This window comes from Lissotriton vulgaris, chromosome 4_1, assembly GCF_964263255.1.
Source record: "Lissotriton vulgaris chromosome 4_1, aLisVul1.2, whole genome shotgun sequence".
Lineage (NCBI taxonomy): Eukaryota > Metazoa > Chordata > Amphibia > Caudata > Salamandridae > Lissotriton > Lissotriton vulgaris.
In genome coordinates, this window is record NC_141691.1 from 1,995,144,207 (window position 1) to 1,995,288,385 (window position 144,179).

The 144,179-nt window shown below is 44.9% G+C and overlaps 1 long non-coding RNA gene across 1 annotated transcript; it reads left to right on the forward strand.

The window, feature by feature from the left end:
* The first annotated feature begins 16,227 nt into the window (after nt 1-16,227).
* On the forward strand, nt 16,228-87,898 carry LOC147724814 (uncharacterized). Its single transcript, XR_015310111.1, has 4 exons — nt 16,228-17,024; nt 21,137-21,250; nt 76,667-76,782; nt 85,124-87,898. It is a non-coding gene; the product is annotated as an uncharacterized LOC147724814 (long non-coding RNA).
* Nucleotides 87,899-144,179: the final 56,281 nt, after the last annotated feature.

The following is a 144,179-nucleotide window of genomic DNA, read 5'->3' on the forward strand; positions in this document are numbered from 1 at the left end:
GAGAAATGAACAACTGCCATACTATTGCTAGCATTGGTCACTTCGTAGGTTTCACCAAGTATTTACTGTCCAGGGTCCACAAAGTCCGGCATCACCATTGTAACACTGGCACCTGTGTCCCTGTAGGCCTGAGCCTTTTCCTCATTGACTAAAGCAGTTTGTCTGTACTTGCCCAGGTTACTAGGACTCACAGAGGAGGACATATCCATGCCTCCATCACAGATCTAAACAGCTTGAGTTGGTATTCTGACTAGGCCAGAATCCATCTCAGTTCCCAGGGTTAACCCTACTATACCCTTCTGTTGAGAACCACCACTTGAAGCTGAACTAGGGGGAACAGTTGCCTTAGGGGCAATGGTGGCTGAAGCTGTCTCCTTTTTGGTGCACTTACTTGTCCAGTGAGTATTATTTTTACAAACTTTGCACCATGGTTTTCTAGGACCTTATTTCTTTTTGGATTGGGGACCCCCACCATTAGAAGCTTTTTGGGGACGTTGTGAAGACATCTGGTCTTTAGCTTTCTCCCCACCCTTTTGGTCTTGCTTCTTCTGGTCACCACCTTGGTTCTGAACCTTCTGCTTCACCCTGGTTCTGACCCATTTGTCTTCCTTCTTTCCCAATTCTTGGGGAGTGTTCAGATAAGAGTCAACCAAGTGCTGATGCAACAACTGGTTCTGACAATTATTAAGAATTTGTCCTCTCATGATTAGATTATACAATCCTGTGTAATCACACACTTTACTGCCCCTTAACCAGCCCTCCAGAGCCTTAGTAGCACAATCTACAAAGTCAGTCCAGTCCTGAGTCTGTGTCTTCTGGGTGTCTCTGAACTGCAACCTATACTGTTTAGTAATCAGGCCAAACCCATCTATTAGAGCACTCTTGAGGACTTTGTAATCATCAGTATCCTCTTCTCTGACGGTGAGGAGCTTATATCTACCTTTGTCTGCAAAAGAGAGCCACAAGATTGCTGCCCACTGCTCCTGGGGTACCTTCTGTACTTTGCAGGCCCTTTCCAGTGCAGTGAGCCATTTGTGGATGTCATCCCCAGTCTGATAGGGAGGGACAATCTTGTTTAGGTTTCTATGGTCATAAGACCTATCCCTACCACTAGGGATATTGCTGCCACTAGGGGATTCTATCCCCATCGGTTTCTCTCTTTCAAGAGCTAGGTTCTCTTTCTCCAAGGCAATCTCTTGCCTCTTGATCCTGAGATTGCCTTATCTCATTCTAGCTTCATGTTCCTTCTTCTCAGGAGAAGTTCTTCTCCTATGAGATGAGGGAGAGGGCCCTATTGATGACCCAGAATGGTTAGATTTCACTGAAGGTGATCTTGGCCTTCTAGGTACACCATTAGGCCTACGTGGGGGGATGGAGGGAGGCCCATTTTGACCCACTTCATCTCCAGGTAGCCCTGCTTCTCCCAGGCTGGGTCCATTGACCACATACTGGTCTGCATCTTCATCTTCCTCAGAGTCCTGGTGGGGCATTCCACTGGGATCCTCTTCAGTTGATGGTTGCACCCCATCACCTATTCTGTCTGAGTCTGATGCTTTTTCTAAGTCATCTGCCACTAAGATATCTATCAGATGTTGGGTGGTGGGACTTTGTCCTTACTTTACTTTTCTTATGGCACACAAACCCCTTAACTCCTGGAAGGAGAATGTGTTATATTTAGATGTCTGCACTTGGCTGACATCTGGCAGAGATGCACTAGCTCCTGCCCTTAAAGACATGACTAGTGAGGTGTGGTGTGTGCACCTACTTACACTACTTGGTTTCCTACTAGAACCTCTCTAGGAGTTGTAGTCAGTGTGTCCTAATCCCTTAACATCTACAACTTCTAAGTTCTGTATAAAGTATGTATTATAAGCATGATTTATATGTACTTACTGGTACCTTCTTTTTTTTCATTTCAAATAATTTTATTGGGTGTTTCAGTATCAAATAAAATGCAAATGAAATATTACATTTGAAACATACATTATTACAGAAGAGACAATACATGAATGCAAAAAGGATAATGCAAACAAGCATTTACAATGCAATGGTTTCGCCTTTGGAAAAGTTAGAGTTATTGGCATTGCTCATGACTTTTTTTTTTTTTACTTATAAATAAATGGCATTGTTATTTATATTGCCAACAGCTCACAGCCCACACAGCTCTCTCAGCCCACACAGCTCTCAGCCGACACAGCCCACACAGCTCTCAGCCCAACACAGCCCACACAGCTCTCAGCCCAACACAGCCCACACAGCTCTCAGCCCAACACAGCCCACACAGCTCTCAGCCCAACACAGCTCTCAGCTCTCTCAGCCCACACAGCTCTCAGCCCACACAGCCCACACAGCCCTCATAGCCCTCACAGCCCTCACAGCTCTCAGCCCAACACAGCTCTCAGCTCTCTCAGCCCACACAGCTCTCAGCTCTCTCAGCCCACACAGCCCACACAGCCCACACAGCCCACACAGCTCTCACAGCCCACACAGCTCTCACAGCCCACACAGCTCTCACAGCCCACACAGCTCTCACAGCCCACGCAGCTCTCACAGCCCTCGCAGCCCACACAGCTCTCACAGCCCACACAGCTCTCACAGCACAGCAGTTGCTCTCAGTGCAAGTGTGCACTGAAGCAGGTACTGTAGTAGAATTGGCCTATACCATGTACTGCACTGTGACATTTACACAGCACTTCATCCCCGGGCTGTGGAGCGCTCTGGTTTGCACGGAGATCCTAGGTGCAAAGGTTTAAGATGGCGTGGGTTCGAGCGTGACCGGTGCCTGTGATGCTGGGTGACGCGTGTGAGGTCTGGAGATGGGGACTCTGCGCAAGCGCAGATCGGCCCTCTTACGTGGCTGGTTATAATATACTACTTTGCACAAGCGCAGACATGCCCTGCCTCTTACATGGCTGCGCAGCCAAGTTTTAATGTGCTCCATTTCTTTTTTGCTGTTTGCAAAGTCCTCTTATTCCTGCTGGCACGGAGTGGTGCATCTTCGGCGTTTCACCCTGTGCGAGATTTGTTGAAGGAAGGAACAGATAGGAGAGGGGCTGCTCCATGACACTGTGGTTTCCTTGACAGTGGTTGCTCACTTTTTTTTGCTGGGGGAACGAACAGACAGGCTGACATTGCAGCACGCACACAGAAAGACGGACCTTAGACACTGCAGGCACACAGACCGACAGAGACTGCAGGCACACAGATAGACGGACACTGGAGGCACACAGACAGACAGACGGACCTCGGACACTGCAGACACACAGACAGGCTGACATTGCACGCACACAGACAGACGGACACTGCAGGCACACACACAGACAGACGGACCACGGACACTGCAGGCAGGCAGACAGCCGATCACCGCAGGCACACAGATAGACGGACATTGCAATCAGACAGATGGACACTGCAGGCGCACAGACAGCGGGACACTACAGGCACACAGACAGACACTACAGGCACACAGACAGACGGACACTACAGGCACACAGACAGATGGACACTACAGGCAAAAGTCGTTTAAAAAAATAATATTTTCAAGAAAAATTCCCGGCATAAATTGCGCCAGGGTTCGAAAGCAGAGAGGCATTTCGGTTAAGAAAGACGGTAACCGCGTAGAAACGCGGAGGGAAAACCCTGTTTCTTCGCCTCGCTTTTAACGAAACCCTCCTCCGGCAGACCTGCTAACGCGAGTCCGAGGATCCGGAGCTTTGTGCAGGCCTCACGTAGGCCGCGTTTCTCAGGCGACGTCGGCGCAGCGTTGACAAAATAGTGACCGTGTGGAGGTCACGGGTCTGTCAAAAATAAATATTTCCATTTACGTGGGGGGGAATGAGGCCGCTGGTCTACCGACAATCGTATCTTTTCCTTAACAGTTCAATATCTAGTAACTAAAATGGAGACTGCAAACATGCTCCTCAAACCAGATAAAACCAATGGGGGTAGTACACCGCGGCCACCGTCAAAAAGGGTTAAAAACGGCATTGAAGATCACATAACAAAACTGTTAATAATGCCCAACTGCCACACGTCTAAGGAGAAGGAAATGAAATCCTACGTACGACGGTTCATTTAAAATCACCACAAAATAAAGTACTACCGCCGTGGGTTTTCTTCATTTTGGTAAACTTGTGAGACCGGGGTGTTTACTACTATTAAATTAGGTACGGCCACCAATCACCAAAACAAAATATATGTCAATTCAAAAATATTTATAAAAACGTTCATTTTGTAAAATGTAAGAATAAAAACATGCGTCGCTAACAAACTACACACGGAACAGCACAGCGAGGTTGTTTAACATGGTGACAGATTTTAGGCAAGGCGGATGTACCATCCGCATGATTGCCGCAGCCCACAAAAACACACACATGCACGTTATTTTCTGAGGGAGAAGTGCCGGGAACACGTCGTAAACTGTTGTTTCAGACTGCGGAGGGGTAAGTAAACAAGCAGGGGAAAGACAGAAACAGCCACACCGGTGCAAATACGTACTCAATAGGGTGTTCCGGGTCATAGTAGTCCCCCATGTTCATTGGCCGCAGGGAGGACGAGGAGCTGCTGCTTCCGGGGGCCTGGACACATCCAGCATGGGAGAGAGGAAGAGGGAGGGGTGAAAGCAGAGCAGCTAAACACAGGAGACGAGCCACTTAACAACCACACGCACGCGAGGGGGTCACTATTAACGGCTGGCAGCGCTCACAGATTCTCGTCCATCCTTCCAGTTTAAAAAAAATGTAAAAGCAAGACTTTAGGACGTTTTCAAGCCATATTCCCGCTGATGCTGTTAACAGGGATGGTAAAGGGATCCTATCCTCCGTCTGTCTATGTAGGCCTCAGACCAGCTTCCCCTTTAGGAAAGAAAAATAAACACTTCCCATGCGAGCAGGTTCACAGCCAAACGATCGCTTTATTTTTCGCTTCTTTCTATTCCAGATAGTAATCCTCGTATGGAAGTAGCAGGTTTCCTAACGCCTCCGGTGGTACGGGCGCCGGTGAAAGGCTTGTCCCTTCCTGCAGCTTTCCCTTGGCTCAGCAGAGAGGTCCTCCTCCTCACCCTGCAGTGCACACAGAAACGGAAGTTGTAACAAGCACCTACGAGGACAGGGGGGGGTGGTGGGAGAGGACACGGACGGCGGGAGGGGGCGGGAGAGGACACAGGGGGCGTGAGGGGGGAGGGGGGCGGGAGAGAACACGAACGGCGGGAGGGAGGCGGGAAACGTGCCGGGGAAAAACACTCACGATGCCCAGGACAGCAGCAAGCACGGCCCGGCCGGAGGAGACTCGGGGGCGTTCCCGGCTTTTGGCTGACGTATCATGACGTAGCCAAAAGCCAAAGAATCTCGGGAACGCCCCCGAGTCTCCTCCGGCCATGACGGACGCCTCTCTGTTCCAATGGCTAGCCTCCATTTATGGAGCTAGCCAATGGGACAGGGGGGCGTGTTCCAGAGTGCTTACTGTAATCAATAGATTTCTCTGGAGGCGGAGCCTAAAGGCTCCGTTCCCCAGCGAAACCTAAAAGTAAAGTAAAGTACCAAACCAAATAATACCCACTAGATTAGACTGGTACATATCGGCGTACGTGGTTGGCTGTAATGGAGTTGCATGTATCAGTCTTCAGCGGTAGAACATGAAGTAGTACAGACTGAGAAGCAGTAAAGTTATGAGGTTGGAGCTCAGGGTCACAGAGTAAACAAAGCTAGTAGGGTAGTTCCACTAACCCGATTTATGGTGTTGTCAGTTCGGGTCAAATGTATAGGGGGGGAAAGATAACTAAGGCGGTTTATGGGTGGTAAAATAACTGTCAAGGGTAGACCACATCCTTCTCTTAGGGGGGCGCCAAGGTGACTGTTGGAGAGCTATGTTGTCCGCTCCTCGGAGGCTAATTACCCAGTTGAGCCAGCAGGCAAAGTTAGCTTTGCTAGTGTCCTTCCAGTTATTAAGGACTACCTTGACAGCTGCTATGAGCAGGAGATCTAGTAGTGCTCTGTCGTCGGCGTTGAGGGAAGGGTCTTGGAGGAATCCGAAGGCCAAGTATGGTAGCTCTCTGGACGGAGAGATGCGGAAAACTTTACTAATAAAATCAAAGACCTACTGGTACCTTAATGTGATTTTTCAAATGATATTCTCAAGATTATTTGGTAAAACAATGCAAGCTCTAATCCTACACGCTGCACACCATTGTGAGAAGTTGGCCTGGTATATGATGTCCACTATACTAGTGGGCACCTTGCACCAGTCCAAACGACCCTTATTGATGGTAGGTTGTAAACTCAACTTTATAGAAAGCTATCCTAGTGGTAGCTGTGGAGAGCAGCCTTCAGGCTAAGACTTAGAGGCGAGTTAAGCTAGTTGTTTTACCAATTATAATCTCTTGAATCATCAAATGAAAGCACACAAAACAAGGTATATATATCAAATATATATGTATTTATTCTAAACACAACCCCTCAGGACTCTTTATGAGGTCAGAGGTAAAAGTACAATACAAGGAACTTAATTAGCATACGATAAGTTGCACATTATACGTTATGCCCTAGGGGCCTCACAAACCATATACTAAAATAGTGGTATAAAAACTACGTGTGAGTTAGAAAGCAAGCCTAGGGCCTATAGAACTGCTGGGGCGACCTATAACCACCTACGGTTATAATGCAGTAGGCCCACGGGGGAGGCGTGCAGTGTCTAAACACAGCAGCGGATTTCCATTGACTTTCTATGGAGAACAAATAGGCTACAATTTTAAAGATTAAGGGCACTTTTAGGTGAACTACGATGGAACCCTTTTAGACTCGGACACTTCCTGTCCAGGGAGGTGCCAGCACCTCCCCAGACAGGGGCTTTGTGTATTGGGGCAGGGAGGGCTGCATTCAGTGAATGCATCTAGACACTGCCTGGGGCACACAAGGTGCTCCATGCATAGCCCGGTTCAAACCAGTTGCTGGGGCACTCCAGCCCCGCTCTGGTGCAAAACTGGACAAAGGGAAAGTGGTGTAACCACCCCCTTCCCAGGCCCACTCATAGGAGGGACCTAGGCAGGTAATCCAGCCCTTTAGCTTAGAAGAAGTATAGGAGCTGTGTCCCCAGGACTTTAGATTATCCTGGAAAGAAACTTTGATACAGAACTCTTGGACCTTCAACATTCTATTCTGACTAGAAGATGGAAAACATCTCCCTTGTGGTCAAGGAGTGACCACCCTGTGCAAGCAGGCACCACCAGTAACTTGCCGGTCTGCTTTGTCGATGCTCCCGCCGTAACCCGAAGACTTTGCGACACAGAGACTGGACTCTCAGACTTCACTAACCCTGACCCACATCCACACAAAGCTGAGACCCGTGGCGGACACGAGAGACGTGGGACCGGTCACCCTGGACATCCTGCATTTTGCTAACAGCTCGACTACTGAGATACCCTCGCAGTTGTGCATTGAGGTACGAGAAGCCCTGAGCGCCATTTGCACTGAAGCGCAGCCCTCCACACTCCACGAGTGCTGCGTGGGACCCGCTATTGCATTTCAACTCGACACGTCTTTCCGAGTCCTTTCCCGTTGGCTAGTGAGCCCTCTGAAGACTTTTCTATTGAACTAAACTGGTTTCCTGGTTGCTCCAGGCTTGCTCCAGCTTCCCTTCAAAGAAGCGCCACAGACCTTGCTGGCCTGCAACAGAGATAATCTCGTCATCCTGCGTGGGTTGCGGTTGCCAAGGCTTGTTGGGTCCAATCTGGATACCGACACCGCAGTCAACTAGATCTGTCATGGTACAGCTCGAATCCAGCGCCTGGTCATCGTCGATGCCTCCTGGACCTCGTGGCTGAAGAGGAAAGTTCACCTTCTTCACCTTCAAGCATGCAACATCGCCTGGTTCCTTCCTGGCTCCTTCCTGGTCACTGGCTAGTGACCCAGACTCTGTCCCCTCTGCTTTCAGGTTCTTCACATCACCAATCCACCCTTGGATCCATCCGGACCCTTTTCCTCTGGTCGCCTCAATCAGTCAATCAATCAATGCATTTATATAGCGCACTACTCACCCAGAGGGTCTCAAGGCGCTAGGGGAGGGGGGTCCGCTACTGCTCGAACAGCCAGGTCTTGAGTTGCTTCCTGAAGGCGAGGTGGTCCTGGGTCAGGCGGAGGTGGGTCGGGAGGGAGTTCCATGTCTTAGCGGCGAGGTAGGAGAAAGACAGTCCCCCTGTGGTGGCTCTTCGGATGCGGGGGACGGCGGCGAGGGCGTGGCCGGTCGATCGAAGCTGGCGTTTGGGAGCGTAGAAGTTGAGGCGGCTGTTTAGGTATCCTGGGCCTTGGTTGTGTAGGGCTTTGTGTGCAGGGCTTTGTGTGCGTGGGTGAGGAGTCGGAAGGTGATTCTCTTGTTGACCGGGAGCCAGTGCAGGTCTCTCAGGTGTCCGGAGATGTGGCTGCGACGGGGGACGTCCAGGATGAGTCGTGCTGAGGCGTTCTGGATCCGCTGGAGTCTCTTCTGGAGTTTAGCTGTGGTTCCGGCGTAGAGGGAGTTGCCGTAGTCCAGACGGCTGGTGACGAGGGCCTGGGTGACCGTCTTCCTGGTCTCGGTGGGGATCCACCGGAAGATCTTACGTAGCATGCGCAGGATGTTGAAGCACGACGAGGAGACGGCGTTGACTTGTCTGGTCATGGAGAGGGAGGAGTCCAGGATGAAGCCCAGGTTGCGTGCGTGGTCTGTTGGTTTGGGTGCGCTGCCTAGGGCGGGGGGCCACCAGGAGTCGTCCCAGGCGGAGGGTGAGGATCCCAGGATGAGGACTTCCGTCTTGTCCGAGTTCAGCTTCAGGCGGCTGTTCTTCATCCATTCGGCTACCTCTTTCATCCCTTCGTGAAGGTTGGCTCTGGCGGTCACGGGGTCGCTGGTGAGGGAGAGAATCAGCTAGGTGTCCTCGGCGTAGGAGATGATGTTGAGGTTGTGCTGGCGTGCGATGTCTGCGAGGGGGCTCATGTAGACGTTAAAGAGGGTTGGACTGAGCGAGGAGCCTTGAGGGACGCCGCAGATGACTTCGGTGGCTTCAGATCTGAACGAGGGGAGGCGGACTCTCTGTGTCCTTCCGGCGAGGAAGGAGATGATCCACTCCAGTGCCTTCTCCTGAATTCCGACGTTGCTGAGTCGCTGCACTAGTGTTCGGTGGCAGACAGTGTCGAAGGCCGCGGAGAGGTCTAGGAGGATTTGGGCTGCTGTTTCTCCGTTGTCAAGCAGTGCTCGGATGTCATCGGTGGCTGCGATCAGGGCGGTCTCGGTGCTGTAGTTGGCCCGGAAGCCGGACTGCGAGAGGTCGAGGGATCCGTTTGTCTCGAGGAAGGCGGCCAGCTGCTTGTTGACGGTCTTCTCGATGACTTTTGCAGGAAACGGGAGCAGCGAGATGGGGCGGTAGTTCTTGAGGTCGGTGGGGTCGGCTGATGGCTTCTTTAGTAGAGCACTGAGTTCGGCGTATTTCCATCTCTCCGGGAAGGTAGCGGTGTCGAAGGAGGTGTTGATGATGTCCCGCAGGTGGGGTGCGATTACAGCGTCGGCCTTGTTGAAGACGTGGTGAGGGCAGGGGTCAGTAGGAGATCCGGAGTGGATGGAGTTCATCGTGCGGACGGTGTCTTCGGTGCTGATCGGGGTCCAGGCGCGGAGGGTGGTGGTGGGGGGCGGTGGTTCGGTCGTGGCGAGTGTCGGTTGAGTGCTGAAGCTGTTGTGTATGTCCGCGATCTTGTTGTGGAAGTAGGAGGCGAGGGAGTTGCAGAGGTCTTGCGAAGGGGTGATGTCGTTGTTTCCGGCGTTGGGGTTGGAGAGCTCTTTAACGATGTTGAAGAGTTCCTTGCTGTTGTGTGCGTTGTTGTCCAGTCGTTCCTTGAATGCGGTTTTCTTGGTGGCGTGGATGAGTTGGTGGTGTTTTCGGGTGGCGAGCTTGAGGGCAGTCATGTTGTCCGGTGTTGGGTCTCTGCGCCAGGTTCTCTCGAGGGCTCGGCAGTTCTTCTTGGAGCTCTTGAGTTCGTCGGTGAACCATGGGGCTTTCTTGCTACCGGGTCTGCTAGGCGGGGTCTTCAGAGGGGCGAGGTCGTCTGCGCAGTTGCTGATCCACTTTGCGAGGTTGGTGGCCGCCTGGCTTGGGTTCGTTGCGCTGGTGGGAGGGTTCATGCTCAGGGAGGTCGTGAGCTGGTCGGCTGTGATCTTGTTCCAGCTTCTGCGTGCAACCTGTTGCAGGTGGTGGTGAATCGTGGTCCTTCTGAAGCTGAAGTGGACGCAGCTGTGGTCCGTCCAGTGGAGTCCGGTGGCGTGGCTGAAGGCGATGTCCTTGCTGGATGAGAACACGGGGTCGAGTGTGTGTCCGGCGTAGTGGGTGGGGGTGGTCACCAGCTGCTTGAGACCGAGGTTGGCGAGGTTGTCCAGCAGGGTGGTGGTGTTGCGGTCGTTGTTGTTCTCCAGGTGGAAGTTGAGGTCCCCGAGGAGGATGTAGTCAGCGGAGAGGAGGGCGTGTGGGCTGATGAAGTCGGCGATGTCTTTGCTGAATTGTATGCGTGGTCCCGGGGGTCTGTAGATGAGGGTGCCTCTGAGGGTGGTCTTGGGGTTGATGTGGACCTGGAAGTGCAGGTGCTCGGCAGGTGCGAGGGTGTCGTCGGTGTTGGTCGTGATGCGGATGGTGTTCCTGTGGATGATGGCGATGCCTCCTCCGGTCTGGTTGATGCGATCCCTTCGGATGATCTTGTAGCCGTCTGGGATGGCGATGGCGATGTCGGGCGCTGAAGAGGAAGGCGACGTCTGGTGAAGTTGTGTCGAGCAGGTTCCAGAGCTTGACGGCGTGTCTGTGGACGGAGCGGGTGTTGAGCAGGATGCATTTCAGGTGGCTGCTGCTGTTGCTCGGCTTGGTCTTGGTCGGTGCTGGAGTAGTGCAGGTCCGGATGCAGGTGAACTTGCAGGAGTTGCAGCAGAAGGGTCCGTGGGTGCGTCGCCTGCACCACTTCTTTGCAGCTCTCCATAGAAAATGACGACGAATCCCGACACCAAAAGGCACCTGTGCACCCGGCTTCCCTGGGTGAGGTAACACGAGTACTCCGGTGCTCCCGTGGGTCTTGACTTTCGAAGTGTCTAGTCTAACGTGGTTTTATCGTAGTTCATCGGGAAGTGTCCTTAAACAGTAACTTTGTAACTTCTTTGTTTCCCATTATAAGTCAATGGTAACTCGCGACTGTGTTTGGATGCTGCACGCGTCTCCCGTGGGCCTTCTACTTCCTAACCTTTGGTTGTTTAGTGTAGCCCCAGCGATTCTACAGACCACTTCTTTAGTATATGGTTTGTGAGGCCCCTAAAGCATAACTGTATTTGTGCAACTTATCTTACGCTAATTGAGTAACTTGTGATGTACTTTTACCTCTGACCTCATAAAGAGTGCAGAGGGGTTGTGTTTAGAATAAATACATATATATTTGATATATACCTGGTGTGGTGTCCTATCATTTGGTATCCAAGGGATTATAATTGGTAAAACAGCTTGCTTCACATGCTCTATGAAGTCTTAGCTTAAGACTGCTGGTCCATGCTACTACAAGGATAGCTTGTCTATAAGGTTGACTTTATAACCACCGTCAATAAGAGTCGATTAGACTGGTGCAAGGTGCCCACTAGAATAGTGGACATCATATGCCAGGCTAACTTCTCACACTAACCGCAGACGCATCGCTCACTGGTTAGGGAGCGCATCTTCAAAAACATACCATTCAGGGCATGTGGACTGCACAAGAAAAAAAACTCCACATAAACCACCTAGAACTACTAGCAATTTTTCTAGTATTGAAAGCCTTTCAACTGCATCAAGTAGGCAAAGCTGTCTTATTTCGTATAGACGACATGACAGCAATGTAATACGTACAAAAACAGGAGGGGGGACACTCTTTACAGCTTTCACAACTAGCTCAAAGCATTTGGAGATGGGCCATACAGCAAAAACTTTTTTTCCTTGAAGAATACCTCCTAGGAATAAGCAACCAGATTGCAGATATGCTCAGTCGTCAGCGACAGCAGATCCATAAATGGGAACTACATCCTCAAGTCCTTCTCCCATTCTTCCAAATGTGGGGTTACCCAGAAATAGATCTGCTTTCCACACACCTCAACACAAAATGCCCAAGCTTTGTGTCCAGGTACCCACATCCATTGTCCAAAGGCAATGCACTATGGATGATTTGGTCAGGAAATTTTGCTTACGCTTTTTCACCTCTCCCACTAATTCCATTCGTGGTTAGGAAACTCAAACTGCACTCCGACATTTATCCCAGTTGCTCCCACGTGGGCCTGATAACCCTGGTTCAGAACCCTGTTGGAACTATCAGTAGTTCCTCACAAAAAACTATACTTTTCGCCCAGGTTTCTCACTCGGAACCATGGAGAGATAAGACATCCAGATCCCAGTCATCTCAACCTTGCTATCTGGCACCTGAAATCATAGGGTTTGGCTCCTTTAATCTTCCGCCAGACTTTATGAATGTCATCATAGAAGCCAGACGCCCTACCACAAGAGCATGCTATGCAGCAAAGTGGAAGCAATTTGTAGTTTACTGTAACAACAATCCGATCAATCCACTAGATGCTTCTATACAAAACATCATTTGTTATCTGTTATACCTACAGCGTTCTAATTTAGCATATACATCTATATGCTTACATCTTGCTGCAATAGCTGCATATCTGCAAACCAGATAACACTTGTCTCTGTATAGAGTGCCCGCTAATAAAGCTTTTATAGAAGGACTTAAAAGAACCATTCCTCCTAGACTTCCACCTTATCTGGTGTGGAACCTAAACAGTTCTTACAAGACTTATGGGTCCACCCTTTGAGCCATTGCACACATGTAAACCTCAATTTCTCCCATGGAAGTTAGCCTTGCTTATTGTCATCACATCTCTAAGAAGAGTGGGTGAGCTTCAGGCACTAGCTATACAAGAATCATTTTTGCAAATACACCAAAACAAAGTGATTCTTAAAACGAATCACACATTTTTACCCAAAGTTGTCTCTGCCTTTCACATCAACCAGCCGGTTGAGTTGCCTGTATTCTTCCCTCAACCCTTTGGGAAAACCCAAGAACTTTTTGTTTCTTCTGCGCCACCACATAAAGGCAATCCCATATCAAAAGTGGGTATTGCACGGTGGATAGTTAAGTGTATTCTAATATGCTACATTAAAGCTAAGCGCATGTTAACAATTGCCCCTAGAGCACACTCTACACGCAATCTAAGGACTTCAGTGGAATTCCTAGGGAATATATCCCTAGATGACATCTGCAGTGCTGCAGTGTCTACACCACACACATTAACAAAACACTATTGAGTAGATGTGTTGGCAAGACAGCAAGCTAGTGTGGGCCAGGCAGTTTTACGAACACTATTTCAAACCACTGCAACAGCTACAGGTTTGCCACCTCTTTGGGAGAGAACTGTTGTATTGTCTATTCTAAAACATATGATCGACAGCTCATATGCCTCGAACGGAAAATGCTACTTACCCAGTACGCATTTGTTTTTGGCATATAGAGCTGTAGAAACATATGCACCCATCCGCCTCCCCGGGTACCTTTACCAGTTGCAGTACCATATTACTTAGATACATTATACATGGACATCTCTTTTACTACTCGTACTAACTCCATCTTCACCCTTTACGGCAAAACAATCTAAGTATGAAGTCGATGCCTGTGCGCACCATCACCGAAAGGAGAAGTCATCTACCTCGTGACTAGAAGGATATGTATATATATATATATATATATATATATATATATATATATATATATATATATATATATATATATATATATATTCCAAAATAATGACGAAGTTCTGCCTGCGCCTCTTTGACAATGGCGGGCCTCGACGGGGTTTCGTCTTACCCCTTTAGATCCAAGAAGACACTGTCTCTTTCCTTCACATGACAGAAAGTCAAGGCCCAATTTTGCTTGTTAAGTGATTTTATTCGGCAACAACACCCAACGCGTTTCGCAGCCTTCGCCGCTTGCTCACGAGTGATATATATATATATATATATTCTCACTGAAAAAAACATAGGTTTCAGGGGTGTTATAGTTCATGGTTTCGAATGTTTACAACTGCTTGATATCCAATAAGGATTGAGCGCGTAATCGGGACGATGCGCTTATGATACGATGCCAATTCTCGCACAATCCACTGATCCCCGCGCCCATAGATATATAAATGACTTTAACCATAATTTTCTCGGGAACTACTGAACAGATTAACACCATTTAAGCAAAAGGCACAAGTCTGAACTGAGGACTACCTCTTTGCCAAATTTGGTGTAATTCCGTTCAGCCGTTCGGGCTGTAGCCGTGGCTAAAGGTTCTATAAGAAATTGCATGGGGAAAACACGTTTTGGGACACCTCCTTATTCTCGGCCCCACTTAACGAATCACCCCCAAACTTTCAGGGAAGTTGAGCTGCCCAAAAGTTTGGAAAATTTCAATCAGCGCCAAAGTTATTGGCAATAGAATGTTGCGGATTTCGTATTCATAATAGGTCCTAACTATAACTACCTATTGGCCTCCGCCAGTAGGTAAAAAAAAAATAAAAAAAAATAAAAAAAAAAAATATATATATATATATATATATATATATATATATATATATATATTCTCCATATGTATGTATTCTCCATATGTATGTTAACCGTAATGCTGCTTGATCATATTTATCTATTATTTGGACATGTATAACAAGGGCCACAGTAATTTTGCGATTTTGCAGCTGCAGAATTTTCCTCATAATTTGGAATTTTCTGCAATCGCCACATTATTCATTATGTGCTGCATAATTGGAGTATTTTAACAAAAGTAAATTGTTTCTAGCTCAAACGGATCAAAAGTTGCTAAAAACACAGCAATACATGTTGCCGCACAGTGGAAGGCCATTTGAAAATCTTGTCTTATTGCTGTATTTGGGTGTTAAACAGATACGGAGGTGAAACCTTTGCCCAGACAGTTTTAACATGTGTAGAAATGACAAAATAATGAAGCAGTTTATGTGGCAAAATGTACCTTTTATTGCATAATTTAGTCAACCCTGCCACATAATTCAAATGGCACTGTTTACAACACACCTGCTTTTTAATCAAATACGCACACACACCCCAGCTTTCCCCACATATAGCAACCAGATTACTATTTCATCTACTATTACTATTTCATCTACTACCCCTTTGGTATAGTAGATGAAATAGTAATCTGGTTAATGGCTATATGATTCCACTAGGAGGAGAGACGCTTAAATGATACCATATTACATGAAGCACTGGCACACAAATAATTTGGATCTCTTTCTTGTTATGATATCTGACCTAAAGGAATTGTTATCTCACTTTAACTCTAGCCTTGGTGAGCCTGTCGCTTGTATCCTTACTTAGGCCTATCGCTTCCAGTCATTATCGTGACCAGGACGACAGATCTCTTTTATTTTAAGTCAAATCCATTTTACTCCTTTTTATGTTATATGGCATACTTGGGACAAGAGCATACCCTCTGAAAGACAACAACAGCAATAATCCAGTCATAAGCACCTGTTTCTTTTCATATTGATCTTTTCATTATATTGTTACTTTATTGATACCAGTGACATATTTGTAATTAGGAAATGGCTTCATTACAAAACATGAATGTGTTATAGTGCCATATTACCGTATGGAATAATGTAGTACAGTGCAAGCCTCTTAGTCATGATGTATTTGTGTATCCTCGTTACAGTTGATTGTGCATTATCTTTGCTATGGATTGATGATGGTGTTACACCCTAATTTGTTACCAGCGCCAGCCACGAATAAATCCAGCATAGTTGATGATTGTCTTGTGCTTTTTCTAATCCAAGGAATTTCCTGCTTTATTATTTAGTATGGGACTTGCATCCGTATGATTCACCAGCATTGTTGGTGGAAGTAGCCGGGGATTTGCAAGTCTGATGGAGAACTGAATTAGAATCTTTTCCCGTCACTCAACTGTGAGCTCCAACAAAGACGAGTTGAGCCGGCTGGTTGACCACCTGGCACTACAAGCCGCACAGTTTGTGGCTCACTCCCAACCAAAGAACATAAGGATTACTTTTTGAGAGCAAGCACCTCTCTGTGTATCCAGAGCAAGGACATACGGCGGATTGGCCTATCAAAATTCACGGTGAACACACAACATGATGAATGATGTGGTGCAGAAACGAAGTGAAGCAGCAAGGGCTTTGTTTGATGTATCAAAAACACTATCCGCTCAAAAGCTACCAGCGTGAGTAATGGCAATAAAAACACACAAGGGACTTTAAAACCAAAACTATTCCTTTATGAGAAAATTGCCAGGAGATAAATTATTAAATGGTGGGAAGTGGCATCCCTTAATAATTATATTGAGGTAGGAAGAGTCCCTAGAGGATTACGGCTCTTCATTGTACCAACATACGGGAGCCCTAACCCAAATCTGTTAGAGGCATGGGCGAAGTTAATGGGTTTGCTCTCAAAATATGCCAAAAAGGAACTTGATGAAATTTGTGAAAAGATGAAGAGCCTAAAAGAAGAAATAGACAAATATACAGATCAGGAGACTACTAAATGTTTTTCGACAGCAATAGAGCATAGACTTACGAAATATGAAAAGGAAATCATGCAGAAAAAAGGACGTACGTTTTTACGAGACTAACAGGACTATGACACTGGAAGAATTCTCTCTTTTGGAAGAAAATTTGAAAATATAGGAAGGGAGTTTAAACAAACCACAGCACACCAACAACATGAGTTACTGACATCCGAATCAAGTTCTGACGCATACTCCGATTTGGATGACCAGCCAGAAAACTTTTATGACAAACTTAGCCAACCAAGAACTTTTTTAGATGAATTTCGTCTTCTGAAACAAAGGAAGGGTCCAAGAAGAGGCCCAAAAAGCAAAGCCGGAACCAACTCAAATGATCAACAACAAGAAGGAAACCAAGCAACAATGCCGGATGGGAAAAGAACCTGGCAATACAAGAATTAATCATGGGTAAGAAAAATGTGACTGTTAATCTTTCTTCCAATTTATTTAACAGATGTAAAATATTCTGTTTTAGAATTAGAATTGTTCAACTGCCAACTTTAAGGATAGTACCTTGCCGATGGATCTGTTTTTGTTCATCAGGAACCTTAAAATGATTACCATTTTCAGCCAACAACAAAGGAAGGGAAGAGACCCGAGTCATGACACAGATCCACACATTTCCCAATATTTTCACAGCAACCCGAACCAGCCACTGGCATATACATAGGTGACATTCATGATTTTAATTTACAACTTCAAGAGGATGACCGAACATTGGAAAAGGGTGAATTATTACAGGAAATGGGATAAGAAATTGATAGAGCGAGCCACAGTCTGTTCAAACTTAAATCCTGCAGTAATCCAGTCACACCACACAACAACATAGACACATTTAAAAACGTATACATCACAGATTTAATTAAGTTGAGATTCAACACGAGAACCGACTATGCTGCTAACTTAACGAAACATCATCATCAAAGAACTTTATTTCAATCACTTTGGATCATACAAGTATAGACAAACAAGACAACTAACATCACACATATGCATAGCAATACAATTTTAAATAGCAATCAATATAATTATAAAAAAGTGCAAGAAGCGCCTTTAAAAAATAAGTTAAAAACAATATAAAACCATAAATTTGATAGACACAGGACAGCTAACTATAGAGCTTAGGAAAAAGAGCAGCAAAGATTGGGGGCTGCCCAGAGAGAAGGGAGACGACGATATTGCACATCCAACCAGAGTACATCATAGGCATTCGATAATCCATTTAATAGATCAAAAATTGACTGTACATATTTCAAGCTCTTTATCCAGATTGCCTTTAAAAACTTGGCCAGACAAAAAAACAACTACCCTATAAGTGTCAGACTGCAGTAATCTATAGGTTTCCTGATATTCCATAATGCTCAGGTTTTTGCAAAGGGGAACAATCCCATTTTTCAAGCAGTTGTTTGTAGAGGGGCCAGAAAAACAAAATGTGTAAGGGATTCAGGACCCCCTTTGCAACCTGTGCACAAATCTTCGTATGTACCACTATCCTGTTGGTATTTGCTGGTAAATGATTTTACAGGTAGAATTCCATACCTAAACTGCAAGTAGAGTTTCCTAGCTAAGGGGGGAACAATTTCATCAATGGTAATTTCACAAATAGCCCCTTGGTTTTTGGTCAGTAAAGACCACTGATAGGGAGCTCTTACACTGCATAACATTATTATTTCCAACACTCTCCCAAAAGATTTCTTTAAAGCTGGCTTTGCTAATTGAACACATGGTCTCAGGGGAGAACCAGAATTTATCCAGGTTCAACCTCTGAAATACTGCCAAATCTAAATATAGTGGAGTCAGCGATGTACATGCCGGAAGATTCAATATAGTTCCTATGAACATATGGTCCATTATGGAGGGGCTCTGGGTTTGTTAACAACCCAGAGCTCTGCTCCATATAAAACCGCCCCCTAGGGCCTTCACATTATACATTTCTAACGCCGCAGCCACCCTTCTAGATGTGGTTTTCCTCTGTAATTTCCCTATGTATGCAGTGTGTTGGACTAGGGACAACTGTGCTTTTTTAATGAAACCACAAACTTTAGCTTTACAAAGCCTAAATATGACCATAATATAATTGTCAACCCATCTGACGAAGGTGGTAATGTCATACTGTTGGATGTAAACAAGTATCAACACGAGGCAGATAACCCACGGAAGCGATGTAGGTTCTATGAACTTGTTTCACTGCAGGAATATAAGCCGACCATTACAAAGTATCATGACATCATGTGACTGGGAAGAATATGGGCTCTTTAGCAAGGACAAGTAAAGGTTCCTTCTCTCACAAAAACCTATTGCGCACTGTTTCTACCTGTTACCAAACATGCAAAGACCCAGTTAAACCACTATGGAAACTATCTTCTTCAATTAATGATAGCCTTTTAAAAAATGCCTCCATTATTTAGATAATTTTCCTTTGCCTGACGGTCTTAGCCTGCAGTCTTATTGTAGACACAGCTCCTCAACAAGATTAAAGGGATTCATTGGGAACTGCATTATATTCTATTGCCCATTGAAGTGGTCTATGCTAGTACCAAGCATATCCATGTACAGGCACTTTCTGAGGGATTGACCTATCTACCTGTACAATTGCACATTCCTGCTTAAATACATGTTAGGTTTTGTCGAGAGAATAACATTTAATGATCAAAGGTATCGTGTTCCCGGTATGTAGTTTATGAGTACCTGCATTGCCCCACGTTCTGTGAATATTTTGTATGGGCTGATGGGAAGAGCAGGTAGTAAGGACATCAGAAAACAAATATGACAACACAACACATAGAACTCTAGACATGGTATAGTGATGACTTTTTTGTCACATGAAACTGTACCATCAAGAAGCTGGGGATTCCCTCAGACATATTAGCTCCAATAACTTGAATTTCAAATTCACTTATAAAATTAGTTTTGAAGCAATTTACTTTCTTGATAAAGCCATAAAAGTAAAAGGTGGCAACATTGATACCATTTTATTTCCCAAATCCATCAAGGTTAACAGTGTCCTGCATGCTAAAAGCCAACATCCAGTCAAATTGAAATGGAGTATACCACACAGTGAGCTCCTAAGGGCTAGATTAAATTTGTAGCTCGGACAGTAAAATCATTGAGAAATTTTCTTCATGGGGGCATCCACAGGAAGCCCCCATGAAGCAAGCAAAAACCATAGCTTTGATTCACACGAGGGCAAGCCTGTTGGCAGGTGAAGCTAAAAACACACAGCTTAGTAAAGTGAGACTAATTATCACCTTTAAGGCAGAACATTCTACTATTAGTAGAATTCTATCCCACCGCTTGGTACATTGTGAAATATCGTTCACCACCATAGGCAAATTGGTCACCCCAAGTCCTTTGATTACATAGCGCAAGCATAGACCACTATGGGACATTCTAGTGCACAGTCACTTCACAAATCGTGAAAGACAGACTGGCTAGGGGACCAAAAAGGTTCTTCTGTTTGGGATAGAGCAACGCCTTTAAATACAGTACTAATTTAAAGACCCGTCCACAGGATTGAATGGAAAAAAAGACGAATAACCAGCAAAACAGACAATTGTGTTTAGATATTTGAGTGCCCTTGTGAATTCCAATATGTGGGGATTACAGTTTTCTTCTTAAAGAAAGTGTTGGAACATTTGAGAGCTATCCGATGGGTTGATTCTCAGAAGGCTGCCAGGCGTACCGACGGAGAGAGCGGGGCTCCATTATCCTGAGCTGTTTGCCAGGTGAGGTGGAAGCACTTCCCCCTTGAATTAAAGGAGGGAATCCAGATGTGAACAGGTGACATTTACCATTTTGTTCACGATTGTTTTTTATCTATCACATAAGCAGTAGCAACTAATTATGGGTCCTGAGGAAGCGGCAGGTACCAATGTGGACCTTTAAACGTCCGCAGAAACATGTCGACCAGATAACCCAGTCAGTATTTATTTGTTAAAACTATCTGACTTGTTTGCCCCTTATTTGTTTTTATTGTTGGAAGTGCACAGCTCCAGAATAAAGGTATATTGCGTTCACTATCGAATTTTACTAGAAACACCACCTTTTTTTCATCACCATTCACTAATCACTTTTGCACTGCTTTCAGTTACAAACAACATCTAGCTACCACGCTATAAACTACCTCACCAATATCAACCATCTCCCAATAACATCCTGGAGTTGGTTGTTCCGGACTACCTACTGTGAAGTAGACCATATGATGAATTGGGCGGTACAGGAAAAGTAACTGATGGACACTTACTCACAATAGGTATCTGTCCCAGTATTTTGCTTATATTCTAAGCTTACACATAGCCATTTCCACACACATAGTCATTTTACATTTCTAGACCCACAGCTATTCTTTATGTTTTCCATAGTCTAAAGGGGGATTATAACTGTGCCTAGGTCGTTAAATATTCCCTCAGACCCTCTCTCCAACTCTTTTGTTTATTGATTCTCCTTATTTCATAGACAGACATTTGCAATTGGCACATAAACAGAATCCTGACACCTTGTCTTTCTTTGGCATTGTGTAGGGTTGAGCTCAATCCACAAAGGGATAGTGGAGATCGAAAACTACATAAGATGGATTGTGAATATAACATCACTCTGGACGCCAAGATGCCTAAGGATCTAAACATTGACGAACTGTATGTATATATTGGATCAATTTGACAAGAACAATTTTTTTGAGCATCACATACTCTTTGATTTATGGTTACACCCTGCACACTACTGTATAGTATATTGATTGGATATTCTGCTCTGAAACATTCGACTAAGATGAACTATATTTCTTTGTACGATTGATATGGATGACTTTATTTCCAAACCCACTTGGTTAAGAATGTAATGCTCCATATACATGGTAACTGTTATGCTGCTTCATCATATTTCTCTTTTTTTGTAAATTTATATCACACCCACTTTCCTCACACGTGCACGCGTACACTCACTCACACCACACACCCATGTTTTCTCCCACTATTTAACAAATGTTCTTGGTTTATATCAGAGGGGCCTAAATTAAATTGGAATCAGGTTAATTGCTGTGTGGACCAAAATGGGAACATATTCTTAAATGATGCCTTATTGATTGATTGATTGTATGAAAGACAACAGCAGCATTAATACCCTTCACATCGCTTGTTTTGCTCCACATTGATGTTTTCATTATATTAATATATTGAGGACATATTTATAATTAAGAAACTGAAAAAATTTCGAAACTTGAATGCGCTATAATGCTTTGTTGCCATATGACTTAATGCAGTACAGGGCAAGCCAAGTTGTTCATGCTCCTGATGAAGTGTTCGTGTATCCTGTTGAAAGGTTATTGGGCACTGTCTTTGCTAAGGATTGGCTGAGGCATTAGCCGAAACGCATTACCAGCACCAGCCAATAATAAATGCAGCATAAATCGATTTGATGGGCTGTCTGTGCTGCTTTTTATCCAAGAAGAGTTCCCTGATTTATACTTGTATACCGGACTTGCACCCAAATGACGGCACTGGTTGTTGGTGGAAGTAACTAGGAATGTGCAAGCCTGTCGGAGGAATACATATTCCTCCTCGCAAAAGAAAGAGACGGTACAGCATTCTGTTGCTGAAGAAATGGTTTAATCTCACTGAGGAAAAGACCACTAAAGATCCACACCAATGCTGTGTTGGCCCTGTTCTAAGAATCTGAACTACACTTTCCAATAAAAAGAGATTTCATCTGCTTTGGGTTCAGCATGGCATGGGTGGAGGAGCATAAATTCGACCTTTCCCTTTTTTAGTTCGTTTTGAGTTCTTAGCCTGTCAATACAGAAAAAAACCAGGTTAATGGAAGTACACCAAACTGGGCATGAAAGTAGAACTTTAATTAAAGAAGGGCCGTTGATTGATTTTGGTGTAAACCCACTAAGTATTAGGCCATTCGAATGTTAAGCGCTCCATTGAAGACAACGAAGTGCGCCGGGCTTCTAATAGCTGGTAGAAGCCCGGACTACTAATGGCAGGTAGAAGCCTGGGCTACTAATGGCGGGTAGAGGCCCTGAGAGCAAAATGCCAATGTTTTTTTCATTTCACAGCTCTTGTAGTACACAAATGACTCTCGGAGCCCGAGGGAATTGAAACGCCTGCGGGCACCGAGAGGTCTTTGTTTTTCCAAATTAGAACATTCTGCCCTTTAGAGGCAGAATGTTCTTATAGCCATAGAGCCCTTTGTAGGCTCAGACATTGAACGCTGGAGCGGGCCTTTAACCCCTTCGATGCTGATGACAGAACGGTTCCGTCATCAGCATCGGCTGAGCTGTGCTGATGACGGAACCGTTCCGTCATGACTCCGCCCGCGCAAGGCGGAGTCAGCATGGGCGGGGAATTCGCGCCGCACGGATGCGGTTAATGGGCGGCAGAGCCCGCTAACTCGGGGTCTAAGGATATAGTAGAGAAATGAGTTTTCTCTGAACATGAAGAGATTATAGAACTTGATGGAAAGGTGTATTTTTGTTTTTCCTATTACTTTAGTGCTGTTTAATGAATTTGCACAAAACTCTGCAGATGTTCTGCATCTTAGTCCTTCTGCTGGTATGTTTAAATTGATGCAGGTTTATCAAGGGGGCACAGTTAAAAGGCGATTACAGTTTTTTTTTCTGATAGTGATGTTATCATTTGACGAATCCACGTGACATTTAGCAGACATTTTGCATATTTAGTCTTCTGTGGGCATGGAAAGTTTTGTGCAGATCCTTCAATAGCAGAGAGGGAAGACGTTATAAAAGGCGCAACATTTTTTTTATGTGCTAATAACTTTGTTGCTCTTTAATTAATCTGCTAGAAATGTCAGGCTGCTAGCCCAGTCCATGAATCTCAGATTTCATGTGGATCCAAAAATGGAAGTCAAAGTTAAATGGTCAAAAATAAAATTTGTGTGGTATGGCTTTGGAGCAGTTTTACAGATCTGCACTACACCTGGCTGACACCATGTTTAGGCTACCTTTGATATTTTGTATTTCATGCAAATATGTCAAGAGGGAACACAATAGGGAAGTTTAAAATCAGGGTTTCTCATTTTAGCTCCTATTGGAATGTTTGCTGTCCAATACCGAAAAAACCCTGAATGGAATTAGACCAAACTTGGTATGTAAATAGAACTTTATTCAGGGACGTCATTTAATTTGCTTGCTTTGGTGTAAATCCATGTGGTAGTTTTCAAGAAATTTGCATTACAATGTGTCAGAGGACTTGAAAGGTTTAAAAGTTGGAGATATCTTGACATTTATGCGGACAGTCCTCCTGTTGTCCATTTTGAATCTGCAAATCTTCAAATTTTGGTCCTCAGACCCCTTAAATAAAACAGTGCAGAGGACAATACATTCAAGTCCTTCACACACTACCTATGCCATGCTAAGGAAGTTCAAATTTCATCCTCCCATTGAACGGAGGAATTTCCTCTGGTGCTCGCACAAGAAGGATTCCCTTTTTATAGTTGCTGTGGAAGAGTTTCCTTAGCAGCCCGAGGATATTTATTTTCAGAATGAGGAGCAGCATGTATGTCACCCTGTAGTGACCTGAGGGCAGGGCACTCGGAGCCTGCAGGACCTGAATTGGACAGTGGGGAACCGGACACCACATCCGGTCAAGGGTGTGGGAGGGGGCTTTCACGAGAGGGACATCGCAGTGGGCAGACATGCAGAAGTATGAGGGCAAGACCTGTACAAGAGAATGAACAGCTGCGACCCTTACCTGTGACCTGTGATTACCTGAGCAAAGAACATGACAACTGGCGACGAGGCTGGATCCATAGGACAGAGGTGAAGCAGACTATGTCCCGAGAAGAAGCGGAGCCAGGAGCCCAACCTGGTCCGAGGAGTGCAGCGCGACGCGGGAGCCCACCCCGACTGATGCCCATCGGTAAGAGCGAGAGAAACAAAAAGGGCATAGAGCACTAAGCAGATTAAATAATAAAAGCGTCCGGCGGTGAGCCGGAAAGCTGAGAAGCGCCAGCATCCAAGAGCGTCTGTAAGAAAATAAAGCGAGAAGAGGAAAGCATGCGTGAATCCAAACGAAGCATGGCAAGATTCCCGGCGGCCATCTTCAAGTCAGGCGGACCAGGCCAGTCAAAAGCCGGGAATGGCAGCAGCCATTTTAAGAGGTCCGGCAAGGCGTGGTAGATCAAGAAACCTCGCGAGAATACGGCGGCCATTTTGGGGTCAGGCGATTGACCCAATAAGAAGAGCGAAAAGAGTAGCGGCCATCTTAGAGTCAGGTGGCCGGTGCAAAACATAGGAAAACAAAGGAAAGTGAGAAAAGAGGCGAAAAAGAAGAGGGAAACAAAGAACATAAAGGGAAATTAAATAATTTAAAAAGGAAAACAGAAGAATAAAGTGGTCAATAAAGAAAATAAATAAAGGAAGAAGATGAGTGACAATGAGGAGAAACAGAGCACAAAAGCCATTTTCCGCAGGCCATTACTGTTCAGCCTATCGGAGCCGCAAGCAGGCATTTGGTGGGAAAGATGGGTCAGGAAGTTTGAGCGCTACCAGACTGCGGACTACAAGGGAGGGATGCAGTGTCTCACACAAAAGATTGACCCGTAACGCAATGTCGATTTTGAAAGATACACCTTCAACACGGCATGCCAGCAAGGAGAAGAGAGCCTGGACGACTTTGCAACGAGACTAGGAAACATGGTCGCATACTGCGAGTTTGACAAATTCGACAATGAGCAAGCAATAAGACTGCGCATCATTGAAGGTTGCAAATCCGTGGAGTTCAGAGCACGTGTTCTAAAGGAACCAACAACGCTGGAGAAAATATTAACGATGGCTCGCACTGAATCACGGTCCAAATAACAAGCAAAGCAGATGGAGATGGGAAAAGAGAAGAAAGTGGCTGTAGCACATCGCGTCACTGGGACCTTCAAGAAGAAAGAATCCCAGGCACCTGTACTGCAAAAGAAAGGCGACCAAACATGCTATTGATGTGGCCTCAAATTCCTGCACGTCGGTGTTTGCCCCGCAGTGGGTCAAAAGTGCAGGAAGTGTAACAGAGACAATCATTTCTTGAGCACGTGCAAGACCAGACAATTGAGAAACGAAAGAGGCAGAATGAAGAGACCACGGATGACAAGTAACAGATACGCACGACACACGGAAACTGCAAATCGCAGCCCTCAGATGAGTCAAAAGACACGGCAGCACCTGTGAGGGAGGAGAGGCTGTATCTGATGTCAGACGCACCAAGAGAGGACCATGACATAGAGCACGTTCACCTCGTGGAAAAGAGAGAAATAAAGAAAACAGCCACTGTAGGACATTGGGGTAGGAAACCACCAAGCACAGTTCGTGCTCAACAGTGGAGCAACTTGCAACATCATGTGCATATCAGAATACCAAAAGATGAGTGTGAAACCACCGCTTTCACAGTCGACAGTAGATGTGTTCACGTGGGGCTCCCGACGACTGGTAGAAAACATGGGGAAGTTCAAAGGCAAAGCATACCAAGAAGAAATACATGTGCTCAAAGGTGACATCCCAGCACCTTGCCTGCTCAGCAACATGACAGCCCAGGTAATGGGACTACTGGCCATGACATGGGAAGCTGAAAGGAAAACAGATAACTTTACACATAAATGAAGCGGTCAAGCCAGTGGCTCAGCATCACAGAAGAGTACCAATTCCCCTACAATCACAAGCTGAGGAAGAAATAACAAATTTGCTAGCACAGAATATAATTGAACCTGCTGAAGGACTAACGCCTTGGGTATCTCCGATTGTGGCCGTCCCTAAGAAGAACACCTCAAAGATCTGCATCTGTGTAGACATGAGGATTCGGAACACTGCAATCGCAAGGGAACAACACCCGGGGCCCCATTTAAACAACATGATCAGCTGCCTCACTGGGCATGCAGGTTCTCAAAGCTAGACCAGTGCAAAGGGTATCATCAACTAGATCTGGACCACCAATCGAGATACATCACAACATTTTCCACCCATCTGGGCCTGTTCAGATTCAAGAGGTTGAGTTTTGTAATCTCTTCATCAGCGGAAATATTCCAGGAGACAATAAGACAAGTGATAAGACCAGTACGGAACAGCCTGAACTACAGTGATGACATTCTGGTATTTGGAAAAACAGACAAAGAACATGATGCAGCTCTACGTCAAGTGTGCACACAACTGAAGCGAGCAGGCCTAACACTAAATAACGAAAAGTGTGAGCTGGGAAGAGGGGAACTAGTGTTCCTCTGTCATATTTTCTCAAAGCAAGGGATGAGGCCAGACCCCAGCAAAATTGAAACATTGAAAAACGCAAAGGCGCCGCTGACGTTGCAGACGTACGATCCTTTCTAGGGCTCGCCAGTTATTGTGCGTGGTATTTACAGGATTTCGCCACAGTGAGCACACCACTAAGAGAACTAACAAAACAAGCATTTACAATGCAATGGTCTCGGCAATATTATAGGTAGAGCTATTGGAATTGCTCATTATTTTGTTATCTTTTTTGTATCCCTAAATAAATGGCATTAGCTTTGTTTTTTGCATATGTGATACCTATTGCATTAGCAGAGAGAGAGTGAGGTAGTGAGATAGAGAGAGTGAGTGAGGTATTGAAATAGAGAGAGAGTGAGGTAGTGAGAGAGAGTGAGGTAGATAGAGAGTGAGGTAGTGAGATAGAGAGTGAGGTAGTGAGGGAGAGGGATGTTGTGAGGTAGTGAGATATAAGCATAGAGTGATGTTGTGAGGTAGTGAGATAGAGAAAGAGGTAGTGAAAGAGAGTGAAAGTGAGTTAGTGAGATAGAAAGAGTGAGGTCGTGAGATAGAGAGTGATTGAGGTAGTGAGTTAGAGAAAGAGAGTGACGTGAGCTAGAGAGTGAGGTAGTGAGAGAGTGAGGTAGTGATGTTTTGAGAGAGAGAAGTTGTGAGATAGTGAGGTAGTGAGATAGAGTGGAGTAGTGAGGTAGAGAGTTATGTAGTGAGAGATAGGTAGATAGAGAGTGAGGTAGTGAGAGACAGAAAGTGAGGTAGTTAAAGAGTGAGGTAGAGGGATGTTCTGAGGTAGTGAGATAGAAACAGTGAGTGAGTTTGTGAGGTAGTGAGATAGAGAGAGTGAGGTAGTGAGAGAGTGAGGTAGATAGAGTGAGGTAGTGAGACAGAGAGAGTGAGGTAGTGAAAGAGTGAGTTAGTGATGGAGAGTGATTTTTGGTGGTAGGGAGATAGAAACAATGAGTGATGTTGTGACATAGTGAGATAGAGAAGGATTGAGGTAGTGTAAGAGAGAGTGAATGTGACTTAGTGAGATAGAAAGAGAGAGAGTTAGTGAGATAGAGAGTGATGTAGTGAGTTGGAGAGAGAGAGAGTGAACTTGTGAGCTAGTGAGATAGAGAGTGAGTCAGCGAGAGAGTGTTGTAGTTATTTTTTGAGTGAGTGACTTGTGTCATAGTTACGTAGTGAGAGTGATATCGAAATAGAGTGATGTTATGGAGAGAGTTAGTGAGATAGTTTTATAGATATAATTTGAGTAGTGATGTAGTTATTTTTGTTTTGTGGGAGAGTGAAGTAGATATAGAGTGAGGTAGTGAGAGATAGAGAGAGTGAGGTAGTGAAAGAATGAGGTAGTGAGGGTGAGAGTTGTTGTGCTGTATTGAGATAGAAACAGAGCGATGTTGTGAAGTAGTGAGCTAGAGAGAGAGTGAGGTAGTGTATGAGAGAGTGAAAGTGAGTTAGTGTATTTGAGAGAGAGAGAGTGCGGTAGTGAGAGAGAGAGTGAAGTGTTGAGTTAGAGAGAAAGTGAAGTTGTGGGGTAGTGAGAGAGTGATGTAGTGAACTTTAGAGAGAGTGTGTCGTGATATAGTGAGAGATAGTGAGATAGAAATAGAGTGAGGTAGTATATAGAGAGTGTGAGGTAGTGAGATAGAGAGTGAAGCAGTGAGTTAGAGAGAGAGAGTGAAGTTGTGGTAGTGAGAGAGTGTTGTAGTGAATTTGAGAGAGCGTGTCGTGATATAGTGAGGCAGTGAGAGTGAGATAGTGAGATAGTAATAGATAGAGTGAGGTAGTGATGTAGAGAGAGTGAGGTAGTGAAGTAGTGTGTTAGAGAGATAGTTACTGTGGTAGTGATATTGTGATGCTGTGAGAAAAAGAGAGTTGAGTAGTGAGGTAGAGATTGAGGTAGAGAGAGAGTGAATGAGAGATAGTGTAGTAGTGTGTGAGGTAGTGAGAGAGATAGTGAGTTAGTGAAAGAGATAGTGAGTTAGTGAAAGAGAGAGTGAGGTAGTGAGAGAGAGTGAGGTAGTAAGAGAGAGAGTTCGAAGGGACGGTATAGTGGAGCTGAGGAGAGAGTGAAGGGATGGTGCAGTGAGAGGCTGAGGAGAGCGCATCAGTGAAGGGACGGTACCGTAAGAGGCTGAGGAGAGAGTGCAGCAGTGAGTGATGGTGCAGTGGAGGAGTGAGGGCTGCAGCCTGGATGGGAGGCGGGGCTGAGCAGAGAGTGCAGCAATGAAGGGACGATGCAATGGGGGCTGAGCAGAGTGCGTCAGTGAAGGGATGGTGCAGGGAGAGGCTGAGGAGAGTGCAGCAGTGAAGGGACGATGCAATGGGGGGCTGAGCAGAGAGTGCATGAGTGAAGGGACAGTGCAGGGAGAGGCTGAGGAGAGTGCAGCAGTGAAGGGACGATGCAATGGGAGGCTGAGCAGAGTGTGTATCAGTGAATGGACGGTGCAGGGAGAGGCTGAGCAGAGAGTGCAGCAGTGTTCACAAGTTCACAAGTTCAATAAACTTTATTCGGTTAAAAAGCAAGTAACCATAAAAGTAACAAATATATAAAAAATACAATGATTACAGCAGTTACAATAATTACTTCTCATAATTAGTAGTACAGTGAGGTAGGTCGATAGGGAGTCTAGGATGTTTCAGTTTGAATTTGTTTCCTAAGTTTAAAAACAGTTTTTAAATAATTTAAAATCACAGTAACAGTTAAAATCGTGTCCATTTTCTGTACTTCTAAAAAAGCTGGGCGGCATCTGGTTAAATTCATATTTTTTAAAAAGGGGACTATGGTTTTCCTACGTATAGCAGTATAAAATTTGCAGAAAAAAAGGATATGTATATCAGATTGTTGTGACGTGCTGTCACACAAACAAGCGGGCAAAATGTGGTTCCATGAGTTCATGGATGGAAAAGACACTAATCTAAAATATATACAAAATCTAAAACGGGTTAAAAGAAAACGATCATAATTAGTCATGGACAGGGATAAATATGGCTGTACAGTATTAGTCTCACAGAGGGTAGGAAGGTGAGAGTGTACTGTAGATTTCAAGATTTCGACTCTCTTCCTCTATCCAGCAGGTGGTTCAGGCAGATGGTTTTTAGTGTCTTCCTGGGAATAGTGTGCAGCAGTGAAGGGAGGGTGCAGAGTGCAACAGTGAAGGGACGGTATAGTGGAGCTGAGGAGAGAGTGAAGGGATGGTGCAGTGAGTGGCTGAGGAGAGGGCATCAGTGAAGGGACGGTACCGTAAGAGGCTGAGGAGAGAGTGCAGCAGTGAGTGATGGTGCAGTGGAGGAGTGAGGGCTGCAGCCTGGATGGGGGGGCTAAGCAAAGAGTGCAGCAATGAAGGGACAATGCAATGGGGGGCTGAGCAGAGAGTGCGTCAGTAAAGGGACGGTGCTGGGAGAGGCTGAGGAGAGTGCACCAGTGAAGGGACGATGCAATGGGGGGCTGAGCAGAGATGTGAGATAGTAATAGATAGATTGAGGTAGTGATGTAGAGAGAGTGAGGTAGTGATGTAGAGAGAGTGAGGTAGTGAGATAGAGAGAGTGAAGTTGTGAAGTAGTGTGTTAGCGAGATAGTTACTGTGGTAGTGATATTGTGATGCTCTGAGAAAGAGAGAGTTGAGTAGTGAGGTAGAGATTGAGGTAGAGAGAGTGAATGAGAGATAGTGTCGTAGTGTGAGAGATAGTGAGGTAGTGAGAGAGATAGTGAGTTAGTGAAAGAGAGAGTGAGGTTGTGAGAGAGAGAGTGAGGTAGTGATAGAGAGAGTGAGGTAGTGAGAGAGAGTTCAAAGGGACGGTATAGTGGAGCTGAGGAGAGAGTGAAGGGATGGTGCAGTGAGAGGCTGAGGAGAGTGCATCAGTGAAGGGACTGTACCGTAAGAGGCTGAGGAGAGAGTGCAGCAGTGAGTGATGGTGCAGTGGAGGAGTGAGGGCTGCAGCCTGGATGGGGGGGGGCTGAGCAGAGAGTGCAGCAATGAAGGGACAATGCAATGGGGGGCTGAGCAGAGAGTGCGTCAGTAAAGGGATGGTGCAGGGAGAGGCTGAGGAGAGTGCAGCAGTGAAGGGACGATGCAATGGAGTGCTAGGCAGAGAGTGCATCAGTGAAGGGACAGTGCAGGGACAGTGCAGGGAGAGGCTGAGGAGAGAGTGCATCAGTGAAGGGACGGTGCAGGGAGAGGCTGAGCAGAGTGCAGCAGTGAAGGGACGGTGCAGGGAGAGGCTGAGGAGAGTGCACCAGTGTAGGGACGATGCAATGGGGGGCTGAGCAGATATGTGAGATAGTAATAGATAGAGAGAGGTAGTGATGTAGAGAGAGTGAGGTAGTGAGATAGAGAGAGTGAAGTTGTGAAGTAGTGTGTTAGAGAGATAGTTACTGTGGTAGTGATATTGTGATGCTGTGAGAAAGAGAGAGTTGAGTAGTGAGGTAGAGATTGAGGTAGAGAGAGAGTGAATGAGAGATAGTGTAGTAGTGTGAGAGATAGTGAGAGAGATAGTGAGTTAGTGAAAGAGAGAGTGAGGTTGTGAGAGAGAGAGAGTGAGGTAGTGAGAGAGAGTTCAAAGGGACGGTATAGTGGAGCTGAGGAGAGAGTGAAGGGATGGTGCAGTGAGAGGCTGAGGAGAGTGCATCAGTGAAGGGACTGTACCGTAAGTGGCAGAGGAGAGAGTGCAGCAGTGAGTGATGGTGCAGTGGAGGAGTGAGGGCTGCAGCCTGAATGGGGGGCGGGGCTGAGCAGAGAGTGCAGCAATTAAGGGACGATGCAATGGGGGGCTGAGCAGAGAGTGCGTCAGTGAAGGGATGGTGCAGGGGGAGGCTGAGGAGAGAGCAGCAGTGAAGGGACGATGCAATGGGGGGCTGAGCAGAGAGTGCAGCAGTGAAGGGACGGTGCAGTGGGACTGAGGAGAGAGTGTAGCAGTGAAGGGATAATACAGTGAAAGGCTGAGGAGAGTGCAGCAGTGAAGGGACGGTGCAGTGGGGATGAGGAGTGAGGGCAGCAGTGAAGTGACGGTGCAGTGAGAGGCTGAGGAGAGTGCCGCAGTGAAGGGACGGTGCAAGGAGAGGGTAAGGAGAGAGTGCAGCAATAAAGGGACGGTGCAGGGAGAGGCTGAGGAGAGAGTGCATCAGTGAAGGGCCGGTGCAGGGAGAGGCTGAGGAGAGAGTGCATCAGTGAAGGGATGGTGCAGGGAGAGGCTGAGGAGAGTGCAGCAGTGAAGGGACGATGCAATGGGAGGCTGAGCAGAGAGTGCAGCAGTGAAGGGAGGGTGCAGAGTGCAACAGTGAAGGGACGGTATAGTGGAGCTGAGGAGAGAGTGAAGGGATGGTGCAGTGAGTGGCTGAGGAGAGTGCATCAGTGAAGGGACGGTACCGTAAGAGGCTGAGGAGAGAGTGCAGCAGTGAGTGATGGTGCAGTGGAGGAGTGAGGGCTGCAGCCTGGATGGGGGGGCTGAGCAGAGAGTGCAGCAATGAAGGGACGATGCAATCGGGGGCTGAGCAGAGAGTGCGTCAGTAAAGGGATGGTGCAGGGAGAGGCCGAGGAGAGTGCAGCAGTGAAGGGACGATGCAATGGGGGGCTAAGCAGAGAGTGCATCAGTGAAGGGACGGTGCAATGAGAGGCTGAGGAGAGTGCATCAGTGAAGGGACAGTGCAGGGAGAGGCTGAGGAGAGAGTGCATCAGTGAAGGGACAGTGCAGGGAGAGGCTGAGGAGAGAGTGCAGCAGTGAAGGGACGGTGCAGGGAGAGGCTGAACAGAGTGCAGCAGTAAAAGGACGGTGCAGTGGGGGGCTGAGCAGAGAGTGCAGCAGTGAAGGGATAATGCAGTGAGAGGCTGAGGAGAGTGCAGCAGTGAAGGGACGGTGCAGTGGGGATGAGGAGTGAGTGCAGCAGTGAAGTGACGGTGCAGTGAGAGGCTGAGGAGAGTGGAGAAGTGAAGTGAATTGTTTAACAGAAACCGTAAACGAAAAAGTAACATTACATTACAAACAAAAAAATTATCCATAAAGCAGCTCTTACCTGTATAACTCCCTTGAAGCGAACAACACAAAATGGCTACCGGAAATGCGTGCCCCACCCAAACGTCGGAAATACCGGAAAGGAAAAGAAAAACACTTTCGGCAAAAGTACAAAATGAAACCAAAAAAAACAAAAGCACTTTCGTCAAGAGTGCAAAGAATTTAAAAAATGTTGAAGTATACTGTATTTAATGGTAACATTTCATAAAAACAAACCTAATGCAATGCATTAGAATAAGAGACCTGTCCGGCCCCATTTCTTCCCGCACATAGACATTCTGAGAGTTACACACTCTGTAATAACCTAACATCTGGGCCTATTTGGTAACCACCAGACCTCCTCCTGTGCACATAGACTCGACCTTCTTCGTTCCTTATTTTTCTCTCTAGCACACACACACCACACCCTCTGGGCGCTACAAAATCAGTCACAGCCTATTTCCAAAGTGTCCGTGTGGTATCCGGAGTGTAGCTCACACCACTCTAGGGGAACATACTGAACTCTGTGAGCTACAAATTAGCAGCCTAAGGCCACAATAGTATTGTCACCAGGGCAGTCTGGGAAGAGCACAGACTCTCAGTGGAACACACAGCCTCCATGGGCGCACAGAAACCACGGGGAGCATGCACAAGGAGCATCCGTGTGAGATGTACATTCTAATAGCCTAAACGCAGCTTGTTTGCAATGCTATTTATGTATATTCTTTTTTAACCAATTCAATGGGACTCGTTTAATGCTTTTAAGAAGTATGAAAGACTAAGTCTTTCCTGGCGGGATTTTAACGTGTGAACTGCAAGTTGCACCTAAAACTCTAAAGCAGGTGCATCAACCCACTGAGCAAGCATAGGGCATAATTCAAATCGTTGTACAAGGACCTCATTCCTGATATAAGGATGCCCTTGCACCCAGAGAACTTAGCTTATCTGGAAAATGTCAGTGAACAGAGACATCCCTCTGAGAACACGAGGGGAGGCGGTATGTTAATGTCTGGGTGCGGTGCTTCCTTCGAGCAATCAAAAGGGCTGTCTGGAAAGAAGTGTATTGCATTGTGATTGAAGAGGTGTGAATTCCGTGTGAAGTGGACGTGAAGGCCTGACCCCCACTGTGCCCTGGAGACGCGCTGGCGAGGGGCGCTCTACTGTGCTACAACATACACCCACCCTCCGCCCATATCTCCAGTCCTCTACAGCAAAGGTACATGGGCCTTTCCCGCCTAATACTACATGCCTTTCTACGAACACTTGTTTTGTTTGGGCATTGACTACAAGGGTCGTACATACTTGTGCGTGCAGTAAAAACAATATGCAAGTGCAGTGCAAATTATTATCGAATAAAATTGCAGTATCATGCAAGCGTGTTATATAAATATGCAGTCTACCTTAATGTTTGTTTTTCACGGCTTCGTTACTTACATATAAATGATGCTAGTAAGTACATCAACATGAGGTACATCTGACTTGAAAAACCAAAGAAAACGTAATTACATTAACCGCAGTCTTGCAAGCATAACTGTAGGAATACAATTGGAAAAAGTAGCTCTAAAATAAAGAGTACACCAAATTTGTAAAAAATGGTGTGGATTTCTCTTACCAATATGTCGCTCTGCACGTAGCTGTGTAGCCCTATGGTAATTTGAAGTCGGAACACGTCCCTGATGTTAAAAAGACTTTAAAGATAACTTACCTTATACATGCCCTTACACAGAGCTGAAGCAGTGAGTACGCAAGTTGTAGGCCAAGGTAGACCTGTAACTGAAAAAAATAAGATTATAAAAGCAATCAGAGCGCACAGGACACGGACACACCGGAAGAAGGGGGCCATACACGGCGGGATGAAGATAACACGGAGAAAGCTAGACAGCGACAACTGCAAACACAGCCCACAAGACACGGGCACACCGGGAACACAGGTGATAGAAACAAAACACAGAAACAGAAAAATGTAAGCAAGAAACACAATATAGCTTATTTGACTGTTTGTGCATCACGGAGAGAGCGCTACGGCCACTACTGGAAAGGGAGGTCACAGGACACAGGCACACCGGGAAAAGAGGTCATAAAACAAACAGAAAAAGAGAGAATGGGAACGATAAAAAAAAGGCTTACGTAATGCTCCTTGCACCACGGAGAAAGAGGGACGATCCTGACGTCGGAAATACCTCCTTCACAAGGGGCACACCTGCAACCGAAAAAAAAAAAGAAATATCTGAATTGTTTGAGAAACAGTAAACGAAAAAGTAACATTACATTAAAAACAAAACAAGTGACCGGACTGTCACTGAACAGTGCTTGCTCCCCGGACTCCACTTCCAGCGGGGGGCAGGAAAAAGACACGGCTGAAGAGCCGGTTCACGGAGCCACTGCACAAGTAGCGCCTTGACCCACACGGGCCACGGGCTGTGCTAAGGGTCTCTCGTGCCTGGAGAGGCGCAGAGCTGCGGGACTGGTCTGGGTGGGCATAAGCGGAGGAAGGGATGTGGGTCCGGCGGAGGAAAGAGCGCAGGGAGAGGAGGAGGCTGAGAGAGGAAAGGCGGAAGGAAGGAAACCGAGGCAGGATGCAGCATCGGGACAACGGAGGGTCTGTCTCGTCTGGCGGTCGGGCAGAAATGGCAGCCTCAAGCTTCCTGAATTTTTCGAATTCGGGGGCGTGTTTTGCTGTCCTGAGTGACAGACAACGTCACGAGCTAAAGAACAGCAAAACTTACGCCCCCGAATCCGAAAAAGACGGGGCTTATTTGGAGTGACTCACTTCTCTTCCAATGGCTGGCCTCTGTTTAGGAAGCCAGCCAATGGAAGTGAACGGAGCTGAGAGGTGGGACTAAACTGTCTACTACACAACATACGATCTCCTCCCGGAAATGCTGGCAAGCCAATGCTGGCATTTCCAGAGACCAGATAAACAGAAGTTTATCTGGTCTCTGGAATGCAACAAGGTATATGAAGAAATGAGAAGAGCAGTGGTGACTGTGGAGCATCTAGCTTACTTTGACCCCCTACTGTGCACTGAACTGACTGTTGACGCTAGCCCGGTAGGGCTGGGAGCCACCCAGGTTTGAACGCTGGGTCATAAGACTGATGGATTATGACTTCACGATTGTGCACAAACCAGGAAAAGAACATAATCCGGATGACTACATGTCGAGACACCCACTACCGCTGACACAGGAGACGACATCGATGGCAGAAGAATACCTCAACTTCATACTGAAACAAAACAACCTGGCGCCAATAACGCTAACAGATCTAGCAAGCGAGACCAAGAAAGATGCCACGATGCAAACGGCCATGGAGATAATGCGAAGGCAAAGATGGAGGCACGTCAACAATAACTGCACTTGGGAAACAGGAGTATGGAAAGAAAAGATTCTAGTTCTCAAGAAGATCCATGAGGAACTGTCGGAAACCAACACCGGGATCATAATGAGAGGCACAAGAATAGTGATACCCAGCTCACTCCGGAAGAAACTCGTAAACCTGGCTCATGAGTCTCACCGAGGCATAGTGGCAACGAAAAAACTGATCAGGAAAAAAGTGTGGTTCCCTGGCCTAGATCGCATGGTAGAAGACACCATAAGGACCTGTCACCTCTGTCAAGTAACAGGATCGCCGGCCAAAAGTGAACCTTTACAAATGTCAGAACTTCCAAGAGCGGTGTGGACAACACTAGCAGCTGATTTCTTTGGGCCCCTAGACACAGGCAACTACCTGCTTGTGGTCAACGACGATTAATCACGGTTTCCAATAGTACGCCACGTCATATCAACATCAGCAACAGCGACACTACCGATATTGGATGAGATATTTGCAGCATGGGGTTCACCAGAAACACTAAAAAACGGACAATCGTCCTCCAGTCTCAGGGGAAGATTTCTGCAGGTTCATGACCTACCTGGGGATAAACCACCAGAAGATAACTTCGCTGTGGCCTCAAGCAAATGGAATGGTAGAGAGATTCATGGGAAACATCAAAAAGGCCGTTCAGAGGGCAAGGTCGGCGCAGATATCACTTGGTCAAACTCTGTGCCAAGTTCTACGGGATTACAGAAACACACCTCATAACTCCACAGGAAGATGCCCAGCAGAGCTAGTACTAGGAAGAACAATCAGAACGAGGCTACCACAAAGCCAAGCAACGCGCCAGCGTGTCAGATCTAAAAGAAGGAGATACGGTGATAGTGCGGCAGAGGCAACAAAGGAAATATGACAGTTTATTTTCAAAAGACCCGCTACTAGTGACAAAAATAAAGGGACCGATAATCACAGCTGAGTCGGAACATCAGCGGAAACACAAAACAGTTCACACTTCAAAGAACTAAAAAAGGAAAAAGGGTAGGACCAAGACGAAGGAACAGCAGAACAAGAAGAGCCAGGGCCAGCAGAAGAACAACAGACGGAAGCACGCCCGAGAAGAGAGTGCAGACATCCAAAGAGAGTAATAGAAGAAATGTGATGATGAGCAGCACACTGACCGGTGCCAAGGCAGACTTTGCATCTATATCTATCTACACATCTCTGTGTTTCATTTTCTTGTCACGTCTTTGTGACAAAGGGGGGAGATGTAGTGACCTGAGGGCAGGGCACTAGGACCCTGCAGCACCTGAAGTGGACACTGGGAAACCGGACACCACATCCGGTCAAGGGTGTGGAAGGGGGCATTCATGAGATTGACATCGCAGTAGGCAGACGAACAGAAGCAGAAGGGCAAGACCTGTACAATAGAATAAACAGCTGCGACCCTTACCTGTGTCCTGTGATTACCTGAGCAAAGAACATGACACACCCTGACCTAATCTAGTTACAAAATGAAAATAAAAGAATATGTTCAGCTGCTTTTACTTTTGCTGTAATTGGAGCTCAGGGGCATATCTTAGCCCCCCTGCACTAATCACAATGGGCAAATGTACCAATATTTTCTCTCCCTAGTGGATCCCTGTTTAGGAATGATGACAGCAGGGTGATTGATGCACCCACTAGCCATCAGGGTTGGCTGTTAGTCTTGCCTGGGTTTCCCCCCAGGCTGCCCACTAGAGAGGTGCAGGAACTCCGCGAGAACCAGGAATTAAAAGGAAACGGGAGAGGGCATCTCTCCATTGGTTTGGGCCCTACCTCACCCTTAAGGGCACCAAAAGCCTTTATGCTTGTCAAGGAGACGAGAGCAATTTGGGGGCCGTAAGTCCAATCTGCCATCCTTCGGGGGACTGATAGACCACTAGATACTATGGATTTTAGTTTGAATAAAAAAAGAAATGGTGTTGGGGCCAACCCTCCAGTATATTGGGCTGTACCCACAGCTTTAAAACCCCCAAAATATTTATCTTCCACCCCGGGTACACCCCTCTAGACACCAGTTTTGTAGGTCGAGCATAGCGCGGCCCATGCTCTGTACTAGGAAATCGACCTCTTGGAATCACTTCAGCTTTCTTCAGGTTTAGTAGAAGCTCGTGCATGTGGTGCTCACACGCGATTGGCAATTGCGTCTGGCTTTAGGACTCATTTGGCCAAAGGCGTGTGAATGTCCCAGCTTCTTTTGAAAGGTGTACTACCAGAGCGTTTTGCTCTCTGGAGCCAGCAGTGGCGCGCACGGGCCATCTGTTTTCAATCAGTGTGGGCGCGCGCTTGTTTCACATGCAGTCTCACATGCATACTGCGCGCCTGCCGTTTCTAAGCACTACAAATAACGTGTCGCTTCTAAAGTGTTTTACTCAAAGCAACACCCAGTGGACATGTTCTGACTCGGTCACGCAGTCTTCAGACGACCATGACCTAACCACGCTTGACAGTGCAGCTGGTTTGTATGGCGGAGGCATTGCACATGGAGACTGGATAATCCACCCTATGGCTGGGGTCCCGGACGCAAAGAGGCCCGATCTTCTCTCTCAGCCAGACAAGGGAAGCAAAAGGTTTATTGCTGAGCACTGGAGCCATGTTTGACATGCCGCGACTATTATTTTGAAAGATAGCGTAAATAGTTTTTCATAGCATGCCCCAAATCTGTATTTTACACACAGGTATATTCAAGGAATGCTGCTCGAGTGATATATCTCGCTGGTGATCTTATCATGGAAGCTCACCTCCCCTGTTTTGACGTCACAGTTGCGCGTGGACCTCCCTCCCAGGTCTCTGTGCCAGTCACAGCCTCTTAGGATTTAAATGAAGGGCTTACTGCCAATGACAAGGCGTGCTCTTCCAGATACTAAAAAAGCCAGATAACTGGCTAAAGCGCAGTACAGTGTATACTTGCCCTTTTCAAACATTACCACAAGCTAACCTAGGCCACGCCTCAAACCCCTGGAGGCATTGGAGGAACGTAATGTCATTCAGTAGATCCTCCCTGCTTGGCCTTTACTGACAGCTGCTTTTTCCAATCGGTGCATTATGCAATAGGTGTGTCCTGTCACTGGGGTTTTCGGATTTTGCCTGTCACGTTCCGTAGGACTCTGCTTTCCTCCCTTCAAGGTTCAGAACCTTCGGGTTGGCTGCTGCAATATTTGCTGCATATCAACAGCCAATCGGAAGGGTGGAAGGTTCCGCCCCGTTGTTCACCTGTGGAGCGGGTGGCGATTTGTGTCTGTGACTGACGGTGTGACCAGACGGGCAGCTCTCATAGCCTGCACCCACCCACCCCTCAACAGCTGCATAGCTATCCTTCAAGCGCATTAAGCCCCCGTGCATGGACAGGTATGCGTTTAAGACGATAGAAATATGAGCACATGTATCTTGTTATTTACAGCCCTTTGCGGGTTAACACGAAGGGTTAATCTTGCTAGGTGAGTTATTTGCAAAAACTGGATTTATGGTTGATGATGCTAATCTTAGAGAATCTCACATTCCATCTCATTTGGCATGCTTTACAGGGAAACCCGTTTAAACTGAATTATCCAATGGATCTAACGATACATACTATTCTTATATGTTAGCAATTAATACCATTTAGAAAACAGTAAACTAAAAGCAAAGATACAGGGTGGAAGGCACCCACCTAATAACTACAGACACAGTGGTAAATAAATTTTACCGTATCATTTTTCCATACAATTAAAAGTAAAAGACAGCTCATTCAAATGAGAGGCAGAGTCCGTGGGATCTGAGTCATACGGGCTTTAATGGAAAATCCTCGAGGATTGGACATCATGTTCCATCACCACGAAGGCTCAGGAAGGGACATTCAACTTTTTATTAACAGTACACATTATATATAGTAAAACGGTATACTTGATTCCAATGCAGTAGGCGTAACAGGTGAAAAGAGAGAGATAAGAACACATGTGCGTAACAGGAGGCGTGTAAGAAGGCGTACACATGGGCGTGCACTTGACATGTCAGAGAAACGTAACATGAAACGTCACAAGTGGGTGGATGCTTAGTGAAAGTTTGCAGAGTTGGCAGAAACTTCTAACCTAGATGCACGCGCAACTGAGCATGACGTGTAACTGGGGAGAACTGGGGGCTTTGACTTTTGCACGAGTAGAGGAGACTGATGTCTGGGGTGTCAGAACGACCTGCACCTATAGCATATCTGGTATCTCATGTTTGGAGGATGTAGTGTCTGAGGTAAAAGGTCTCTCGGGCAGAGGCCGTTCATCACTGAATGCTAGTGCGTGCAAAGGGATCTTCATGTAGAGTGCGGGGGCCATGGGCCTACCATGGTAACGGGAGCAGTAAATTACTTGCATGGAGACAGGAAGACCGGGCCCTTTGCTCTGCAGCCGGGAATATGTTTACCTATTTCACTAGACTGGAATGTGTTTTCGCGGAGGCTGAACAGATAACTGTAGACAAAATAACGTTTTGGCAGGCAAGCAGGCCGAGCCGGGCACCGCTCGTCTGTGCAGGATGTAAGGTAGAGGTCAGGGATGCATACCTAAACTGCAGCTTTCAGAGGCAGAAATTAACTTGGAGACTCGTTAAGGGCCTGGCTCGACTGGGCCAGGAAACATGGAGAAAACGTGTGCTTTATTCAAAAGTGTACCATGTAAAGACGTTGGCACCATAGGTTTAGAAACCTAATGAACTGGATTTTCATGCATGACTGGATAGCTAATATGTTAAGGATGGACGCAAATCCATATGCGTCTTTCTAGCATGAACAGAACAGAAGTTACACGGCATACAAGGAACATGGGTGCATGGATAGGGTGCGAGTTGGGGGACACTTTGGCTACCTGAAAATTTCTATTACCTCATTCCCTCCTTGGCCCCTACTTCACCCTTTAGGATATATCTATATTCATTAGACCATCTATCTGTTCATATAACATCATTTGCTCATCTCTCTTTATTCGGGAACGGGAACTTGGACGGGGAATACAAGCTGTGGCGCACAAGCCGCAAATCGCTGGCCCACATTGCAAACAGAGGCAACAACTGAATACAATAAGCAGTATTATTCCTAGGAATGATAGCAATCTCCATCCCCAGGCGGACAACACACTCCAAAGCCAACCGGACCAAGTCCAGGTGCCTGGATTCTGGTGAATCAGGTGAGCTATTTCGTGAAGTCGTGTTATAGCCTTATATATTGATGGCGCGTTATTTGGAATAAAAACGCAACAACTGGATCCGATGACTCTACAAGCCCCGCCCCTATCGGCCAGTATGACGTCTCAAGGACAAGGCGATTTTTGAAGAACAACAATCCTCATAGCAGATTGCTCTTCAGTCAGGTTACCTAAAGCAAAAGTAGTTTCGTTCACTACCACTTCAAGAGTTCTTGTTAATCTGCGTATTATTTTACTGTTCTGGACAGGACCTATTAACCAGAAGTATCCTTTAACATAATCCTTATACTGATCCCATGCTGATTCGGAATAATCAATAACAGGAGGAAGGTCTCTTCTGTGTCTGGCATTCACAAGGCGTGAATTCCGATGATAGTCAGGCGGGGCTAGAAAAACAGGTGGCAATAGGAACGCAATATAACACGTCCCATCCCAATCAGGGGGCAGATGTACATAGGCTGTATGACCACAAATAAAATAAGAATGACGTGAGGCTTTGAAAGTAGACTTTCCTTTATCGCTGAATTCGACCATAGTATTACAATCACTGTGTCCTAGATGTACTGAACCATTCTTTCTAACACATAGCTCACCTTTCACTGGTAAAACTGTTATAAACGGCAAGTTCGAATTAGTCTCGGACTGGACGTTCAGGATCATGAGACTGAGGGAAAAGTTGCCTAATGCATACACTTCATTTTCTAGATCGGTCCCTATCCTTTGAGGGAGACCGTCGGCATCTGGGAAACATGCTTTATTCATGACTGTATTCAGGTTCCGCCATATCCAATTGCCTTGGGAAACTTTGGACTTACTGTCTAGGGAGGACATTAAAGCAAACCATGCACCACATAAACCATTTTGTGTGAACGGATAAGGAAAAAGGGGCAGAGCTCCCCTGTATTTCTGATAAGGTGGGAGTCGGCCGCATACCCAACAATTCGTGGCATTGCTGGTCTGGTGAGTATGATGTAACATACGAATGAATGTATTGTTGCGCATTGCTAATCGATAGGATAATTCGTGTGGAGGCAGGTCGCTGAAAGTGTGCTCTGCGGAATCGTTAGAGGAAGTATGTACATGTGAATTGAAAGGAGGAAAGAAATCATGTAACCAGAAGCTTGCACATATTATCAAAATGCTCAGAAGAAACATGAAAATCAATGTTATCACACAACGATTGTGCAAGCTTTTACAGTACTGTGCTCTCTTTTTGATACGCCTATCTCTCTGACTACTGGGGTCTATCTTATTCATGTCAGAAACCTGTCTAACCGCTTCACCCAGGGGGGGACTTAAACAATTAAGCGCTGTCTGACTTACTAGACCTTAACTTTGTACGGTACTCCTGTTGAGGAGTTTTTTCTATCAGGGGGAGTTTAGAGTCAATGTCCGAAAGGGGGCAGTCTTTGTTCAGAGTTTCTGGGCACAGTCCGTGAAATTTCTTTATGTGGCTGGAGTGCAACCACCCCTTCCTGCCTTCCAGCTTGACCGCGGTCCTCGTCGTCATCAACACCAACTTAGGCTGCCTCCATCTGGGTTCCAGCGGACTTTTCCTGTCAAAGTTCCTCACGTAGACATACTCGCCGGGGACGACTTCATGCGATTTTACTTGGGTGTTGTCTGGGAAGGCAGCCGCAACCTGTGAACGACATGATTGTAGTGCAGACATCAAGGAAGCTAGGTAATCTGTCAACATAGTACTTTCAACATCGGTAATTTTCTTGGGCATAGGCGTACCCCACATATTGGGAGGCCGCCCGAAAACAATCTCATAAGGTGACAATCCTGTTCTGGAGTGAGCTACCAAGCGCATATAGAAGAGTGCAACTGGCAGTGCTACGATCCAATCTACACCTTTTTCTGCACATACTTTGGCTAATCGTGTTTTCAGGGTCTGGTTGTGTCTTTCGACCAAACCAGCTGCTTCGGGATGTCGTACACAGTGAAATTTCCATTGGTAACCTAACAGGAGCGATACCTGTTTCATAAGCTCGGACGAGAATGGCTGTCCATTATCTGAGTACACGACACGGGGCAAGCCGTATCGCGGTAAAAATTCACGAACCAGCTGCTTGGCAGTGGTCGCGGCAGTGTAATCTGGGACTGGATATGCTTCTGTCCATCTGGAAAGGGCACATACAACTACATGGACATATTTGAATCCTGGGGACACTCTATCAGATTGGACGGCGTTGTTGACAGCGAAGGCTCACTTACCCACGCCTCGCGGAACCCGCTCCGCGGGTCCCGCTTCGGATCTCCTGTGCTTGGTGCCTCGGTGGGGCTTGTGAAAGGTAGAAGGGCTGCGAGCGGCAACCGGGACTCGCATTCCCAGGAGTCCCGGTGTGCGTGAGTGGCCGAGTCACCTGGCCCCGCTCTCCCTGACCGCCTCGCCCTACCCCCATCTGCTGTAAAAGGGGCTTGGACTTGCTGCTCCTTGGGACACTCTACCATAGAAAATGCCGTTAAGATCAGGGAAGGAACGTACTGTCCAAATTAATACAACCAAGGGCGTCGTTTCTGGTCCCCTGGACGCTTTTATAACACTGGCCACTGGTATTCTGGTAAAGGAAATCGCCATGGTTGAGAAAAGATTGTCAATAGACCTAATTAGTGGAAAGCGATCCTCACTGGGGGCTTTAGCCACATCTATCTCCCCTGCACCCTCTGCACCCCATGCTGCCTTCAATTGCGTCCATACTACCTCTACGGACGCAATAGTCCACTTAGAAAATATTGGGGGTAGCCCAACAAGGGATAAAACAAAGGAAGAAAGGAATAGTATAAACGCTTCCAAAGACTCACAGGGGGACGGGGTGGAGGATAATGACTCCGTGATTAGTGAGGAGCAGGATTTTAGCCAGCTCTCTGGATCTCCTCTCCTCAACCAGTCCAACATGTCTAACTCTGTCGAAAATGTTAATCCCCCCATATCCAATCCTGGCCCCAATACCAAAAAGAGAAAACGGAACTCTAGAATGTCAGGGGAAAGAAACCTAAAAACCAGTGAAGTAAACAAAGTCCAAGGGGAATGGTGCCAGGGGCCCGAGCCTCACCCAAACCCGCTAATACCCTCTGTGCCTAATAACATGTTATGCCCCTCCTTTTTAGCTTTGGGCTCCTCAACCACTTGTCCCATGTGCCTCAATAGTGATGAGGTTCTGCTGGCAAAAATGGAGGCCATGTTTAAAACACTACTCTTACCAGTCCTGGAGCGGACTAGGCTCATGACCTCTAAAATCGATAGTATGGAGGATTTGATCCATCCAAACCATACGATGCTTCAAGCATTACTTGGTTCAAATAATACGGGTGCTATTAATACATCAGCACCCAGTAAGGCATCCAGTAAGGTTACCAGCAACAACAATATGGAAAAGGGTAAAAATCTCCCTACTAAAACCATAGGAATGAATAACACCATATTTAAAGGGGGTCAAAAAATCAATACCACCTCTTCCAAATTAGGAGCTAGCACTCACACTCAGGTATTAAAGCCCCAATCGAAACCAGTGGCTAAACAAAATACTGGTGGGCGTCAAACTATGGGTTCTCCCACACAATCTAATTTAAATCTTCCTCCCCCAAGTACCTCAAGAGCCCAACACACTGCTTCCACCAATCACAGGGAGGGGGGGCGTAAAAGACCAAATATTCCCAGTGTTGATCTACCACCTGAAGCAGCCCTACACACCATCGTTTTGACAGGCCTAGCACCATTAAAACCGGGTGCAAGGGAATCTTATGGTGACCTTCGCAATAAAGTCACTTTCTGGTTGAACAAAAATCGCCCGCTACCCCCCTCCACCCCCCCGGAGATATTGTATGTGAGGAGAGTAGATTGGGTGGGGCCGGAGGCAAAAGACTTAGAAGGAGATTGTATCCTTATCTCGTTCAAAGACTCATGGGTGGTAGATGCTATTAAACGAGAACCCAGGTTTGCAAGGCAGGGGGAACCCTAATGTCCTCCTTGGTACTATCCAAGGTGGATTATTGCAATGGCCTTCTGCTCAATGCACAGGAACAAGTGGTGAACAAGCTTCAGCTTGTCCAAAATGCCGCTGCAAGGATCCTCATGGGGATTCCAAAATATGCCTCTATCTCCCCCACTATTCGGGAGCTTCACTGGCTGCCTATAAGAAGCAGGATAAAGTTTAAAGCCATGTGCATTACTTACAAGGCGCTGAAAAATAATGGGCCTGACTTCTTTAAAAACGCTTTTAAAATCTACAAACCCAGCCGAACACTGCGGTCATCTACGGCCCAACAGCTCCAAATCCCCCCAACAAAAAAGGTGACATGGGGGGATAGACGTTTTGTAGTGGCGGCATCCAAATTATGGAACCAGGTTCCCTCTCAGATTAAGGAACACACCTCGTTGTTTTCCTTTCGAAAACATCTTAAAACCTGGCTCTTTAACCAGTAACATTTTATAACCCTCGCAATCTGAAATATGCTAATATTAGCGCCGAGACGCCGTAAGGCATTTGCGCGCTTTAGAAATTTTATAAATAAATAAATAAATAAATAAATGTACAAACACTAGCTTTATCCTACTTTTACCCGCGCAGGCAAATACCCTTTCAATCTTATCCTTTGTTTCGTAAAGTTCCTGCTGCAAGACATCCCCTGGCATTAACCCCGCTTGACTGCCAGCGTCCCTTTCTTTTTAATCATTTTGGCCCCCTTTCTGGCCTTGAAGCTATAGATTGACTCAACGATCCATCTAGTGAGTCTCTGATTGGTAGTGTGGTAGCCCAAGAGCCCATTGAACATAATATGGTGTGCCCAATTCAATTAACCAATCGAGTAGACGGGGAAGGAGGCCAAACGTTTGTGTCAAACAGCCCTCTACCATACATAGCTACTCAGGGGTCCTTGACCGAGGACAAAATCACAGCCCCAGCAGATTGTGTTAAGTACTTAGTGGTTAATGATGATACAGGGGCGTCTCATGGATCTGTACAGCCCCTACACCCTCTGTTGCCAGACAACCTGAAAGATCATTTGAAAATTTTGTCCTGGAACATAGCGGGTATTAAGGCGCGCCTTGCGTCTACGGATTGGTCAAACTTTATGGACAATTATGATATTATCCTGTTGCAGGAAACATGGGCAACGGAGCCTGTTCATAAGTTGGGTTATATTAACTTCTTCAAACCCGCAATCAAAGGAGGTAAAGGGCGGGCCGCAGGTGGCTTGTTGATCTGGGTGAAACAATCCCTGGGTCTCTATCCAACGGAGTTCCCGGTGGAGAGTCAGGATCTCCTCTCCATCATAATAAACAAAGGGAACAAGCAAATCATGAACATTGTTAATATTTATGCTAGAGGCCTGTCTGGCGGTCGAAGCCCACCCCTGTTGAACCTTGTTGATCATATGATTACGAAAATGGACAGAGGCATTACTACCATTCTTGCTGGCGATCTAAATTGTACCATAGAACCTGTGCTAGATATGGGAGATACCTGGACTATGGCAGACGATTCGGTATGGGGTATCCCGGACTTACAAGTGGAGAAGAGGGCTAAAGCAACAGAGGCTGCAGTGTCCTGGATGGCTTTTTGTTTACAAAATGGGTTCCGTGCATGTAATGGCCGCTCCGCCTCGGATGTGAAGGGAAATTGTACTTTCGATAATGGCCAGAGGCAGAGCCGCATTGATTATATCTTACTGGACATGGAACATTGGGCTTTGCTAATTGACATGGCAGTATTAGAGCGCCCGGAAAGTGATCACAATCCACTGTCTCTATCGTTGAAGATACCGGGTCTAAACAGACACGAGGAGCCATCTGCCACCTATACAGGGGACGTCCAACTTACCAACGACAGGAGGAGATTGAAGTGGTCACGGGTTATGGAAGATGAGTGTTTACTAAATAATATCAATGTTGTAGTGGAGAATGCACTTAATGAAATGTTGCAAATAGATATGTCGGGGGTGGATATTGGATCAGCCAATAATGTGATGGGTGTCCATATTAATTGTTTTGATCGCTTAAAAACCCTGCTATCCAAACCATGTGGGAATGTTGCTATTAAAACTAATCCTTTGCCCCAAAAATGGTATAACAAGAAATGTAGAGAGGCACATGCAGCTCTCATTTCAGCCATTAAATCTCGGGACATGGTTGGAGTGAGAGCTGCTAGACTTCACTACAAAAAAACCCTTAGTAAAGCTAAACGGGAGTGGGAGGATGAGTTCTGGTCAGACCTCCTGGAGGCCTCTTCCACCAACAATCAGAAAAGGTTTTGGGATTTGGTTAAATGGGGTAAAAATATAGACTCTTCTACCCCGGGAAACAATGTGCCTCTTGAGGATTGGGTTTCATTTTATTCGGCCCAATTTAGAGCTGGTGATGATGAGGCTATAAATCCCTTAGGCAATGCACTCATGCTGACCCCACAAAGTGAAAAACTCACCTTTACGGTTGTTGAGGTTGAGCTGGCGTTGGCACTCACTCTTCGAGGTAAAGCCCCCAGTATGGATCTGATCCCGGCTGATCTATTTAAATCTAATCCCACTTTGTGGCTCCCGTATATTACCAGGATAGCTAACATTTTGGCCCTTGGAGCTACAGTCCCGAAATCTTGGAAAGGGGCCGAAATTGTTCCAATTTACAAAAAAGGGTGATAAATCCATTCCAGGCAACTACCCCCTATCAGCTTAATCGATTCGATTCAAAAGATAGTGGCGCGCATGGTTCTAGGACGGGTCCAGGGATGGATCGAAACGGAGAATATTCTGTCACCCATGCAGGCGGGCTTCAGATCGGGAATGAGCACCATAGATCAGGTTTTTAGATTCTGCCTGATCTATTGGAAGGAGGTGTGGTTGGGTGGTGGCACCATCTATGCTGCATTCATCGATCTGAAGTCCGCCTTCGATCTAGTGCCTAGGGACAGGCTATGGGGTGTGCTGAAAAATCTGGGGTGCCCACTAGAATTATTGGACCTCATTGTAAGACTCCATGAGGACAACTTTGCGAGGGTGAGGTGGGGGGGTCAGGGACAAGTGACGGAAACATTCCCCGTAACTCGAGGTGTCCGCCAGGGGTGTGTCCTGGCCCCTACCCTCTTCCTCCTTTTTATCGATCAAGTTGTTAAATTTTTCATGGATACCCCCACTGATGCACCAATGCTGGCAGGGATGAGGTTTCCGTTACTCATCTTCGCAGATGACACTCTAATCCTCTCAAAAACACGCAGCGGACTCCAGCGGGCTCTCGACCGCTTCGAGGAGTTCTGTGCCATCAATAATTTGGTAGTCAATGTGGGGAAAACAAAATTTATGGTTTTTACAAAAAACCACTCAGTCCGAAGTTCAGTGAGGTTGAATGGAGTAAACCTCGAACAGGTCGATACCATGACCTATTTAGGGGTTACCCTCGATAGCCGTTTAAGATGGAAAGACCAGATTAATATGCAACATCTTAAACTTGCCAGGCTGACTGGTTGCCTCGTTAAAGAGCAGAAGGAATCAATTACAAAACGGGTCCTACCGGCCCTTAAGATCTATGACGTTAAAATCTCTACAGCCATCTTATATGGCGCGGATCTATGGGGCCACATGGACTTGTCTAACCTGTTCAAAACTCAATGTCGATTCCTTCGAAATTTAGTGGGCCTCCCACAGTCTACACCCTTGATCCCCCTCTGTTTGGACCTTGGTTCCCCACCTATTAATGAGATGGCAAGATTTAGGTTAGTGGCATTGTGGAGACGGATATGGACATCCCCAGATCTATCCCTCTTTGCAAAAGAACTGTCGGAAGTCAGGTCTATTAGGGGTTCAGGGAAAATACCATGGCTTTCTGCTGTCAAATCCATTCTTAACCCCTTCCATGCTGGGCCGATTTTCCTCGTGTGCTAGGCTTTTAAAGAATCAATGGCTTTATGACGGCCCCCAGCCGTCATCAGCACACGAGCACTGTAATGCATGACGGATGGGGGCCGTCATCAGCATGGAAGGGGTTAAAGACATGGGCTTGGAACATCTCTGGACATCCCCACAATCTAACGTTTTCCCACCCAAAGACGAATTTAAATCACTATATTGGGCCACAACCCGCCTAAAAAGAGTCCTGCTGTCCAACAAAAACGGCCTTACAGGCAGGTTTTTAACATTCAAACTTGACCTATCGAGAGAGCCATACTGGGATGTTATATCTCGACCGTTAGATAAGAAGTTGTACCACCAGTTTAGAGTGGGCGCTTTGCCCTTAAACACCTTTCTGAACAAACGGTCTACAGGGATATCGCCCTACTGTACATGCTGCCCAGGTCATATTGAATCTGAAGGTCATTTTCTTTTTGCCTGCCCAAGGTACGGTGCACCCCGAAAGAAATGGTTAAAACCTTTGTTTCAAAAACTACCATTCAAAACAGCGATGGAAGCCATACGGGTGCTTAGGACTAACACCTCAGAACTCTTTGTGGTAACTTTGGCAAAGTATCTGGGATGGGCTTGGCTCCTAAGGCTAAAAACCAGCATGCCTTAGCGCCAAGTACAAAGGTTATTTTGCAATTGGCCATAATCTGTTTGGTTTGATTATGTAGCTGCTAATCATTCTACGACTTTGTTTCATCATCTGCATCCCTCGTTACCTTTTTGCAATTCTGAACTGCAATGTTGACCTTTTAATGCAATGATTATTATTCTCATACAAAATACTCAGGTTTCTTTATTCATTAATTGAAATTTAATCCTGTTTTATCCATTTGTCATGAAATGCTCTTTTTATTCGTATACTTATTTGTATATCTTTTGTTAGTGCTTAAATATCTCTTATAGTATTGTCTTTCTTTGGATATTCTAATTGAATCAGTTATATTCTTTTGTATTTTTAATGTGTCTTTTATGATTTGCTAAAAATCGAAATAAAGACTTTAAAACCTGAAAAACCCAAAACCTGAAACCTGAATCCTCTACATCGGTCCATCTGGATATAATCCATGTGAAGGGCTTCAAAAGGATGATCGGGAGGGTGGAAACCACCTTGTTCCACGGGAACACCTTTGCCTGGATTGAACTGACAACAGATCATGCAGTTACGCACTTTCTGTTTCGCTGCTGCACGTAAATGCTTGTTGAACCCTAAATTCTGAATGCTGTCTAACATAGCTTTTTCTCCTAAGTGTGCTGGACTATGTGCTGTGTTAATGATAGCTTGAACCATAGAGTCAGGGAGGAACCATGTGGCTCTTCCCTTCGTCATCCATCCCTAATCTGTTTGGATCCTTCCTTGTTCAGTCCATTTCTTGATTTCGTCTGTTGTGGCATGTGTCTGTATGTCGAGTACTTCTAGTATGGGATCCTTCACTGTCATACAATGTGTCTGTGTTGGTACTAGGGTCTTTGTCGGGTTTGTCTGAGTCTGGGCTGTAAGTTTAGCTGTTTGATCTGCCAGGTCGTTACCCTGGGAAATAGTATCAGTGACTTTTGTATGTGCTTTGCACTTCATGATAGCAATGGATGCAGGTAAGTGTATTGCTTCTAACAGTGCCTGAATAAGGGGACCGTGCTGTATCTTTGCTCCATGAGAAGTTAAAAAACCTCTTTCTTGCCAGAGGATACCGAAGTCGTGAACAACTCCGAATGCATACTGTGAATCTGTATATATGTTTACTTTCAGGTTCTTGGCTCGAATGCATGCTTGGGTCAGAGCGATGAGCTCTGCTGCTTGGGCAGACAGTGTGTCAATACGATGTGTTTCTAAGACTTCAGTTTCAGTGGTCACTGCATAGGCGGCCACTAACTCTCCTGTGCTTGTTCTCATACATGAACCATCCACGTAAAGTGTCAGGTCTGGATCGGGCAATGCAATGTCTGTCAAGTCTTGTCTGGGCTTCGTTACAGTATTGATGACTTCTACGCAGTCATGTGGTGTCGGGTCAATCGTGCTTGAGGGTAACAATGTGGCAGGATTTCATGTATTGCAATGTCTGATCTCTATGTGTGGCTGAAACAATGTCAATTCGTATCCAGTCAGTCTTGCTATGGTCAAGTGTTGAGTCTGGGTTCGGTTCAAAAGAACTTCCACAGAGTGTGGAACCTGTACTGTCAGGGGATGTCCTAACACTATTGAATCGCTTGGTCTGATTGCTAGAGCTGTTGCTGCAACTGATTTGAGGCACGCAGGCAGAGCCTGGGCCACTGGGTCTAATGTACTAGAAAAATAAGCACAATGCTTGTTTTTTCCTGCTTGATCTTGTGTGAGCACAGACAATGCTGTGCCGTCGCGTTCATTAACAAAAAGTGTAAAAGGCTTGCTATAACATGGTGTCGCTAAAACAGGTGCTTGACATAAGGCTTTCTTTAACTCGTCAAAAGCTTGTGTGTGTTCCTGAGTCCAAGGGAGGACAGTCGAAGTCGCTGCCTCCTGTGTTGTCAACTGTATGAGTGGTTTGGCTAGATATGCATACTGAGGGATCCATTGTCTGCAGTACGAGGTGAGGCCAATGAAGGCCCGTACCTCCTTTTGTGTCTTGGGTTGTGGCAGATGTGCAATTAACTGGATACGTTCTGGTGTCAGTTGTCTCCCCCATTTGGACAGCAAGTGCCCAAGGTATACCACTTGCTGGGCACAGAATTGTAGCTTCGAAGGGGACACTTTATGCCCCTTTTCGGCCAAGAAACATAGGACAGTCAGTGACGCGTGCTCGCAGTCACGTTCGGTCCGTGCAGTGATTAACAAGTCATCTACATATTGGAGCAGAGCAGTGTCAGCAGGCATGTGAATACTGTCTAGTTGTCTTTTCAGGGCTTGACTGTAAATACTGGGACTTTCCGTGAACCCTTGAGGTGCACGTGCAAATTTCAAACTTCGGCCATTTAATGAGAATCCGAATAAAAATTGGCTTTCTGGATGAATGGGAACACTAAAGAAGGCGTTCTTGAGATCAATTACAGTAAAGAACGCAGCTTCGGAATCAATGGCAGTCAACAAGGATGATATCTCTGGCACTACCGGGTACTGGGGAACGATGCATTTATTTAGTTCTCGAAGATCAATCACCAATCTGTAGACTGGTGGTGCATTCGGGTCAGTACGTTTAAGAATCAGAATGATTGGAGAATTACATATATTGGAATCAGTTTCTATAACTACTCCTTGGGCAATCAATTTGTCAATAATTTTCAATAAGGCTACTACAGCCTCGGGGGGCAATTTGTATTGTCGGATTCGGGGCAGTACAACACCTTGCTTGAGAGTGACACGATAAGGTGTAATGTGCATACAACCTACATCAGTTGGACCTTTTGCCCATAAATGTGCTGGTACATGTTGCAATCTTGGATCAAAATCTCGTAACACATAGTGACCCTTAAAGTCACGTAAGAACAATCTCACTCCTTCCGGAGAACAACATATCACAGCTCCTAAAGCTTTCAACGTTTTAATACCAAGCAGATTTTCAGGACATGCTTTCGTAAGTAACAGGTCTGTAGTTCATGATAACGGACCAACTTCAAGAGTAACTGGCTTTGATACTTCATTAACAATAGGCTTTCCTGAAAAACCCAGGGAAACATTCTGTGAGCCTGAGAGGGGTGCCCCTGGAACTTCGTCATGACTGATGGTCGTTCTACTTGCCCCTGTGTCAATCAAAAATTTTCTGTCTTTCCCTAATACCTGACTATGTACATAGGGACCCTCTTGATCTACAGGAACCTCAACAAGAGGCAAGCCAACCTCCCTCTCTAGGCTGTTTCATGTGTACTGCTGGTAATCGGGGTAATCTGACTGTGCATACTGGTACATTTGTTGCGTGACATGTTGAGTGGCAGCAATAGGCTGTGGTTGAGGTTGGGGTACAGCTACTGTCTGTTGTGCTTGCTGTGGTGGTTGCGTATTCTGTGCGACATGCTGTGGAACGTGTTCCTGTCTAGGAGGACGCGGTCTTTCTTTCGTCCTACCGGTAGCAATATTGTGTTTCAAAACGGCACATTCGTTTATATAGTGACCTGGCTGTTTGCAGTAATTGCAATTCCCTTTAACGGGAGCTGCAGACTGACCTGGAGGTGTTGTACCCTTTCTTTGACCGTCTGCTGGAACAGTCTGAGCTACTAGTACTTTCATGTTCGTATCTTTCATACGTCTCTGTTCATGATCATGTTCCTCTCTAATTCGGTTCTGGTGGTACTGTAACATTTGTAACATTTGAGAAGGTGTATTTGCTTGCCATGTGCTCTCGACTTTCAGGACTCTATTCTTGACTTGGGGTAAGGAATTCTCAACTAATTTAGTCACAAAAAGATGTGGATATGATTCACTACTTCTTTTCAGGCCGCTATTAATAACAAAACATTTCTCAAATCTGGAATAAAAATCACTAGTGTCTTCATCCTGTTTCTGTTTGCAGGCTGAGATTGCATCCCAGTCTTCCTTTTTAGTTGTCAATAACCTCGGTAAAACCTGTACTAATAATCCTGGTAATGCTTTCGTTTTGTCCCCAAGACCTAAACCTGGGGTACGTGTTTTTTCTTCGTCCTCTAATTCAGTCCAGTTAATCTTTTTATCTCCCACCTCCCATTCTTTCTCTTTGAGTTTCTCATAAATACCTGCCGGTAACAGTACTTTTAACATTTTCATAATATCGGGATATGTGTAATCTCCCATGAGTAACGTGTCTTTTAATTCACGGTGAAACCCTGCTGGATCTTTATCATGACAAGGCACTATTTTCTTCATTTCCAATAATTCCATTTTACTTAAGGGTGTATATACAAATACGCGTTGAAGCGCACCCCCTGGAGTCTGGACGGAATGAACTTCTCGTAAGGGATTCTGTCTGTCTATGTAAAAGGGCTTCCCTACTGGAGGTGGAACGGGAACAAAATGTGGAGTCAAAAATGTTCTGTATTTATGAGGTTGTTCAAGAATCACATTAATCAAATCGGTACCCAGGCCTCTCCATCTATTCAGGAGTAATTCGTCTAATATAGTGTATAGGGGACCTGGATCAGAATGCTGACTCTCATATAGCATAATGAGATGCTGGATCATGTACATACCAGCTAAACGCTGTTCAGTTGGAGTAAGACTCAAAAATGTTTGCGCTACTGAATCATCTTTATATACGCTGTTATTGTCAGCCCACGGTACTGCGGACCGTGCTAATTCCTGTTCACGCATTGTACTAAGTTCGTTGTAACCTACTCTATCTTTCAGGATTTTATCAGTGCCTTGGAATAAATGTTCAAGGGAACATTTTTCTGGTATGGGAGCAAGAAACAGTCTTTTATTTTCTGGGCGTATAGGTCTGTCAAAAGGTCTATCAAAAGAATACTGTTTAGGAAGTTTCACTCTACCTACGTACGCTTTCGTCTCTTGGCGGTTCTCTGACTCTTCTAACCCCTTGATCCTCATTGTCTTCCTCCTCGGTTTCACTCTTTTTCTCGGGTCCCCTAGCTTCTTTCTCTTTTTCGTGTATTATTACTATTTCTTTGCGGATCTTTCTGTACATGGCATCTATGCAATTTTGTTTATCATGTTTACTATCTGCAATATTATTACTCCATTTCATCAATGCATCCATCTCTTCTTTGACCGCACCTGGCCGATCTCGTTCCCTTATCAAACAATTAATCAAAAATCGTAAGATCATACTTTGTGTCTCAACTTTCTGATATGCCATGGCCTCGCGAATACATTCTGGTCTCTCCCCTGTTCTAATAAAATGATATATATTGTCTAGATGGTTAGTCATTTCCGGTAAAAGCATCAAATAATCTGTAACGCGTCGTAGACGTAACGAGACTAACATCATGTCTCCTTCCTTGCCGGGTACTGGGTCATATCTACAATCTGTTAGATACTGTCTAAGGTTTTCGTATGTAACCGCTTTCGGCGTACGTTGCAATGCGAATTATCTGACTGTCATTCGTTTAATTGGAGGCGGGGTGCGAAGGTGGCCTCCTACGGCACCTCCTGAAGCGGAAGCGAGGGCATGAACTGACTGGGCTGAAGATGCGAGAAGAGGTGGCATATGTAACGGAGGTGTACTCTGGGTCACGTCTGTCGCGAAAGGATTATGAGGACCAATAGTAGGTGGGACAGTAACAGTAGCAGTAGCAATAGGGGACGTAACAGGCACGGGAAGCGTGACTTGGGAACGTGGCGGGGTCGTGGCTTGAACAGCGGGTTGAACAGTCGGAGCAGGCTGCTGTGCATTATTAACGGGTGGTACGGGTATATTAGTATATGCTGGAGCAACATCATCTAAATAGCTAGAAAGGAAAATATCTGCTGCGGTTTGTTTATGACGGAGTTTAGTCGGGACCAATGGTGGTGGCAAGTTACGTGTTACTTCCGGGGTCGCCTTGGGCAGGCCCTCGGCTAGAACAGGATACAGTCCTGTAATAAGGGCGTTTCTTTGTCTGTCTTGTTGTTCTATTCTGACTCGTTCTCCTTCTTCTAGTAACTCTTTTTCTTTAGCTTTTTCGGATTCTTCTCTACTTCTCTCTGCTTTCCTGATTTCCTTTTCATTTCGTCTATGTGCTTCTTTACGCCATAATTCTATGGCATCTTTCTGGGATTGTCTGGCTTTCTTCTTCCATAATGCTTCTTCTACTCTCATGATGCAATCAGCATCCCATGTCCCTGAGACAGGCCATCTATACTTCTCTTCCAGACCCTTGGTGTAGTCCACCCACAAATCTAGGTACAGTATGGCATCTAAGCCATGCTTATTATACATAAAATGTCCAGGAGTGTCCCTAGGCGGGACAGGAACTGCTTCTTCGAGTATCCCTTTCCTAGTTCCTATCCCGCGTAATTTCGAGAACAGTGGCATGTTGAGACTGATTTGAACACAATAAACACAGTAATGAATTGCAAACAATCATTCATACCACGACATGAAAAACATTAAAACATTTTCGAACAGTTACTAGGTGGTACATGAAAACACAATACTGGATGATTCTTACTAGAACACTGGATTACTAGATCACTAGATTCGCTGGTTTACTGGATTACTAGATGTACTGCTAGAACAGTACAGACCGGTCCCATAAAGAGACACGTATTGTCGTATTTACCTATATAAACACGTCCGGACCAGGTCTGTGTACCCAGACCTGTCTTGACCGGGCACAAATTAATGAACCCGTCTAGATGCGTTCCCAATAACGGTACTCACCGGGAAGCAGAAACTGAAGGCCTCGGAAACTGGACTGGACTGGACTGCGTCAGGTGTCGATTCTCCTACGCATGCGCTTCGGAACAGGTGGGCCTCTGGATACCTCGGACCTTGCTCTCTCGACTATGGGCTCTGGTCGGGATCCTCCGCATTCCTCACCGCCTCGTCTGGATGCTGGGCCGCAGTCACCGTCTCCTCCGTAGGCCCGAGGGAGAATAGCAGGAAAACCCGCGGAAGTGCACTGGTTCCGTCGCTGCCGCAGAAGGGGTCAAGGCCTGCGGGACATCTCCGGCGAGTGGGGAAGGGAGGGTCCCTGTTCGGGCGCCAAATTATGTGGTAAATAAATTTTACCGTATAATTTTTCCATACAATTAAAAGTAAAAGACAGCTCATTCAAATGAGAGGCAGAGTCCGTGGGATCTGAGTCATACGGGCTTTAATGGAAAATCCTCGAGGATTGGACATCATGTTCCATCACCACGAAGGCTCAGGAAGGGACATTCAACTTTTTATTAACAGTACACATTATATATAGTAAAACGGTATACTTGATTCCAATACAGTAGGCGTAACAGGTGAAAAGAGAGAGATAAGAACACATGTGCGTAACAGGAGGCGTGTAAGAAGGCGTACACATGGGCGAGCACTTGACATGTCAGAGAAACGTAACATGAAACGTCACAAGTGGGTGGATGCTTAGTGAAAGTTTGCAGAGTCGGCAGAAACTTCTAACCTAGATGCGCGCGCAACTGAGCATGACGTGTAACTGGGGAGAACTGGTGGCTTTGACTTTTGCACGAGTAGAGGAGACTGATGTCTGGGGTGTCAGAACGACCTGCACCTATAGCATATCTGGTATCTCATGTTTGGAGGATGTAGTGTCTGAGGTAAAAGGTCTCTCGGGCAGAGGCCGTTCATCACTGAATGCTAGTGCGTGCAAAGGGATCTTCATGTAGAGTGCGGGGGCCATGGGCCTACCATGGTAACGGGAGCAGTAAATTACTTGCATGGAGACAGGAAGACCGGGCCCTTTGCTCTGCAGCCGGGAATATGTTTACCTATTTCACTAAACTGGAATGTGTTTTCGCGGAGGCTGAACAGATAACTGTAGGCAAAATAACGTTTTGGCAGGAAAGCAGGCCGAGCCGGGCACCGCTCGTCTGTGCAGGATGTAAGGTAGAGGTCAGGGATGCATACCTAAACTGCAGCTTTCAGAGGCAGAAATTAACTTGGAGACTCGTTAAGGGCCTGGCTAGACTGGGCCAGGAAACATGGAGAAAACGTGTGCTTTATTCAAAAGTGTACCATGTAAAGACGTTGGCACCATAGGTTTAGAAACCTAATGAACTGGATTTTCATGCATGACTGGATAGCTAATATGTTAAGGATGGACGCAAATCCATATGCGTCTTTCTAGCATGAACAGAACAGAAGTTACACAACATACAAGGAACATGGGTGCATGGATAGGGTGCGAGTTGGGGGACACTTTGGCTACCTGAAAATTTCTATTACCTCACAGGGTAAAGTTGAAAAAATCGGATATGAAGCCTTTAATAGTAGTTTACTAAAATAAAACCAGCATTGGCATAGCCAATAGTTCGCGCTTTTATTTGGACCTTATAAGTATTTAGTTATGCAGCACAATGTCCTTGGTGCAACAACATCAATTGTTGCATCCCTAAGCACTTATAAGGTCCCAAAGGCGAGACCTATTGGCTATGCCAATGCTTGTTTTAATAGTTATAAAAAATAATGAGGTGAGGGCAGCTTAACTTGGCCCATAGCCAGAACCCTGAAGGCACCACCACTTCTGCTCACCCTGTGGGGTGGCTTACCATATTTTGTCCTCCCCAAAGGACGGAAAGTTTACTAGACAATAAGAATTGATGTTATATGTGTGAGTTTATAAATGTGTGTGTGTGTGTATATGTGTGTGGATATATATGTGTGTATGTATGTATATGTGTGTGAATATATATGTGTGTGTGTGTGTGTGTGTGTATATGTATATATACGTTTTCCTGGGCGTCCTGCTCAATGAGCCCCTCATGCAGCGGCAAACAGTCAAATGGCAACAACGCGTCTCTAGGTTGTCTCCCAGTTCTTTATCTTCCATTTTCTCCATGTGCAAGACTTTACACAATTCCTCGCTCCCTAATAGAACGGACCAACGCATTTTGGTGGTATGACTTCTACTGGGTCACCTTGTGTTTTGCAATGTGGCTACTTTAAAACTGTGTCCCTTCAACATGTTACTGACCCTTAAAAAACAAATAGAGAAACACATTCTATTCAGTATGATGTCTATAATCTTTCACCATTTTTATAATCAACAGCACCATGTTTCAAAAGTGCATTCATATATATTTTGTTCTCTTCTTCATAATTTTATTATTTTTTTCTTTTTTTATATATACGTTTCATAAATTTTTATTTTTCAATATTGGTGCTTTCTTTATATTTTTAGAGTCTTCATTCCGTTCTTCAAAAACACATTAGAGATGTTTCATTTCCTCACACTGACTTCATTCATCCTTCAAGTAAAGTGCAAAAATCTAAAGTGCAAGGTGATAATGGTTCCAGGTGTAGCACTAATCTCATATTCATTTTAAGTGCTACACTTCTCGTCCAAGTACTCCAAGGCATTTCCCTCCAAGTTCTTTCTCCCCACCTTATTCTTTTTCTAGGGGTTAATGATTTGGCAATAGCAGCATAATAAGAAAGTGCAAATTGATAGAAGTGCAAAGTGCAGGATGGGCCTTTTACCCTATCTAAGGATATCAGTATATTAAGAGAAGTACAAATTAATCAAAGTGCATAGTACAGCCTCCATTTTCATCATCATCTCTTCAGTCCATATCACCTTAAGTTCATGTCTCAATATCTCATTAATTTATTTTCATCATATTCATTATCTTTCTAAAAAGTATACAATAAATCTTTTTAAAGTGCACAGTGCTGGTGGATGTCATCTCTTCTGATGTTATAGATGAAAAAACAGTTCTGCATCCTTAAGGCCCCACGGTATCTCTGTCCCAGTCAAGAGTATTAAAAGTGATTCTTCTTTCCTCAATTCCTTCTCACGGTCCGCCCCTCTCGGGTGAGAACCTACATATTTTATGCCCCAGCACGAGAATATTGATAATGATTGATCATGCATCTGGTCAAAATGTCAAGCCACTGGGTAGTTCTTATCCCCATTTTCGATCACTCTCATATGTTGCAGGATTCTTAGTTTCAATTTATTCTTCGTACTACCGATATATAGTTTATTACAGCCACATTTTAATGCGTAGGTGACAAATTCTGTGTTGCATGTTATTCTCTCTTTGATCGGTACTGTATGACCTTACACTGTACGATAACTTCTGCTATTTGCAGGAGTTACACTTTGTCAAATCCTCCAGATTTCTAGACAACCATGGTCCTTGTCCTTGATGTTCTCTTTTGTTTATATAATGACTTGAGGTCAAAATATCTCCCAAAGATCTCATATATATGTGTGTGTGTATATGTATCTATGTGTGTGTGTGTGTATGTATATGTGTATATATATTTATCCAATCATCGGCCCAACCAGGCAGCAGGTCTCCATCCCCTGAAAGGCCTCAACAAGCAAGCTATCTGCTTCCGTGGGGAGGGGAAAAAAGCCTAAAATAACAGGAAAGGTAAGGTTCAGAAAGCCCACTGGATGCCATGGATAGAGTACAAAAAATTTAGGGTGGGTGCTGGCCCATCCTGGCACTGTACCCCCATGCCCCTAAAAAGTCAACTGTCCTTCTGTCCTCGGAGGTAGAATATGGAATAAACCCCCAATCTCCCCTCCACCTGATGGTGCAGAATGCCCACTGGATGCCAGGGATAGATTTGTTTTAAATTCAATTTATTAATGTGGTTCGGACTTGACCGGTCCAGACACACATCAGGCCCCAACCTTACCCCTAAAGCCCTTACAGTCTTTCTGCGCCACTGCAGCCTAGAGCATTCCCATGGTAAGTGAGAGTACATTTTGATTATTTTGGGCGTATTTGTGACATATCACCAGACAGAGAAGGGGATTAAACCCATCCATTCTGCATTCACTAAGCACCAGAAATACTTACTGGGGTCCAGGACATAGTGGAGAGGAGGGTGTAGTGCAGTGTCAGGATGGGCAAACCCCACACCCTATTCGCTTGCCCACTTTTTTTGCCCTGATGGTCCAATGGGCTTCTTGAACCCCCTGGGATAGCCAGATAGATGGTAAACACCACAATTTATCCACCGAGGTGTACTGAAAGCCCACCATACTACCTGGATACGAGAATAAAGTGAGAAAAGAAATGGAGTTGGGGTGCTGTAGTATCTTGGCATTGTCTCCCCACATCCCCGGGCACCAGACAATAATTGTTTGATCGAGGGAGGCAGATTGACGGCCAACATGACAAGAAAGATATGTACTAGCAAATTTGAGATTCCACAAACTTGCCATGGTGAATAGTGCATTGTTTGGGCTCTAGGTCAGCCAGCAAACGGGGAACTTACCAGTCCTGTCCATTTCTGAAACCCAGGGGAATCGAGGGTACTGTGTCTCACATACTAGCATGTTTTCTTACATAGATTGCCCTAAGAATGCTAAAGTATTGGTCAAAATATGGCAATGTTTATGAGACTGAAAACTGTGGCACATCCAGACAATGTCTTACCATCTGTATTCTCACACTTCTAATTGAAATGCTACCTCCCATGTGTGGGGTGACCTCATGCACTTCATTGGAATGGACCAAAACTGTCACCATGTGAAGACCTCACAGCCACCGAATTGACGTCACATGGTCCACGTTTTTACCACCAGTTCCTGCTGCAGACATATCGCCCAGAAGTACAATGTGGGGTACCGTTTGTTTATGAAGTATGGGAACTCTGAGTGGGAAACAACCTTTACAACACAACTTTTACAACGCACTACCATTACAATGAAACTTTTGCAACGCAAGATCCATTACATTGCATGCCATTATAACGCAACCATTACAACGCATGACACTACAACGTATACCACTACAATGCATGTCATTACAACGCAGTTATTACAACGCATACCATTACAGCGCATACCATCACAACTCATAGTACACTATCCAACACTTACCCTACTGTTGCACCCCCTGGAGTTAGAATAGTAATTTTTACCCCTATACTATCCGACACTTACCCTACTGTTGCACCCCCTGGAGTTAGAATAGTAATTTTTACCCCTACACTATCCAACACTTACCCTACTGTTGCAACCCCCTGGAGTTAGAATAGTAATTTTTACCCCTACACTATCCAATACTTACCATACATGCAATGTAATGGTATGCGTTGTAATGGAATGCGTGTAAAGGTAGTTTTACAAAATTTGTTGTAATGGCATGCGTTGTAATGGTTGTTGCGTTGTAAAAAATGAATTGTAAAGGTATGCGTTGTAAAAGTATGCGTTGTAACATCATACATCCTTCTGGGTGGTAGCAATGTTGATCCCTGCAGATTTAGAACTTTTCCTAGCAGAAATATGAGGAAAGTCTGTGATTCTAGTGAGTTTGAGGTCTGTAGGGCATTCTGGGTAAAAAGAAAACTTAGTGGGTTTCACACAGTCACACCACCCTGGGCTCCCGATGGTGTCAAGTTTAAAAAATGTGTGAGGTGGCGGCAAAGCACAGGCCCAAATAACACAGGTACTCACATCGCCAGAATGGGTCAATGTAAAAGGCAAAATCTGGATATGTCCTTGTTGCATTTTCGTGTCTTTCTTGGAATGGGTGAAATCCCAAGTCTCCATAGTGGGGTTTAATTTGTATGGGGAGAACTAATGGCACACAAAATAATATAACATTTGTCATTAGCTATTGAATTTCTTTTAATTTTTGGCTACTAAATGTAGACCACAGTACAGGAAAGAATACATTTTGTAAAGTGCCCTCTGAATCACCTGAGCCCCAAATTCAGAGATGTACTAATAGCCACTATTTCCAAATTATTATCTCGGGCACATATATAAAAAAACGTAAGCTTTCTTCAGACCTACTGTTTGTGTATTGTTTGGGAACATATAAACACTATATATCCCTGCCTCCAGAAGAGTATGACGGATGTAATGGTATATCACTTTTGTATATCGGCCATGGGGCAAGAAATTACAGATAAAAACATTGTCACCTATATCTATTTTGCCTTACTTGTGTTCATTAGCTTTTGATTTCATAAATACCTGTCCTTAGAAAATCCAGGAGCAACCCAAAAATGAAAATTACCCTTTGCTGAATTCAAAATGTTGTCTACTTTACAGACAAATTGCAAGCAGGTAGAAACCACAAAAAATAGGATTTTTTTTAAAAAACTACGCTACCTAGTCTTTATGGCTGGGATGAGTGTAATCTTAGCTCAGCAACCCTTTTGTTGATATCATTTTTAGAAAGGGAAAAATATACTTTCTTTTACAGCACTTTTTTCCCAAACAAAAAACACATTTTCCTACATTTTGGCTATTTAATTTGTGCCCTCCAGGGAATTTATAATTCCTAACAGTCTGTCAAATGTTAGCAAAGATTAGCAAATTAACTTGTTTTTCCAACACCCCTTCCCCACTCACCCCCAAGAACTGTGCTGCTGATTATGGATTTGCATGAAACTCTATACGATGGGTAAGCTAAAAATGCTAAGTAACCACAAATTTCATACTGGTCCATGATAACAGCACCAAAGATACCAAGAAGGAATACCGTTTTGATCTCTTCCCTCTTTTAACTTTGACTTATTTGTAACGTCTGCCTGAAACCTGAGATTCCTGCCCTGGCTTTCGCTTGAAAATAACTTGTCCGATATGATGCTAAATGATAAACCAGTGCCAAAGTTATTAGCAAATGAACACTTTTTTGAACCACGGTATTTTATTCTACCCCTCCTTGCTGGATTTGCATGAAACGTAGCATATCAAGAGTACGCTAAACATCAGACATTTGTAATTGCATCTGTTGCATTAAGTGTGAGGTCCTGTGCTTTTCATTTGATGTGTGAGTCATAGTTCAATTGCCAGGCCCTGCTGCATGCGAAGCATGTGGTTTGCAGCGCGCAACACAACAAGAGTCTTACTCCGGTGAGAGTGGGGAGCAGGATTTATATACATGTTACAGGTTATTACATGTGTTATATCCACAATGTATTTATATGCTTATTATAGATTACTAAATCTTAATATTAAGGTTGGGCTATGACCTAGCTCTAGGCAGGTTAAGGTATCTGGTTTATACCTGAGATTATATAGTATGTGGTATCTTCCTCCACCCCTCCCTTTCCTACCCTTTGGAACGTTCCTTACCCCTGGAGGCTGTTGTAGAATGTTGACAGATTAGACTGATCTTGAGGAGAGAATGAACTGAAGTGTCCTGTTATCTGGTGGCACTGTGGAGGCCTTGAATAAAGAAGAAGTTTAATCAGCCTAGTCTGGTTTACTTTTTAACACTGGCGACGAGGATGGGATGAGAGTATTGCTAGCTACATGGCTGTGTTGAGGGGTCTAAGTGTTCATTACCAATTTGTGGATCTTAATGATTCCTTCATAAGAGACCAGATGGTGAGATGCACTAGCAATAGCAGGATTCAAGAGAAATTACTCCAAAAACAACCTGACCTCGATGAAGCTATTGAAATAGCGAAATCCATCGAGCATACAGCGAAATGCATAAAAGAAATAAGACCCAAATCTAATCAAGGGGAACACAACAATGCCGAAGATAATTTAGTGTCTGAAATAGAGGAAGCCTCAGAGGAGGGAGAAGTTTTAAAGATCAAAGGGGATAAACACTCCCAAGCCGAGAAATACAAACCCGCTGCTACTAACAAACTCAAGTGCTTCCGTTGTGGCAGCAATAATCATCTGGCCAATAACCCTACATGTCCTGCCATTTCAGCTATGTGCAGGAAATATAATAAAAAAGGCCATTTATCTAGGCTTTTCCATAGTCCTAGTCCAAGGTATTTTTCCACTTCAAGTCCACAAGAGAAAAAAGTACAGTCCATTAACAATATTGTATTCCAAATAAAAGAGTCTGAAGAGATCAATCAAATAGAGTATCCCCAATGTGATGTCAGAATTGAAGGGAAATTAGTTAAAATGTACGCAGACTCTTGTTCACCATTCACATTGATGAATTTATATGACTTTAAGAATATTAATATATGTGATGAAAGGGAATTGTTGGGGCGTATATCAATTCTCGTAGCTACACAAAAGGACTTATTCCGGTCAAGGGTATGTTGAACTCCCACATCACCTTTAAAGACCGTTCCATCCTAGGTAAGGTTTACATTGTTGAAGAAGTGTCCCACCTACTGGGGTGGCAACACCAAAAAGAACTGGGCATAATACTTAATCCCAACGGCCATGAGCAAGTTTTTTCCATGGACTCGCCTAGTTCCAGTGACAGGTGGGTTAAAGATTTCCTGGAAGTATTTTCCTCAGAACTGGGGCTCCTCAAAAACACAGGATAAAACTAAAACCCAACGCTAAACCTATCGCCCATAAAACTAGGCCATACCACACTTAATGGCTGAACCTTTAAGGGAGGAGCTGGACAGACTACAAAAAATGGGAGTTATCAGGCCTGTAGATTGCAGTGCATGGGTTTCTCCAGTAGTTATTGCTAAGAAGGCCGATAATAATGGGATAAGATTATGCATAGACCTCAGAGATCTCAATGACAGCATCATAGTGGAAAGATTCCCACTTTCCCGCATTCACGAAGCGTTGAGCACCATGGGGGAGGCAAGTTGCTTTAGTGGCCTAGACTTATCAAGCGCTTACCACCAGGTGGAGCTACACCCTGAGTCAAGGGAACTCACTACCTTCACCACACCTTTAGGTTCCTTCATGTTCCTCCGTATGCCGTTCGGGTTGGCTTGCGCGGCTGCGGTATTTCAAAAGATCAATGAGCACATCTTGGAGGGAATCCCTCATACTATATGCTTCCAAGACGATTTTTTAATATATGGTGCCACTAATGAGGAACATGATACATATGTCATATCAGTTCTCGGGAAGTTCAAAGAAGCAGGTCTCGCCCTCAATGAAAAGAAATGCAGGATCGGAGATTACTTGGGGGACTCAATATCCAAAGAAGGTTTCCGTCCTAAGCTCAGCCTCCTGGAGGCCGTAGAAAAAGCTCAAGCCCCCACAAACAAGCAAGAGTTACTGTCTTTTTTTGGGTCTAGCGGAGTATATGGCAAAGTATGCCAAAAATTTTGCGGACATTGCTGGAGATCTCAGAGACCTCACTAAAAGTCATGCCCAATTCAAATGGTCAGAAATACACCAGAATGCATTTGAGGCCATCAAGTCAGCTATTCTTAATGCCCCATATCTGTGTAACTTTGATTCCTCAAGGAAAACGATACTCACCACGGATGGCAGTAACAAAGGGTTAGGGGCTACCTTGTCGCAAGTCATCGCAGGTAGAGAAAAATTGTGGCTTTCGCCTCTCGCACCCTGACTAGTGCAGAAAAAAACTATTCAGTAATAGAAAAGGAGCCACTTGCCTGTTTCTGGGCTGTGAGACACTTCAAGTTTTACCTATGGGGCATTAGATTCACCATCCGAACGGATCATAAACCCTTAATGTACATTTTTAGTTCTAAGGGGGCTACCAGTTGCACACCCAGGATTACCAAGTGGGTGTTGGGATTAGAAAGTTTTATCTTCAAAGTGCAGTTTGTTGCCGGAGACCATAACAAAGCAGCAGACTTCCTTTCAAGAGCACCTTTGGATAATGTGGAGCAGTTTGAGGTTCATGAATTCCCCATTTTACAAGTACATTCAAGTACCATTAGCAAGGAGGAATGGGCTGAAAGTATGAACAACGATCCAACTATCTGCAAATTAAAGGATCTGACTGTAAATGGGTGGCCTGAGAATCGAAAAGAAGTCGATGACGAATTGAGCAAATTCTGGGAAGTTAAACATGAAATTAGTCTCAATGAAGATTTGCTCTGGAGAAAATACAAGATAATAAGACATGATAATGACAAACTCATCCACCTAGTCCACGAAGGACATTTAGGGAGAAGCCTTACAAAAAACAGACTCGGGGAGCATTACTGGTTTCCTGGCATCGATTCATTTGTGGAGAGCAAGGTGAAGAACTGCTGCGCCTGTGCAAACAGTGACAAGTCCAAACATATTCAGAAGGTCCCATTATCACCTGTGTCTATCCCGAATAAACCATGGGACAAACTGGCGCTAGATATCAAAGGCCCGATCAACAGATTAGGAGTGAATAAACAATTTATTTTCACTTTGACTGACTTCCATTCACACTGGGTGGTGACTAAAATGATCAATGATATCACTACCGAATCCTTAATAGAATTCTTGAGCGACACTTTCTCAAATGAAGGTATTCCCTCCGAATTGGTCACTGATAATGGAGTGCATCTCACATCATCAGCAATGTTTTTGGAGAAGCTCAAGATCACACGTCTCAAAACAGCACTGTACTGCCCGCGGGCAAATGGCATGACCGAGAGAGTGAATAGAATGATTAAAGAGGGGGCGTGGCTTGCGCACCAGCTGCAGAGGACGGACTTCCCGTGACGCGGATGCTGTGAGGTCCTTTCCAGCCGTTTCTTGAACAGCTTTTCTCAACGGCTTTTCTCAACGGCAGTGGCGTCGGAAGGTGTACAGACTATGGGGATGCAACTGTGCGGTGTCTCCCAGCGGTGGAAAGGCAGATATTTGATCCGGTAATCTGAACTCTCTCTTCAACTCGGGCGGCCGCCATTTTGTTTCCTGTTTACCGCGAATGCCTCCCTGCACCTGTTTTTCACGCTGCGCTTCTTCCTGCATTAATGCTGATGATTCTGACTGACTATTATAGCATGGCCTCATCATTTTATCAGCGTTTTAACCCTTGCTGGGTGCCCAATGCATTTTGCCTCTGATTTTTGCTGTTCTTACATTTTCTCTGACGAGATATGGCCGCCATTTTAAGACCAGTACATATGCACTGCTGCATGTCTTTTTGAGGGTCTCTCCTGTGCCTGCTTTTGAGACCTTGTATCTGAATTTCTTGGCTCTTATTTTCTTTTTAATTGAGCTCACGACCTTTGCCTCTTGTGTCTTCCTAGCGCTCTGTTTTTTATATTGGACATGTTTTTTCCTTCTTGTGTGGAGAAACCATGGCTGCCATTTTAGGAGTTACTAGGCTTACTCTCCAGTGTGCCTCTACTCTCTCCATTTGGTGACACCATCTTTGAAGTGACTTTGCCTTTATGAACTACTGTTTTATGCTTGTGCTGGCTTTCATTGATGCTCTCTATTTATGCTGTGGTTCTTATCACACAGTATTGCTGGTTTTCTCTTGCTTTTCATCCAGTGAGGGTATCAGCACTCAAGAGTAGTGCATTTTTTTGGCTCCTCCTTCAGGTTGCTTCATTTTAAGCCACGCTCTGTATGTCCCTCTTACTGCCTAAGCATCTCTGAGCCAGTTCATTGGACCCTGCTGTTCTCTGTTGGTACCTACCTGCATACGGAAAATTGTCAGGCGTCCATCATTATGGCAAATAATTCCACCTCTCCTAAAGTGTCACAAACTGGAACCAAACCTAAAAGGCCTAAGAATGACCCGCCTTCTCCTATTGCATCTTCTTCTAATCCTGTTTTGGATTCCATTCTTGAAGAGGTGCGTGGTCTACAACCTTTTATGTCCGCTACTAATGCAAAACTTCAACAAATTGAAGAGCGCTGGGTTGTTATGGAGGGCAAAGTTTTGAATCTGGAATAGCGTGTGAGCGATATTCATGATGTCTTAACTAAAATTCCATTGTTGGAACAGGAGATCCTCAAACTCAAACTCCACACTGAGGATTTGGAAAATCGTAACCGTAGGAACAACCTACGCGTTTATGGTGTTCCGGAAAATTTGGAGGGCCCTGATATGGTCTCCTTTATTCATAAATTTCTTCAGGAACTTTTGGATCTTCAACCAGCTTCCCACCCTCTTAATATCCAGAGGGCTCATCGGCTTGGTCGTATTAATTCTAACTCCTCCAAACCACGTGGCATCATTCTGCTGTTCCTCGAATTCACAGAATTAATGTCTGTCCTGAAAGCTGCCAGGATCAAACGACGTCTCCAGTGGTCTGGTCATAACATTTTTATGGTACTTTAGCGGTGGATAGATGCACAGCTGGTTGTGTATTATATGTAGTTCCTTTGTGGTTTAAAGAGTTTCAATGAATTTTTGTAGGTGCTCCACAAGGTGGCGCCAGGGGTCCGATGGCGTCGAATTTACATGCAAAGTTGTGGACCTAGAGGGTCTCTAGGGACATCCCCTGATGGGCACACTCGCTTTTTATCTTACTGCCAGAGAAAAAGATTTCCATACATCCGGTTTATTATTCATTGAATCAATTTATTAGTTGTAGGCATGATTTCGTTATTTTTCGTATTTTTTGAACTTCTTAATATTTTCAAAACACAGGCAATGTCATTATGTCTGATCAAATCCAATGCATTTCGGGCATTATGGAGTCATGCCCTTCATCAGGGAAATCGACACTGTGGAGAACGTAAATAAATGGACTTAACTCATATCAAATCAACACAGTTAAAAAAACAGGTAAAAAAACTTGAACATTTACATCTCAATCGCAATAACATTTCTCCTTGTGAGTGGTGTAACAAAGCATGCGGTTTTGGTCCTGTGGGGGTGTGTGGGGGGTAAGGGTTGTACGTGCAGGGATATGGGAGCACGGTTACTTACATGCCTTTCTCCATGTAAGTTTCAAAATCTAGAAACGAGGAAGAATATTGTCTCAATATTTTTTCAAGGTTAACCGGGGAAGAAAAACGAAACAAAGTAGCTCGTGGGTCTACAAAAGACCGCGTTTAAAAACTAACCTGGTTCGCTGTTGTTTGTATCAAAACGCCGTAGCGGTTCCACGTAGCAGCGGCTGCTGTAAACGCAGATCGCGCTTTTCTAATTTAAAAAGGAGGTGGCGGTCACGTGAGTGGTCACATGATGTTAGTAAGTGAAAAAAGACTATGTTCACTGGCGGTGAGACAGTGGATGTAATAATCTAGTCCATTTGTGGAATAAATCACGGACAAAAACTGGTGGTTGTGCTAGTGTGTATCAAAAAAATCATGAAAAGGGTGTGTAAATATACTCGAAAAAACGGTTTAGAAAAAACGGTTTGGAAAAACGGTCGGTAGTGGCCTCGAACTTACAGGGTCCTGGTCTCTAATTCGGTGTATTAAGGGATTGAGCTGTAGGTTTCAAGTGGGTCGAAGGAAAGGGAGATGTGTGTACGTGTGTCAGTTGGTTGGGAACTCAGTACAGTATACACAAGCAGCAATGCAAAGAGCAAGTCTATTACAGATAACATGAAAATTCAATTCTATCGTTAAGACCCATTGGTCTTTGGGTGAGAAGTTTGTAAATCCAGTAGTTCTCTCTTCTGAGTAGATATTTCGTATTGTCTCTACCCTCTATCTTCTGGATGATCTCAAGGATGATATATTTGATTTGGGAAGCATTATGTTTTTCTTCTACAAAATGTGATGCTAGCGCTGATTTTGTATTTTTGAGGCGAATATTGGATTTATGTTCTATTAGGCGTGTCTTGATGCGACGCTCTGTTTTGCCCACGTACATTTTCCCACATGGGCATCTGATTCCATATATCAGGTTGGATGATTCGCAAGTGCCATTTACCTTCAGTTTTATGGGGTAACCTTGTGTGGGGTGACATATTTCGTTTCCTTTGATTATATTGTTGCAGCTGCCACAATTCAAACAAGGTTTGGTTCCTCGGTATGTGATGTTTTCAGGAGATTTGTTCCGAAGGATTTCTCCCAAATTCTTAGCTCTGGTGAAAGCAAAGATCGGTGTGGAGCTGAAGGATTGTTTAAAATCCGGTTCCATGTTTAAAATTGACCAATGTTTCAAGATAGATTGTTTGTATTTTTTGCTGGCAGTAGAATATTTTGAAACGGCTACAATGCGTGTCTGCTCAATTTTTTCTTTGGAAGTTAAGAGTTTGGTTCTGTCAATTTTATCAATTCTGTTTCTGCTTTCTTCCACTAGGGTCGGTGGATACCCTCTCGAGGTAAACTTGGTAGTCATTTGTGTAAGTCTAGTTTTCAGCATGTTTTCATCCGAACTGATTCGTTTCACTCTAGCCATTTGGGAAAATGGCAGGTTCTTAATCAATTGGGGTTCATGGAAACTTGAGAATAGAAGCATATTGTTTCTGTCAGTTGGTTTCGTGTACAAATCAGTTTTGAAACCTTCCGGGGAAATTGTTACTTTGACATCTAAAAAATTGACTTCAGTTTCAGATATCTCCCATGTTAGTTGGATTCTTTGATCGATGTCATTAAATTTCCTCATTTGTGTATCTAGGGCTTCTTTGGTGTTGGTCCAAATTAAGAAGAGGTCATCAATGTACCTCACTATCATCTTGAGGTTGTTTCTCCATTCAGGTTTAGTGAGTATGTGTTGCTGTTCATACCATTGCATGAATATATTGGCATATACGGGTGCCGCCGAATTGCCCATAGCCATGCCCGTAAGTTGTTGGTACCAGGATTGTTCAACTTTGAAGTAGCTATGGTAGAGGATAAATTGCATTAATTCCATGAGGAAAGTTTGGAAGTTTATGTCAAGATCGGAATTCAGAAGAGCGTTCTCCAAGGCTTCTATACTCATATCATGGGGTATGCTCGTATATAGGCTACGAACATCGGCTGTACATAAGATTAATTTGTCTGTTTGATTAACTGTTATCTCTTGTAGTTTCAGTAGGAATTGAGTTGTGTCCTTGATATAGGTATACATGGATTGAACTGATTTTTGCAAATATTTGTCAATGAGTTGACCAATGGGTTCATGAAGGCTCCCTATGGTGGATACTATAGGTCGCATCGGTGGGTCATAGGTGTTTTTGTGGATTTTGGGGACCATCCTCAATGTTGGGCTTTTAGGGTTCAGCGTTAGCAGAAACTGTTTTGTTCTGTCCGTGATGATGCCCTTTTTGTGGGCTTCGTCGATGATGGTTTTGAGTGTTTCGTAGTATTCCTGCGTGGGATTTTGATTTAGCTTTGTGTACGTTTGGGTATCTGAGATGTGTTCCATCACTTTTTTCTTGTACATTTCTGTATTCATAATGACGATGGCTCCCCCTTTGTCGGCTTTGGTGAAGGTGATGCTGTTGTCATTTGCCATTCTGTGCAATGTATCAAGATCTTTCTGTGTTATGTTACTTCGTTTGGGTTTAGTGTGTTTCAACTTTTGTAGGTCTTGTCGTACTAGGTTTTCAAACAGATCTAATGTTTTGTGGCTCATTGGGGCTTGGAAAGAACTCTGAGGTCTTAAACCTAATAGTTGATCTTGATCAGTTTGTGGTCGTTCCGGTATGATGTTATCGAAGAAGTGTCTCAATCTGAGTTTCCTCATGAATTTAAATAAGCTGACTTCTAATTCCAGGTTGTCTGTGCTGGTGGTAGGAACAAAGGACATCCCCCTTTGTAGTATTTGTAATTCGTATGGATTGAAGTTTTTGTCGCTAATATTGATTACTAATTGTTCTGGGGTTGGTTCTTTTTCTTCATTTTTTCTTTCTCCTTGATAATGGCCGTTGTGCTTCGTGTGGTTGGTGGTTCTCTTTCTTTGTCCTTTTCTGAGGCTTCGCCTGGGTCTCCTTTTTGGGCTTGGCCCTGTTCTAAAAAAGGACTCGGTTCCATAGGTTTACTGGTGGTGGGTTCTTCCATTGTGGTTGTTTCTTCAGTGGTTCTGCTTGGTGGAGGTCTACGTGCTTTTCTAGTACTGTCGCTATCCGTGGATGATGTATCTGTATTTGAATTGTATGGCTTATTTCTTCGTTTTTGTGCGTAGATGTCTGCCCATGTGTAGACTTCCCCTAAGCGATAATCCAAAGTATCCCTTTTGAATTTGCGAATTTTTCTTTCATTGATGTCTTTTGTATGGCGGTCTATTTGTGTTTTAATGTCTTCTAGCGTTGTTTTTAGTTCATCTTCCGACATCATCTTCGAAAGTTCTGATGAGGTCTCTTCTATTTCCATACTCAATTCCTCCAAAATTGTAGACAGTTCTTGTATGATCAGAAGGATCAGGTCTAGGGAGCATTTGTTTAATATTTCGTACCAGCGTTCTTGGAATTTTTTAGAATGCTTGCATAAAGATGGTTTTAGAGCAATTCTTAGGCCTCGTGGTATGCGTGCATTTCGATGGTATTTGATGAGAGTACTGGCGTGTAATTGTTGATTCGTTTTTCTTTTGGAAAGATATAGCAGTTGTTTAATGTTTTGCTCTTTAGATCGGCTCGTGGTTTCCTGTGAGAGTTCGTCCCTGATTAATGAGTAAATTTGGTCAGCATCTTTGGTTTCGAATGCGAAAGTGGAGGCCCGGGCCTCTGTGCTTTTAGAGATGTCTTCGTAGTTGCTCATTATTATATTTTGATTTTGTTTGTGTAAGTATACGCGTGCAATCCGTCCTGGGGACACTCAATTATTAAACAGTACTTTAGCGGTGGATAGATGCACCGCTGGTTGTGTATTATATGTAGTTCCTTTGTGGTTTAAAGAGTTTTAATGAATTTTTGTAGGTGCTCCACAAGGTGGCGCCAGGGGTCCGATGGCGTCGAATTTACATGCAAAGTTGTGGACCTAGAGGGTCTCTAGGGACATCCCCTGATGGGCACACTCGCTTTTTATCTTTCTGCCAGAGAAAAAGATTTCCATACATCCGGTTTATTATTCATTGAATCAATTTATTAGTTGTAGGCATGATTTCGTTATTTTTCGTATTTTTTGAACTTCTTAATATTTTCAAAACACAGGCAATGTCATTATGTCTGATCAAATCCAATGCATTTCGGGCATTATGGAGTCATGCCCTTCATCAGGGAAATCGACACTGTGGAGAACGTAAATAAATGGACTTAACTCATATCAAATCAACACAGTTAAAAAAACAGGTAAAAAAACTTGAACATTTACATCTCAATCGCAATAACATTTCTCCTTGTGAGTGGTGTAACAAAGCATGCGGTTTTGGTCCTGTGGGGGTGTGTGGGGGGTAAGGGTTGTACGTGCAGGGATATGGGAGCACGGTTACTTACATGCCTCTCTCCATGTAAGTTTCAAAATCTAGAAACGAGGAAGAATATTGTCTCAATATTTTTTCAAGGTTAACCGGGGAATGCCAATATATTCATGCAATGGTATGAACAGCAACACATACTCACTAAACCTGAATGGAGAAACAACCTCAAGATGATAGTGAGGTACATTGATGACCTCTTCTTAATTTGGACCAACACCAAAGAAGCCCTAGATACACAAATGAGGAAATTTAATGACATCGATCAAAGAATCCAACTAACATGGGAGATATCTGAAACTGAAGTCAATTTTTTAGATGTCAAAGTAACAATTTCCCCGGAAGGTTTCAAAACTGATTTGTACACGAAACCAACTGACAGAAACAATATGCTTCTATTCTCAAGTTTCCATGAACCCCAATTGATTAAGAACCTGCCATTTTCCCAAATGGCTAGAGTGAAACGAATCAGTTCGGATGAAAACATGCTGAAAACTAGACTTACACAAATGACTACCAAGTTTACCTCGAGAGGGTATCCACCGACCCTAGTGGAAGAAAGCAGAAACAGAATTGATAAAATTGACAGAACCAAACTCTTAACTTCCAAAGAAAAAATTGAGCAGACACGCATTGTAGCCGTTTCAAAATATTCTACTGCCAGCAAAAAATACAAACAATCTATCTTGAAACATTGGTCAATTTTAAACATGGAACCGGATTTTAAACAATCCTTCAGCTCCACACCGATCTTTGCTTTCACCAGAGCTAAGAATTTGGGAGAAATCCTTCGGAACAAATCTCCTGAAAACATCACATACCGAGGAACCAAACCTTGTTTGAATTGTGGCAGCTGCAACAATATAATCAAAGGAAACGAAATATGTCACCCCACACAAGGTTACCCCATAAAACTGAAGGTAAATGGCACTTGCGAATCATCCAACCTGATATATGGAATCAGATGCCCATGTGGGAAAATGTACGTGGGCAAAACAGAGCGTCGCATCAAGACACGCCTAATAGAACATAAATCCAATATTCGCCTCAAAAATACAAAATCAGCGCTAGCATCACATTTTGTAGAAGAAAAACATAATGCTTCCCAAATCAAATATATCATCCTTGAGATCATCCAGAAGATAGAGGGTAGAGACAATACGAAATTTCTACTCAGAAGAGAGAACTACTGGATTTACAAACTTCTCACCCAAAGACCAATGGGTCTTAACGATAGAATTGAATTTTCATGTTATCTGTAATAGACTTGCTCTTTGCATTGCTGCTTGTGTATACTGTACTGAGTTCCCAACCAACTGACACACGTACACACATCTCCCTTTCCTTCGACCCACTTGAAACCTACAGCTCAATCCCTTAATACACCGAATTAGAGACCAGGACCCTGTGAGTTCGAGGCCACTACCGACCGTTTTTCCAAACCGTTTTTTCCAAACCGTTTTTTCGAGTATATTTACACACCCTTTTCATGATTTTTTTGATACACACTAGCACAACCACCAGTTTTTGTCCGTGATTTATTCCACAAATGGACTAGATTATTACATCCACTGTCTCACGCCAGTGAACATAGTCTTTTTTCACTTACTAACATCATGTGACCACTCACGTGACCGCCACCTCCTTTTTAAATTAGAAAAGCGCGATCTGCGTTTACAGCAGCCGCTGCTACGTGGAACCGCTACGGCGTTTTGATACAAACAACAGCGAACCAGGTTAGTTTTTAAACGCGGTCTTTTGTAGACCCACGAGCTACTTTGTTTCGTTTTTCTTCCCCGGTTAACCTTGAAAAAATATTGAGACAATATTCTTCCTCGTTTCTAGATTTTGAAACTTACATGGAGAAAGGCATGTAAGTAACCGTGCTCCCATATCCCTGCACGTACAACCCTTACCCCCCACACACCCCCACAGGACCAAAACCGCATGCTTTGTTACACCACTCACAAGGAGAAATGTTATTGCGATTGAGATGTAAATGTTCAAGTTTTTTTACCTGTTTTTTTAACTGTGTTGATTTGATATGAGTTAAGTCCATTTATTTACGTTCTCCACAGTGTCGATTTCCCTGATGAAGGGCATGACTCCATAATGCCCGAAATGCATTGGATTTGATCAGACATAATGACATTGCCTGTGTTTTGAAAATATTAAGAAGTTCAAAAAATACGAAAAATAACGAAATCATGCCTACAACTAATAAATTGATTCAATGAATAATAAACCGGATGTATGGAAATCTTTTTCTCTGGCAGAAAGATAAAAAGCGAGTGTGCCCATCAGGGGATGTCCCTAGAGACCCTCTAGGTCCACAACTTTGCACATAACATTTTTATCTCACAGGACCTTTCCTCGGCCACGAATGCACGACGCAAGGAGTTCTTGAATCTTCGACCTTTAATGCGACAACTGAACATTCAATATGGAATACTGCATCCCTGTTTCTGCAAGATCACGCATAATGGCCGCACCAGATCCTATGATGATCCGCAAAAACTTCACGAATATCTTCTGAGTGTCTCTCCGTCCAATATGGACACTGCTCATTAGTGTTTTTCTTTTCTTTCCTTTGCTAACTGCTGTTCTTTGATTCTTCCTCGCCTCTTTTGCTTTTTCTCCTTTATTCTGGATCTACTCCTTGAGGTTTTGTCCTCACATCCTTGTGTGTTTCCTTTTTGTATACGTCCTGTTTCTTGGTTGCTCATGGGCTGAGTTCTTTCTCTGGCGCATCTTCGCCTCAGATGTCTTGGTTACTCTCTCATTCTCTGATCAGGCCTTTGTGCCTTGATCTGTCTTCTGTCCTTACCTATCTTTCTTCTTTTTCTCTCTTCTTTCTTTCTCTTTGCTATCTTTTTCCTAAGTGGTCTCTACTTTTACCTCTATTCTTACAATTATTGCTTCCTCGTTTTTTGACTCTTGCTGGTTCTGTTATTGTGAGCGTCTTCAGAATCCACTGTCTAACTGGTATTTTTTGTCTTCCCTTTTGTAGTGATCTCCTTACCATGTGTCGCTTCTATTTGTCGCCCATCCTCCCCTCCTCCCAACATGTGTAATTTTGTCTCTTGGAATGTGCGAGGTCTTGGTCATCCTGTCAAGCGTCAGAAGGTATTGTCTCACTTAACCAAATTTCATTCACAGGTTGTTTTCCTTCAAGAAACACATTGCTCGGATGTTGAATCCCTTAAGCTTAAGAGACATTGGGTGGGTCAGGTTGTGTTTTCACCTGCTGTTCACAAAAAGGGAGGGGTTGCTATATTGTTTCACAAAGCTTTGAATGTTCAGATTATTTCCTCTCAAAATGACGGTGAAGGGCGTTGGGCAATGGCTAGGGTTGTTATACATAACAAAACAATGGTTTTGCTGAACATATATGGCCCTGTTCGCCCAGACCCAAAATTTTGGAAAGATATCAAAGTTCTCATTGCATCCATAGATTGCCCTGATTTTATTGTGGCTGGCGATTTTAACCAATGGTTAGACCCTTTTTCAGACCGATTGTCCTCTAGTAAATTTCAGCCTGACAAATCTCATAAGAGTTTTCAATCTGCCATTGCCTCGCGTCCTTTATATGATTCCTGGAAAATGTGTAATCCTGATTTATTGGAATATACTTTTTTTTCTAATGTTCATCACACACGCTCGAGAATTGATTATATTATGATTAGTAAGTCTCTTCTGCCCTCCATTCAAAAATCTGTTATTGGCTCTATTTTTATCTCCGACCATGTTCCTGTTTACACTACCCTAGATCTTTCCCTTACCTCCTCTAAATTACGTCGCTGGAAATGTAATTCTTTTCTTTTATCTGATGCCACTTTCATGAAAAAATGTTCCGAGTTTTTCAATGAATACTTTTCCTTTAATAAGCCCTCAGACACCTCAATTCCCATCACCTGGGATGCTTTTAAAGCTTCTTTTCGAGCTTTTACGATTTCATATATTTCTACAAAAAAGAAGCTTAATAGACAAAAGTATGAAGATCAGCTTAAACAGATTAAAAATCTTGAACACATATATTTTACTTCTAAATCCTCCTCTGCCCTTCAGGACTTGATGATGGACTACGATGCAGCACTCCTGAGGCAAAATAGCCGGGAGACATTTTTAAAATTGTGATTATTCTGTGTTACTCTGTGCTTTTAAAATTACTCTACTCACCAGTACCAGCTTGCACTTTACAGCGGATTTATCGCTGATAGCTCAAGGCGCAGGACGCTTCTACGAGCGCTTTGCCTCGCCCGCAGGCCACGCCCCCTTTTTAGGCCACTCCGACATCATAAAGGGACGCTGAGAACAAGCGCCACCATTACGATGCAGCACTCCTGAGGCAAAATAGACGGGAGACATTTTTTTAAATTGTGATTATTCTGTGTTACTCTGTGCTTTTAAAATTACTCAACTCACCAGTACCAGCTTGCACTTTACAGCGGATTTATCGCTGATAGCTCAAGGCGCAGGACGCTTCTACGAGCGCTTTGCCTCGCCCGCAGGCCACGCCCCTTTTTAGGCCACGCCCACTCCAACATCATAAAGGGACGCTGAGAACAAGCGCCACCATTACGATGCAGCACTCCTGAGGCAAAATAGCCGGGAGACATTTTTAAAATTGTGATTATTCTGTGTTACTCTGTGCTTTTAAAATTACTCTACTCACAAGTACCAGCTTGCACTTTACAGCGGATTTATCGCTGATAGCTCAAGGCGCAGGACGCTTCTACGAGCGCTTTGCCTCGCCCGCAGGCCACGCCCCTTTTTTAGGCCACGCCCACTCCGACATCATAAAGGGACGCTGAGTACAAGCGCCACCATTACGATGCAGCACTCCTGAGGCAAAATAGCCGGGAGACATTTTTAAAATTGTGATTATTCTGTGTTACTCTGTGCTTTTAAAATTACTCTACTCACCAGTACCATCTTGCACTTTACAGCGGATTTATCGCTGATAGCTCAAGGCGCAGGACGCTTCTACGAGCGCTTTGCCTCGCCCGCAGGCCACGCCCCTTTTTTAGGCCACGCCCACTTCCCCTGGCCCTCCCCTCTCCAGCTTTAAATCATGTGCGTTCCCAGGAAGCGCAGCGGACGAGCGCAGCGAGAGCGCTGTTTGCGCGCCGAAGGCGCGCTTAAGGCAAGCTTGTCTGCGCTCGTCCGCGCCCGGCCGGGCCCAAGGGCCACGTCCCCTGGTTCCCCCAGAGGTGACAGACTGGTATATAGCCCTGACCTCCTATGGAAGCTGCGGCCACCTACTTCTCCCAAGTGCGGATCCCTCTTACACCCCGTGGAGATCCAGCGACACTGTAAGTACTGCAACTTAGATCTATGCACTATAACCAACAAACCCACAGTCGAGCTAAAGAACTACTCCATGCTTCTCCTCAATTGTAGGTCTCTTGTAAAACACTGCCTAGAGATCTCCCTATTATTAGAGGAACACTCCCCAGATGCAATGTTCCTGACCGAGACATGGCTGAACCAAGACTCTCAGCCAGACCTAGCTCAAGCTATTATCCCAGGATATCAGATAGCGCGAGCCGACCGACCACTGGGCAGAGGTGGCGGCCTCGCGATCATATATAAAGAAAGCTACACTTGTCGCCACTTATCGGAAGATATTGAAGATTGTGAGAATCTCTCCTTCTCTATCGAATTTTCTCCCAATGCCTGCTTTACCGGTATTCTCATTTACCGCCCCCCGGTCCCATAGGACAATTTAATACATCCTTACTCTCGGTGACCTCCCAGTCGGTTATCTCTCCCTCCAACTTCTCCCTACTCGGAGATTTCAACATTCATTTCGACAACCCACTAGACCCCTCGGCACAAGAAACCCAGTCAAGCTTGGCTGCATGTCAACTCGAGCAACGAGTGCCATCTGCTACACACGAAAAGGGGCACTTGCTAGATCCGATCTTCAGCAACTGCGACCAGCTCAAAGTGGGCAGCATAACCAGACTCCCTTGGTCAGATCATTTTTTAATAGCTTTCAATTGGACCACGAGTAAACCACCCTCTTCCTTATTTACCACGAGGAAAACTCGTAACTGGTCCAAACTCCCCACTGACAACTGGGTTCAAGCTTTATGTACTACGAGACCTTCCCTCTCCCAAGACCCAACCCTTAACAATAAAAAATACGAGGAATGGATAACCACCTCTCTGGACCGGGTCCTCCCAGAACACGCACCAAAGTCCAAGAGACATAGCAAAACTGCTCCCTGGTACACAGAAGAGCTCAGGAACCATAAACGCCTCTGTAAAAGACAGGAGAGAAAGTGGCGCACTTCATACAATCCCGAAGAAAAAGCCACCTATAGGGAAATGATCAGGAACTATAAGCTTGCAATTAAATCCTCGCAAGCTGCCTTCTACAGTTTTAAAATCACCATGGCAAAATCCAAATCTAAAGAATTTTTTCGCATAGTCAACTCCCTGATCAAACCCCCATCTCCGGTCACAGACAACAATAACTCACCGACCAAGTGCAATGATCTGGCGGAATTCTTCTTCCAAAAAATTAATAAAATGTATCTCTCCTTCCCTAATCCATCCACTGATTCCCCTGGTCAAAACCCGCACTTGACAGTAAATCCGACCAAGTGGTTGGAGTCTCTCCCCCTGATAACATTGGAAACCGTACAGAAACTGGCACAACAAATAAAATCCGGCTCCCCGTGTGACCCCGCCCCCCCAGGCTCACTAAATCTTGCCAGCATTGCTATTTTCCCTACGCTCCTGGATCTCATGAACTCCTCTATAACCAGTAGGACGGTCCCTTCAACATGGAAGCACGCTATGGTACGGGCTCTATTGAAGAAACCTTCCCTTGACCCGGCCAACCCCAGTAATTATCGCCCGATCTCGTTACTCCCCTGAGCGTCAAAAATTCTGGAGAAACATGTCAATACCACTCTGACAACATTTTTTGAGGAAAACCACTTCCTTGACTCCTCCCAAACAGGTTTTCGTACCAAACATGGGACAGAGACCGCTTTATTGGCAGTGACTGAGGAGGCAAGACGGCTCCTGGATCGAGGAGGATCAGTGGCAGTGATCCTCCTCGATCTAAGTGCTGCATTTGACACGGTACATCACAAAATCTTGCTAACCCGCCTTGCCGACTTAGGAGTGACCGGAGACGCCCTGACATGGTTCAACTCTTTTTTATCTGACAGAACCTTTCAGGTCTTCGACGGCACATCCCGCTCATCAACTCGCCCCCTGGGATGCGGAGTTCCCCAGGGCTCCTCTTTAAGTCCTATGCTCTTCAACGCATACATGAAGCCACTGGCTGAGGTAGTTCGTCCGCATGGTGTCAAGATCATCTCCTATGCGGACGACACCCAGCTGGTGGTCTCCCTTGCTGAGAAGAGCGGCCTCCAGTCGCCACCAGACCTAGCGGCCTGTTTGGAGGATGTAAAGAAGTGGATGATGAGCTCATGCCTAAAGCTAAACGACGATAAAACTGAGCTGATGATCCTGGGCCCAGCCTCCCCCGCCTCCATAGAGCTGATCTGGCCATCAAGCATGGGAATGGCCCCACCCCCCAGAGACAACATTAAAAGCTTGGGCGTCTGGCTCGACAAGTCTCTGAGCCTTAACACACAGGCCACTAAGATCTCAGCTACCTGCTTTGGCCTCCCTAGGGTGATTAAGAAAGTCCTTCCCCTCCTCTGTTCCGAGGCCAAACAGATAATTATACAGGGCCTCATCCAATCTCGTTTGGACTTCAATAACGCCCTTTATTTGGGAGTACCAGACTATACCCTACAGAAGCTCCAACGCACCCAGAATTGTGCTGCCAGAGCGCTGCTGGGAATCCCCCGGAGGACTTCAGTAAGAACCGGTTTAAAGACCCTGCACTGGTTACCTGTCAGGGACAGAGTAAAATTTAAATCACTCTGTACCGCCCACCAGACATTCTGGGAAACGGGCCCAGACATCAATCGCCCCCTGATTTCTCCCTACAGGCCCAACAAATCTCTTCGCTCTTCAACAGCATTTTTGGCCGAAATCCCCAGAATACGCAGAACCAGAGCAGGAGGACGCTCCTTCTCGTATAATGTTTCCAAACTCTGGAACTCCCTCCCTCTGCAGCTGAGGAACAACCCCAACCTGACTACGTTCCGGAAACAGCTAAAAACCCTGCTATTCAATGCCTAAAAGTAACCTCAAGAGTGCTTCTTCTGTTTTAGCGCCTGGACGCCTCAGGGCAGCTGCAGCGCTCTACAAGTCACATTTTCATTTCATTTCATTTCATTCATTTCATTTCATTCTCGCCAAAAAAGACCTTAACAAAATTATCACTAATGAAGCTTGTCACGCCCTCCTTAAAATAAAATCTAAATTCCATGGTGGCCAGAACAAAGCAGGGAAAATTCTGGCCAATTATTTGAAAATAAAGTCAGAACGCAAAGCTGTTGGTCCAATCTTTAATGATTCTCTTAATAAACTGGTTACCTCTGATGAAGACATTGCTGAAGTATTTCACAACTATTACCAAGCCCTATACTCCGATGATACACACCCCTCTGATGCAAACTTAACGACATTTTTTGAAGGTCTCCCTTCCCGTCCTTCCCCTCTGGTGGACTTCTCTCACTTGGAACGTGAAATTACTCTCCAGGAAATTACTACAGCCATCCACCCTCTCAAAATATCAAAAGCCCCTGCCCCCGACGGTCTGCCTGTCGAGTTTTATTCCTCCTTCCATTCCTTTTTTTCCCCTAAACTCCTTCAATTATTTAATTCTTTTATTTCTGATGCTAAGGCCTCTGGGTCCTTTTTGGATGCTCTTATTGTCATTATCCCCAAACCTGACAAGGATCACTCACATTGCAAAAACTACCGCCCCATATCTTTGATTAATTATGATTGTAAGATTTTTGCTAAAATCCTTGCCTCCCGCCTTGATTCCATTATCCCTCGCTTAATCAAAACAGATCAAGTGGGTTTTGTTAAGGGCAGACTTGCTGCTGATAATGCTCGCCTTTTTTCTAATGTCATAGTAAGAATGTCAAAGTCCCCTTGGCAGCCCTTTCCCTAGATGCTGAGAAAGCCTTCAATCGTATTAATTGGCAATTTATGTTCCGTACCCTCCAATGGTTTGGTTTTGGTCCAACTTTTATATCCCTGGTTAAGATTCTTTACTCCTCCCCCCGTGCCAGTATTTTTGTTAACAACCAATTTTCCAGATTCTTTTTTTTGACCAGAGGCACAAGACAAGGTTGTCCCCTTTCCCCTTTGTTATTTATTTTATGTCTTGAGCCCTTTCTAGAACGCATTCGTTCCAATCCTGCTATTACTGGTATAAAATTTTCCTCTGTTGATACTAAACTATCTGCGTATGCTGATGATGTCCTCATTTACATGTCTAATCCAGAATCCTCCCTCCCACCTTTTTTAAATGAAGTTCAGTTGTATTCCTCCATATCAGGTTATAAGCTTAATCTATCCAAAACGGAAGTCCTCCCCCTTAACTCAATATGTTTTCAATACATGTTTAATAACACTGATTTTGCATGGTGCCCATCTAAAATTAAGTACCTTGGTATATGGTTTTCTTCCTCTCTAAAGGATACCCTTAAATTAACCTTTGATTCACTGACTAGCAAAATTCAATCTCTTCTTCAAATTTGGTCCCCCTTATTTCTATCCTGGTGGGGTAGACTGGACACCATCAAAATGATGATCACCCCACATGTTTTGTACACAGTTTCTATGCTCCCTTTCAAAATTCCCAAATCCTATTTTTCTCGTATTAATTCTCTATGTACAAAATTCCTGTGGAATAATAAACATCCCCGCATTGGTTTGCATAAGTTGATCCGACCTAAAAATGAAGGTGGTGTTCGATTCCCTGACTTTAACTCATACCACTCTGCCTTTTTGATCAAACAATCCTTCTCCTTGGCGTATGACTTCATTGATACTCCTGTCCCTAAATGGGTTCTCTTGGAACGCTCCCTTCTGAAAGATTTCTCCTTTCAACATATCACCTTTATGTCAAATTGTACCTTTTTATCCAAATATCCCATTTTGAAATATTCCCAATCTCTATTACAAACTGTTTTTTCCTCTACCCTTTCCCCTCTTCAATGTTTTTTATCCTCTGTGGTTTGGTACATCAAATTTCTTAGATATAAAGGAAAATCGTTCTATTTCAAACACTGGAAGGAAAAGGATATACTGTTTGTACATCAATTGTTTCTTGACTCTTCTCTTATTTCCTTTCCAGTATTGCAAAACATGTTTCATTTACCTTCAACATTTCTCTCTGAATATACTATTATAACATCTGCCATTCAATCTCACTTGTCTTCCCTATTTTCTTCTTCCGAGTCTTTCTCTTCCTTCACTCCTGTCACTCCACTTTATCCTTTATTTTCTAACCAACTCCCTAAAGCTGCTCTTGTATATTCAATTTTATTATCCAATACCTCTGGTCGCTCCAAATCTAATGTAGAGACTGCTTGGAAGACTGATCTTGATGTCTCCCTCGATACTGCAATGTGGGATCGGTTATGGTCCAAGATTTTTAAAGTTTCCATTGCTGCTCGCATTACCCAATCCTTACTCTTTATATATCATAGAGTTGTTGTTACCCCGGTTAGTATCCATAAATTTTCTCATGCCTCTTCTCCTTTATGTTGGTCTTGTTCCAAAGTTCCAGGCACTCTAAAACACCAACTATATGATTGTTCCCCTGTTTTATCTTTTTGGACTAATGTTTGGAATATTTGCATGAAAATGTTATCTCTCTCTTCCCCATTATCTTTTTTACACATATTTTTAGGTTCTTTATCTGATGATATTGATATTGTTACACCCTCTTCTGCTAAATTATTAGACCTATTTGTTGCTCTTGCACTTAAAGTTATTTTATCGTGTTGGAAAGATAATTCTAAACGGTCTGTCCACACATGGTGGAACTACATTTGTGATGAACACAGAATTTCTATTGCTTCCTCTACCTCTGTACCTCTAAAAATTAAATCCGATCTGTTATGGCTTCCCTTCACTTCATATCTTTCCTCTAATCCCTCTCCCTTACCACGTGCTATTATTCCCACATGATTCCTCTGGTTACCTTCTTTTTCTCTTCTCTCTCCCCTCTACTCTTTCCTTCTCTTTCGTTTTCTTCTTTCTTTCTCTTTCCTTCTTTTCTTTCTCTCCTTCTTTCTCCCCCTTTTCCTCATAAAACTCCTCTGGACTGATGTCATTTAATATTATATTCATATGTACTTTTTTCTAACTTTTCATGACATGTCTTTTGTATTACTTTTTAATGCCTAATAAAAATTTCTTAAACAAAAAAAAGAATGATTAAAGAGAACATCCAGTTAGCATGTGCCAATAATGTTCCTGTAGAAAGGTCAATCAGAGAGCTTTTATGGGCATTTCACACAACTCCAAACACAGTCACTGGAATCTCTCCTTTCTGTTCCCTCAGAAGAAGGAAGCCAAGTACCAAATTCTTCCCTTCATGGATAGGAGGTGGAGAATGTTCTTGTCATTCGGTCGAAGAAGCAAAAGGAAAAATAGAATCTCATCAAGCCAAATATAAAGAACAGTACGATACAAGACATGGATGCAAAGCACAACATTGGGCGGTTGGAGAGTTCGTAATGGTAAGGAGACAGAAGATTACTGGAAATTTTGAATCCAAATACTTAAAGCCCAAAAAGATTGTAGAAGTTAAAAACAACACAAACATTTGAGAATGGACAGAACTGGAGCATGGACCGATTGGCAAGGTATCATGAACCAGAAACCCCTGCACAGGGGAGCTTGAGGACAACCACCGACCAAAGGATACACACAAAGAGAGTTACCAAGGCTCCTAATCGGCACAAGGACTACAGGATGTATTAATATATGTTGTAGATGATTTTATCTCTTTGCATGTTTGTTAGGAAGGAAGATGTGTTATAATCCATAAGTATTTATATACATGTTACAGGTTATTACATGTCTTATCCACAATGTATTTATATGCTTATTATAGATTACTACATCTTATTATTAAGGTTGGGCTATGACCTACCTCTAGGCAGGTTAAGGTATGTGGTTTATACCTGAGGTTATATAGTACGTGGTATCTTCCTCCACCTCTCCCTTTTCTACCCCTTTGGAACGTTCCTTACCCCTGGAGGCTTCTGTAGAATGTTGACAGAGATTAGACTGATCTTGAGGAGAGAATGAACTGAAATGTCCTGTTATCTGGTGGCACTGTGGGGGCCGTGAATAAAGAAGAAGTTTAATCAGCCTTGTCTGGTTTACTTTTTAACACTCTTGCCCTGCAGACAACCTCTGCTTCACATGTCCTGCAGCGAGTCACTGCTGTACATAGTCCAACTCTGTCCGTAGTGCCTGTTAGTGCCAGAAGGTGAGGTCCAACAAACTGTTCTATGTGGAATAATGCTAATATAGAAAAAGTCACTGTCGATGTATGCAATGACACATGTATGTACAAAAATGAAGTAAAATCATAGTAGTCAAAATCACCCAATATGACCTCTCTATCAAACCGAAGTCAGAAATATTTGGTCAGGCAGGCCCTGCAACATAGGCCTGGGCCAACTGATTGACAGAAAAAAGATGGGGTGGCACGTAACCAGCAGAACAAACGAGAAAAACCCAGATCAGTCCCACAGATAGGCAGCAACACCACAATGGTCCGTGGAGATTGGCCCCAATAAAGCACACATGGCTGGAGGGGTGCCAATTCCCAAAACACCATAAATTTAGATAACACATGAAGCAGCAGTGTTACCTTTAAAGTCTGCACTCTGGGTGTTGTTCATGTTTAAAAGGGGCCTGTTGATGTTGCACGAGGGCTTCTGCTGTTCTTGGACCACTAATTCCGCTCCAGAAGGTGATAATTAAAAAGATAAAGATCGTCCAGCTAACTCTTCACTGTGCCCTGAAACGTGTTCAATCTAAATCAAGCAACAGACATCACGTAAAATATGATGAAGTCTCAAAAATCACCTTTCTTTAACATGCGGATAATACGTCACATTATATCACTGCACTGAGAGGCACTTATTAAAAAGTGAGAGTTTTAAAGATGTACTCAGAACCATTCCTGCCGGGCCCTTGCCCTGGCGACATGTGTCTGAACTGAGAGGCAAGTAAATTGTCATGTGCACCCTAATACTTATGGCTAGAGCAACATTATAATCTATTACATCAAACACTAGGTTTGCTGCCTTACATTATGACTTTACCTATTGGCAGGTGCTTTGATATGGGTTAATGAAGAAAATGGAGGTTTGCTGAAATAACATATTTGCTTATGGTCACACTATTTGGTTAAGTGGGGAAGCCGGAATTGGGCTCAGGTTTTCTGGTCTCACATTGTACAAATCAACCACTAAATGGATATCTATTTGTCTCTCCTTTTTACACTAAGCATTAATGCTGTGTTTTTAACTCTTTGTGCATAATTTCCACATTGCTTATCAAGTACTGGAGAGACAGATGTGCTGTCTCCTTTTCTCACTTCAATTCGTTTGTACAAGTTTGTATTGAAAGTGATGAATACCCAAAATTGTTAACATTTGTGTTAATTTTGTCACTACAATTATCTTTGGAGCGCGGGAGGTGGACTATGGGGTGTTGATAATAAAAAAAAAGAAATCACTGACCTGAAGCTGCCGGCAGCATCGCTCCTCGCGCCTCTGTGTTCTGCTGCTTCCTTGTCACAGCAGGCACTGGGGCATCATCACAGACTCCCTGTGCAATCCCTGTGCGGCTCTCAGGCTGTGAGAGCAGCGTGGGGATTGGCCTGAGTGGGCTGGTAGGACGCTCTGCAGAGGCACAGGAGTCTGTATTGTTTCTCCATTTCAGCTGTTCAGTACAGCCCGGTTGGAAAAACCGAAGTGCGCATGTGTGTTTGGCTGGGCTGAGACTGCTGGCAAAACACATATGTGCACTTATAAGTGAATTCATCAAGGGGTCATCTGTGTAGATCTTTCAAGGTTTTCTTGAAGAAACAGTTGAAAATAGAAAATATTGAAATTGAGTTGACAAAAAACAACCATTTGTGCCAACATTTTTACCTGTAACTTCTTATAAGTATGACAGATTTTTTAAAGCAATATACCGTTACATGTGCTGGACTCTTCAGGTTGTGAGGATATATTGGACTTGTAGGTTCACCAAGAACCAGAGGAACCCAGAGCCAATAACTGAACTGCATCATGCAATGGTTTTTCATTGTGTACCGTGTATATGTCCTGTACAAAAATCAATAAACAACGTTTAAAAAAAAAAATGTGTGCCGTGTATATCTCAGTTCATTTGTAAAATGTAAAGAGTGAAAAATAGGTACCAAGGAAACCAATATATTTCTAAAATGGGAAATAAAATAGAGTTTAGAAGCAGTGTCTGTTTGCACATCTCCAATGGTTTTTTGCACGTCTCCAAAATTGTGAGTACCCATACAAGCATGTGAATTGGAGACCATTTTTCAAATGACCTCTTTTTTTTTTACAAATTCTCACATTTGGAAGGCAGAAATGCAAAGAAAGTCAATTGGTAATAACAATTGTTCTACAATCTCCTGATACGAACGCTACCTCACTTGTGTGGGTAGGCTAGTGTCCGCGACAGGAAACGGCTCAAAAGGCAACATTTACACATCAAATTCTTCCATTGAAAACTGACCCTTTTTTTTTGCAATGTACCTAGCTGTGGACTTTTAACCCTAGCTCACCCAGAGCCTAGGGAAAACTAGTAAACCTATACACTTTTGAAAACTAGACATCTGTGGGAAGCCAAATGGAGTGACTTGTACGGCTCTCACTAGGTTCTGTAACCCAGAATCCCTTGCAAATCTTAATATTTGTCCAAATAAATACATTTTCCTCATATTTCTGTGAATGAAAGTTCAGGAATCTGCATAGATCCACAACTTCCACCCAACCAGCATTCCCCAAAGTCTCCTGCTAAAAATGGTACCTCGCATGTGTGGATTGGCAGAGTCCCCGCAACAGAAAACGGCCCAAAACGAAAGGTGGACACACACCACATTTGTACAGTGAAAACTGACCCTTTTATGCAAAGTGCGTAGCTGTGGATTTTAAACTCTAGCTCAGATGGCACCTAGGGAAACCTAGCAAAACTATACCTTATTGAAAACTAGACACCCAGGGAAATTGAGGATGGGGTGACTTGTGTTGCTCTCACCAGGTTCTGTTACCCAGAATCCCTTGCAAACCTCAAACTTTCTAAAAAAAAACAACAAAAACATTTTCCTCACATTTCTGTGATGGAAAGTTCTGGAATCTGCGTGGATCCACAAACTTTCACCCACCCCGAATTCCCCAAAGTCTTCCTATAAAAATGGTACCTCCCTTGTGTGGATAGGCCTCGTGCCTGTGACAGGAAAAGGGCCAAAACACAACATGGACACCACATTTTTACAGTGAAAACTGACCATTTGTTTTGCAAAGTGACTAGCTGTGGATTTTGCGAAAACTAGACACACAGGGGAATCTAGGATGGGGTGACTTGTGTGGCTCCCACCAGGTTCTGTTACCAAGAATCCCTTGCAAACCTCAAACATTTTCCTAAAAACCCCACATTTTCCTCACATTTCTGTGATGGAAAGTTCTGGAATTTGCGTAGATCCACAAACTTTAATCTTCCCCAAGTCTCCCGATAAAAATGGTACCTCAATTGTGTGGGGAGGTCAAGTACCTGCGCCAGGCAAGGGCCCAAAACATATTGAGGAGACATCAAAATTACCTATCACAAAACAACGTGGTTTAGCAAAGGGAGGCACCCGTGTTTTTGGCCCCAAGATTGGCAGCCATCTAGGAAAACCTACCAAACTCACACATGTCTGAAAACTAGACACCCGGGGGAGTCCAGGGAGGTATGAGTTGCGTGGATCCCACTACGCTTTCCTACCCAAAATACCCTATAAACCTCAAGTTTAGCTGAAAAAATCTAATTTTCCACATTTCTGTGTGAGATTACCGTACCAGCAAAAATATCCTATGTCACAGCGTTCCCCTGCTTCTCCTGAGTAAAATGATACCTCACTTGTCTGGGTGTCCAATATAGAACTGGCTAAAAGACTAATTTTTTTAAAAATGTAGCGCTTAGGATTTGATGTGCTATACCTTTAATCCCTATGTTTTTGGCCCTTCCCTGTCACAGGCCCTTGCTCCACCCACGCAAGTGAGGTATAATTTTACTCAAGAGACTCAGGGGAACGCTGTGCAGTAGGACATTTGTTTCAGCCCGCCGATCCCACAACTTTTCCATATATAAATCCGAGAAAAATGCGATTTTTTTTTTCCCTGCTACATTTGAGGTAGAGAATTTTGATGTCTCCACAATGTTTTGGGCCCTTGCCTGTAGCGAGTACTTGCCCCACCCACACGGGTGAGGTACCATTTTCTTCAAGGGACTTGAGGGTAATGCTGGATGGTAGGAAAATTGTGGGTTTTCTGATACCAGAAGATACATTTTTTCAGTTTATAATATCTAAAGTTGGCAAGGTTTCCGTAGAGACAAACTACAACTTAGACAGAGAAGACAAATCTGACTGCCTATCCATCTGTTCCCCAAGTAGACACACACATACTGATTGGATTTGGCACAAGGGTGAGTGAACGGTACAAAATGTAAATTTTAATAACAAGAGTTTTCACAAAAAGGAAATGTTGTTAATAATGAACAACCTGAACCAATGACTCGCAGCTTGTGAGCTGTAACGCCACCGCAAGGCACCAACCTCTTTACAGGCCATTCAAATACCTTTCATATGTGACACACAAGACCAGTCACACCACCAGCCACGGGCTCAGCATTACACCATTCACATCAACAGACAGCACCATTCAAGGGCCCATCAATTTCATACGCCAACATGACTGACACAGCAATCACACCGGCTGGTGGTTGACATAGTGTGCAGGGGCATTTGCCAGCCCACGCACACCGCCATCCAAGCGCCAGTCCATGCACACCGCCATCCAAGCGCCAGTCAATGCACACCACTAGCCTAGCGCAAGTCCTTGCACACCACTAGCCAAGCGCCAGCCCACACACACTGCCGTCAATTTGTCTTTTTAACAATAAAGAAAACACAAACCAATTGGAACTAGATACAAAAATATAACTACAAACACAACTGCTGTAACTAAAGACATCATTCTAATGCCAACCTTTAAACTGAAAACTAAATATAAAACCATATAGACCAGGCAGTACACTATCAGACTCGCGGTTGCTCCCAAAAACTCTTTTGAGTATGATACAATCTGAAACATGTGAGCACACACAGCCCAGGATTAGAAGGACAATCAACACAGTGCATATGAGTCTCCTTCTGCATACCTCTTCGACAACAGACGCTACATCTGTTAGAGGAATTTGTTTTGGGGTGTGGGAGGAATTAAATCGGGAAAGTGGCGATCTTTCGATCAAGCATCAGCATCAAGGGCACAGCACTTTAGTGCCTCGACACTGTGAGCACAGGATTTATACACATCCACACGTGCTTACACCCTATTGAGGCTGTTTTAGTATACCACTAATTGTATTTGTATTTTTATTGCCATGGTAACACTCAGAACGGGTGCCTTCCGTAACAGAGTATGATTGCCAGTACTATCCAATAGTAAATTATCACATATATGTTTTTGGTAAATGTAATTAGTGAAAAACAAATATTCACCTAGTGCAGGTCCAAACCAACTGGCACTCCTCCCCCATGATGGAGCATTATACATTTTATACGCACAGGCCGTATTACCCTCAATATCCTTCTTAGGAATTAACAATAATATTAACCTCCATCTTCACGTAGTACATCTCAAAACAAACTGGCACACTAGCCCTTTGATGGAGCATCATACATCTTAATCTTATTGGCCGCATTTACTTAATATCCTCTTCCGCATTCTTACATTTTTGTCATTGATATTGACTTCCGCCTGAAGTCCGCTTTCTAGCTGCCGAATGGTTATGGACCGCGTCACACGCACATGCAATGACGCAGTCACATCATCACTTGCAGATACGCCCCCGGCCACTGCCCGGAAGCATTTAAAACAACTTTAGCCACCACCTCTAGTCATCAGCCGGATCCCAAGAAGACTGGAACAGGTGAACAGGCCCCGGGCTATCAGCCTTGATGACCTAAGTCTCCACCTTTAGAATTAGGCCCGACTTAGCTCCACTCGGCCACATTTTCCATTGGGTTGGGGGGCAGTACCCACTTACATGCCGCATTTGTTTCTCAACAGTGTGTGACTACAGGAATCCGCCCCCTTCCGGGATCCATTACAGCTACCTTATTCACGTAGCTGGTGTAAGATACCTCCTGCCATTTTTACTGTTAAACTTACGTTTACTTTTGTGACACAATACATTTTGTAATATCGCATGCTTTTGATCATGCATGCGTTTTCAGCAAGGCTAAATTATTCCTTGACCAGCATTTCCATTCCTACTGGTAAAAGCATTTACTATGTAGAATCTAAACGGTAGTCAAAATTAGCATACCATGATTCGGGCTGCGATTTACAAAGAACTGAGGCCACGCTAACCCATTTTTAATGTTCATTAAGAGACATGCATGCATGCACTACCCACCTTCCATGTATTTACATACACTGTGTATGTTGCATGTCTACGTGTGAATGACTGTTTGTGAAGAATCCTATAATCAACTCATTGAGTGCGCTTGAATGTATATGTAAGCACACAACGAGCAAACGGATAAAGAAGCTACAAATGAACAATTAAGCTTTTCTACATGTTTTGTATGTCCTTTATGTTGTGCTTTGTCTTCCAGATTTTTAACCAAAGGGTGGGTCCGTATGTACGGTTATACCACTTCATGCACAGCACACCTTAGCGTGTGTGGTTTGCTGAAAAAAATTCACATGGCTCCATTTCTTTTTTGCCACATCACATTTCTCATTGTACGATCCTGATGAAAGCTTCATTATTGTTGACGGGCTGAAACATGTTGACCAGTGTTTAGGGGATAACGAAGACCAATTTTTCATCTTCTCGCTATCCCTATTCTGTTTGTTACTGTGTCCCAGGACCCCGGGAATAAAATAGTATTAGGAGAGGATCCCGGGGGCATTTTTAACATCACCACTTTGAGCACATATCACACCTAAAAATCAAACCTGCTCCGCTGTAATTCAGGTATCGAAGCACAGCTGGGTTGCATTCAGCAGCCCAGCTGGGAACCCAATTATGAAGTATGCCACCAACTAGGTTGGTGGGTGTGGGTTCTTCTTACAAACCTATTTTGTTTCTTGCATTCCAGTGTATGGTACTGAGTCGTCCTGGTATGAAGATTTATTAGTGGGTCCATCCACGTTGTTATTGATTACTGCTAAACAGAGGACGCACCCTCTGTCCTTAATCGATCTCTTTGTTACCTTCGTATTAGACCGCACACAGCTGTGAGAGCCTTTTTTCAAAAAAATGTTTTCTTAAAATGTAGTCCTATTGTCACATAGCAAATAAATGGCAGAGAATCCAGGACTCACTTTCACGGAGGAAGATGTTAATACCATTCTCTCTACCCCTCTGCTAATGGCTGATTTGAATGTTGCGCAAACTGTAGCCCAAATCACAGACTGGGAGAACCTTACGGAAAAGAAAAGGAACCGGATTAGAACCATCTTATACGGTGTGATCCTCACCGAATATCTAAGGAACAACACTGCCCCAAAGGGATTGATTGTCACAAATACCCCCCGCATCTTTCTGGAAGATACGACCTTCAGGAGAGATTGGGCACAAATAGCCTGGCACTGCACCAGGGACTGGATTATTTTAATTATCCAGTCAGCGAAAAGACTGTCTGATGCAATTTTGATTTTGATATAATCCATGGTAAATCACTTCAAAACCACCTTCACATCATTCAAAAAGAGGCTGAATGAAGTCAACAAAGAGATGGCAGAGTACAGTGAAGATTTGACCCAATCCAAAATACACAAATGACAAAAAGTTATTTTTTTAATTATCTTATTTGAAGACCTACTCGTATGCAGATGCAGACTAAAAGCCCACAAGACGAGCAGATATGTCAGGAGGATCTTCTGTTGATGATTCATCAGTGAATAGCGGTTCTAGCGGAGGAAGCTACTGCAACAAACAACGAGGAAGAGGACATGGGTAACAACAATGGCCCCAATTTCCACAGGTAGGTCAAATACACTACCCAAGTCCATACCCTCAAGCCAATCCACACATGATGTATGGGTGGAATCCACCTTTTGCCCAGTAACAACTTCCCTTCATGAATGCCAGCCCCAGGTTTCCTTTTTTAGGGAGCGGCTGAAGAGAACGCGACAAGAAAAGGAGACAGAGTCCAGTCCACTGGGAGGAGGATCAGAACCAATGGGCCTATACATGCAGCAAAACCAAGGAACAACAAGCGACAGCCTGCTCCCACAGAATCTAATCACAAACCTAGTCACAAACCTCTCATCCCATACGTTGACTCAAACAGAGGAGAAACTAGTGAACAAAAGTCTAGGCTTTGTGCCCACGGCTAGGCTTGACAAATGTATACTGTACTTCGAGCTTACAGAATTTTTTCGCGAACTAAAACTAAAGGCGTTTTTTCAGAACCAACCAACAGGAGATGAAAGAGAAGAACAAGGAGACACCAAGTTGAAGATGAAATTCACGTTCATCCCCCCTCCAAACACGAAACTGGTGGAACTTACCATATTTGAACAGGCGGTATTCAATAAAATAGACAAAGCAAATGAAGAACCATACGTCAGAAACACAAGCAGCACCGAGTTTGAAGCATTACTGACCTTGAGAACTAATGACTAGATCATCATCAAACCGACATACAAAGGGGCGGCATAGTACTCAAAATTGGGATGATTACCAAGTGGAATGTAGGCGATTACTCAGCGACACAAAGAACTACAGACTTTTGGAGCAGGATCCCAGTGAAAGTCTGAGAGCCAGAATTGAAACCATAGTGGATGATGCAGAGTCTAGGGACAAAATCTGTAAACAGGAGGCCCACAAACACAGCAAGGATCCCGTATTTTTACACAATTCCTAAAATGCATAAAAACAAGTAACACCCCCCCACCACCACCACCAGGCCGCCCGATAGTTTTGTGCATTGGCTCATTGCTTGAACCTATTTCAGGCTTTTGTGACTTTTTCTTTCAACCCATAGTGCAGGCAACATCTACCTACCTGAAAGACACAAAAGACTTACCAGGACAATTATAGACTCTCACCTTTGATCCAGACACCTCCTTCTTGATCAGCCTGGACATAGAGAGTTTGCACACAAGCCTTCCCCAAGAAGACACACTAGACCTGCTCAAACTATCATTAGAGGCAACAACCTGGGATTGCAACACTCCTAGATAATTTGTGCTTCAGTGTGCGGAACTGGCACTTAAGGGTAATTTTTGGGAGTTTGAAGGTTAACTTTTTTTGTAAACATACGGCACATCTATGGGCAGCACCTATGCCCCTAGTGTGGCAGGGCTCTATGTTTTCAACTTTGACAAAACACATTTGCTCAACTCAGGCATGCCTTTCGCAGCCAACATCAAATTTTACAAGGATACATCGATGATGTTTTCCTGATATGGGAAGGTCTGGAAGATATTGTACACTCTTTTCTGGTATGGATCAATGGATGTTACCCAAACCTAAAATTCACCCACAGTGTGGAGTCCACCTTCTTGGACTTGGATATCACAGCTGACGGAGGTCAGTTAACAACAAAAACACATTCCAAACCTACAACCAGAAACTCTCTCCTCCGCTTCGATAGCTTCCATCCCAGACCATGGAGAGAAAACTTAGCTTTTGGGCAATACCTCAGACTGTGCAGAAATTGCAGCAACATCAGAGACTACAAGGACAAAGTCTTTTCATTGACAACTAAACTCAAAGAACAAGGTCATCCTGATAAAGTCATCTGCATAGCTCAAAAACGAGCAAGAAATCAAAACCGAGAAGGCTTACTGGAGCAGACACCACACATATCCTCATCAATACCATTAACATGCGTGACCACCTATAATTCTATCTCTAACAAGGTGTCATGGATCATACAGAAAAACTGGAGGATACTGGAAACAGGCAAACTCAACTGGGAAAAACCCATGTTCTCATATAGAAGAGCTAGAAGCCTCAACGATAGCCTGGAGGCGACAAACCCACAAAACCATGTAAATCCAACTCACATAGTGCTAAATGCTTGGGGACTCCCTAATGTGATCTACAATTTCCCATGTGGGAACTGCAGTGTGTGCAACCTCACTAAACCAACGAAATCCTTGATTCTGGAACCAGGAAAAACATGGCAGATCAAAAAACATACAAACAGCAACTCCTGCAATGTTATTTACTTGATCACTTGCCCTTGTGGTCTCCGGTATGTTGGTATGACTAGCCGCAAAATCAAAATCCTGATTTGCGAACACTGGTGCAAGATCCGATGTAAACGCAGCACTAAAAAGATGACTGACCACTTCCTTGAAGTTGGACACGCAACAAACAACATAAGCTGGGTCGTCATTGAACAACTGGAGAAAGACGCCACCAACCTACAGAGCCGCCTTTTAGAAAAGGATCAACGGTGGGTCTACGTTTATCAACAAATAAAAACGGACTTAACAACAATATTCCATGAAAATTCATTGAATATACCCTAATAGAAAGGCTCCTTAACAAGTAATCCTGGTATTCGGGGAAAGCATCATTAAGGCTCTTATCATATGGCCTTTAACAATATAAATCCTAGTATTGTGGCAGTATTGTCACAAATGCCCGCATCCTTTTGCCCATCTCATGCTGAAACCTTGAACTTGTATACGCAGAAGGGACATACACAGCATCAAGAGCACAGCACTTTAGTGCCTCTACACTGTGAGCACAGGATTTAATCACATCAGCACGTGCTTACACCCTATTGATGCTGTTTTTATTCTACCACTAATTGTATTTTTATTTACATGGTAACACTCAGAATGGGTGCGTCCCGTAACACATAAAGTATGATTGCCAGTACTATCTAAAACTCTTCCATTAGTATATTATCACATATATGTTTCTGGTAAATGCAATTAGTGAAAAACAAACATTCACCTAGTGCAAGTCCAAACCAACTGGCACTCCAGCCCCATGACGGAGCATTATACATCTTAAACGCATAGGCCGTATTAACCTCAATATCCTTCTTAGGAATTAACAATAACATTAAGCTCCGCCTTTACGTAGTACAACTCAAAACCAACTGGCACACAAGCCCCTTGATGGAACCTCATACATCTTAATCGTATTGGCTGCATTTACTTAGAATATCTTCTTCCGCCTTCTTACATTTTTATCATTGATATTGACGTGAGTTGCTGAATGGTTACGGACCCCATCACACGCTCACATGATGACGCGGTCACTTCATCATGCGTAGACACGCACCCGGTCACTGCCGGAAAGCATTTAAAACAAGTGTAGCCGCCGCCACGAGTCATCAGCGGGATCCCGAGAAGACCGGAATAGGTGAGGCGGGTGGTCACCCTTGATGAAGTAAGTCTCCACCTTTAGACTTAGGCACGACAGCTCCACTCGGCCAAATTATCCATCGGGTTGGGGTGCAGTACCCACTTACATGCCGCATTTGTTTTTCAACAGTGTGTGATTACAGGAGTCTGTCCCTTCCGGAATCCATTACAGCTACCTTATTCACATAGCTGGTGCAAGATATCTCCTGCCATTTTTAGGTTTCGCCTGGCCGAAGGCTGCGCACTTGTGCGCAGCTTTTCGGCGCAGGTGAAATCTTTTGTTTACAATATGGGCTTCAGGAACGTCCCCCGGCTCCCATTGGTTAGCTCCATAATTGGAGGCTAGCCATTGGGAGCCGGATCTGTCCGTCAAGGCCGGACCAGATTCGGGGGCGTTCCCGCGATTTTTTCCCTCTCCACCCACTTCTGATCGTCATCGCGGCGGTGGGTGTGTGTTATTTTTTTTTTTCGAGTCGGCCTGTTTTTTTCCTTTTACAAGTGCCTGTTGTTGGAGTTGGCTGTAAGATTCAAGTTCCCACGAAGCGATCAGGTAAGGAGCATTTTGTTTATAAATGTGTTTTCACTTTGTAAGTTTACGCATTTTGTCCTGTGCCCGTTCCCGCCCCCCCCCCACTCCCGCTGTACGTGTGCCGTTCCCGCCCCCCCTCCCGCTGTCCTGTGCCCGTTACCGCCCCCCTCCCGCTGCCCGTGGGTCCGTTCCGCCCCATGTGCCCGTTCCCGCCCTCCCTCCCCTTTCACTCTCCGTTGCTTGTTTTTGTTTTATTTTCCAGGTCCTGGAACACTGTTCACGCCTGGAGTCCAACATTGCGAGGAGGATTTCACACCGAGGAGCACGGTTGTGACCCGCCATCTCCGCTCCTGAGTTCGTGGAGGATCGATCGGCGCTGGGGGCGGCCTCCCATCGAGGATTTACAACACCCTGTGTGTTTTCTTTTTAGGCTTTCGTGGATGTTGGCTCCAGCTGGGGACTTCGCAACTTGCAGATTACAGTGGAAGGAGGAGGGATGCTTGAGCGGCAGGAGCACGTCGAGCGGGGACACGTCCCAGATTCGCTTAGGGCTCTCGTTAGTGGTGGCTTTCGGGACCGGAGAGGCAGGGGCGCGTCCAGTGGCTGTTTGTGGAAGAAAGAACAGCTGTCCTTGCGGCACAAACAGGATTTCAGCCGGAGGCTTCGCTGGGCATCCCTATCAACGTGGGGACAGCGGGGACCGGAATAGTGTAAGTATGCCCGCTCCCGCCGCAGAATGGTGTGCTGCACTTAGCATGGATGGCTTGTCTGGTCCTGCAGTGAGGGACGAGCGCAATTTTGAGCAGGCGAGGCTGGGGGCTGGCTCCCAGTAGTATGCAATCTCCATGGTGATTGTCACGACCGCGCTTGCGATGTTTTGAAAGCACTTGTTTAATTGCACTGCAAGTTTACTCGTTCTGGGTTTATTCAATTGATGTGTAGAAATTTGAGAGAGACCCCTTGAACACCAAGGGAATAGGGTACTTTCACAGTATAAAAAAAGACTCTTCCCTAGTGAACCTATGCGAGACTGCAACTTATACTTAAAGTAACTAACAGACCCAATTAAAGGACCGCTACGCTCATTCACTGACTAATCACTTCAACAGTAGTAATGTAATACATCATTTATTATTATAAAAGTATATTTGTACAAATACAGTTAATCCATTAAAAAGCACTCATTTGAGAGCTGATTCATAAAAAAACATAAAAATACACATCAACAATATGTGAAATGCAATCTATAAAACACAAATTTCAAAAAGCAGTACACTCAATTGGCATTAATAAGACTCAAAGATAAAAAAAAAGATAAAAAGGAGGGATGAAAACAGAAAAAGGAGAGACATACACATGACACATACTTGTCAATAAGCGTTGCACATTGTGAGGCTGCATATACACATAATCCTGACAATATATAATTATTGTTCTACAAGATAAGTGTTTATCTCCCTTGATCGTGCGGTAGAGCGTCAACGCGTTTCGATGGTCTTAGTGATAGGTTACCATCTTTATCAAGACTATTCTAATTAGTCTCTCCCACTTATTTCGGCACTGGTTGGTTGCCCGTGGTGTCAAAAAAGCTCCTGCAGATAAACATAGTACCGTCAGTGTCTTACATGTCATGCATTTGAATACAGACAACTCTTATATTTTTGACAATTCTCATGTCTAGACATATCTGTAATATTCATGATGCTAATATGATAACATCTCATCTCTATATGATTAAAAATTGGAGGAATGGACTTAAGATTTCAGTGTTATATATCTATATTTACAAAGAGTGAAGGATCTGCCCTTCTACAGCACACAGAATAAGATAATTATCACAATTATACAAATTTCACAGTCAGATATAGATAGGTCAATGTCCTGATCCTTTCATATTAAATTCTACCCTTCTTATGCATTTCGCTGTTTAGCACGTTGGACAGAAATATATTAATTAAAAATAGAGATTTTTCTAACGATGCCATGCTGTTTCATCGTTACAGCTCTAGTGTAGTTCTGTGCCCTCATTTCCACATCTCAATACTATTATTTAGTAGGAGCCTATTTTACCTTTCACATGTTACTGGGTCTTATACTTATTCAGCTTGATTGGTCGGATGTTCATCTCCCACAACATACTCTAAAAAGTGAATATACTGACATTAGCTCTCTATGTTTAGTCACTCTACTCTCCAAATATCTCTGTATCGCTGCATGATAGTTTTACCGTTTAGGGTCTGTTCCTGGTCCTGGTTTTGTATAATATGGGTTAAATGTCCCTTCCACTCATTTTTCATGGGCTGATCCCTGTGGGCTTTCTGCATATAGAGATATAAAGGTGTGGGCCAGTTAAGTATTACTCATTTTCACAACTATTTATCACGTTTTTATAACATCCGGGTACTATATAATTTACCTTAAGTTTATCTTAAAGTTTTTGAAGGGTCGTGTGCTACACTGTTCCCTTTGCGTTTTCTGTGAGACTTCACAGCGCGCTGGTCTGTTGGTTTAATCATGGACAAGAAGGATACGTTGTTTATTTTGATTACCCATATTTTTAATGTTGTGCACTTAAACCCCTTACTTTCCCCTACTTGCGGATGTTATGTCTGTTATTCTTCTTACGGGGCGGGTACCTTTTCACTGACCGTTTCTATCAGAAAGAAACAGATAGGGCTGTTTATTAGTTTTGTATTTAAATTACAGGCAGGAGTTCCCTGACTATCTCAGTTTGCCTTCCGCTTAGTAAGGGCTCTTACCTGAATAGGGCAGAATCCTCGTCTTCCTCACCCCTCGTCCTTCACGATTAGTCGGTGTCACAAGCTGACCGCCGGTCGTCTCACGTCTAATTAAACGAAGAGACCGTTGCGCATTTTACGGTGTTTTTAAATGTCACGTTCTAGTGTGCTATTGGGCAAGGCTCTCTTGTACCAGGTCAGCGCTGTGAAGTAATTCATTCTATGCGGGGATATTTACATCTGTGTTTACTTCCGCTATTCCTGTGAGTTCCAAGCCTCGTTTTGGTACGTGGCCATCTTTAATCGTCTCACACAAAGTAGATAGCGTTTTTTTTCCTTAAACGCTAACTTTGTTGTTAGTCCCATTGTCTTACTTCATGCCCTGATTCACAATTGCCTAACATAACTATTGTCTCCATTGTTATATTTATGCTAATCAACCACAATCAATTCTTGTTCGTTTACGAATCAAAAATTTGTTATTATTTCATTTATTTGTTAGCGAGTCACTACTTATAACATAAGTTCGGCATCTGCCTACTTTAGATACCTGGTGCTCTGAGTGCACCTAAGTTATACAGATGCATCCTATCTAAAAAGTGCATACAGGCAGATTTTGGAGAGCATCAGTTATTATAAATGTGTGGTACTCTCTGTCACACATACATAAGGTAGGGTACATGGTATCCAGATTAACTCGTGCGGATTGACCGGGCATAAATGTATTCATTGATTTGCCACGATTCTCATCCAGTCCTCTCTGGAATTTAACCCTTTATTTATCGTGTCCAAGTATATCATGAACAACTGCTCTCGTGATTTACGTATCATTTCTACATTGCCGCCTCTTCTACTTACGCTCACCTTTTCTAAAATGTACCATGTGAATTCATTACATCCATGGTTCTTCATTTTATAATGGTCTGTTAGGGGAGCGTTTTCTTTTAGATTTTTAATTGCTGATCTGTGTTCCAGTAGTCTGATCCAGAGTTCCCTCCCTGTCTCGCCCACGTAGCCGTAGCCACATGGGCAGATTAAGAGGTACACCACACTCTTACTTCTGCAATTATTTAGACTCTGAGGATTCAATGTTTTGCCATTGAATTGGAATGTTTTACTTTCAATGCAATTGGGGCAAATGGAGCATGATCCACATTTGTAGTTGCCTTGTGCTTTCTTGTTGCCTGTCAAAGTGCTTTGGGACGGGCCCCTAGGATTTTTATAAGTATGTACCAATGCATTTCTAATTGTCTGAAGGAAAACAGAGGTTTTGGCATTGGTGTCGACAATTCACTGTTCAAAATTTTCCAGTTTCGGTTCACAATATTTTTTAATTTGTTACTTAACCCTGAGTATTGGCTGACGAACACTATTCTATTTGCTGTCTTATCTGTTTTCTCTTTATTCATATCTAAAAGGGCCTCCCTGTTGTAAAAACTAGCTCTTTTCAGAGATGATTTTATTAGTTTTTTTGGATAGCCCCGATCCAGCAATTTCCTCTCTGTGGTCTCTGCATGATGGTAAAAATCATCTAGGTTCGTACAGTTCCGCCTTAAATACAGAAATTCAAATGATACCAATTACGAGTACCTCTTGCTGCTCTGCACCGTGTGTGGCCTGTCTGAATGTAGAAAATTTTTTGCTTGGACTCCTGATTAAGCGGCTCATCCTAAAAAGCACAGGCCTGGGGCATGTTTAATGCTTATTGCCAGGGCGTGACTGCGCAAGATTGTGTATTATCTCCGGTACTGGCTGGATTTTACGAAGGCTGGTATGGTAATGAGAGGCATTCACGCTCGGCTGGTACTCGGGCAGCCACCCCACCAAGCTCATTGTTAACAGCGCAGTCAGGGGTAGGTTTCATGTTTTGGCGAGGGCGTGACCAAGACAGATTCCAAGGATTGTTTGTGGTCTCCTGTGCAGGCTTTGGCTTACAAGGCTTGTATGCTGCTGGGGAGGCTTCAACGCCCTGCTGTTACGTTAGGCAGAAGGTGTATTTAGCATGACTAAGGAGGCTTTTCTTCTCCTGGGGACCCCTGAATCTGTCGGCACGGCGTTCTGAAAAGCATTCCACCGCGGTTGCCAATATACGGTGTAACCTCTTACAATTTACACTTTGCTCAGAATCAGAGAGTCACTGTGGATGTAGGGGTTTCAATTCCTTCGTTTTGCAAGGAATTGGTTTCTCATACTCAAAACAATTAAAAGTACTGTTTAAGCCTGTTAGTTTCACTATCACGGTAGTGAAAAAGACACTTGTTGTCGTGTAGGCGAGAGTGAAGTGGTGGCCTTTTTTCGTTTAAATGGAATAATATTTTTTGCCATGACGGAGCAATAATTTGATAAACAGTATGCTCTTATTTCATTAATGGGTTTTTGTGTACGGTTTCAAATAAAGGACAATATTGGGGAAATGTAGCTGGCAGGAACTCAAGTGCAGAAAGGCTTTTGGTCGATAGATCCACGTGTCATATGTTACACATTTAGCTAGTTTTCCCCTTATATCCAACAGGACTTTACAAGCCGAGGAATTCAGGTCTTTATGGCTTATATAAAAGGGCAAGCTACAAGTCTTACTGTGCAATGCGCTGTTGGTTGAAACTAGGCTGGGAATAAGCGAATGCAGCAAATGTGACGTGTCCCGTTGGCTCCTTGAACATCCCAAGGTGAGTTAAGCGAGAGTGGGACAGAACTGGCCCTTGTATGCCATAGCAACCTTCCCATTACAGGGTACTTTGCTCCCAGACGCTGAGCACAGGCGCAGCAGATTCATAAACCTTGATCGATGGTACCAGGTAGTCGCCCTTTAAGTAATGTGATGAGGCAACAAGGCGACCGATCGCACCCCGGAGGCTCCGGGAGAGAACTAATAATTTATTACCGGCCTGAGAGGCGCAGTTTATGTAAATGTTCACAGAGCCTTACTGGGTTTGGGACAACTGGGAGGGATTGTATGTTTCAGGGGAAATGTACACTTCAGGTAAACATTTGCATATCTATGATATGCAAAGGCTACAGGCCTTTTTAGGTTTCGCCTGGGGCCGGAGCTCCTAGCTCCGCCCAGGAGAAATCTTATGTCCCTACAGTGTGGGGCTTAGGCCCGCCTCTGCTTCCATTGGCTAGCTCCATAAATGGAGGCTAGCCATTGGAACAGAGATCTGTCCGTTATGGCCGGACCAGATTCGTGGGCGTTCCTGCATTTTTTTCCCTCTCCACCCTTTTCACATCGTCATCAAGGCCGTGGGCGGGGTTTATTATTTTTTTTGTCCGTTTCGTTTGGTCATTGTGCGGCCGACCTCCGCCAGAGGAAGTCCAGGTCCAGGTGAGTGCTGGCCGTTCCCGCCCCCCCCTCCCGCTGTCCGTGTGCCTCCCCGCCCCCCCCCACCCGCTGTCCGTGTGCCTGCCCGCCCCCACCCGCTGTCCGTGTGCCTGCCCGCCCTTCTCCCGCTGTCCGTGTTTTTGGTAGGCTTGAGCTGCACCTCACGGGTCTCAATGGTCGTTTTGGCCTGCTTTATGGCTGCGCATACCTCTATCTGCTTCCTCCAGTGCCTGGCTGACATAGCTTTGGTGGAGGGCGACTTTGCACTTTAGCTGCTGGAATCACCAGCTAAAGGCCCCATTCCATGACGTTTTCGTGACGCACGTTGTCCCCCGGGATTTTACTATACTTCCTGTTACCTGGCATGGACATTGAGCGTCCAGCTTTTCCAAGCCCTTACTGTATATTACCTTTTGTGATTTATACTCACACCGACCTTGGGGTTTAATAATATCTCACTACTTGCGGGCTATTTATAGCATTCACTCCGGCACACCAGGCACTGATCCCCGCATTCCAGTATGGCCGCACGAATGTTGAACCTTTTTCCCTGTGTATGCTTCACTCCCCGCCGTCCATGACGTATTCAGGATGCACGTTGTCCCACGGGATTTGGCGCGATCTCCATCTCACATTTAAACTGCGGTGCCACGTACCGGACATAGCGCGTGGGTAGGTTGCCGGCGCTAGATCTAATTAGAACAGGTGAGTGCTTTCACGATACTGGGTGGCAGCAGTGTTACCCTGGACTGCTCCCTGAGTCTAGGGGTTACCGACGCGGAGCCTACACTGCCTACGGACTAGCAGAGCGTTCGGGCTTGTCTCTTTCCAAGTGCCCTTGGCGTGCTTAATTACTGCTCGAGGGGGACTCTGCCATGATGCCACCATCTACTGCCTGCGCGGCGGAGCACGGTTTGGTAAGGTAAGGTAGTATGTGGGGTCCCCCAAGGCTCCTCACTTTCCCCTCTTTTGTTTAATTTATAAATCTACCCTCTTATTTTTATGTTACAGCAGCTTGAGGTCACGGTGTTCAATTACGCCGATGACCTCCAGCTAATCTTTGACCTTTCCCACTCTTCCTCATCTTCCCAGAATGTCCAATCCGTTATGTTGTTCATCCAGGATTGGATGAACTGCAACCACCTCAAACTCAACCCGGACAAGACGGAGTTAGTCTTGACCGGAGGTGGTTGCAGTCCCTGGTCCCCTTCCCACTGGCCTCCTTCACTTGGTGTCCCCCCGCTCCCTGTCCCCAAGGTCAAAACCCTCGGTATCTTCCTCAATTCCTCACTCTCCGTTCACTCACAGGTCAATTCGGTTGTTTCCTCCTGCTTTTTTTCCCTTAGAACCATCAGGAAGATCTCTCGCTTTTTCTCTTTACCTGCCCTAAAGATCATAGTGATGGCCATGGTGCTCTCGCGCCTTGACTATGGTAACATCATTTACAATGGCGCCCCAGCCTACGCCATTCACCGTCTGCAGCTAGTGCAGAACCAGGCCGCCCGCCTGATCCACGGCCTGCCCAAATTCCACCGTGCTACTCCCTTACTGCAGGCACTGCACTGGCTGCCGGTGAAAGAGCGAGCCTTGTTCAAGCTTGGCTGTACCACCTTTCAGGCCAAAATGGGCACCGCCCCGGAGTTTATCTGCTCCGCCATCAAGCCCTATACACCGGGCAGAGAGCTTTGATCCACCCACCAGGCACTGCTAACTACCCCCCCGTTTCAGAAAGAAAAAGGCGGGCGGAACTAAATTTGCAGTTCTCGCTCCTGTGTTCTGGAACTCCCTTCCGACGGAACTCCGCATGACATCTTCTTACATCGAGTTCCGGAAAGGTCTTAAAACTCTGCTCTTCTCTCGAGCCTACAATGCCTAGATTCCCTCCGCTCCTGCTGTCTCCTCGCAATCCTAAAGCGCCAAGAAACCGCGTGGTAGAAGCGCGCTATATAAATGTTTTTAAATTAAAAAAAAATTCAAATTCAAATTCGAATTGGGACGTATCCTGTCACCTGACGGGCATTGGCCTGATTCGGCTCCGGTGTGCCGGTCTCGATGTCGGTATTTATTTGGACTACCCTTACTTGTAAGGAACCACGCCCTTTGGATACTGTGGCGAGTGATTGAGCCACACGCAGGTGACCCCTTTGGGCTTGGCACCTGCTTGCTTTTTCCTTCCCCTGACCTCACAGGGTCCGGTGAGTTGACCTTTAGGGTCTCCCGACTCTCTCCCTTACCAAGTGGGTCACTCCTCCTCCCCCACTACTTTTGTTTGTAGGTGCATCTCCATGTCTTTCTCTCTCCCTTTCCCTACGACAACCACCTTGAGGTGTCCTACGCCGGGGAGACGACAGGAGTAAGCGCACCTTTTGCTCTGGGTAAGTCAGGCCTAACGACAGTACGCTTCATTTGTGTGTTGTTAACCAGCCATGTTTGGCCCCCTCCCGTTTTTAACTTGTCCTCCCCACCTGTGTATCCTTACTATGTAGACTGTATAACACACTGTCTCTTACTGTGATGGATGAAACTTACTATGTTACTAAGTACGCTATGACATAACTGACCCCATGTGTGGCTCTTGGAATTATGCTCTGGGGCTCTGTGTGTGTGGGTGTCTGGCTCTGTGTGGGTGTCTGGCTCTGTGTGGGTGTCTGGCTCTGTGTGGGTGTCTGGCTCTGTGTGGGTGTCTGGCTCTGTGTGGGCGTCTGGCTCTGTGTGGGCGTCTGGCTCTGTGTGGGCGTCTGGCTCTGTGTGGGCGTCTGGCTCTGTGTGGGGGTCTGGCTCTGTGTGGGCGTCTGGCTCTGTGTGGGCGTCTGGCTCTGTGTGGGCGTCTGGCTGTGAGTGGGCGTCTGGCTGTGTTTGGGCGTCTGGCTGTGTGTGTCTGGCTGTGTGTGTGTGTGTCTGGCTGTGTGTGTGTGTGTCTGGCTGTGTGTGTGTGTCTGGCTGTGTGTGGGCGTCTGGCTGTGTGTGGGCGTCTGGCTGTGTGTGGGCGTCTGGCTGTGTGTGGGCGTCTGGCTGTGTGTGGGCGTCTGGCTCTGTGTGGGCGTCTGGCTTTGTGTGTGTGTCTGTCTCTTTGTGTGTGTCTGTCTCTTTGTGTGTGTCTGGCTCTGTGTGTGTGTCTGGCTCTGTGTGTGTGTCTGGCTCTGTGTGTGTGTCTGGCTCTGTGTGTGTGTCTGGCTCTGTGTGTGTGTCCGGCTCTGTGTGTGTGTCCGGCTCTGTGTGTGTGTCTGGCTCTGTGTGTGTGTCTGGCTCTGTGTGTGTGTGTGTGTGTCTGGCTCTGTGTGTGTGTCTGTCTCTTTGTGTGTGTCTGTCTCTTTGTGTGTGTCTGGCTCTGTGTGTGTGTCTGGCTTTGTGTGTGTGTCTGGCTCTGTGTGTGTGTCTGGCTCTGTGTGTGTGTCTGGCTCTGTGTGTGTGTCTGGCTCTGTGTGTGTGTCTGGCTCTGTGTGTGTGTCTGGCTTTGTGTGTGTGTCTGGCTCTGTGTGTGTGTCTGGCTCTGTGTGTGTGTCTGGCTGTGTGTGTGTGTCTGGCTGTGTGTGTGTCTGGCTCTGTGTGTGTGTCTGGCTCTGTGTGTGTGTCTGGCTCTGTGTGTGTGTGTGGCTCTGTGTGTGTGTCTGGCTCTGTGTGTGTGTGTGTGTCTGGCTCTGTGTGTGTGTGTGTCTGGCTCTGTGTGTGTGTGTGTCTGGCTCTGTGTGTGTGTCTGTCTGGCTCTGTGTGTGTGTGTGTCTGGCTCTGTGTGTGTGTGTGTCTGGCTCTGTGTGTGTGTGTCCGGCTGTGTGTGTGTGTGTATATATGTGTGTGGGGCTCTGTGTGTGAGCAATGCCAATAGCTCTAACTTTTCCAAAGGCGAAACCATTGCATTGTAAATGCTTGTTACTTTTACGTTTACTTTTGTGACATAATGAATGTTGTAATATCGCATGCTTTTGATCGCGCATGCGTTTTCAGCAAGGCAAAATTCTTCCTTGACCAGCATTTCAATTCCTATTGGTAAAAGCATTTACTCTATATAGAATCTAAACAGTAGGCAAAATTAGCATAACATGATTCGGGCTGCGATTACAAAGACATGAAGCCATGCAAGCCTGTTTTTAATGTTCATTATGAGACATGCATACCTGCACTAACCACCATGCATGAATTTAAATACACTATGTGTATGTCGTATTTCGAGGTGTGAATGAATGTTTGTGAAGAATCCTATAATCGACTCACTGAGTGCACTTAAATGCATATGTAAGCTCACCACGAGCAAAGGGATAAAGAAGCTACAAATGAACAGTTACAATTATTTTGTGCTTTGTCTTCCAGTTTTTTAACCAGACAATGGGTCCGTAAGTACGGTTACACCACTGTATGCACAGCAAACCTTAACGTGTGTGCTGAAAAAAAAGTCATGAGGCTCCATTTCTTTTTTGCCACATCACATTTCACATTGTATGGTCCTGATGAAACCTCATTATTGTTGACGGGGCTGAAACATGTCGACCAGTGTTTAGGGGATAATGAAGACCAATTTTTCATCTTCACTATATCCCTGTTCTGTTTTTAACTGTGTCTTAGGACCCTGGGAATAAAATACTATTAATAGGGGGATCCCCAAGGCATTTTTAACATCACCACTATGAGCACATATCACATCTAAAAATCAAACCCGCTCTGCTTTAACTGAGGCGTCAAAGCGCAGCTGTTGCATATTTATATAGCGCGAACTCTACCGTAAGGCATTGGAGCGCTTTACATGTGGGTTGCATTCAACAGCCCAGCTGGGAACCCAATGTGAAGCATGCCACCAACTAGGTTGGTGGGTGAGGGTTCTTCTTACTAACCTATTTTGTTTCTTGCAATCCAGTGTATGGTACTGAGTCGCCCTGGTATGAGGATTCATTAGTGGGTCCGTCCACTTTGATCTTTATTTTTTATTAAACAAATCTTTTTTATTAAGGATAGAACTTATGCAGTATACAGTACAGTAAACATGGAAAATGGATGATGGGACATCCCAGCGTGCAGTTTCAACAGTTGACACATTAATCAGCAGATCTTACATTTCAAAACGCTCTTATGTAGGAGCCCTTACCCCCCTTGGCATCAGGCCTATCACCCCCCCCCCCCCCCTTCTCTACAACATCTTATACCTCCCAATGGTTTTACACTTTCTCCCACTTCTTGGGGCAACCCGTGCTCTCATACACAACTTTTTCTGCAACACAACACCAAATCTAAATCAGTCTTCCATTTTTCCACCTTCTGCGGAACGTCCACGTTGTTCTTGATGATCTTTCAATCTAGCCACATCCTCCACTCCTCCAACTCTAGGAACACTTGCCCGTTCACCTACAATAAGGCTGCCTATCACATACTTCTGAAACTGAACAAAAGTAATCTTTGATGCTGGAGAAAACTCCTTGAACACAACAAAAGCATTACATGAAAAGATGGATGGCCAACTTCTTATACCAAATGTAAGCCTTGCAAATAGCAGTGTAAGGTTCCAACCTCTGATCTACTCTTTCAACACCACACATGTGCTTATTTTAGTCCATAATGCACACAGGTTTGCGACTTCAGCAACCTGACCCCAACAGTCGCAGGTGAAGTGCTGTCATCATGGTTGGTAGTCAGCATGTATACATCCCTCCTGTCTACATATGTCACAGCTAGCAGTTCATCGCTACGCAAGGCACTGCACTGTCTCCTCAGAAGCTTTTTGCAACCAAGCTCTTTTGGGTAACCTTTATAGTTAGAATGGATTGTGCCACAAGCAAGAGGGTCCATTTTGAACAATTCCTTAAATAATTGCACAGCAGTGTAGAAGTTATCTATGTTCAAATGGAGACCTTTGTTAAAATGTTGTCTAGCAAGTTCCCACACAATTTTCTCAAACTCCTAAAGTGGACTGACAACCAGGGGGGTCAATAGTGGAATCCCTACCAGTGTAAACCCGTAAATTATAGACATATCCTGTCCTACTCTAAGACAACATATACATCTTAAGTCCATAACGTGCCCTCTTGCTAGGAATGTACTGCCTAAAAACCAAACTGCCCTTGAAGAGGACAAACGACTCATCAACAGCTATTGCTTTCACTGCAATATAGATCCCTGAAAATCGATCTACCAAGTGATCAAGAACAGGCCGAATCTTAAAAAGACGGTCACAGTCAAGGTGATCTTGTGGCAACGCCAAAGGATTTTCTACAAAATGCAGCATCCAAAGCAAAAGTAAATACTGATCACGCCTCATAAGTGCAGAAAATATGGCTGTTGCCATCAATGGACTGGTAGACTAATATGAAGCCAGGGATGGCTTCCTTATCAAACCCATCAAAAAAGTAAAACCCTAAAACTTCATCTCATCCAGATTTGTGGGAGTCCACCGGGTAGCTCTAGAGCGGGCCTAAGTCTAGCACTGTTGTCCCTCAAATACTGTTCAGCATACAAATTAGTCTGCTCAACAATCTCGGCAAAAAGTACATCACCCATAAACAACTGAAAACACTGTATAGGCGAAACAATAATAAAAACAATTCACCCTAAAACAGGCACTTCATCCGCACTGAGAGTAGATTCCTCCCCACTGAGGGTAGCTTCATCATCAGATGATTCCTCGTGGACAGAAAACTCACTGCCAGAGTCCTGCACTTACTCCTCTCCCTCAGACACATTGTCAGTCTCTTAATTATGGTCAGGGGAAGTTTCAAAAAGCATACAACTACCTGCTGAGCAATAATTCTGCAGCTAGCCATACTTTTTTACTAATTAAGGTAACTTGTCAAACAAGTCAACAACAACAATCACTTTGTAAAATAGGTAATAAACAAAATGTGGCTTTATCACAAAGACCTATATACTCTAAAACTATACCACTCCCTTGCCAAAAGCAGCTAGACTCGCCACCACCTGGGGAGTAGGTGGGCTTAAAGGCATAAGGCCAATCTGCCCCCAAAGGGGCAGAAACAGACAAAATATTCACCCTGGAAAAGGGGAGCAACCCTTGCCCAAGGGGCAACTCCCCAACACCAACATTTAAATAACCCTGGTGTCTAGTGGCTTCTGCCCCCCTTGGAGACAGATGGACCTAAAAACATATGGCTGATCTGCCCCCAAAGAGGGCAGAAACTGCCACAATAATCACCCCATAAAGGAGAGCGACCCTTGCCCATGGGGCCACTTCCTAACAACACAAAAAACAATCTGTCCCCCAGGGTGGCAGAAATGGCCAAAATAAGTGCTTCCCAAAGGGGAGAGACCCTTGCCTAAGGAGCCGCTCCCCACAAAACCTATTTAAAAAAAACCCTTGTGGCTTAGTGGGCACACAATAAAAATATGAAACTATTTCGGCCGATCTGCCTCCCCCAGGGGGGCAGTGCCAATAAACAAATTGCAACGCAAAGGGGAGCGACCCTTACCCATGGGGCCGCTCACTGCAACACTATCTGCTTCATTAAAAAGTGGGCATTCCACCTGCACGATCGTGCCCCAGGCATGATCCTACAGCACGAATGCTGAAAAGCGACATCAGAGGAAAGGGAACCCCTTTCCTCAGATGCCTCTTTTTAAAATCCCCCCAGTGTCCTGGAGGAGAAACTCACCTTCTTCTCCTTGGACATGCTGGAAGCAAATGGCTTCCAGCACGTACGGTATCACCTAATGCCGTTGCTGCGTGGTGCACGCTGACTTCATTAGATGACGAGGAGGGAGGAGCAGGGGTGCAGCGCAAGGGTTTCAGCTACCTTCCCTGGTGGTGGCAGCATGAAGGGAGGCCCCTGGGTGGAGCACCAGCGATTTCCCCCGTGAGTGGGTGCTAGGACGGCCGGGAGCCGTCCGACGCACACGTCCACCATGATGTCGGACAGCTCCTGGCTGTCCGACGCACTGAAAGGGTTAAAGAGTCAATGACTGCCGAGAAAATGGTGTGAAAGCCAGACATTTTCAAATCATAGGATCACAACAGAGTCATTGTTACCCAATTATTTGAGACCGCTAAAAAGCATTTGCGATTCCAATAGGTCTGTCTTGTTCTAGGCATAGGTCTGTTGTTTTATGCCTGGATTTTAGTAACAGAAAACTCCAAAAGGTGTTTGGTTCACATGATCTGAAAGAGACACGTTAGTGATAGATTCCTTACCTTAGAATATCCCCAGGCGTCAGACTGGATCCGGAAACTTTTGCGTAGCAATACCCCTGCGCGCCGGTAGGCGTCGTCTGCGGCTCCGCGTCCGGCGTCGTGAGCGCCGGGATGACGTCGTCGGAGTACTTAGACGGCGCCCATGCTCGCTGACATCAGTTCTTTTTTCCGCGCCAGCTAGCGCAGATCCGGAAGAAGCTCTACCCCCAGTCAATTTTTGACTGAACTTTTTGATCCTTTTGATCTCTCTCTTTTTTGTCGAATTCTCGACTCATCGGTGCCAGGGATGCCCCGGTTCAAGCCTTGCTCGAAGTGCGATCGACTGATGTCGGTCACGGACCCCCATCGCCGGTGCCTGAAGTGCTTAGGCCTCGACCACGACGATAGAACATGCTCCGACTGCCGGGCCCTGACATCGAAGGCTAGGCGGGAGCGGTCCCGCAAGCGTCTCGAGCTGAGGCAGTCTGCCCCGGTCCCGGCCCCACAAGAGGTCGAGGGACAGGTCGCGAGGTCGGAGCCATCGAAGCTCCGGAAGCGGACACCGTTCGTCTGGTTCCAAGTCCTCAGGTAAGAGGCATGAGAGGTCGGAGCGACGTCATCGCTCCTCCGACCCGCCCCGACGCTCGCACGATGCGGCCGGGGGCTCGGGCGACACCGCCCACGCGGCTCTGCGGGAGTCGCAAGCGTCGCCGCCTGCCCCACACCTTCGGGTCCCTGGGCACGGCGCGACGCCGGAGGAGGTCGAGAGGTACCTCATGGCCATGAGGGCCCTCCCTCCTCAGTCGGTTCCCGTGGCGCCTTCGGGCCGATCGGTTCCGTCTGGAGGTCCTTCCGGGTCGGGCGCTTCGGCCCGACTCCGTCGGGTGCTTCGGCTCCGGCGATGCTGGCGACTTCGGTCTCGGCGCCGCAATACCTCGCTGGATCCTGTTCCGGATCCGGGACCTCGCCGGTCGACCTTACGACCTCGCCGGCGCCGTCCCTTCAGGTGTCGCACCCGGCGGCCACTGTGGTTGCCGCCCCCAATGTTTCCTGCGGTCCTACTCAGGCGCCGGAAGGGCGCCGCTGGGCGCCGATTCCGTCGGCCTTTGGGGATTTTTATCTCCACGAGGAGGCCCTGTCTGCTAATCCTGGTTTCCAGGACACAGGTGACGAGGAACATTGGGAGGGGTCCGAGGACCCTCTGGCACAAGATTGCCAGTCACAACAGGACTGGACATATGAGCTTGGGGAGTCCAGTGGTATTGACACATCGCCAGACACTGGATTTACTTCGCCTCCGACTGTGGCTTCGGAGGCGGGTTCTACTTACAGCGTAGTGTTGACGAAGGCAGCTAAGGCCTTAAACCTTCAGCTCCCCGTCGCGGCCGTGAGGACTAATCTCCTCACCGAGGTCCTCAAACCGCAGTCAAGCTCCGCGGAGCCCCTGCTGCCGTTCAATGAGGCCTTATGTGACGTTCTTCTGGGCACTTGGTCCAAGCCCGCCACAGGCCCTCCTGTGGATAGGAACGTGGCCAGACGCTACCGCCCGGCCCCGGGCGACCCATGCTTTTTGTCCACCCATCCCACCCCCGAGAGTCTGGTCATCCAGGCCTCAAACTCCCAAACCGCATTCCCAGCGGCCCCGCCCGACAGGGAATCCAAGAGATATGAACAGTTCGGGAAGAAGGTTTTCTCGTCTGTTAGCTTGGGGCTGCGGTCTGTGAACACCGCCTGTCTCTTGGGCCGCTACACCCACACTCTGTGGGACACGGTTGCGGAGGTGCTGCCAAGATGCCCGGAGGAGGTCCAGGCTAAACTCGGCCAAGCCCTAGCGGACGGCCGGGATGCAGCACGCTTTTCTATCCGGTGTGGGCTGGATACAACGGACTCACTGGGCAGGGCGATGGCAACGACGGTGGCGGTTCGCCGCCACGCCTGGTTGAGGTCCGCCAACTTCTCGGCCGATGTCCAGGCCACCCTTCTGGACATGCCGTTTGATGGCCGTCGCCTCTTCGGGGACAAGGCAGACCATGCTCTGGAACGTTTCAAGGACTCCAGGGCTACGGCCAAGTCCTTGGGCCTCACGGCCCCACGACAGCAAACGGGTGCCTTTCGCTCCTTTCGTGGCCACGAAGGGGCGCCCCACCACGTACCGTCAGCCACACGCCGCAAACTGTCCAGCAGCGCGGTGGCGGGCGTGGAAACCGCCGTGGCGGCGGTCGGGGACCACGGCGAGGCCAGTCCACACCTCCCTCAGCAGCACCTGCCTCAAAACCTTCCTAGTCCGAGTTTTCAGGCCCATGTGACGCCTGTGGGGGGCAGGGTTCGCCATTAACTCTTCCACTGGCATACAGTCACTTCGGACAGGTGGGTGCTGCAGATTGTCCGAAGGGGCCACTCCCTCCCCTTCGAGGCTTCCCCTCCATCCATGCCACCGCAATACCACCGTGTGTCGGGGGATCACTTGCAACTTCTGCAAGAGGAAGTCACGGCCCTTTTGGCCAAGAGGGCTATCGAGCGCGTTCCTGGGCCAGATGTAGGGTGTGGCTTTTACTCCCACTACTTTCTGGTGCCCAAGAAGGGCAAAGGGGGCCTACGCCCTATCTTGGACTTGCGGAACGTCAACGGCTTCCTCCGGACGGAGAAGTTCAAGATGCTGACTTTGGCTCAGGTCCTGGCTGCCCTGGACCCGGGAGACTGGATGGTAGCGTTGGACTTGCAGGACGCCTATTTCCACATCCCCGTCCTGCCGGCCCGCCGGCGCTACCTGCGGTTCATGGTAGGCCAAGAGCACTTTCAGTTTACCGTGCTCCCCTTCGGCCTTACCAGCGCCCCACGGGTGTTCACCAAGGTGATGGCGGTGGTCGCAGCTCATCTGCGCAGGCAGGGGGTATCAGTCTTCCCCTACCTCGACGACTGGTTGTTGAAGGCGGGCTGCCCCAGACAGTCGTCAGCCACCTCCAGACTACGGCCGACCTCCTGCACCTGCTGGGGTTCTCCATCAATGTGCCGAAGTCACAACTGTGTCCCTCTCAGAAGCTCCTCTTCATCGGAGCGGTTCTCGACTCGGCGCAGTTTCGGGTTTTCCCACCCGAACAGCGGGTTCGGGATATTCAGGCTCTGGTTCCCATCTTCCAGCCGTTATCCCGAGTCTCGGTCAGGTTGACGCTGCGACTCCTGGGGCTGATGGCCTCCTGCATCCTTCTGGTGCGTCACGCCAGGTGGCGGATGCGGGCTCTGCAGTGGGACCTGAAGTTTCAGTGGGGCCAGCATCAGGGCAACCTGTCCGATCATGTCCTGATCTCTGAGGGCACTGCAAGACAACTGCAGTGGTGGCTCACGGACCGCGACTGGGTCAGTGGCAGATCCCTCTCCCTACCCCACCCGGAGCACGTAGTTGTGACGGACGCGTCCCTCCAGGGCTGGGGAGGCCACATGGGAGAGGCGGAGATCAGAGGCCTCTGGTCTCCGGCAGAGTCCCGGCTCCATATCAACCTGCTGGAGCTTCGGGCGATTCATCTAGCACTGAAAGCATTCCTCCCCTCTGTCCGGGGATGTGTAGTGCAAGTGTTCACCGACAACACCACCGCCATGTGGTACTGCAACAAACAAGGCGGGGTGGGGTCGTGGACCCTTTGCCAGGAGGCTCTGCGCCTGTGGCAATGGCTGGAACATCAGGGCGTGACCCTGGTGGTTCAACACCTGGCAGGCTCTCTGAATGCCAGGGCGGACGAACTCAGCCGTCGGTGCATGATGGATCACGAATGGCGTCTGAACTCAGACGTGGCGCAAGGTCTCTTTCAGCAGTGGGGAGAGCCTTGGTTAGATCTATTCGCCACCGAAGAGAACGCGCAATGTCATCAGTTTTGCGCGTTGCAATTTCCAAGGCGGCACTCGCTCGGAGACGCTTTTCGTTGCGAGTGGAGCTGCGGTCTGTTGTACGCCTTTCCGCCTATACCACTTCTGCCCAGAGTGCTGAAGAAGATCAGGCGTGACCGGGCCCAGGTTATCCTTGTGGCTCCGGACTGGGCACGAAGATACTGGTATCCCGAGCTACTCAGCATGTCAGTCGATCCCCCGATTCGTCTGCCTCTTCGGGAGGACCTTCTGTCGCAGCAGCAGGGAACGGTCCTGCACCCGAACCTGTCCAGTCTCCACCTACAAGCTTGGAGATTGAGCGGTGGCAGTTGAGGCCATTTGACTTGCCTCCTGAAGTCTGTGATATCATTCTGGCAGCCAGGCGTCCCTCCACAAAGTCGGTATACGCCTGCCGGTGGAACAGATTTGTGGCATGGTGCACAGCAAAGGCTGTGGATCCTCTCTCTGCACCCCTTTCGGAAGTGCTGCTCTTCCTTCTTTCCCTTGTCCAGCAGGGCTCTGCTCTGGGCACTCTTAAAGGGTACCTTTCTGCTCTATCCGCCTTCTTAAGGCTACCTGATCAGCCTTCTTTATTCAAGTCCCCCATTGTAAGTAGATTTCTGAAGGGCATCACGCACATTCCCTCCTGTTCCCTTCGTGATGCCCCAGTGGGACTTGAATCTTGTTCTCACTTACCTGATGTGTGCTCCCTTTGAGCCACTCCATAACTGTCCTCTCCGTCTTCTCACGTTGAAAACTGCCTTCCTGGTTGCCATCACCTCTGCCAGGAGAGTGAGTGAGCTCCAGGCTCTTTCTTCTTCTCCACCTTTCCTGTCTGTTCATCCTGACAAGGTGGTGTTACGTACACGACCTTCCTTTCTGCCCAAGGTTGTCACGGCCTTCCACATCGGGCAGTCCATCACTTTGCCCACCTTCTTTCCGCCTCCGCATCCCTCGAAAGAGGAAGAGAGGCTCCACCGTCTGGATCCAAAACGTGCGCTCTCCTACTACTTAGATCGCACACGCCAATTCCGGGTGGATGACCAACTCTTTGTTGGTTACGTGGGCGCGAAGAAGGGAAAGGCTGTACACAAGAGGACCATCTCGAGGTGGATCATCTTGTGTATTCAAGCATGTTACTCCATGGCGAGGAAGGAGCCCCCGGCTGGGATGCAGGCTCACTCCACTCGGGCCACGGCGACAACTACTGCCCTGGGCCGAGGAGTCCCTCTACAGGACATTTGCCAGGCAGCTACGTGGGCCTCGCTGCACACGTTTGCAAGACACTACTGCCTGGACAGTCAAGTCCGGAGGGATGGCTTCTTTGGCCGTTCCGTCCTCCAGGACTTTCTGGTGTGATACTGGTTCGCAGACCCACCACCGGGGTTGGTATTGCTGGGGTATCTATTCTAAGGTAAGGAATCTATCACTAACGTGTCTCTTTCAGATGCACAAGTTACTACTTGTGTAACGATATATCTGTTTCATGGCACCAGTGTTAGTTCTATCATGGCTCTGCGTATCTGGCGCGGAAAAGCTGTGTGTCAGAACTGATGTCAGCGCGCATGGGCGCCGTCTAAGTACTCCGACGACGTCATCCCGGCGCTCACGACGACGGACGCGGAGCCGCAGACGACGCCTACCGGCGCGAAGGGGTATTGCTACGCAAAAGTTTCCGGATCCAGTCTGACGCCTGGGGATATTCTAAGGTAAGGAATCTATCACTAACTAATGTCTCTTACAGATATATCGTTACACAAGTAGTAACTTGTGCTTTTCAGCCATACTTCTTGGAAAGGATGATTAGTTACACTTCTTTGGCCTTGCCCTTTTTAGGGATCCCACACCAATTTCTGTCTACCTACCGCACTGCTGCATATGTTTAATACTGTAAGGACTTCCTTTGAACTTTCACTGCAGTGAATGGGGACTCTTATGATGGCTACAGCTTCCCCAAAGGGCCACCATTAAAGTGTGTGCACGTCTTAACTCCTTTGCACATGCATGCAGGGTCAGGGAGACTGGTTCAAACACTCCGACTATATACTGATGGTGGCTAAGTACATTCGTTGTACACCACATACTCTATTATGATATGGTCTCAGGAAACTGGTATCATTTCAGCCTCTCAGGTTTCTAGAATGATGTTTCAGTCTGAAGAATGGCTATTGGCGTAACAGTCTGATGCCTGCATCCTCAGTGTAATGTCACAGTTGCATGTCAGGTTTTAGGGTTGTGGCAGTCTGCTGTACATTTCTTATGGTGTCAGTCTGTCATCCTCATTTTGCAGTGCTATGATCTATTAAACTACAAGTTAATGGAATTGCAAGTGTTGGAGAAATAAGTTATCTTTAATTAGAATATTTTAGCATGCCACTTTCGGTATCTTTTACTGTTGGTTTTCTAAAGGATCTGATCTGGCCAAGTCCTCCCTATAAATTTCGTATCTCACCCAGTTTTACTACTCCTGCAGTATGAATGCCAAGGAAAAGCTGCATCTCAGAAGGTGTAACGCACTGTGCAGGATTATAAACCTGTTTAGTGTAACAAATGCTAATAAAGAAATATGTGAGCATATGCCTATTTGGCCTAGACCGGAATCCCAGGTAAGTGTTGCAGGCATGGTTGGTTTCTTTGCACGCATAGCATTGGCTTCAGTGCACAGAGACCTTACACTACTGCACACTGAGCAAACAAATTAAGAGGGGACACTGCTCCCAAGTAATCTAAACATTCCACTAGTATCACAAGACCACATACATATCTAGTGATGAATGCAAAGAAAAACTGTCAATTAGACTACAAGCAGGAACACATATAAATCATTAATGTATATTACATAGTGACAGATACATAAGCAAATAGAAACATAGCGCCAAAAAGCCATACTCATACCATAGTATACATTCACACAAACCGTAACATACACCTATATAACTGTTATACAAACATTTAACTATTACTATAGATGACAAGAACCACTATTATTTTGGTAATAACACTGAGGGCCAGATGTAGGTGGGAGATTTTGGCCATTTACCGGCCGTTAACGGCCGAATTCGGCCGTTACCGACCGGTAAATGGCCATGGAGATGTAGGTGGATAACAAACATGCATTTTCGGTAATTTTACTGAATCGGTAATTTTACCGATTCGGTACAATTACAGAACCGGTAAAATTACCAATTCTGTATAGTTTACCAAATCGGTAAATATACCGGTCGGTAAAATTACCGAAAATGCATGTTTGGTATGTAGGTGCCAATTTTAACATTGACACTGATGCAATACAATTGCATGGTAAAATACCGATTCAGGTGTACATGAAATGAAATGAAATGAAATGAAATTATATTTATAAAGCGCATGGCTGCCCGAAAGCGTCCCAGCGCTAACAGAAAATAGAACAAAAAGCAGACTGAGGAAGAAACCAGTAATTAAGGGTCCTTGGGAAAAAGAAAAGTTTTAAGTGCCTTTCGAAACTTCAGATGACAAGGTTCTGCACGGATCCAGTTGGGGAGAGAATTCCAATTTTTTGCTGCATTTAAAGAAAACCGGCGACCCCCTGTACGTGCCTTCCTCACTCTGGGGACCCATGCAAGATTGCCACGCTCCGACCGGAGAGCCCGGGATGGTTTATAAGTGCATGTACACCTGTGCCATGTGGCACACATACATGCCCTTAGGGGCACACATACATGCCTAAGGGCATGTAGGTGTGCCACAATGGCACACACGCCTAAAACAGGGGTGCCAGAGGGTGTCAAAGTGACACCCCCTGCACCCTTGCAAAATTCGGTATTTACCGATTCAGTAAATACCGAATCGGTATTTGATATTGAATCCTATGGGCTTCAAGGCCCATAGGATTCAATAGCAAATACCGATTCGGTATTTACCGAATCCGTAAATACCGATTTTTACCGATTCTGTAAAATTTACCGAATTGGTACCTACATTAGAAATACCTACTCTTAATTACCGAATCGGTAAAATTCGGTAATTAAGAGTCGGTATTTCTGATTTTGCTACATCTGGCCCTTAGTCTATAAGGGTCTATTCATCACTTTTAAATGATGGTGTCAAAAAACAGAAGATCCAAAACAACTAATTACAAATATAGGTTTTACTCATATTACAACTACCATCATTCGAAATATCTAAATTAATGTCAGCTGTATGTCATTCGTGATGTAGTCAATTGTTTTTTGAAATGTCAGTGATGTCATCAGGTGTGTCATTTAACATTTTGTTAGTGATGTAATATGTGAGATTATAAGCAGAACATGACGGAGGCATGTTATGCTTAGTTTATCAAACAATTACTGTCAAATTATGTAATTGATTTTCAAGTTTTATTTTGTAACCAAAACTGTACTTTAACTAGTGGGTAGTTATATTTAGGACCTTGTTTTTAATTTTTGTAGTATCTTTTATTTTGCTAACAACTTTGGTGCTGTTTGATGAATCTTTACTACATTTTAAAAAATAGTATGCCAATCACTTCCACTTCTGCCAGGTTAGATTTGCGGTGATTTGTCAAGTGGGGCCCAAGCAAAAGGGGGATCCCAAAACTTGTTTTCCCCATGCAATTTCCCATAGGTATTTTACACATTAACTACAGCCTGAACCGCTGAACAAAATGACATCAAATTTGTCAGGAAGCTTGATCTTGGTCCAGAAAGTAAAAATGTTTATGTATATCTAGAGAAGTGGATCCACGGCGGAAGATCTGCAGAACCACACGCCAACAGTAATGTCGTGATTGGCAAACCAAGGGGGAGGAAATAAGATGTTAAAGTGAAAAAAGGGGTCAGGGTAGAGGTATCCTGAACCCACGGGACTGTTGGAGGGGTCTTTGAGGTACTCCTCATGGAGAAGAAACTCTGGGGAAAATGTTTTTTGCACGCACACGGATCCGCCATTCCTACGCAGCGCTCAATGTGGTCTCCAGTGTGAATCTGCGGCAGATCCTGACACTAATTAAAAAATACATACACCGACTCACAGAACCACTCACAAACACTCACACATGCATGCAGCCACTCACAAATCCATACATCCACTCTCACACCCATACAGTCACTCTCACACCCATACAGTTACTGATATATTCACTCAGATACCCAGAGAACCACTTGCAAACCCACTCATGGTCCCACACAGCCAATCATGTACCCATACAGTCACTCACACACCCATACAGTTACTGATATATTCACTCAGATACCCAGAGAACCACTTGCAAACCCACTCATGGTCCCACACAGCCAATCATGTACCCATACAGTCACTCACACACCCACTCTTAGACCCACTTAGAGGTCCCTGGAAACACTCATACATCCACTCCTACACCAACTCACACACCCACTTACATACTCACTCACAGATTGTATTGTATTGTATTGAATTGTATATTGGATTTATATAGCGCTTATCACCCAGGGGTCTCTAAGCATTTGCCTTGGGAACCCATCCTGGCTTTTCCCTGTGAGATAGCCCCTACAGGGCATCCACAAGGTGAAAGCCAGGCATCCCACCGCGGGGGCCGTTGTGGAGATTAAGCAAGCTTAATGCCCAGAGTTGCAGAGTGTGAACCCATGATTAGGTCAGGCACCGAAGCGAGAATTATCGAGTCCGTGGACATTTGAGCTCAAGACCCTGCCGCGTCGGGAATTGAACCCTGGTCCCGGGTCTGACCTCTGCTTCAGGGTCTGCCTGCTCTAACCAGTGAGCCACACTTCTCCACTCAGATCCACTCAGCGACTTACACACCCAGCACATACACACACAACCACTCACACAGCCAGTTACACGCCCATCCAGGGATGCAGAGAAACACACACACCCATATAGCCACACTCACACCAACTTACAAACCCAGAGAACAAGTCGCATCCACTCACAGACCCACAAAGCCACTTGCATACCCACAAAGCCACTCACACATCTACTTACACACCGATACATCATTCATAGACCATATACAAAAAGGAGCTAGAGAGGGATACAGATCAGGTGCCCCCCCCCCCCCACTCACAGTATTGCAACACATTATAGACCTGATCCTTTAGCTGAACATAATGCTTGGAAATCCCTTCATCATCATTTGGTCACACAAATTTGTGAGAATTAACAGCAGCTAGACTTATACAATCTGTTATAGGGAATCCATGTTCACCTTTATAAAAATGATGTACTCTGTCTTCCCCAGTCAATCCCACCCTGTGGTGTGAAACATCAACAAACAAAAAAAAGTAGTGAAAAGGTTAGCAGTGCCTCACGGGAGTAACACCATGGGAGTGTGCACTGGTGGTGTCGGCTTGGTGGCAGAGCTGGTTTGCGCCCGGCTTGTTTTTATATTTAAGGGCATGCAGTATACCTATGGATAACGTTGGGATACTAGTTCATTGAGGAACCAGTTATGAGTTAACTGGTTAGGGTGCAATATAAGGGCACTATGTGACGATGTGTGTCTGAATCTCCACCTGTCAGACCATCGAGAGAGGCGGGAGTGGTGTGCTGTGTCAATCTGGCTTCCTCCGTTTACCATATGTGCAATACACACAATGTCATAATTGTATCCATACATGGATCAGGCCTATATTGTGTTACATCATTCATAGACCCAGAGATCTACTCACAGACCCAAATAGCCACTCACACACCCATTCCCACATCTGCTCACACACCCACTTGGAGACCCAGAAAACCACTCACACACCCATACAGGCACTCATATACCCACTTACTGACCCAGTCACACATCCAGGGACCGCCCCACATCCAGGGTACGCACTCACACACCCAAAAAGCCAGTCAAACACCCATTCAGAGACCAAGAGAACCACTCACACACCCATTCACAAACCCACACAAGCACTAACACACCCACCCACCACACACCCCCACTTACACACCCATACAACCCCTTATAGACCCACACAGCCAGTCACACACCCACTCAAAGAACCATTTTCCCACACAATCATTGACACACCTACTCAAATACCCATACAAACTTACACACCCATTCCCAGGAAACCACTTCCACGCCCACACAAGCACTAGACATCTACATAAAAACCCACACAGTCACTATCACATCCAATAAAATGAAATTTGGGCAACTGCAAATAACTTTTACAGGTATGTTAATTAGATTGTACTATAAAACAATATATTTAAAAAAAAACTATGAGTGTATATAAGCTGAAAGAAAATGTGTAGCTTCTAGACACTACAGTAAAAGGCAAAATGGAAGGGAGGTTAAATGAGAAGATTAACTAAAAATATAGTGAGCAGCAAACGAGAAAGAGGAATTGCTATACTGAAAATATAGTTATTTTATTAAGCCAGTATGAATAAATGGGTTTGAAATCAGATGCGGTATTTACTTATAGTATGTAATTTAATAGTATGTAATTTGCACCCACTCACACAGTCATGCAGACTCTTACACACCCAGTTACACTCCCACAAAAGCACCTATGTACGCACCACTCCTAGCCAGACAATAAGTGTCACACACAGTCATATACCCATAAAATCATTCACACACCTATCAACTCGCATATAAATCCACGTACATAGTCATTTACACACCCATACAGGCATCATCACACCCACTCACACACCTTTACAGCCATTCATGTACCCAAAACGGTCAGTTACACACGCACCTAAACACCCATATGCCCAGTCACCCACCTATTGTCACTCACATATCTCTTTACAATACAATACAGCCACTCATACACCCAGTCAGACAGCGACAGAGGGAATTACACATCCACTCACACACCCACACAGCACTTGCGTATCACCAATAATGAGCCTCTTCCACACGCAGTTAGACACCTTAACACCCAGTTACCAATCCATACAGCCACGTAACATACCCATTTAGACATCCATAAAGTGACTAGCACACAGCTACTTACACATCATGTGACACACCTATAGAGGTACTAATGCACCCACTCACATATCCACTCAACCATTCATACACCCAGTCACCCACATGTACAGCCACTCATATACCCATTTATACACCCATACTCCGACACACATCTGCTTACACCCTGACATAACCACTTATCTAGCTACTCGCTTGCTTATAGTATATCATTTCATAGTATGTAAAATAAAGTTAAATGTATTCTAGATACAGATATCTACTTGTGCTTAAAGAGAAGTGGAATGTGGAACAGTGAGGTAAAAAAAAACAATTATGCTTGTTGACATCATCCATAACCTGGGCAACATATGATATGTTTAGTGCAATGGCATTTGTCACAATGAATTACCATGTCTTGCAGTTTTGGTGAAACGTCGGGGATGGTAACCATATGGTCGGGTGGTAAGATTCCCACAGATGGTCCAGCTGATAATGATGATGCACCACCTTCCCTCTCTCTTTCACTCTCTCTCATCATCCTGTCATCTATCCTTGTATGTATGGCACAAACCATAGCAATTCAGCAATTATAGTTCACTGAGCGAACTAGAACTCACAACCCCGCAATGCACTGCTTATGACCCCACATATTATATCACTTTTGAAATGGTCAGTGGCCTCACTGATGACATCTCAAGTGTCATCACTGATGACATCATCCAGAGAGTAGAAGTGTTTTGTTATGGTTTCTGAGACTTAAGGATATATACCAAGCTACTACATAAGTCAAATTACTTTTCTTTCTGTACTACTAACGGGTGATACTGACACAACACAAAATGTGGCTGACCGATTGCGATGCACTGAGGAGGAAGAAAAAACACAGAAAGAAGGGTAAAAGTAGCATAAATAGGAATAAAGAAAGCCATTGGATAATGAACAAGAGGCCGCACCTAAAGTGTACTCTAAGATTATTCGGATTATACCAGATACAATAGGCCTGTGGCCAACAGAGACTATAAAGCTGTTGGTAGGCAAAATGTAATGATGAGTGGCAAGGGAAGAAGAGAACACAGGAGTGGAGAAACTAGAAGTAGAACAGAAAGAGATGGGTTAGGAGGAAATATGAGATCAGGGGAATAAGTTGATAGTGTGGGGAAAGAAGTAATGAGATCAAAAAAGTAGGATGGAAGATATAGTGAGAGGGAAAGCAGAAGGGATAAAGGAACAAAGTGGCATGTGTGTCACACTGGAGTGGAATGAGTCTAGTGATTGTACTGCACTGCTCTAAAAAAGCAAGATCATTAAAGGAGGATGTCACTTTGACCACAAGTGACCCTTGGCCATGTAGCTCGATGAAAACCAAGACTCGAGTGTATACATTCGACGTATTCCTCTTAGAAAGGCGAGTAGCAACAATTATACACACCAAGAAGAAGGGCAGTGTAAATATGTAGAAGAGCAACCCCTTAACCTTTGTGTTTTGTGAATCCCCACAACCTTGGTGGTATGTGAATTTCCCCTTTCCTAGATTAGAGAGCCTTTCTCTATGCTTCTGATTTGTAGTTTGCACAGGCTACGACCCTTTGGTCAGATGAGAAGCGTTCCTCGGAATGAAGGTCAAGGTGTTGCATATGTGGTCAGCTAAGGTGGCAAGGTTTTACTGGAGCCAATGAAACAGCTGTAGGAGAATTCATGAGCAACATTCACTGGCAAAGTCAATAGGTATCACAGTGGCAAGCCAGAAATGTAGTAATTTATTTGCAAACATATTTAATGACCATTCAGAGTGTACAAATAATACAAAGTAAAAGCGCTGCAGTAAAGGTGGCATGCATGTGTTTTCAAATAACAAATTACCTCTCACAAAAATAAAACAAAAATAAAATAGTAATAAGAAATGAAATCTGTGATTTGCCCATCAGTTATGGCTCTAAAGTGCTCTATTGTTAAGTGCATGTACACAACAAAACTGCTGTCATTGCACCAGTGTCCCATCCTGTATGATGTGGTGGAATGGAGTAAAAATGTGAATCACACATGAACAGACCAGTGATCGTATTATGTTCCAATACTGCCATAGAGGGTCGGGTGACTTCATAAACTACAACTGTGAAAGTGGTATGGATTGTAAATGACATCAAAACCTCAAATTATTAAAATACATATATATATATATTTTTTTTTTCACTGAAAAAAACGTAGGCTTTACACACGTTACAATTAGGAAGTAGCATTTACAAAACCTTTGAAATTCACTGAAAAAACCATAGGTTTCACACATGTTATAGTTAGCTGGACATTTCACTCATATAAAACCATTGAAATTCCCCCGTTATAGTTAGTTCAGCTAACTATAACTTGCGCGCTCGCAATGCACTGCTGATGACGTCACATATTACATCACTCATGACATGGTCAGTGACATCACTCATGACATCACTGATGACATCTCAAATGACATCACTGATGAAATCATCCAGTGAATGGATGTTTTTCTGAAAATTAAATATGTTTTATATATGTATATCTGAAGGTTGATGGAAGAAGAAATGGGTATATACGTGTATAAATGGCTGCTTTTTTGGTGAAAAATAGATTGTATAACTGACTGATTAAGTGTATCTTAATGAATACATGGGTAAGTGAGTAATGTTTAAATATATACATTTCTGTATTAGTCTCTCACTTTCTGTATAAGTGGATGCATGTGTTGGTGAGTAGCTATATGAGTGATACATGAGTGTCTATATAGGTTATTGTTTGTTTGATTATCAGTAGGAGTGTCTGAGTGTCTGTATGCTTCGTTGGGAGGTCTTACGTAGTGCATAGATGCATGAATGAGTGAGTTTCTGCTTGTATGTGTTGAAGGCAGCATATGTGCAGGACTGTATGGGTGGATGAGTGTGTGTGGTGAGTAGATATATAGGTTATTTTTTGTTTTTTTTCTGTATAGGTGGATGAGAGTGTATATATGGGTGTGTTAGTGAATGAATGACTGTCTTAATAGTGTATTTGTGAGTAAGTACATATGTTTTAAAGTAGTACATATGAGTTATGTGTGAGTAACTCTATGGATGAGTGTCGGTGTGTAACAGGATGAACACGATGTATCAGTGTATGAGTACATATGATGAGTGAGTACATGTATGAGTGACTGTATATGTCTGTTGATGAATGAGTGGATGTGTGTATAGATCTTGGAATTACTAAATAGGTGTGTTGTAAGTGGCATTGGTATGTCTATTGTATTGAAAATTTTATTTTCTATTTTTGAATGTGTGTAATAAAGGTTATATTAGGGTGAGAGAAGGTCTGCCACTCTTCCACAAGGATGATGTCATCAGTGATGTCATCAGTGATGCCATTTGAGATGTCATCAGTGATGTCATGAGTGATGTCACTGACCATGTCATGAGTGATGTAATATGTGACGTCATCAGCAGTGCATTGCGGGCGCACGAGTTATAGTTAGCTGAACTAACTATAACAGGGGAATTTCAATGGTTTTATATGAGTGAAATGTCCAGCTAACTATAACATGTGTGAAACCTATGTTTTTTTTCAGTGAATTTCAAAGGTTTTGTAAATGCTACTTCCTACCTATAACGTGTGTTATTCAGTGAATTTGCAAGGTTTTTTAAATGCTAATTCCTAACTATAACGTGTTAAACCTATGGTTTTTTCAGTGAATTTCAAAGGTTTTTTAAATGCTAATTCCTAACTATACCGTGTGTTGTACAATTGTGGTCGAATGTGTGCATGGTTTCATCTCTCTTGATATACGATGGATGTCGGCTGTTTGATGTACAACAATCCTTTAACCCCTCTCACGCTTATGACGGAACTGCTCCGTCATAGCCCTCGGGTGGGCTGCGCTGGTGACGGAGCGGTTCCGTAATGGCCCGTCCGGCACGCCTGCGCGGCGCTGATTTCGCGCGTGCGCTGACGTTCTGAAGAATGGGCGGGGCCATGACTGAACCAGATGCGTCACGTTGTAAATAGCCCGCACCATGGCGCATCTTTTGCACCGCCGCTGCGTCACAAAAGTGACGCAACGGCGGCGCAAAACAGCTGTAAGGGGCTTGTAAATCTGCCCCAAGGTGTCTAAAGGTAGGGTAGTGAGTTAAGGGAAATTAAAAATTGTGTGAAGAGCAGTATGGAAAAGAAAGTAAAGGAGGAGGAGTGACAGAAGGGGAGTGAGGATGGACATATGGAAGGAGAGTAAGGGACAAAGAGATTAGCGCCTGCGCTGATGATCTGAAGAACGGGCGGGACCATGATGGAACCAGATGCGTCACGTTGTAAATAGCCCGCACCATGGCGCATCTTTTGCACCGCCGCTGCGTCACAAAAGTGACGCAACGGCGGCGCATAACAGGTGTAAGGGGCTTATAAATCTGCCCCAAGGTGTCTAAAGGTAGGGTAGTGAGTTAGGGAAATTAAAAATTATGGGAAGAGCAGTATGGAAAAGAAAGTAAAGGAGGAGGAGTGACAGAAGGGGAGTGAGGATGGACACATGTAAGGAGAGTAAGGGACAAAGAGAGATTCATAGAGTAGGGTAAGGGGAGTGAAGGTAAAAGAAATGGAAAGATGGTGAGGGAAGGGGATTTGAGGATGATAAAAGGGAGGTAAGTGACCCCTAAGGCAAAAAATATATATTTTTTTTTTGCCTTGGGGCAGGCCTAGGGGGTCAGAGTGCTTCTACCCTGCCCCCTTTTTGAGTTCTACACGTTTGTTTTTCTGCTTTCCTGTGCCTCAGTCTACCGAGGCACAAGATGGCTGCCAACAATTTCTGTTTTAGACTGTTGACAGACAGTGGCAGCCAATCAGCATGAAGCTCGTGCACGGCAAAGTGTGCCCACGGTGCACGCACGGTGCGCGCTTATAGATATATAATTGATTTTAACTTTAATTTTCTCAGCAACTACTAGAGGGATTTACACCATTTAAACAAAAGCGTGATCTGCGTACCAGACCCTACCATTTTCCCAAACTTGGAGTAATTCCGTTCAGCGGTTCGGGCTGTAGCCGTGTCTAAACGTCCTATGGAAATTAACATGGGGAAAACACGTTTTGGGACCACCCTTTTTTCTCGGTCCCCGCTTGACGAATCTTCCCGAGACTTTCAGGGAAGGAGCGGAGCGTAGCGGGCCATCTTCTTTGAGAAATTCGCAGAGATTCATCAACCGGCGCCAAAGTTATTCCCAATAGAATGTTGCGGATTTCCTATGGAAACCAGGTCCTAACTATAACTACCCACTGGTGACCGCCAGTAGGTAATATATACATATATATATATATATACATATATATATATATATATATATATATATATATATATATATATGTCTTTAGCAAAAAAAACTTTCAATCAGAAAGACGCCGCACACCACTTCGAAAGCTTATCTTTGTTCTTTTATTTCCTGTAGGTTCCCTGGTGGGGAACCTACAGGAAATAAAAGAACAAAGATAAACTTTCGAAGTGGTGTGCGCCGTGTTTCTGATTGAAAGTTTTTTTTGCTAAAGACATTAAATGCGAGGAGGTCCCAAATCTCGCCGCCAGCACCAGCTGTTCAGCAGCTCCTCTCGTCTTGGGACAATTGCTCGTACATATATATATAACAAGGTGCCGAAACGTCATTGACTTTACCTGCACTAAATAAACGAAAACGATACTTGACTGATCCGTGTCCGAGTGCTGTTTACCCTGGCTGGCTGTAACTCCAGAGCGAGGTGGAAGCGACGAAATGGTGAATATATATATATATACATATATATATATATATATACATATATATATATATATATTGTCGCTCCAGGTTGTCCACCTCTTGAGTAGCACAGGAGCAGCAGCTTAATTTATGTGTAGGCGAGGATGGGGATCCGCTTGTAGATGCCGCTCCGTAATGGATTTGCCCGACGCGTTTCGAAGCTCCATCTGCTTCTCTTCAGGGGCTTTAACGGAAGCGGTGTGCGCACCCACTGACACACTTCTCCAATTTCCATATGACACACCCGCCGATGGGAGGCTCCGATGAGACTGTGCATTATGGGAAGTGTGGTGCGGAAAGCACACAATCAAGTCCTGTATGGACCCCACAAGTGGGCCCGTCCTCGATTCCATGTACGGCTGCTGTTTCACTTCCGTGACCCCCAGGGGTAACTGGGTGGTGCATACTCCGCGGCTGGACTGCCGCGTGTAAATTGTCGCTCCAGGTTGTCCACCTCTTGAGTAGCACACGAGCAGCAGCTTAATTTATGTGTAGGTGAGGACGGGGATCCGCTTGTAGATGCCGCTCCGTAATGGATCTGCCCGGCGAGTTTCGAAGCTCCATCTGCTTCTCTTCAGGGGCTTTAACGGAAGCGGTGTGTGCACCCGCTGACACACTTCTCCAATTTCCATATGACACACCCGCCGATGGGAGGCTCTGATGAGACTGTGCATTATGGGAAGTGTGGTGCAGAAAGCACACAATCAAGTCCTGATGGACCCCACAAGTGGGCCCGTCCTCGATTCCATGTACGGCTGCTGTTTCACTTCCGTGACCGCCAAGGGTAACAGGGTGGTGCATACTCCGCGGCTGGACTGCCACGTGTAAATTGTCGCTCCAGGTTGTCAACCTCTTGAGTAGCACACGAGCAGCAGCTACAAGCGGATCCCTGTCCTCACCTACACATAAATTAAGCTGCTGCTCGTGTGCTACTCAAGAGGTGGACAACCTGGAGCGACAATTTACACGCGGCAGTCCAGCCGCGGTGTATGCACCACCCCGTTACCCTAGGGGGTCACGGAAGTGAAACAGCAGCCGTACATGGAATCGAGGACGGGCCCACTTGTGGGGTCCATACAGGACTTGATTGTGTGCTTTCCGCACCACACTTCCCATAATGCACAGTCTCATCGGAGCCTCCCATCGGCGGGTGTGTCATATGGAAATTGGAGAAGTGTGTCAGCGGGTGCGCACACCGCTTCCGTTAAAGCCCCTGAAGAGAAGCAGATGAAGCTTCGAAACGCGTCGGGCAGATCCATTACGGAGCGGCATCTACAAGCGGATCCCCAGTCTCACCTTCACATAAATTAAGCTGCTGCTCATGTGCTACTCAAGAGGTGGACAACCTGGAGCGACAATATATATATATATATATATATATATATATATATATATATATATATATATATATATATAAAATACAACTTCCACTGTTCTGCCGAACACTCCTGATGGGTGCTTCCTTCGTGCAAGTGGCATGCACGTGAAATAGGTTAAACAAGTTTGGAGCACACAAGGGTATTGTAGTCCTTTTGATCCACCCAGCATGACGCGTTTCGTCTAACTGACTTCTTCAGATGCTGTTCGGTGTGTAAGGAAACCGAGATTTCATGGTTCATTTTAAAAGCAGATTTGGGCTCCGCCTGTGTGATCTTCAGCGAGGAGGGACTATCGTAGCACAGTAGTCCCTCAGTGTTTCTTGCCGCCATCTTGGAGTGCATGCCTCTGTGTTACTCACTGCCATAGTTGTGATTTGTGGCGATTTTAGTTCTTGTGAGTGCACTTTCATGCTTTTGTTGGGAAAAGGCATCTCACTCCAACCACGTAGTCGCTGAGAGGTTGATTATGGAGCCATGCTTTTTTGTACCCATACATCTGCCGCTTGGTAATATGCCGAATCTGAAAGTGCTGATATAAGTAAACAACACTCCGCCATGTCGTCATGTCCAACTCTCCGTTAGCAGATACTTCATATCTTTGGCAGCGGCGGTTCAGGCAGAATTTTTCTTAACGATAAAATACAACTTCCACTGTTCTGCCGAACACTCCTGATGGGTGCTTCCTTCGTGCAAGTGGCATGCACGTGAAATAGGTTAAACAAGTTTGGAGCACACAAGGGTATTGTAGTCCTTTTGATCCACCCAGCATGACGCGTTTCGTCTAACTGACTTCTTCAGATGCTGTTCGGTGTGTAAGGAAACCGAGATTTCATGGTTCATTTTAAAAGCAGATTTGGGCTCCGCCTGTGTGATCTTCAGCGAGGAGGGACTATCGTAGCACAGTAGTCCCTCAGTGTTTCTTGCCGCCATCTTGGAGTGCATGCCTCTGTGTTACTCACTGCCATAGTTGTGATTTGTGGCGATTTTAGTTCTTGTGAGTGCACTTTCATGCTTTTGTTGGGAAAAGGCATCTCACTCCAACCACGTAGTCGCTGAGAGGTTGATTATGGAGCCATGCTTTTTTGTACCCATACATCTGCCGCTTGGTAATATGCCGAATCTGAAAGTGCTGATATAAGTAAACAACACTCCGCCATGTCGTCATGTCCAACTCTCCGTTAGCAGATACTTCATATCTTTTACATTTATCATTACACGGGCGCTGCAATGTTATTAAAATGTCAATTTTCCCAACATTTTTATCTCTCTTTCGGACAATCCTTCTGGTATTTCCAACATTCTGTATTACAAAAGGTGAAAGGGTTTGTTTTTGATTCTTATGGGGATATCATTAGTCTAGGAGGGCAATTAAGGATGATTGTTCCTAGGCTCAGGGGTGGATGGGGGGTGCCCAGTCTTCTCTTATACCACTGGGCAGCACTACTGCAACATATGGGAATACACGTGGTCTTAGATAGGGCTGTAATTGCGGATGCCACAAGCCCCACTATATACGAGATGCTGCTTGAGGATAAAGCACCGCAAAGTTTAGTCAACATTTTGGAGCGTAGTTACTACAAAAAGACCAAATTTAAAATAGCTCAATTCGCTTATTTGATTTGGAGGACGATACGAAGCAGACTCAGGGTAACAAGCATTAATGCATACAACCCCTTCTCAGCATGTGGTCTTTTACCAACTATATTCTAAGATAAAATTACATTTAGGTGGGCAATACAGGTTTCAAGGTTTTAAGGGATGTATGTGTTGATGGTCAAATAGCCTCATTTATGTTTTTCCCCCAAAAAAGTTTGGTCTCATTAAGAGTGATTTTTAATGTTTTTACAGATTCGGAGCTTCTTAGATACAAGCATGCAAGGGGTGAACGCTAACCTGAAAGAAATTGGCTTGATAGAATTGATGCGGAAACTAATATGATCGAATAGCCCAAAATGCTAGTTGGGAGAGAAAGTTAGGAAAAGAAGGGATAAATCTGGAAGTAAGTATTGTTGAACCTAGCTAATCAGGTGCTAATAACTGGTAACACAAGAAGAGTACAAAGTAGCCTCAGCTCTTTATGTCAGTTTTTGAATTATATCACACCCCTGCAAAAACATCTAAACGGGCTCGTTCACAAGGTAGCTCATGCAGTAGATGTGGGTTATGGGTCGCAGATACCGCACACATGTTTTATACCTGTCCCGGCTTAGCACACTTTTTAAGCGATATGGAATTTTTTCTGAACTCGATTCTTGATACTTCCATAACACTCACATCAGAAATGATTATTCTGGGGGTAGAACACAATGAGGAGGGATATTCCCGTAGAAGGTCTTAGATTGTTTTTTGTTTGTTGCTATGGCCGCCTTAAGGCTATGTATAACAATTCAGTGGATTAGCCTGATTCTCCAACGTTCATCAACTGGCGGTCCGGGATATCTATACTACTATTATAAAGGAAGAACTTTGAGGGTTTGAGGCAGGTAAACTCGGGAACCACAGCGCCAATCCACACACCCGATACATCGTTGGAATCCTCAGGGTGTGCAGAAGGACATAGGCTATATAAATTTAAAAAATACGTTATATTTAAAAAATGTACATTTAAAAAAAATAGTCCCCTCGAAGTAGCGCCGGCCGCGACCTGCGTGCTGACGTCGTCCAGGAGCGCGAGGAACGCGAGGAGGAGCGGCGGACATGGCGCGGGGGAGGAGCACTGACGAGCGGCACACAGGCGGTGAGCAGCAGCAGACCGGTGGAGCGGCGAGGAGCACTGAACTGAGGAGCGGCGGCTGAGCGGCGGACATGGCGCAGGGGAGGAGCACTGACGAGCGGCACACATGCGGTGAGCAGCAGCAGACCGGTGGAGCGGCGAGGAGCACTGAACTGAGGAGCGGCGGCTGAGCGGCAGACATGGCGCGGGGGAGGAGCACTGACGAGCGGCACACAGGCGGTGAGCAGCAGCGGACCGGCGGAGCGGCGAGGAGCACTGAACTGAGGAGCGGCGGCTGAGGTAAGGCTCCGGGGGACAATGTCGGGGCAGGTGGGGATCAGGACAGGCGGGGGACCCTCTGGCATAATTGTGCTCAAGCTCCCGACTCCCGCCGGCCGCTCCATACTCTGTGAACTCCTACTCTTATCCCTGCAACCTCTGCTCATCCTCGCCTCCCTGCAAGCAGAGCGCCAGAGCCCCACTTACCCAGAAAGCTCCTCAGTGCCTCAGGCGCTGCTGCTGGCCACCACTGCAACACTGGGCCTCTGGCATAATTGTGTGAGGTAAGCCTCCGGAGGACAATGTCAGGGCAGGCGGGGGTCGGGGCAGCCGGAGGACAGGGCGGACGGGGGCCCGGGCTGATGGCCAATGTCTGGGCAGGCAGGGGTCGGGGAAGCCTGATTGCTCCCGGACAAGGTCGGGACGGGCTGCTAGTATATATATATATATATATATATATATATATATATATACTACTATTATAAAGAGAGAACTAGCACCTTTTGGCAAGGTAAACACGGAAACCACAGCGCCAATCGACACCCCCAATACATTGTTTGAATCCTCAGGGTGTGTAGATGGACATAGGCGACAGAAAATAAAAAAAACGTAAATTAAAAAATTAAAATTTCAAAACAAAGCAGTTCCCTAAAACTAGCGCCGGCCGCGACGTAGCGCTGACCGCGACCTAGACATCATGACGACAGGCGGGGGATGAGCGGTGACGTGCGGCGAGGAGTGGCGTGGAGTCTGGAGTGGGCCGCTCATGGAGAGGCAAAGAGCGGCGAGGAGTGGCGGTGAAGTACGTTGCGGGCGGCCAGGTAAGGCAAAGGCAGGCTGTAGGCGGCAGGCGGGCGGCGGGAGGCGGGCGGATCGAAGCGCGCGGATCGAGGCGCGAGGCGGGAGGCAGGCTGGGCAATGTCGGGCGGGAGGCAAGAGGTGGGCTGGGCAATGTCGGGCGGGAGGTGGGAGGCGGGCTGGGCAATGTCGGGGCAGGCGGCGGGGGGTGGCGGCGTGGCGGGCGGGAGTGCACAAAGACTTTAAATGCTGCCCCCAGCCCCATTCTGCCCCGGGCAATGCCGGGGCGGGCTGCTAGTATATATATATATATATATATATATTCACTGAAAAAACATAGGATTCACACACGTTATAGTTAGGAATTAGCATTTAAAAAACCTTAGAAATTCACTGAAAAGAAAAAAACATAGGTTTCAGCCATGTTATAGTTAGGAATGAGCATTTAAAAAATCTTAGACATTTACTGAAAAAACCATAGGTTTCACACACGTTATAGTTAGGAATTAGCTTTTAAAAAACCTTAGAAATTCACTAAGAAACCATAGGTTTCACACATGTTCTAGTTAGCTGGACATTTCACTAATACAAAAGATGAGATGTCATCAGTGATGTCATGAGGGATGTCACTGACCATGTCATGAGTGATGTAATATGTGACGTCATCAGCAGTGCATTGCGGGCACGTGAGGTATAGTTAGCTGAACTAACTATAACGGGGGAATTTCAATGGTTTTGTATTAGTGAAATGTCCAGATAACTATAACATGTGTGAAACCTATGGTTTTCTAGTGAATTTCTAAGGTTTTTTAAATGCTAATTCCTAACTATAACGTGTGTGAAACCTATGCTTTTTCAGTGGATATATATATATATATATATATATATATATATATATATATATATATATATATATATATATATATATGTATGTATATGTATGTATATATATATATATATATGTATATATATATATATATATGTATATATATATATATATATGTATATATATATATATATATGTATATATATATATATATAAATATATATATATATATATATATATATATATATATATATATATATATATATATATATATATATATATATATATAATAACACGAAGGGTCCTTCCGGGATCCTTTCTCCCAAGTCACAAGTCAGGTGGCGGATGCATTCGGCGGACCTCTCCAAGCCAAAAATTATTCAATAATCCGCAATTTGCTTCAAAGCAAGAAGCGCACTCAGGAACTTACAGCAAAATAATTTTATTTCTCAGTTATACGCTACGCGTTTCGGCACTCCTTGTGCCTTGATCACACGATAACCATTTTGACTTATCGGGCATGCTATATACAAAAGTAAAGTAAACATAAATGAGGCAATGAAACAAGTCATGTGACTTCGTATGTACAAAATTCCGCCATCTTGGAGAGGAGTAAATGTTAACCAATACATATAGTTTGAAGCGTTCCTTTCTTTTGGACCATCCAACTATACACATGCCAAACAGAATTTCATGTTATTTACATGTCTTAATCATACTGAGGTCCCCCATGCACTCTGTATTATAGACACTGATTATCACACTCGCGCTGCATATTCCATATTTACTATAGGTGTGTTGCAGAGCTAGTGCGCGCATGAATGTGCTTCTTAATACACAGTGATCTGAACGATCGTTTGAAGAATCGTGCGGGGTCAATCTAAGGAAAACTTTTTCACATGATTAGCCTGCAGGACTGTATGCCAGCAATTACGTCTACGGTGTTGATCTCGGTCAAGTGTCCGATTACACCCAAAAGTAGCCTCCAGGACTCTATGTCAATACACGAAATTCAATTGACACATAATTCAGATCTGGGTTTTATTTCCACTCGGTCTAGTGCCGGATTAATCCCAAACTGAAAAGATATAATCTATTATGATGTATCCCATCAGGAGACACCCAGTTGCAGGGGAAGGATTACCACATTTTGGCTAATGGTTGGATTTAAACCAGATACCCCACATTAAGTAGTACTAGTCAGTAATTTCCATGCCATCCAAAGTCAGATACAAGTGCAAAAAATACAAAAAATCGTAGTGAAGAGAGCATCTACATTCATACATGTGATAGTGTCTTTCATCCAAACGACAGGAATTGGTAGGGAAACCGTGAATTAATCGTGACAGAGGTGACTTCTCCCTTCATTTCTCCCACAAAAAACATATAGACATATGATTAAAATGTCTTCAGATTAAAATAAAACAGCTCAAAAGCTTTGTAACTTATTTACACAAATTTAGCAGTACCTAATCTTATCCAACTTCTTTACATCATCTACCACATTTTCTACTGACGGACGTAAATAAACTAGGAAGATCTAATCCTCGTTATGTTATGTTATGTTATGTTATGTTAGTATGAATTTGTAGAGCGCACGTTCACCCTGGGGTTTCTTGGCGCTGTGTACCGCTGGGGAACCCGTCCTGGCTTTCCCTGTGAGATGGTCCCTTTTGGGCATCCCCAAGGTGAAGCCAGGCATCCCCGGCAGCGAGGGGGCCGTTGTGGAGATTAAGCAAGTTATTGCCCAGAGTTGCAGCGTGGGACCCATGGTTAGAGAGGCACCGAGGCGAGATTTATCGAGCCCGCTGACATTAGTTCCGTACCCTGCTGCGTCGGGAATTGAACTCTGGTCCCGGGCCGACCTCTGCTTCTGGGTCTGCCGCCTCTAACCGGTGAGCCTCACTTCCCTCGTGTAGATGGGTTGCTAGTTCCTCATCTAAGTTATGCCCCCCAGGAAACTTAGTTTTGAGCTCCATTATCCATCTCGATTCTCTTTTTCTAAGGGCCAGTTCTCGATTTCCTCCTCTTCTCCCTATATTCACCTGTTCTATAGCAAAATATTTGAGGAGGGAGTTATTAGATTGATGGTGCTCGTGAAAGTGTCTCGCAATCGGATATCGAATATCCATGTGTGTAATTGCTCTCAAATGCTCTTGTATCCGTTTTTTAACCATACATGTGGTGCTGCCCACATACCTCAGTTTGCAGGGGCACTCTTGAACATAGACGGCAAAATTGGTGTTACATGTCAAAAACTGTTTGATTACCTTGCGTTCACTTTTACCTGGGATTTTCCACTTCCTTAACCATGACACTCGCTTTACAGGCCTTACAGTGGCCACAAGGATTCAAGCCTTTGAGGCCTTGTATGTGTTGTTTTTTGTTTTCTTTGATATCTCCCTTTATCAAAATGTCTCTCAAATTCCTCCCTTTTCTATAAGTGATTTGGGTTCTATCATTGAGGAGTGGGCCAACTATGTTATCAGCTTTGAGAATTTTCCAATTGCTGGCAAGGATATTCTGAACCTTCTTAGATTTCTGGTTAAAGGTAGTAATGACACGTGTCATACCGTTGTCACCCGCAGTCGTAGGTTTGGGTGTGAGAGTTTCTATTCTCTTAACGGCTGCGATCTTGCGGACTGCTTTCGTGAGAACCCCTTCAGGGTACCCCCTTTCCCTGAATCTACGTAGCATAGTTTCTTGTTCAACAGCAAACCCTTCATCACTGCTGCAATTTCTCCTTGCCCTCAGTAGCTCTCCATATGGAATGCTCCATTTAAGTGGATCAGGATGAACACTGAGGGCATGGAGCAGGCTGTTGCCGGCCGTGTCCTTTCTGTGTAGTTTTGAAACAAGATTACCATTGACAACTTCAATTTCTGTATCTAGAAATTCTACACACTTGCTACTGATGTTATAGGTCATGTGTATGTTGTAATTATTAGTATTGAGTTTCACAATGAATGTACTTGCTTCGTCTTCAGTACCTTGCCAGATAAGGAACAGATCGTCTATATATCTGATCCATGTTGTAACCTCACTCAGATCTTCTACAAGGTTAACATCATTTCTGATCTCCTCCTCCCATTTGCCTAGGTAGAGATTCGCAAAGCTTGGAGCAAATGCTGAACCCATGGCCGTGCCACGTACCTGTTTGTACATAGCGCCATCAAACATGAAGATATTATTCCTCAAGCATATCTTCATCATTTCGATGATCATGCATGTATGGTCCAAAAAGCAAGTATCCCTATTTCTAAGGAAGTGAAAGCTGGCTTCCATGCCCTGGACATGATCAATGATCGTGTACAGGGCATTAACGTCCATTGTAATGAGCGTAGAGCCCTCTGCCCATTGTATGTTGTCTATTTTATTTAAGAAGTCTGTGGTGTCCTTGATATAAGTTGGTAATTTACAGACCTATTCCCTCAAAAAATTATCGATGTATTGAGATAAGTTTTCATTAACGCTACCTATAGATGAAATGATGGGCCTACCAGGAGGGTCCATAGCGTTTTTGTGCACCTTTGGTAAAAGGTAAAAAAATAGGTATTTTGGGGTAGTCTTTTTTAAGGAAGCAGAATTCCTGCCAGGATAGTAGGCCTTCAGTGCGCCATTCATTAATCTTGTCCTGTGTTTCCATGATACTGTCATTATATTTTTCTATGTTAGATTTCTCATAGAAATCGCTTGTTTCAAGTTTTCTCAAAGCCTCGCTAATGTACATCTCCCTACCCCACAGCACGATATTTCCACCTTTATCAGATGGTCTGAGAATGACATTTTTATCATCTGCAAGTGCATGGATAAACTCTGTCTGTTCCCTAGTAAGATTAAACTCTTTGTTAGAAAACTTCTTATTGGTGTGTTTGAGTTTAGTGAGTTCTTTCGTGACTACCTCATGAAAAGTGTCAATTGAGTCATGGGGCATAATGGGGCAAAATACTGATTTAGGTTTAAATGTAGAACATGCTATCCTATCTGTTCTAAAGCCACTCTGACTATTTATTTGGGTGTTATCCTGACTCTCCAACAAAGTATCTCCTAGCAAATAACTGGCAAAATCGTCTTCTGGTATTTCAGACATGTCCTCGCCCCCACTCTGTTTCGTGGCTGCTCTACTCTGTCTAAAAAAATGCCATTTATTCAATTTAAATTTCCTTACAAATTTAAAGATGTCCACCCTAGTGTCTGCATAGTTGAACAATTCAGTGGGGCAAAAGCTTAAACCTAAGCAGAGAGTCTGTTTTTCTTTCTGGCTCAAAGTTCTTGAGGATAAGTTTATTATAGTTTTATTTACCATGTGTTCATCCATGGTTATTTCTAGGACTCTATGTCAATACATGAAATTACATTGACACATAATTCAGATCTGGAAATAAAACCCAGATCTGAATTATGTGTCAATTTAATTTCGTGTATTGACATAGAGTCCTGGAGGCGACTTTTGGGTGTAATCGGGCACTTGACCCAGATCAACACCATAGACGTAATTGCTGGCATACAGTCCTGCGGGCTAATCATGTGAAAATGTTTTTCTTAGATTGACCCCGCACGATTCTTCAAACGATCGTTCAGATCACTGTGTATTAATAAGCACATTCATGCGCGCACTAGCTCTGCAACACACCTATAGTAAATATGGAATATGCATCGCGAGTGTGATAATCAGTGTCTATGATACAGAGTGCATGGGGGACCTTAGTATGATTAAGACATGTAAATAACATGAAATTCTGTTTGGCATGTGTATAGTTGGATGGTCTAAAAGAAAGGAACGCTTCAAACTATATGTAATTGGTTAACATTTACTCCGCTCCAAGATGGCGGAATTTTGTACATACGAAGTCACATGACTTGTTTCATTGCCTCATTTATGTTTACTTTACTTTTGTATATAACATGCCCGATAAGTCAAAATGGTTATCGTGTGATCAAGGCACAAGGAGTGCCGAAGCGCGTAGTGTATTACTGAGAAGTAAAATTATTTTGCTGTAAGTTCCTGAGTGCGCTTCGTGCTTTGAAGCAAATTGTGGATTATATATATATAATATATATATATATATATACACACGTTATTACATGTTAAAAATTGTAGATTTTTCATATTACATGTTTCACTTTGGGTAGTTAGCTTGAAAATTGTGTGTTTGGTTGTCTGGAGAAAAGTAGTTAAGAATGTAGAATTATAGAAAGATGCAGCCTTTGCATTGTTAACATTCTGATCTCAGAAGAGAGAGACTTTTGCAGCTGTTCCCTTTATTGTATAGCTAACAATAGTCAACTTTGGAATTACAATATTTAGGTTGTGTTTATACATCCTAAACTGATTGTTGAAAAATATTTGAAAATGGCTAGGCTGGTGAATTATATGATTCTGTGGTTGAAACACTTCAAGCATACTGATGGACTTACTACACTTACCACATAATGTATAGTGGAATTTATAGAGTTGAAAAGAAATGTTGTTTACAGTTCAAATGGATTAAAATACAGGTTGAGAACATGCCCGGTAATGTGAATTTTGTGCTGCATAATTTACATAAACCTACCACATAATTTGTTCCTCTGTTTCAAGATAATGCTCATTCCCTGACAATAGAAAAGTTGGTTTGGAGGATATCATCATGATGATGAAACTCTTATTCACAGGGATCTGTGAAATAGATCACGATGTCCTGTGAAATATCAATTTTAAACCACTGCATTTTCTTTTTCCTTAATATTTCTTTTTTGGCATTTTGTAGTTACATACAGGATATGTTGTGTCAAACATTGTATAACTTCCATACAATGGCAGAATAATGCTAGCGTCCATATCATAAGGTGCTGAAACAGAAATGGACTGTGTTCAGGATAGAAGGTCCTAATAATAGCAGGGACAGGCAGTCAGTTGTCCCAGTTAGCAGCATAACAGCAAAGTGCAATATCCTGGTTGCAGCAAAGAAATTGCAAAAACATGTTTTGTCTAGAAAACAATTCGGGGTGGGCGTCAAATTCTGTTCCGCTCGTGGAAATTGCGATAATTTGACATTTTCGCGTTTCGCGGAGAGCGCGAAAATGCCAACATTTCCGCGGTCCGCAGCGTACCAGAGATTTTTTTTCATGCTTGCGCTTTTGAAAATACATTCTCGCAAGTGCGATCGCCTTCCCGGGATCCCAGTGTTTGCCGACAAGTTTTCCCGATCCGGTCGCGTGCTCGGACGAGATGTTGGTAGCCGTTTGCGCTATCTCGCGCCCGTGATCACTTCATTCATCTCGCGATCGTGCACCGCGAGAGTATGAGATCTTAAACACGTCATTCTCGACCGTGAGCGAGAGCGTGAGGACGCGAACACGTCATATCCAACGCGACAGGGAGCGTGAGTTCGCGAACACGTCATTTTGGACGCACCATGGACTTCCGGCGGAAGTAAGGTGAAGCTCGAAAACTCGAACACGTAGCATTTTCAATCCGGAGAAGAATATCATCTCTAGCAGCATAAAACCTTCTGTAAATGATGATCTGGATGACAAATCTCCTCAGATTGACATTTGGCTGTCCTTTTTTGTGCAAGGATGGGGGGAGAGGGAGGAAGTGCCACTGAATCTCCAACTTCTTGTTCCTGCCCAGCAGGCTCCTCCCAGTGCTTTGTCCATTTCCTGCTCATTCTGCCTTTGTATTTTGAGCTGGAAAGATCACTCTTTTTGTCTGCTTCATCATTATCATTGGATTTGAGGATTTTTTAATTTGATATTTTACAATAAGTTGGTGTTGTTTCTGTTTGATTGGGGCTATTGCAGCTGTTGCAACTACAATTTAATTTTGGTACTTATCATTCCTTTTTTTAAATTGTTGTGGGTAGTAGTAGTCAGTAGGCCCAGAGTTAGTCATGGGTGGGTGCATGATGAAACAACTGTTCCTTTCGTGTATTTTGAATGTATTTCATTTTCAAGCATCATTTAAGGCATGGATGGCATTGGATTGAGTTGGGAAATGTGTTTTTTGTGGGGGGGGGGGGGTTGGGTGTCTTAAAGAAATGCCTTTGTTGTGTGTGTCTGGTGTGTGTTGGTGTGCAATGCATGCACCCTGCAGAGTTTTTTGGGCGAGTGTATTTTCGTTTTTGCATTAAAAAGGCAGAGCAGTGTGCTTTAGCATGCATCCTTTGCCTGGCCTTTATAGGCCTTTTGTCAGTATATGGCGTTTCCCCGCCTTCCTGCTTGTTGCTTGTGATTTGTGAGCGTCCATGTGGCTGGTGGTCTTTTTTTGTGGTGGGAGTTATTAGTGTGCTGCTTTTGCCATATAGGCCTGCATGGTTTTCCTATAGGCTTACTGCTTCCATCCATCCATCCCCTTTGCCAGCAGCAGCTCCATGAATTATGTTACACTCAAATAATTTAATGCTAAACAGGGTCCACCCCACTTCCATTACTTTGTATTTTGGTGGTTCTTATTCTCTTTCCTATCCTTCCTGAGAGTGTAGTGTGTACACAGTAGTATAACATAGCCCTTGTTGACAAAGTCTCAGAAATGGCTAGACTACATCTTTTGTTTGTTTGTGTGTGTGTGCTAGTACAGTAGAAATTGGACCACAACAACAAATGCAACAATTCACTGATGTTCTTCCCCTGGCTTATTTGCTTTTAGATGCACAAAAAGCCAAAGGAGGAGGTGTCATCATCATCACCCATTGTACTGCCAGACAGAGGTCCTGCTGCGTGTGACCACAACTTGTGCACATGCGTCTTGCCTGACATCTGAAGAAGATGGCCCCAAAGAAAGGTACCAGGTCCAGTACCAAGAACGTTGCCAGTGAGAAGAAGGAACAGAAAAAGGAAGTGCCACTAACCACGACTGGTGTGCCGGCCAATGTTTTTTTTTTGGACCAAAATAATAACGCATGCAGCAGTGTTGTCTGGGAACCAAGCTGGGAGCGGCACCCCCGCACCAGCAGTCCAACCTTACCAACCTAGGCCCAAGCCCTTGAGTGTCGCAGAGGTAGCCAGTCTACTAATGAGCAGCGATGTTGAAATGTCATTATCGCAAAGTAGTACACAATCAGCGCAGGCGGAAACTCAGCAGATAAGTGTGCCGCAGCAGCTGCAAGAACAGCAGCAGCTGTATGAACAGCCCACAATAGTAGTTGTTGCTCCTGAAGTAGGGGCATTTCAGGAAATCGAGCTTCCTGCAGACAAAGTGAAGCAAACCACTGTTTCGGAAGATCTATAGTCTTCCAGATCACCAGCAAGGAAAAGGAGGCTTATTCCATCATCTTCTTCTTCAAGCCTCGCTTCTGATGATCGTGATGCCACTTGGCAGCCACCAGCTCAGTCTGAGAGTGATGCACGCCACAAGACAATGCTACTGAAAAGGAAGGTTCCAGAAAGACTTAGAGTTATGGAGGTAGATTTACAAGAGGGGGGTGATGTTGATGATGACGAGCCAGTCATTCCGCATAGCTCTCCTGCCCCAAAGGGGATGGAGAGCAACATTATCAACCCATCCAAAAAGTCTGCTGCTGAACGGGATGTAGCACGGATGCCACCAACACAGGTTACACCACCACGACCTTCAGCTGCCATATTTTCAAAGGCCCTGCTGGGACCTACATCAAGCTCAACCATCTCAGTAGGTAGTGGTGTTAGAAGTCACAGTGTAGCTGCACAGAGTCACATTCCAAGCACACCCTCCAGTTTATCTGGTATTGAAAGTGGCACATCCAGCAGCGCCAGAAAGTTCTCCTCCCCAGTTTGGGA